This window comes from Microplitis mediator, chromosome 1, assembly GCF_029852145.1.
Source record: "Microplitis mediator isolate UGA2020A chromosome 1, iyMicMedi2.1, whole genome shotgun sequence".
Lineage (NCBI taxonomy): Eukaryota > Metazoa > Arthropoda > Insecta > Hymenoptera > Braconidae > Microplitis > Microplitis mediator.
Genome location: NC_079969.1, coordinates 16,311,078 through 16,415,177, shown reverse-complemented (window position 1 = coordinate 16,415,177; position 104,100 = coordinate 16,311,078). Strand labels below are relative to the sequence as shown.

At 29.4% G+C, this 104,100-nt stretch overlaps 4 protein-coding genes and 3 long non-coding RNA genes across 16 annotated transcripts in view; 3 read left to right on the top strand and 4 right to left on the bottom strand.

Moving 5' to 3' along the window:
* The first annotated feature begins 20,703 nt into the window (after positions 1–20,703).
* LOC130672007 (solute carrier family 35 member F5) lies at positions 20,704–43,198 on the top strand. Of its 4 annotated transcripts, none has more exons than XM_057476486.1 (7): positions 20,704–21,023; positions 27,989–28,226; positions 28,308–28,482; positions 29,827–30,471; positions 31,218–31,534; positions 31,609–31,854; positions 40,594–43,008. In XM_057476486.1, exons 3-7 carry the CDS (start codon positions 28,363–28,365, stop codon positions 40,664–40,666), a joined length of 1,401 nt encoding a protein of 466 aa, XP_057332469.1. In that variant the 5' UTR covers positions 20,704–21,023; positions 27,989–28,226; positions 28,308–28,362; the 3' UTR covers positions 40,667–43,008. The 4 variants fall into 4 exon arrangements, with proteins under 4 accessions (XP_057332469.1, XP_057332303.1, XP_057332389.1 ...); XM_057476320.1 differs by having other exon boundaries at positions 28,296–28,482; XM_057476406.1 differs by having other exon boundaries at positions 27,984–28,226; positions 28,296–28,482.
* A 91-nt stretch (positions 43,199–43,289) lies between these two features.
* LOC130671904 (protein EFR3 homolog cmp44E) lies at positions 43,290–58,276 on the bottom strand. 2 transcript variants are annotated; one of them, XM_057476067.1, is made up of 11 exons: positions 57,994–58,276; positions 52,325–52,401; positions 51,475–51,753; positions 51,045–51,304; positions 49,014–49,236; positions 48,534–48,941; positions 47,925–48,458; positions 47,148–47,447; positions 46,923–47,078; positions 44,840–46,848; positions 43,290–43,550 (listed from the first exon to the last, which is right to left on the bottom strand). In XM_057476067.1, exons 1-10 carry the CDS (start codon positions 57,998–58,000, stop codon positions 46,696–46,698), a joined length of 2,397 nt encoding a protein of 798 aa, XP_057332050.1. In that variant the 5' UTR covers positions 58,001–58,276; the 3' UTR covers positions 43,290–43,550; positions 44,840–46,695. The 2 variants fall into 2 exon arrangements, with proteins under 2 accessions (XP_057332050.1, XP_057332087.1); XM_057476104.1 differs by lacking the exons at positions 52,325–52,401; positions 57,994–58,276 and having other exon boundaries at positions 51,045–51,330; positions 51,475–51,613.
* A 3,074-nt stretch (positions 58,277–61,350) lies between these two features.
* On the top strand, positions 61,351–62,901 carry LOC130674472 (uncharacterized). Its single transcript, XR_008991054.1, has 2 exons — positions 61,351–62,267; positions 62,420–62,901. It is a non-coding gene; the product is annotated as an uncharacterized LOC130674472 (long non-coding RNA).
* A 16,419-nt stretch (positions 62,902–79,320) lies between these two features.
* On the top strand, positions 79,321–85,457 carry LOC130673839 (uncharacterized). 5 transcript variants are annotated; one of them, XM_057479074.1, is made up of 11 exons: positions 79,558–79,650; positions 81,161–81,309; positions 81,389–81,451; positions 81,516–81,719; positions 81,838–82,159; positions 82,239–82,439; positions 83,287–83,358; positions 83,458–83,791; positions 83,856–84,073; positions 84,189–84,246; positions 84,344–85,457. In XM_057479074.1, the coding sequence occupies exons 2-8, from the start codon at positions 81,256–81,258 to the stop codon at positions 83,628–83,630; spliced, it is 1,089 nt and encodes a 362-aa protein (XP_057335057.1). In that variant the 5' UTR covers positions 79,558–79,650; positions 81,161–81,255; the 3' UTR covers positions 83,631–83,791; positions 83,856–84,073; positions 84,189–84,246; positions 84,344–85,457. The 5 variants fall into 5 exon arrangements, with proteins under 5 accessions (XP_057335053.1, XP_057335057.1, XP_057335037.1 ...); XM_057479070.1 differs by lacking the exon at positions 79,558–79,650 and adding an exon at positions 79,321–79,472 and having other exon boundaries at positions 83,856–84,246; XM_057479054.1 differs by having other exon boundaries at positions 83,856–84,246.
* Positions 81,161–83,263, bottom strand: LOC130673867 (uncharacterized). 2 transcript variants are annotated; one of them, XR_008990949.1, is made up of 3 exons: positions 83,020–83,263; positions 81,396–81,574; positions 81,161–81,325 (listed from the first exon to the last, which is right to left on the bottom strand). It is a non-coding gene; the product is annotated as an uncharacterized LOC130673867 (long non-coding RNA). The 2 variants fall into 2 exon arrangements; XR_008990948.1 differs by lacking the exon at positions 83,020–83,263 and having other exon boundaries at positions 81,396–82,445.
* A 22-nt stretch (positions 85,458–85,479) lies between the features above and the next one.
* Positions 85,480–87,030, bottom strand: LOC130673862 (uncharacterized). The gene is made up of 2 exons (XR_008990947.1): positions 86,114–87,030; positions 85,480–85,961 (listed from the first exon to the last, which is right to left on the bottom strand). It is a non-coding gene; the product is annotated as an uncharacterized LOC130673862 (long non-coding RNA).
* A 14,775-nt stretch (positions 87,031–101,805) lies between these two features.
* LOC130674996 (39S ribosomal protein L48, mitochondrial) overlaps positions 101,806–104,100 on the bottom strand; it is a 2,336-nt gene continuing 41 nt past the window's right edge. Inside the window, exons 1-4 of the mRNA XM_057480456.1 lie at positions 103,995–104,100; positions 103,713–103,796; positions 102,303–102,436; positions 101,806–102,223 (exon numbers count right to left, since the gene is read on the bottom strand). The exon at positions 103,995–104,100 is cut by the window's right edge and continues 41 nt beyond it. Of these exons, the coding sequence (XP_057336439.1) occupies positions 101,941–102,223; positions 102,303–102,436; positions 103,713–103,796; positions 103,995–104,018 (525 nt within the window). The 5' untranslated portion in view covers positions 104,019–104,100 and the 3' untranslated portion in view covers positions 101,806–101,940. The remainder of the gene's footprint in view (positions 102,224–102,302; positions 102,437–103,712; positions 103,797–103,994) is intronic.

Genomic DNA, 104,100 nt, shown 5'->3' with positions numbered 1-104,100 from the left:
ACGTCTGATGACTTTTTGAATTTGTTTTTTTTTAATAAATAAATTATATAAATATAATTTAAAAATTTGCAGGTGAAAAAATTAAAAAAACTTGATGAACATTTTGGGATAATTTTTTTTTATAAAAATTTATCTCTTAGAAACTTAAAAAATTTATAAAATGTCTGCTGACTTTAATATCATTAAATCAAAGATCTTATAATTAATATTGTAAAGCTTGTTGAAGAATCAATGTACTATACATTGTGTTTAGAATAAAATATGTTTAATTATGATTAAAAATACATTAAAGTCTTATTGTTTTATTAGTTTAAAATTTTTTTCCGAAAAAAATAAACCATTTTTTAGTACAGGTGATAAGAAAGTATGAAAAACATATTTTCATACGAAACTTAGTATAAATAATAAGTTGTATTATATTTTATAAATTATTTAATAGTTAAAATCTTTTAAAATTTTTCAATTATTGTTTAAAACTCTAATAAATTATTTAATAGGTAAAATCTTTTAAAATTTTTAAAACATTGTTTAAAACTCTAATAAATTATTTAATTCAGACGAGGACGCTGTTTAACATGTGGACAACGATTATTTGCCATTTTCCTTTTTTTTTAAAGAAAATATGTTTTTTCATCTATAATGAAGCATGTTTGTAATTCTCATTGATAATTTATTAAAAAAATTTTAAAAATTTCTGTTCTGAACTGAAATCGTTCTTCGTTCATTTTTTCAACTTAAATTTAAGGAAGTTTGTAATCCCCTGATCAAATCCCCTAAAAAAATGTTTCCCCTAGATTTCCCACCAAGCCGTCTAAAATCCACTAAATTTAGGGGAAAATCCCCCAACCTGGCAACACTGATGAATGCTTCAAGCTGGCGAATATAAAAACTCTGAAATAAGTATCTTACCAGGGACACCACAAATGGTGGGCGCGATCTAGTGGCGAGCACTGGACTACTCCCGCTGCTGCTGCCTAACATTATAACTTTTTAAATCAATAATCATTAGGTTCAAATAGATATTTATTAACCTCGAACAAATATATATATTTATTCTAAATGAATATATTTTTTTGTATCTAAGTAATGTTTATTAGAGTTAATATAACAATACTTTGCTTCAATATTTGGATTTATTGGGACTATAAAATATTTTACTTGTCCCTTAAATAAATATTTTCTTAACTTTACCAAATGATTTTATTATCTTCGAGAAAGAAATATGAATGTCAACCAAATAGGGTCTTTTAAATCATTTGTTAAAAATGATAAAATAGATTATATTGACGTAATAAAATTTAGTTGTCCCAAATAAATTTTAGTTTTTGATTTTAGATTTTGAATGAATTTATGGGAATGAAAGGGATTTTCGTCTTATAATTAGATGAGACGTATGAATTATCGACTGCAATTTTCCTATGAGGTTTTATGAAGAAATACTTAATCCTTAAGTCATTTCGAGTGATTTTGAATGAATTTATGAGAATGAAAGGGATTTTCGTTTGATAATTATATGAGAATGTATAAATGATTAACTGCAATGCCCCTATGAGGATTTATGAGGGAATAGTTGATTTTCATATCATTTCAAGCGATATTGAATGAACTAATGAAGTTGAAAACGATTTTCGTCTTATAATTAAATGTGAACGTACGAATAATCGACTAAAATTTTGCTATGAGGTTTTATATGCAAATCCTTAATCTTTCTATCATTTTACGCGATTTTGAATGAATTAATAAGATGGAAAGGCATTTTTGACTTATTATTATACGAGAACGTATGAGTAATCAACTGCAATGTCACTATGAGGATTAATACGGGAATAGTTTGTCTTATTGTTTTAAGCGGTTATAAAATATCATTCAACATTAATAGGCTTCTACACGGAGAGAATTTTATGGTAAAAGTTACCATCAAGTTATAGTACAATTCTTAAACTGAATTATATGATTGATAATATCATTTAAATTATTAAATAAACAATCTGAATGGTAGTATCTACCATCTATATGGTCAAGTTTACCAATTATTTATGATAACCAGAAATTATAACTGTTATTATATTAAATAATTACTACTATTATAAAAAATCGTAATTCTTAGTAACCTGATGGTAATGGTTACTATCAGCCTAAATATTGATGACCATCTAAGCTAATAAAAAATTAAAATATAAACGTTATAGTCTGACGCTTGTCTATGTGTAATTTGTTTAACTGGGGAAGTGATTAATTTCACACACACACACACACACACACACACACACACACACACACACACACACACACACACACACACACACACACACACATATATATATATATATATATATATATATATATATATATATATATATATATATATATATATATATATATATATATATATATATATATATGCACACAAACACACATACACACACACCTACGCACGGGTTCGCACACATGTACATACACACGGGTGCGCTAACTTACCCGCACACTTACCTGCACACATACGTACACTTATCCGCACACATGCGCACACTTACCCGCACACATGCACACGCACGCGCGCGCTTGCACTCATACACCCACTCGGACATACACACACGCGCACACTCATGCACACACACATTCTTAGTTAAGAATTTTTACAACTTTGAATGGTAATAGTTACCATCATCGATTGTAACAATTATAATTTTTAATAATTACAATTAGCATCTTCGATAGTAACCGTTACCATCATCAATTGTAACTGTTATCATTTTCAATAGTAATACTAATCAGTATAACCACTGAAAAATGTTATTACTATTTTAGATAGTTAAAATTACAATTTTTGTATTGTAGATACAATAATTAATTTCTCTCCGTGTAGATATAATAATTTTTCTTTATGTAAAATCTTCAAACATTACGTAGGTAAAAACATTTTTTTAAAAATTATTTAAAAATTTTTTTTCTAATCGATTTAAATGGTTCCTTTTAATAAGGGATGTCATTAAGCTTCATATTTTTCAATAGTCGACCACAACAAATCCACTAACAGTAAAAGATTTTCTGAGAGTTACTGATTTTTAAAAAAGTCTCATCGAATCTCATAAATCTAGCGTTTTCGAAAAATAGATTTTATGAGAAATTTATGTCATTATGATATATACCAAGTTCTCATCGGATCTCATAGGATGACAATTTCAACATGAAGAAATAAAATTTATTATAATTCTTTCAAATTTGTTAAGTAGAAATAATATAGTTAATAATCATGTAGGAACTTTTTATTTACTTGAACATTTGAATAGTAATTTAAGAGAAATTTCTTGTTAGATAAGTCTCTTAGAAACTCATAAATCAAGTAACCACATAAATATATTTTTATGAGAAATTGATGTGTATTTGGCACTGAAATTACTCATTAAATCTTTTAAAATTGTTGCATTCATTACTCTGCGGAAATGTCTTATAAAATCTTTTAAATACTCTAAAATTTTTTAAGAGAATTCAACTTTAGATAAAGTCCCATTCAAACTCATAAAACTCGTAGGTGTTTTTATATGAATAGAATTGATGAGATTTTGAGAGACTTTTATGTATCAGGATATTCTGTATAAACTCTCATTAAGAGTAAAGTAGTAAATACTTATAAAAACTCTTAAGAAATTTTCTATATTCAATCTTATAAAAATTTCTGACGATTTAACTTACACTGATCGAAAGGTTATCTTGGTTCAAAGAGAATTATCTTGAGTCAAGAGAATATTTAGGAAAATGGAATAAATCTTGGTTGAAGAAAATTTTCTCTTAATTTTGATTATTTTGATTCAAAAAGTTATGTTTTTGACCCAAATGGGTTAAAGTTTTAAGTTAAAAATATATGATTTTAGTTCAAAAAGAAAAAATATTTAAAGAAAGTAAATTGTTTTTTGAATTAATATTTTGAATTTCTTCATTCATGTATATTGAATATTTTATTCTATGAAATTTAACTTCTCTACGTAAGGAGTCAGATTTCTTAAACCAACTAGTGGCTTGCAGGCACACTGTCAAAAGTAAAAATTTCAGAAGTATACCAACTTCAGAAACTCACAGTTAGGAATGTAAAAAATAAAGATGGTTCATAATTCAGAATGACAAATTATCACCTTGTCAAAAACATCGAATCTCTAATCTTTATATCAACACATACTCAGAATTTACAATATTCATTCTTTCGTAATAAAGAATTAACAATATTTAGAATGACAATATTTCAGAAATCCAATACTTCCGAAATTTCAAACTACGAACGCCAATTCTTCAGAATTACATTTTATACGAATGACCATTTTAGTAAAATTTTCTAAGCTTTGCTGACAGTCGGTTTTACAGACTTTCCCTATGAATTTACCATTATCATGTGAGTGCTTTGGCGGATTGATTGGGTTTAAAAAATTTGTATGACTCGTTATGTAATAATTATATATGAATTTTACGAGTTTAATTTGTATGAAACGATTATATTGAATGTACTGAATTAAGATAGAAGTGCTATCTTTGGCCAGTAATAATTAAGTTCTAATAACTCTCTAAACATGAATAAGTGAAAATAAGTGAAGATTTACTAATGCCAAGTGCAAACCGAACCACTAATTTCAAAAAGTGGTTCGGTTGGCACTCAGAATTAGTGAACATTGACTTATTCATGTTTAGAAAGAATAGTTGAGTTATAATTATTTAAGCTTCAACATAAAATCGTAAAATTAGTGACATAATTTTTTTAACACATACTAATAAACAATATAATCTCATCTGTTTAAAAATAGTTTATAGATTTTAAAAATTATCAATTTAACTAAACTAAATTTTAATCGAAACTAATCTTGATGTATATCAGTATATACCCTGTCCAAAAATTCTTGTAGAATCCACGTAACTGCGACAAAAACCGCATAGAATCCTATAGACTGTATTGGTTTCAATGCCGTTTTTGTCGCATGTGATTGGATTCTATGGGAATTTTCGGATTATTATTATTGTAACTTAATTATTATTAATGCTTGTGTGATGAATAAAAATACAGCCTAAATCAAATCCAGATGCATTTTTTATTTATAAATTTATAATTAACATATATGTTTATGTTTTATTAGGTCCAATATTTTAAATAATAATTATAATTCAAGAATAATTGATTCATTCTATTGGACATTGATCCGTGTATTATTTTCAATATCTTATTTGAATTTTATTTTATAATTCATATAGGATAGAAGTACCATTTTTGGCCACTTTAGTACCAGTTTTGGTTACTTCAAAAATTTTAATAAAATAATACGCAAAGTACGTAATGATATGATGAATTTTTTTTAATTCATTTAAAGGGAATTTTTAACTTCCCGCTAAGAAAATTGTAAATTTTCAAAAATTCGGGAAGTTATTGGTTTCGGTCCGATTTACGAAAATTGAATTTCCATCAGATGTCGACGTTTCGAGGTCCTAAGAAGCTATTCTGACTAATTTCACGATGATGTCCGAGTGTATGTATGTGTGTACGTACGTACGTACGTACGTATGTATGTATGTAAATATTCATAACTCTTGAACGGATGAACCGATTTTGATCGTTGAGATGTCATTCGACGCGGCTTGTTAATGTCTTGAAGCCGTGAAAATTTGAACTTAATCGGTAGGGTGCGTTCAGAGATATTTCAAAAATAAAATTTTTTCGAAAATGTTTTATTTGGATAACTTTTAATTTGATCGATGGATTGATTCCAAAATTTTATCAGCTCTGAAACTCTATAAGCCGCGTCGAATGCCACCTCAACCATCAAAATCGGTTCATTCGTTCAAGAGAAACCGTTAACGAAAGAATTCAAAAAAAATTTTTTCCTTGGTTTTTTTGAAATTTCTCAAAAACGGCTGAATAAATCAATTTCAAAATTTGATCAGCTTCAGAACTTGATAAAACGCGTCGATTGCCACCTCAACCATCAAAATCGGTTAATTCGTTCGCGAGATATCGTGGGAGAAGGAAATGCTAAAAAATGGTTTTTTACAAAACAATGGCATACAAAAGTATTTGCGAGCTCGAAGAGCTCGAAAATGTAATCACAATAATGTTTTCGAGCTCAACGAGCTCGAAAACAGCGGAAAGTTTTGGGGCTGGCCCGCAGGGTCAACTGACAGACTGATTTTCTATTGATTTTCTATCGATTTTCTATGACAGCAACAAGTTTTTGTTTTCTGTCAATTTCCTATGGATTTTCTATCGATTTTCTCTGACAGCAACAAGTTTTTGTTTTCTATCAATTTTCTATCGATTTTATATGACAGTAATTATTGTGATAGTAATTGTATACAAATTATATATAAAATTAATACTAATAATAATTGTGATAGTAATTGTATACAAATTATATATAAAATTAATACAAATAATTATTGTGATAGTAATTGTATACAAATTATATATGAAATTTATACTAATAATAATTGTGATAGTAATTGTATACAAATTATATATAAAATTAATACAAATAATTATTGTGATAGTAATTGTATACAAATTATATATGAAATTTATACTAATAATTATTGTGATAGTAATTGTATACAAATTATATATAAAATTTATACTAATAATTATTGTGATAGTAAATGTATACAAATTATATATAAAATTTATACTAATAATTATTGTGATAGTAATTGTATACAAAATTGGCTCAACGAGCTCGAAAACAGCGGGAAGTTTGGGGGCTGGCCCGCAGGGTCAACTGACAGACCGATTTTTTTTACTGTATTAGAATGAATTTTTTTTTTTTTATACTTCTCCATTAATTAAAATGAAATATTAAAGGTCTAAAAATAAAACACTGGCCATAAATAGCACTTCTATCTTAATTCAGTACATTCAATATAATCGTTTCATACAAATTAAACTCGTAAAATTCATATATAATTATTACATAACGAGTCATACAAATTTTTTAAACCCAATCAATCCGCCAAAGCACTCACATGATAATGGTAAATTCATAGGGAAAGTCTGTAAAACCGACTGTCAGCAAAGCTTAGAAAATTTTACTAAAATGGTCATTCGTATAAAATGTAATTCTGAAGAATTGGCGTTCGTAGTTTGAAATTTCGGAAGTATTGGATTTCTGAAATATTGTCATTCTAAATATTGTTAATTCTTTATTACGAAAGAATGAATATTGTAAATTCTGAGTATGTGTTGATATAAAGATTAGAGATTCGATGTTTTTGACAAGGTGATAATTTGTCATTCTGAATTATGAACCATCTTTATTTTTTACATTCCTAACTGTGAGTTTCTGAAGTTGGTATACTTCTGAAATTTTTACTTTTGACGGTGTGCCTGCAGGCGGTTTTACAGACTTTCCCTATGAATTTACCATTATCATGTGAGTGCTTTGGCGGATTGATTGGGTTTAAAAAATTTGTATGACTCGTTATGTAATAATTATATATGAATTTTACGAGTTTAATTTGTATGAAACGATTATATTGAATGTACTGAATTAAGATAGAAGTGCTATTTATGACCAGTGTTTTATTTTTAGACCTTTAATATTTCATTTTAATTAATGGAGAAGTATAAAAAAAAAAAAAATTCATTCTAATACAGTAAAAAAAAAATGTTGGAAAATCCAAAAGTGCACACCTCAATCGCTCAATTTATTTTTAATCATTACTTTTATTATTATATAATATTAATATATTTTTTAACTTCCCGCTAAGAAAATCGACGATTTTCGAAAAATTGGGAAGTTATTGTTTTCACCCCGATTTTTGAAAGTCGAGTTTTCATCAGATGTCGACGTTTTGAGGTCCTAGGAAGCTATTCTGACTATTTTCAGAATGATGTCCGAGTGTATGTATGTATGTATGTGTGTGTGTGTGTCCGTGTGTGTGTGTGTGTGTGTGTGTGTGTGTGTGTGTGTGTGTGTGTGTGTGTGTGTGTGTGTGTGTGTGTGTGTGTGTGTGTGTGTGTGTGTGTGTGTGTGTGTGTGTGTGTGTGTGTGTGTAAACTCTTTGTAACTTTTTAACTAATGAATCGATTTGGATGGTTGAGGTGGCAATCAAAAGAGCTTGTTGGCCCGCAACTTTCCTGAAAATTTCAGATCATTTGATCAAGTAGACTCGAAGATATTGGCGAATTAATGAAAAAAAAATTTTTTTTTTAGTTTTTTAGTGATTTCTCAGAAACGACTCGAACGATTGATTTCAAAATCTAATCAGCTCTAGACCTTTATAAGCCGCGTCGAATGCCACCTTAACCATCTCAATCGGTTAATTTGTTCGAGAGATATCGATGGCGAAAGAAATGGTAGAAAACGTTTTTTTTTCGATTATCTTTGAAGTGACTCGTCTGATCAATTTTAAAATTTAATCGGCTGTAGAGTTCAAGAAAACGCGCCGATTGCCACCTCAAACGTCAAAATCGGTTGATTAGTTCAGAAGATATCGGCGCTGAAAAGTTAAAAAAATAACATTTTATGTTATTTTTTCCGGATAAATCAAAATATAATGTGCTAAAATTGTGCTAATATGCTAAACTTGTTCCTCAGTTTTAAAGATATCGTCATCAAAAAATTGAAAAAACCCAGTCGTTAATGTTTTTCTCGGATTTTCAATATATTATTGCTCTGACCTAAGTCAAAAATCATTCAAATCTTGATTTTGATCACTGACATTGATTTCTGCCTCAATACATTTATTTCAGAGAACATAATCGATAATAAAAATTTAAAAGCCGCTTCTTTATTGATGGTTTTCGATTCTTAACATTTCAAACTCTAGCATGAAACGTAACTTGATAGAGCTTAAAAGGCTCATAATAAAATGATTTCATGTAATAGCATTTTCGAGCTCGAAAATATATTCACAGTAATGTTTTCAAGCTGCTTGAGCTCGAGAACAGCGGGAAGTTTTGGGGCTGGCCCGCAGGGCCAACAGACGCCCAGATTTTTTCTATAGAATTTCAATGGTATGTCTCTGGGATTTCTCGAAAAAATTTAACTGGTGATAATTCTATTTGTTCTATAGAATTTCAATGGTATGTCTTTGGGATTTCTCGTAAAAATTTAACTGGTTATAATTTTTATATTTTCTATAGAATTTCAATGGTATGTCTCTGGGATTTCTCGTAAAAATTTAACTGGTTATAATTTTTATATTTTCTATAGAATTTCAATGGTATGTCTCTGGGATTTCTCGTAAAAATTTAACTGGTTATATTTTTTATATTTTCTATAGAATTTCAATGGTATGCCTCTGGGATTTCTCGTAAAAATTTAACTGGTTATATTTTTTATATTTTCTATAGAATTTCAATGGTATGCCTCTGGGATTTCTCGTAAAAATTTAACTGGTTATAATTTTTATATTTTCTATAGAATTTCAATGGTATGTCTCTGGGATTTCTCGTAAAAATTTAACTGGTTATAATTTTTATATTTTCTATAGAATTTCAATGGTATGTCTCTGGGATTTCTCGTAAAAATTTAACTGGTTATAATTTTTATATTTTCTATAGAATTTCAATGGTATGTCTCTGGGATTTCTCGTAAAAATTTAACTGGTTATAATTTTTATATTTTCTATAGAATTTCAATGGTATGTCTCTGGGATTTCTCGTAAAAATTTAACTGGTTATAATTTTTATATTTTCTATAGAATTTCAATGGTATGTCTCTGGGATTTCTCGTAAAAATTTAACTGGTGATAATTCTATTTTTTCTATTCAGATGAGATTATATTGTTTATTAGTATGTGTTAAAAAAATTATGTCACTAATTTTACGATTTTATGTTGAAGCTTAAATAATTATAACTCAACTATTCTTTCTAAACATGAATAAGTGAATATTCACTAATTCTGAGTGCCAACCGAACCACTTTTTGAAATTAGTGGTTCGGTTTGCACTTGGCATTAGTAAATCTTCACTTATTTTCACTTATTCATGATTAGAGAGTTATTAGAACTTAATTATTACTGGCCACAAATAGCACTTCTATCTTAATTCAGTACATTCAATATAATCGTTTCATACAAATTAAACTCGTAAAATTCATATATAATTATTACATAACGAGTCATACAAATTTTTTAAACCCAATCAATCCGCCAAAGCATTCACATGATAATGGTAAATTCATAGGGAAAGTCTGTAATACCGACTGTCAGCAAAGCTTAGAAAATTTTACTAAAATGGTCATTCGTATAAAATGTAATTCTGAAGAATTGGCGTTCGTAGTTTGAATATTTCGGAAGTATTGGATTTCTGAAATATTGTCATTCTAAATATTGTTAATTCTTTATTACGAAAGAATGAATATTGTAAATTCTGAGTATGTGTTGATATAAAGATTAGAGATTCGATGTTTTTGACAAGGTGATAATTTGTCATTCTGAATTATGAACCATCTTTATTTTTTACATTCCTAACTGTGAGTTTCTGAAGTTGGTATACTTCTGAAATTTTTACTTTTGACGGTGTGCCTGCAAGCCGCCAACGGGTGCTTTCTTTGGAAATTTTTGTTTCTCGCGCATGCGCAGATCAAGATGCGCACTGGTTCGGCGCATATTTGTTTTAAGCGCCAGAATTAAAAAAAAGAATTTATGAAAATTAATTAAAATTTTTTCTAAGATAGTACCTCAGCGCTATCAGTAATCTTTGATCAAGTTACAATCGAAAACATCCTAAAAATAATATCTCGTTTGTAAAATATAGTCATTACTAATTTCGCTTCGATAATTATTGATAATAAATCAAAGACATATTCGTCGACCCCGTTTATGAAAATAATTTTCAACTTCCCGCTAAGAGAATCGAAAAATTTCAAAAAAAGGGAAGTTATTGGTTTCGATCCGATTTTCGAAAGTTGAATCTCTAACAGATCTTGACATTTTGAGGTTCTAGGAAGCTATTCTGATTAATTTCAAGGTGATGTCCGAGCTTATGTGTGTATGTACGTACGTACGTATGTATGTAAATATTTTGTAACTTTTGAACGGATGAACAGATTGAGCTTTTCAAGATCGCGTCTGGAGCAGCTCATCAATTCCAACAATTTCTGAAAAAAATGAGCATAACCGGTACAGTATATTCGGAGATATTCCAAAAATAAAATTTTTTCTTCGAATAACTTGTAACGTGATCGGTAGATCGATTCCAAAATCTCATCAGGTGTAAAATATAAGCCGCGTCGAATGCTACCGCAACCATCAATATCGGTTCATTAGTTAAAAAGAAACCGTTGTCAAAAGAATTTTGAAAAAGTATCATTTTCTAATAAAATCAAAATTGTTGAGCTAAATTATAAAATATTTTTTTAACATCAGCGGTCAAAATACTGCGTCAAATTTCACTTTAAACGTCAAAAATCGGTTCACTATTTCAAAAAATATTGGTGATTAAAAGTGAAAAAAATACTGATTCCTTCTTTTTTCCCGAATAACTCATAATATCATTCATCAAATTTTTCAAAATTTTATTTTGAATGTAGAGGTCAAAAAATTGTGCCAAATGCCTTATTGAACGTCAAAATCAGTTCATTATTTCCAAAAATATTATTGATATAAGATAAAAGAAAACAACGATTTAGTTCTTTATATTTTGTTTGTTACCCAGACAGCATTAAAGTCAGAATGACTGCTTTACGACGTATTTTTGAAGGAGTCTTCAAGAAGTCTTATAATGACTTCTTAAAGGTGTCATTTTTAAGAACTCTAAATTAAGAGTTCTTGAAGACTTCATAAATAAGACGTCAGTTTTGTGACGTCTAAATGTATTCTTTTTTTAACTTTTTTGAAGTCAAAATGAAGTCAAAATTAGGAACTCCTTAAGACGTCATGGTAAGTTCATTCTGAAGTCTTATTTGCGGAGTCAGAAAAAAGAACTCTTTGAGAACTCTTTGAGAACTTTTAAAGATGTCTTACTGAGTTCGCTAGGTGGCGCATTCGACATCTTGAGAACTTCTTAAAGACTTCTTTAACGTGTTTTTAAGACGTCCAAATCATAAATAGGAACTCATTCAGAACTCATCAAGACGTCATTTTGCTATCTGGGATATTGTTTATTACTTGAATTTTCGGGATATGATGATTTATTCGACATGAGATGATTTATTTTCCGTCTATGTCAGAAGAATCAGTCGAAACGTTGCGAAAAATCGAAAAAAAATTTGTTTTTTGTTCTGGGGCACGAAGGCCCCCCTCTCAAAAAATTATAAAAAAAAAATTTTTATTTCCCGTGAAGTTATGAACTCTATAATGTCGCGTGCCAAATGCTAAAAGGGCGTATAAAAGTTATACGCCCTTTTGGCTTTGAAGAACCAAAAGGGCGTATGATTTTTTTTTTTTGTGCCAATCGTTTTGTAGACATGTTCTAAGTCTAAAAATGAAAAAAAAAATCTCCAAAGCCAAAAAGACGTATATCTTCAGATACGCTTTTTTGGCGTTAGTACGTCAAAAATTTTTTTTTCTGCAGATCTTTACGTTTCGAACCATTCTAAAAAGAATGGTGTTACGTTCTGGCTTCAATTAAATTTAAATAAAAATTTTTAGAAATTTTTTTTTTGAAGTCTCGAATTATTTATTCGCCGCAGTGGGCGAATAAACGGTTCGACACTTCTTATAATCATAATTAATTAATAAATTAATAAATCGTTACTTTGTTGGCGATATTATTTTTATTCACCGCCAACAATGTAACGGAAATCTCTTGCGATAAGAGAGTCGCCGTGGCTCGCGGATAGTCTAAACAGATGACGATGCATGAGACTCGGGCCACGACGATTCTCTCATAGAAAACCTGAGATGCAACGTTAACATTTTGAAAATGTATAATACCAAGGAGTGACAGAATCAAGTCAGTCGATTAAAGTCAGTCGTTTACAGGCAGTCGATCACAAGATCTAGTAGAGCCAAGAACTCTACACAAACCTGCTGGCTTGATCCTGTCACTCGGACTTGAAGCAAAATATATATCCGTATTTTATTTAAATACGCACTCCTTATTTAAACTTTGGGCGCCGCTACGGGCAGCCCAATACTCTCACCTGTTCCGGGCGCCGATCCCGGCAGCCTGAACGTTTCCTTTCCAAACCCGAAATTCATGCTTCGAGGCCGATGACGCAGGAGGTCAGGATATGCGGTACAGCTCGGTCGCGGGATTCGAGGTGTTATCGCGGACCTCACCGAAGGTCATCCGAGAGTTGGGTCGGAGGAAGTTCTTGTTGAGCTTTCCAGCTCTTGTGTTGTTGAGCTTTTGAGCTCGTGTGTTGTTGAGCTTTCAAGCTCTTGTGTTGTTGAGCCTTCGAGCTCTGGTGGTTTGATCGACGAATTAAAATTGCTTTCCTCTACGAAGGAACCGAGTCTTCGGGGCTCGTCTTGTTTGCGTTCAAAGGAGACATCAAAGGAATTACTAGGGGCGAGCTATAGGGCCCACAATCGTCTTCATGGTAAGTCACTAACTTTTTGCATAAAATAAAAGAAGGTCAACGGCTGACGCACCTGGGGTCTATTGACACCCTAACGACGTCAACCTGGTTAAATTAAAAATATTCTGTCGGATTAATAGATAAGCCAGAATGTAACAATGGCAAAAAAAAAATTTGTTTATACAACCTTTTGACATGGAACCCTATCTAACTGCTGTAATACGCCCCTTTGGAATTTGGCACGCGATGTTTTTATCATATGTTAGGCCAATATGTGATATGTGGATTAATATGGACCAATTAAAAAAAAAGTTTTAACTAAAAAATTAACTTGACTAAAAATAAAAAAAAAATGATAATTTTTTCGTTACAATTTTTTTTCGAATGGTCCATTTTGCCCCACATATCACATATTGACCTAAAATATAATAAAAACATTATAAAGGTCATAACTTGACGGAAAATGAAAAAAAAATTTTTTACCTAATTTTTGAGGGGGGCCTTCGTGTCCCATGCTCCCCTACTATCTTAGAAAAAATATTAAATAATTTTCATAAAATTTTTTTTTAAATTCTGGCGCTTAAAACAAATGTGCGCAGAACTAGTGCGCATCTTGATCTGCGCATGCGCGAGAAACAAAAATTTCCAAAGAAAGCACCCAACAGCTACCTAAACGCCTAAGAGCAAGCGAGACAGTAAATAATCGCTTTGCGCATGCGCCGTCGAGTCGGCCAAGTTACTCAATAAATGCAATAACTTTGATCACTTTTTTTTTTTATTTAACACAAATTATAATGGAATATTATTGTTTTAATAAAAACTTTGAATATTCTTCTTTACGATTATGTAAATAAAACCTAGTATTACGTCATTTATTTAAATGTAATTAATCATCAAAGTTTGTGAAAATCGAGAATTTTCGATTTTCAAAAATTCATAACTTTGAAACTATCAACTTTAGGAAAATTTTATAAGAGTAACTTTCGTCTTAAAATTTCCCAAAATACTAAAAAAAAAAATAACCGGTCCCCAAAAAATTATTTTTTAAACAATTGTTTAAACAAATGGTTATAAACAATTGATGGCCCGGGATTTCGAAAAAATAACTGCGATATTCGGTTTCAATGGGTCAAAGAACATAAAAATAATCTTACTTTGTACACTGACCTCAAAAGTTTACGAAAAGGTAATACAGCGTCTAGACTACTTGGATTTGAACGAAGGATTTTTTTTCTTCAATAACTACTTATTTTTTAATTAAACAAAAAGAGCAATTTTTGGTAAAAATCATAATTTTTTGATCGAACCATTACCAAAAATTCAAATATAAATATTTTGTTTATTCCTTCGTAATAAATAATCAATTTATTTTTTATTGAATTCAAAAAATAAAAAATTTACTTCTTGTTCAATTCCAAAAACTACTATTTATTATTATGATATACAACTATCTTATTTTAAAATTGACCGCTGATTTTTTTTTATCTACCCTGATATCCCTGTGGAAAAGCTCTCATAAATTCTGATAAAATATTGAATATTTTTTATGAGAATCTATGAGCTTCGAAAATATCTATGAGATTTAAAAAAATTCTCATATGAATTTTTATGAGAATCTATGAGTCAAAGCTTTTGATGTTTTCCTATCATGATTTCCGTACTAGATTTTTAAAAGAATGAGTAAGATTTTTTAATTTATGAGATTTTGTGACTCGAATTCCGCCAACGATTATGAGATTCAATAAGTACTTTCATTTCTATAAGATTGTTATAGTTTATTCTAATGTATTTTCAATAAGAATTGATCAGGCGAATTCCGATGTTATAATACTTACAAAATCTCAATAAGATTATTTTTTTATACGAAATTTTCAAAATTTATAAGTTTTAGTAAGAGTTATCCTAGGAGATAATATCTTATTGAATATCATAAAATATTTGTCATATTTTATGAGAAAATATTTAACATGTATTTCTTCGAAATTTTATGAGATTGAATCAGGAATCACATGGACAAATGCAGACTTTTTTCTCATAAAAATTTTATGAGAATTAGTAAGAAAATCTATAATCGAATTAACTTGTAAAAACTTAAAAGATTTAATTTTAATTTAAAAGCTATGTGATTTATGAGTTTTTGTAAGTTTTAGTTAGAAGGCTATTACTTATAAAATATTATGGAGTACTTATGAGATTTTATAAATAATTTCCATTCACATAAAATATTAATTTTATCAGATTCATTCAAAAATAATTGCTTAACTTCATTTTTGTTTTATAAGAATTTACACCCAAAATACTAATATTATCACTATTTCTTGTACTTTAAGTATTTTAACTGTTCTGAGATGAGTGAAAATATAAGTTTTTATGTGATTTTTTACAAACCCAGTAATGTATCTTGCCCCATTTTTTTTTTTTTTGGTGCAAGATACATTATTTTTTTGTAGTGATATTGCATTTTTTTGGTTCAACAGAATAAAATTTCTCGGAACAAGTACTATTCTTTTCACGCAAGTTTTTTTGTATTCTCCGACCAAAATAACAAAAGTTGTTTAAGCCAAGAGAAAAAATTTCTCGGGAGAAAAGATCGATATGGAGAAGGGGAAAGTCACCGGTGCTAGGCAGCAGCAGCGGGAGTAGTTCGGTGCTCGCCACGAGATCGCGCCTACGATTTGTAGTGTCCCTGGTAAGACATTTATTTCAGAAGTGTTATATTCCAAATTTCAATACGATTTTATTCGAGTACTCCTGTCATTTGACAGACCAACAAGTACCTGTTTGGGTTGTACTATGGTATATCCCATAATACATCATGACTTTAATATTTAATATTAATGTTTACTTGAGTAAATTTGATGAATAAATAAACGGACTCAATTTCATAGATTTTTCGTGAATAGATTGCTAAAGATTTTCCGCGTAAATACTCATACAAATATTCTTGAGTATACATAATAGAAACTTTTTGAATTCATGCTAAAAAATTCAATAATTTAGCATATAAACTATATGGAAAATAACTGTACTCACATTGATTAATCAGTATCAAATCTTGTATGATTACTTTAGAAATCGTCTCATACAATCTTATTCATTTCCAAAATCTACTCAATTGTAAACTTTACATTTTTCGAAAACTTATAAATACTTTTAATTACAATATTACAGCTTCTGTTTCTTATAGATTCTGATAATTTATATAAGAATTTTAAGAAAAAAATTTTTTTGATGCACCATCTATGAGAAAATAATTGTATCAGAATTTTTGAGATTTTTCGTGGACAAATACTGATCGTTTTCTCATAGCCAATTTTTTTTTATGAGATTTTATAAGACCTTTTCCACAGGGTAGCCACACCTTGCTCAGCAAGTTCTGCAGTGAATCATTTTCAGCTAACTTAACGACAAGTTTCTGGCAAGCCTTGGCTGGATAATACTTGATGCAAATTTACTGCTGTCATCTGAATGTAATTCGACAGAAAAACTTGTCGTCAATTTGAAATGAAACTTTCAACCAACTTAACGTTATTGTCTGACAGTAGCATTTGTAGTCAAATTGAATTCGAAGTTACAGACAATTAACTGTCAACTTAAAGGTAGCTGCTTGCTCTCCAACACTTTCCTTTAAAGCTGGGCCGCACCTAACGAAGTCCTGAATTTAAGAATTCTAATTTATTAAATAATTATCATAACAGCAATTTTATTAGCTTCCGACTAAAAGCAGAAGACAAACTTCCTCGGAAGATTTTCATCATCCGAGTCCCATAAATATTCAAAAAGTAATTAGAATTCTTAAATTCAGGATTTCGTTAGGTGCGGCCCACCCTTAAGTTACTTTTAGAATACGGCAGTAGCTTGTTGTTAACTTGTTATGTCCTCAGTGGCCTCAGGTGCCTCCACCTGTTAATTAATTAGTGAACTTGATATCCACAAATAGGCGCGCATTTGAAATCATATATTAATATCTTACAATATTTATTGCGTCTTATCAACATTTAGTCAATTATTTAAATAATAAATCGTCGTGGCATATAATCATTAAATTCTACGTTTTTATTATAAGAAAGTTAAATAAATAAATAGATAAATCTTTATTTTGTATTCAGAGAAAAATAAATACAGTTTGAGTGGTCCTGGAACGTTCCTGTCATCCGATCCTTAAACCCTAAACAAAACACACGCATAAAAATCATGAATAGGCCCTTGTTTCATAGTTAAAAGTAAAAATATGGTTACAGACAAATGCACACTCTATAAACAATAAGAAAAGAAAATATACAATAAATAAATGTTATTTATAAATGTTATTTATAAAACCATATCTCAAGAACTTAACTATTATTATTAATTTATAGTTATATATTAAATAAAGAGCGACTCGTATAATAAATAGGTTAATAGAAATATAGAAATATAGCATTAGAATAATTATAATGATGTTTCACGATAAATGATAATGTCAATCGTATCAATTAATTAAATATAGAATAATTATAAAAGAATACACCTCTGATAGTCAAGAATATTTAACTGAAAGATTGTATCCAAATACAGGAAAATAGAATATAAATAATATAAGTAATAAGTAAAGTCATAGAATGGGTAAAGTAAAGAACGTAAATATGTAAGTTCATGTCTCGAATTAGTATTAGTAAAAAATATAAGTATATTTGGTAAAGAACATGGATATATAAGAATATATATACACAAAAAAAATGAAAAATTTCCAAAAAATGTCAAAAAAAAAATTTAGAACACAAAAAACAAGTTTCAATTTTTTTTTTTTCTTCGATTTTTTTTGACATTTTTTGGAAATTTTTCATTTTTTTTGTCATTTCTTTGCATTTGCTGAGTTACCAACGCAAAAATTTGAGAAAAGTCGAAAAAAAAAAAATTTTTCATTTTGATTATGATTACACAATTAAAGGAACAAAACTTGCTCCTTTAATTGTTTAGCTAAACTTTGATCGATGATTCCCAAAAAACGGTTCGATAGATCAATTTAAAAATTTACAGGGGTCTTGGGGGTACATTAAGCTAAAAAAGTCCCTGGCAACATAATTTTTTTCATCGATATTTGCAGAGTAGCGGTTGATTTACCAAAAAACCAAAAAAAGTCATTTTTTTGTACTTTCTTCTAATGGATGTTAAAAATAAAAAAAATTTTTTTTTTCAAAAAATGATGACAGGGTCTTGTAGAGAATTTATTCAAGTTTTCAACGTTGCCCTTCAACTTTCTGTGCGATCATTGGTACCTGAAATATCGAAGATCAAAGCCAAAAGGATCATTTTCTGTTTGAAGGCTGATATCTCTGCGACAAATCGTCCTACGAGGTTAAAAAAAAAACCAAATTGAAGCTGAATAAATTTGCTAAACGATGTATGCATTCGTTTAGTTAAAAGAATTTTTCCGCGGTCCGTGGGCTCTTCGGAAAAAAAAAAAAAATTTAGAAATTTTTTGGCTCGCGGTATTTCTCATGTTTGCGCAATAATCGGAGCTTTTAAAAAATTTTGAAAAAAATACACCTAAACTAGAGATTTCAAGCTATAAAATGCTTTTTTTAAATTTTCGATACGATTTTTTTTCACCAAGTTACAGCCTTCCAAAAATCACTAAAAAATTTATAAAATTTTTCTGCTCCTTTAATTTTTTGCATTAGTGTATATGTATGTTGTATGAGCATGAGAGTAGTGGGGAGAAGTTGGAGAGTGGAGGTCAGAGATCTCTCTGCCGTCTGATGTAACTTCACTTCTCTCCAGGCGGTGATCACTCAATGCTTTTGTATGGGACTCAATTTTGTCAGCCGACTCAGTTTTTCCATACCAACTTAAAAGCGCTGTCTTACAATTTTTAGAGTTTTTATAGTTATTTATACTAATTGTTGATATCCACAAGGTTACCGAATTAGCGGAATCAATTTTGGGAAAAATCGTTTTGTCAAATTCACTATCTAAACTCGACCAACTCTGACAAAATTGGGCATGGTGGGGGGCAGAAGTGATAACCGCCTGCTTCTCTCCGAGAACTATTGACGAGCACAACTGTTAATACTGATCAAATCTTATCTATACTTTATAATAAAACTCAGTCTTCAGATAAAAGTTATTTCTTCAATTACATCTATCCTTATCCATAACTTCATAATTTCATTAAATAATAATAATAATAATCATCATCATAGTCAACAATAAATTTATCACTGTTTTCGAATTCAAAATTGGTCCCGCGTGACAAGGAACTGCCCACTGTCCAGGAGGTGGCGTCAGCTCCGATCCTAGTAACCTCCCAGGACATAACAAACTTACGGTTAGGGTGGCTATCAGGGTCGTGTCTATCTGTGACGAGGAGCAAAGTTACTAGAATAGTAACCTTGACGAGGAGGATGCAATTAGGGGTGTGCGATTAATTCGAACTTACGAATTATTCGTTTCGAATCGAATATTTCGAATTTTCGAATAATTCGAAAGTTCCCGAATAATTCGTAAAATTTCGAATAATTCGGAAATTTTCGAATAATTCGCGAATAGTTCGAACAATTTGCGAATTATCGAAATATCACTGAATTTTCTATTGTTTCCAATTTGAATTCCATTACATCGTGTATTAAAATATTCTACTTACGAATAATATACTTTTTGATTAAAAATCAATAACCCGGAGAAAACAATTACTCAATTTCAATGTATGTTCATCTCTGTCAGTAACATAAAAAATCTAGATACCAAGATTGGCAAGAGATCTTTTCAATTCATTTTGGTTTTTATAATTATTAATTTCTGTTCGAAAAAAAAATTTACACATGCAATATTTTGAAATTCTCAAAATTAATTTCTCCAAGTTTTTTTATAGAGAATTTTAAAATATTACAGTATATACCTTTGTTAATTAAAAAATTTAAAAATAAAAATAACTAAATAATAGTTAAAAATGGTTTTTCATAATAGGACAAACGCAATTAATAATCGGACAAACGTTTATACATAATTATAGACCAAATATGATAGAATAAAATTATAATTTGCATAGAGAGGGCTAAGTCAACAGTAAATTTTTATTTAATTTTTTATAAATAAACAAAATTAGGACAAACAATTATTAATAACGAACATTCAAGGTCAAACGATTTTTAATAATCAAATTCCAAAAAAGTGTCAAAAAAATTTGGTAGGGGCTGACTTTGCTCAGCTAGTTGAGTATTCGCCAAAATTTCTGGGACACCTTTACCAACCTTATAACTGCAATTACTTGTCTAGTTTTTCGGCAAAGTTCCGTCCCCACCTGTTTCAGACTGTTTTGACCGGTGATAATGTTATCAGATGACTTGCTTATGTATTCTATAGAATTTCATACTGTGTAAACTAAAATGGATTTTTTTAATGGATGTATTGAAATGGTTACTGTCATGGGTCATTCTATCGAATGAAAATTATCTGAAAGCGTGACTTCCGCAGTCTGTGAAATTTTGTGGAATTATCGACAACCTTTTTTCTAACTGTCTTTAATACTTCTGGAGTAGATACGATATTTCTCTGGTTCAAAAAGATTATTTTAAATGATTTAGAATGTTAAATGTCCATAAGGTATGATTTAATGTTATTTCATTTTGAAATTATTCCGAATGATTTGAGTTCATTTCAAATCAGGGTTAGAAAAGTTAAGTAACTACTTCGTTTTTTAAATAATCTCAACTGTTCGATGAAAATATTATTTTCACAATACCCTGGTGAAAATTTTTCGGACTTTTCTCTGAAAAATTCTTAAGAACTTTGGAAGTGAGTTCTTCAGAAAAAATTCCGAAAAATTTCCACCAGGGTAAACAGGCTCCCAAAATTCAATCGAAGTGATAAAGTGATTTTTCTGGCCTTGCTTAAATTTTTGTTGTAATGCATTTTTTTCTGTGAATTTTTTATCAATTTTTCAGGAAGCGGAAAATTTTTTCACACAGAATATGTTCTTTACTCGATAATTGAAGTTTCTTTTCGAGTATCAACGACTATGTACTCTTTTTTTTAACTTCCCGCTGAGAAAATCGACGATTTTCAAAAAATTCGGGAAGTTATTGGTTTCACCCCGATTTTCAAAAACCGGGTTTTCATCATATGTCGACATTTGAAAGTGCTGGGATGCTATTCTGACATTTTCAGAGCGATGTCTGTATGTATGTATGTATGTGTGTGTGTGTGTGTGTGTGTGTGTGTGTGTGTGTGGATGTAAACCTCTTATATCTTTTTGATGAATGAACCGATTTAGATGGTTCTTGCGGCATTCGGAAGATATTTTCTGAATTTAGATTTTCAAAAAAATTTTGGACCATTTAGTCAAATAAACTCTGAGATTTTTAAGAAATACGAAAAAAAAAAAAAATTTTTTTTGTTTTTTGTTGAATATTGTGAAAACTGTTTTATCGATCAATTCCAAAATCTAATCAGCTCTAGAACTCGATAAAAGCTTTTGATTGCCACCAAGAACGTCTCAATCAGATAATCCGTTCAAAAGATATCGTCGACGAAAGAAACAGTAGAAAACGGTTTTTTGCAAATATCGTCGGGACGACTAAACCAATCATTTCCAAAATTTCATCAGCTTTATACCTCAATAAAACGCGCCGATTGCCACCTCAACCGTCTCAGTCGGATAATTCGTTCGAGAGATATCGTCGACGAAAGAATGAAAAAAAATCGTTTTTTTCGTTTTTCGTTAATATTTCGGAAACTATCGAATCGATCAATTAAAAAATCTAATCAGCTTTAGAACTCGATAAAATCATTCGATTGCTGCCAAGAACGTCCCAATCAGATAATCCGTTCGAGAGATATCGTCAACGGGATAATAAATGTTAAATCAATATCTGCTTTTTTCATTGAATAACATAATAATTACTGAACAAAATTACTCAAAACTAATATGTTCTTATTTATATAAGTCATTGGAAGTGATTGCCTAAAAATCGTCATGTTCGCTCGTATCAGGATATACTTACACGATATAGATACAACATATCACGTAAATACTTATTTTTGAGCTAATTATTGAACATAATTGTGAACAAATATAAAAAATGCTCATTCATTTATTATTTTAGATTCTAAATTTTTAAACTTTAATATAAAACGTAACCCTGTTGAGCTTGAAAAGCTCATAAAAAAGGGAAACAAAGGTAACTTCGAGCTCGAAAATGTATTCACAACAATGTCTTAGAGATCAAGGAGCTCGAAAAAAGCGGGAAGGTTTAGGGCTGGCCCGCAGGGTCAACCGATAGACAGATTTTTTGTATACTTTTTGTAGGATTCACATATTGCATTATTTTTTTTTAAAACGGGTTTTAATTCATTCAAAATTGCTCCTGTGAAAAAAGGATTGAATCCACGTAGATTGTATTACATCAGACCTCGTTATAAAACTGTTTGCTGTCATTTTTATAAACCAAGTATCTCGATAGTTTAAGAGAGAAACTAATAGTCTTATGACGAGGGCTTACTAACAGTATTATAACGAGATCTGTCTAAATCTGCTTGAATCTACACAAATCCACGTTGGGCTACTGACGTCTACGCAAGCAAACTTTTTTATACACGGTTTAATCTACGTCGATTTAATGTAGTCATACGCCCTAGTAGAAATTTTCCGGACTTTTCTCTGAAAAACTCAGTTCTAAAGTTCTTAAGACTTTTTCAAAGTTTTTCAGAGAAAAGTCCGAAATATTTCCACCAGAGCGTAGATCTATGTAAGCCCTTATTGAAGAAAACGATTTACTCAATGATGAAGGTATACCTATATAGTATTAAAATTGAATTGTTTTTCTCGCCTCTGGGCGGAAAGCGTCAACTTTATCGTCCCGCTGTGCAAAACGAAGTTGCCGCTTTCCGCCTCCGTCGAGGAGAAGAATAGTATACACTCCTTGGGCTGTAATTAAAATACTCGGTTTTGCCCCGACCAACAATTACATGTAATCTGAGACATTTCTTACTTTACTTCCCTAGGTGTGTAATATACTATTGAATCATTCCGAATTGTTTTGAATTCCCGGGTAAAAAAAATTGTATTCAACTATATATGATTATATACAATTATATGCAATTCATATCTAATTATATAATCCATATATAATTAGGTACAATAATATGTAATTATATATAAATTTATATAATGGTTTTATATATAAATTATATACAGTTGTATGTAATTACGAAAAATTATATGCTATTGTTTATAGTTACATAGAATTTCATATAGGTTCTCTTGGTCAAAAAACGTGAAAATTTTTATTTCTTACGCCCCCGCACATTGCTATAACAATAGATCTTACAAAAAAAAATTGAGCCATCTATTTTCTCGTATCGTAGGTGATTTTTATTTCAAATTATAATTCTGTAGGTGTCTTGGTCAAAAAACGTAAATATTTTCACTTTTTACGCCCCCGCACAGCCCCACCAGTGTCGATTTAAAAAAGAAAATTACACCATCGATTTTTTCAGTTCGTCAGTAATTTTTATTTTGCTATGAAAACTGTTGCTATGGTAACAATTGCTATGGCAACGGTTGCTACGCCATCTGGTAGTAGCCAATCAGAGTATTTGATCGTTAGCCAATGAGGAGCGAGGATTCGGTGAATAGCCAAAAAGTCAATTTTAAATAGGAGTTTCATAAAATCTGTTCTTATTGAGCGTCTACGTTGTGAAACAATTATGTATGCCAAATTTCAAGTTTATAGGACATGTAGTTTCGGAGATCTCGTGAGAAGTGAGTCAGTGGTATTTCGCTTATATATGTATAGATTCTAAATCAACGAACCAATTGCAATAAATTATGGAGTGATTGATCCTTTTTGGCTATCGTCCCTATTGGGTCACGTGCCACGATTATGGAGTGATTAAAAGAGACCGTGAGGTCTGATATATTTTTTAAACATTTAATACATCATATTATCACGTATCTATGGGAAATTTTTATTTTTGAAATTGATCCCCGCATGAAAAAAACTTATACTCTGAAATTATATCAGATAATATAATATTTATTATATTATAGTATAATTTAGAATATAAATAATTATATATTTAAAAATAACTACTTTTGGGCCGTTTTCAATATAAAATTTTATATTTTAAAAGTATATCAATATAATATATAATTTTATATTTCGGCATATATTATCATTATAAAAACTCCATATAATATTAGATTATATAAAAAAAATATATGTCATTATATAGTATCAATTTATAGGTTTATATATATTATGATTTTATAATTCAAATTATATTATTAACAGTATAATATAATATATAATGCTCGTGTATAAGCTTGTATATATTAAAAGATATACATGACACTTTTGTGCTTCGAAAAATTTTCAGTTCCATGAATGCTCTTTCGGTATCCTCTAAAACTTATTTTATTTTGAGTAATTATTTTTTTATATTAAAAATTAATCATATAAATGAAAATTTATAGTCATAACGACTCTCTCTACAAACTTCCTTTCAAGTTCGATCTACATACTTAATTTACTCGAATAAAATATATTCTCATTGATACTCACAATCATCGTCAAACTGAAAGTTTTTATTTTTCATATTTTATTTTATATTTTTAGATATATAATACAATATACAATTCAATATCTTGAGATTCTCCAACGTCAATTATATAAAAAAATATATTTAACAATATAATATTTAATATATAAAAAAATATATTCTATTATATATCATTCCAATATATGTAAATTTATAATGAATTTTATAAGTTACAAATTATATTTTATAATTATATTACATATTATGAAAATATGTATATATTTTTTTATAATTTAAATTATAAATCAAAGTATAACTTTGAATTTATATAAATATTATATTTTATTATACATACATTTTTGCCGTTTTATAAAATTATATATTTACGGTATATTTTTTTATATATAATCAAAATATATGTTATTTTCATGCGGGTCTTAAGATCGTTTTAGAGATATTCGAAAAAGACTTTTTTTTACCGTTATTTCTTCCAACAATATCTCTCGAACAACTTAACCGATTGAGATTATTCTTGCGGCAAACGATGTGTTTTATTGCGTTCTAGAGCTGATTAGATTTTGAAACCGATTGATCCCGTCATTTAAAAAAAAAAATTAAAAAAAAAATTTTTTCGTATTTTGTAATTATTCCGAAGTCTATCCGATTGAATGATCAGTAATTTACAGAAAATTTGATGGCTTACAAGCTTTTTCAATTGTCGCAAGAACCATCCAAATCTGTTAATTAGTTAAAAAGTTATTGGAGTTCACATTCATACCTACACAAAAACACACACCGTGTGTTTACACGCACCGACATCACTCTGAAAATAGTCAGAATAGCTTCCTAGGACTTCAAAACGTCGAAATCTGATGAAAACTCGATTTTCGAAAATCGAGGTGAAAACAATAACCCCGAATTTTTTTGAAAATCGTCGATTTTCATGGGACGAAGTAAGAAACTTTAAGATGATTTGTAAAAAAACAACTTAATTGCCAGATTTAAAACTCATTGTAAATCATTTTCACGTTGATTTCAAGTTTCGAAAATTTCACTAAGATTGGATAGGATCACACTTTAAGAAAATTTTTAGTTGAGAAAGTCAACTTATACATCGCGTTACCAGAACCGAAAAGGCGTATAAAAAAATTTTTTTGCTCCAATCAATGTAAAATTGTTGAAAACATTAAAATCTATGGAAAAAACGAAAAAAAAAAATCTGTCTATCGGTTGACCCTGCGGGCCAGCCCTAAAACTTCCCGCTGTTTTCGAGCTCCTTGAGCTCGTAAACATTGTTGTGAATACATTTTCGAGCTCTTCGAGCTCGATAATACGTTTGTATTCCACACAGTAAAAAATATTGTGTAAAATCAACACAGTTTGTGTGTTAAAAACGGTTGACACGAAATTTGTGTTAAAATCTCGACACAAACTTTGTGTAACCCCTTTTTAACACCAAGATTATGTTGAAATATCGCCACAAGAGGGCGCAAAGAATTCCACAGTAACACACAAAATGTGTTAATAAAGAGTGTATAACACATTTTTTATGTTACAAAATAAAGTGACACAAACTTTGTATTAATTTAACACACTACAATTTTTAACACAAACCGTTTTCGACCCAAAAACACAATATTTTTTACTGTGCATTGTTTTTTACCAATTCTTTCCCCACGATATCCCGCGAACGAATTAACTGATTGAGACGGTTGAGGTGGCAATCGAAAGCTTTTATGGAGTTCTAGAGCTGATTAGATTTTTGAATTGATCGATTCGATAGTTTCCGAAATATTCAACTATTTTTTTTCATTCTTTCGTCGACGATATCTCTCAAACTGATTATCCGATTAAGACGGTTGAGGTGGCAATCGGCGCGTTTTATTGAGGTCTAGAGCTGATAAAATTTTGGGAATGATTGGTTTAGTCGTTTCGACGATATTTGCAAAAAACCGTTTTCTACTGTTTCTTTCGTCGACGATATCTTTTGAATGGATTATCTGATTGAGACGTTCTTAGTGGCAATCAGCCACTTAGCGTATAACAAAAAAATTTTTTTTTTTCGTTTTTTCCATAGATTTTAATGTTTTCAACATTTTTACATTGATTGGAGCAAAAAAAAAATTTTTTATACGCCCTTTTGAGATATACCCTTATGGTTCTAGTAACGCGATATCGAATCTTCATCTCGATACATGAAAACACTCTTCATAGTTTCTTTGCAAATCATACATTATAGGATCACCTTTAGTATATAGAAACACTATCTATGTCAGATTGGATCGTTACTTCTTTAGATTTTTGATATTCCCAAATGTTATCAGAATTTACCTTGAAAGGTTGAGGTTAGTAAAATGTGACAAAAAACATTTATTTGCTGCTTTATTTATCATTTTATATAATTCTAAAAGTCGATTACATATTATCAAGACAATGATTACACCGATTGTGTGCTCGAGATTTGTGTGTGAGATTATTAAACCTTTAGTGGAACTAAATATAAAAATCTGGAAAACGGTTGAACCTTGTCGCTGTACCCGAGCTCCATAAACTAGAAAAAATTTTTTTGAATACATTTTATAGTTCTTTGCGCTCAATTTTTTCTAACGTTTGTTGACGATATTTTCTAAACTAACGAATCAATTAAGCAGAGAATAAAAGAGACCGTGAAGATGAGAATCTGGTATAAATTTGAAACATTTAGTATATTATATTATGAGGTATTTGGGAAAAGACAAAAACTATTGTATTATACGTTTTAATTTTCAATGGTTTTGGAGGGTCGGTTGAATCTGATGTAAATCCATTTGAGTTTCAATCAAATTCAACCAGAGCTTTTAATCAGGGATGCCCTTTTCCACAACGAAATGTACCTCAATGCTAAATTTCATTAAAATACTTTGAGCTGTATGATTGTGATTGAACGATAAACCCACAAATGTACTAACTTTCACATTTATAATATTTGAAGGATATATATAGAATTGTTCACTATATTATTAAAAGATTTCTTATCGTTAGTACAGGAATCAATCTGAGAAGTATTCGAATTACCATGTCACCTAAACACGAAAATCATATGTAAAAATGTACTCTATTCACCATGAAGGTTTTTGTCATGAGAAATGTTTTCCAAATCTTAGACTTATACATCGTGAAAATCATACTTATAACATATGATGAATAAACTTTTTGCGTACATTGGAAAATATGAAAGGAAAAATAAAAATTCGATGATATTTGAAAATACAATTTAAAAAATTGGTAAGTTATTTTTATCTTGATAATGCTTTTTGTTACATGCATTTTTGTAATAGATTATCTTTCTTGAAGGTTTGCTAATAGAATGATTAAACTAATGAGTTAGTCGAAAGAAATATGGGAAAGTAGACAATCTAAAATGGGAGAAGATTTACACAGATTAACAACCATGATGAATAAATCTCAAAGACTAATAATTGGATTTTTAATATTGTTATTAGTTGATATTATTTGGATATCTAGCTTTAGACTCACTCAGGTAAGACTTCATTTATTTAATCGTAATTAAATTTATTACCGAAAGAAAGACGTATACATTTCAAAAAATTAAAAGATCAAACAAAATTTGAAAACAAGTTGAAGAACAATGAAAAAAAATCTGAAAACCACCTGACCCTGCGGGCCAGCGCCGAAACTTCCCATTGTTTTCGAGCTCAAAAATATTTTTGTCAATACATTTTTGAGCTCTTTAAGCTCAAAAATAGTGATGTCGCACATTCCATTGCGAAAATTCAAGTAGTAATCAGTAATGAAGTAAATAGTTTTTTTTTTTTTCATTTATATCAGCAATATCTTCGGAAATAACGAACCGATTTTGACGTTTGAAATAGCATTTTACGCAGTTTTCTGACCTCTAACATTGGAAAAAATTTGTGAAACATTTGATAAATAAGATTATGAGTTTTTCGGAATAACTGAAGTAAATCGTTATTTTTCTTATTTTTAATCACCAATATCTTTTGAAATAATCAATCGATTTTGACGTTCAAGGTGACATTCGACGCAGTTTTTCAATCACTAACGTCCAAAAAACCCCGTCATTAATTAGTTAAACAATTTAGAATTTATGTGAAAAAAAAACACGTCAAAAACGAAATCGGTTCATCCGTTCAAAAGTTACAGAATATTTATATACTGTACGTACGTACATACACACACCTATACACTCGGACATCATCTTGAAATTAGTCAGAATAGCTTCCTAGAACCTCAAAACGTCAAGATTTGATAGAAATTCGATTTTCGAAAATCGGACCGAAACCAATAACTTCTTTTTTTTGAAAGTTTTCAATTTTCTTAGCAGGAAGTTAAAACAATTTCCAATACTTGAAGTCTCTAATTTTAGGCCCCCAAGTTTCAAAAAATCTTTTGCGATTGTCACTGAGAAATCATAAAAAAAATATTAGTAAGACAAAAATTTTAGAAATTTTTGCTTTACTTTCAGAAGTCCACAGACGTATTTAGGTAACGTTTCTTTTTGTTATTTATGAGAAATCTCTAAATTGATTTCTCTTTTTTGAACTTTTGATGAGCTCTGCACGATGATTTATCGCTGTTATTGGTTATCAACTACAGAGTGACCCTTTGCAGCTTTAGCGACACCGTAGATACTCGAAATACATATAGTATGTTAAGAGCGATTCAGCAACGATTTTACTGTATCATGCCTTCGCGTCGGAAACTTGCAGTCGTTTTTTTTTCACTTACCTTAATCTGTCGCTCTCAAATTCTACAAATGGGTCAACAAATTTATGTTGTTCATTTCGTTTTTTGTTTCTGTACACTAAGTTATTTAATTTGTCTTTTATTTATTTTATTGCAGTATATTTATTTAGAAACTGCTTTCGAAAAGCCGTTTTTTAGTACATACATAAATCAATCAATGTTGACGTTATATCTACTGGGTTTGTGTTTTTGGCCACCGTGGAGAGGCCAGTGTAGCAAGTCGACTACTTACACGTTTGTAGATCCGAACATAGAAGATGAAAATTTTTATTCGGAAGTCAATAATTCAAATTTGAGTGATCCGATATTCGTTCCAATACAAAAACCAGAGAACCATGATCGATCGTCCGGAACAGAGAGTGATGATTCTTCCATTCGAGCTGTACGCTTCAGTAAATTAGCCGAAGTGCGACATATGTCTGAAAACGATGCTATCGAGGCTTTATTGGCAAGGCTTAGCTATCAAGCCAGCGTTCGAGCTGGAGAACAAGCACGCCGACAAGCTCATAAGTTTTCTATACAAAAAGTCGCCAAAGTCGCTCTGATGTTTGGCTTCATCTTGTTTACGGCAAATTATATATACCGAATTTTGTTGGCCCAAATGGATATTGGAAATATGACTATAATATCATCAACGTCTAGCTTATTCACTTTATTACTTGCTTCATTTGTTTCAAGTAACAGCAGTGATAAACTTTCCCTATCAAAACTGGTTGCCGTATTAGTTAACATCTTCGGAATGGTAAGTGAACAAAAAATATTTGACTTGTAAATAATAACAAATTTTTTATTGTACGGAAAAATAATTATTGTTTGTATGTGATGCACATTAACAAATACTGCATTGACTCTGATGATTTATGACACAAATGAATTGTGTCAACTGGACTTCAGTCCAATTGAGGACGATTTCTTGTAACTTAAATGAAGTACAGAACGGATAAATTTAATTAGCGACCGTAAAATAAGAAATAATAAAAAATAAAAGATCGCGATGAAAAGTTTCCGGCATCGAACTTTTTTTTTTTTTTTAATAAATGTTTCTTTATTTATTTAGAAAAAACCGTCATAAAATTGGATAAAATAAACAAAGAACATAAAACCATAATATTTGTATACATTCGTTTTTTTTGGAAAGTATCAGGCTGGAATTATCAGCATCTCGTACTATATCATTCTTTATAATTTTTATTTATTCTATTCATTAGTTCAATATTTGCAATAGATATATTTATTTAGGCCGGTTTTCTGCTAACATGACCAACCATCCCCGTAGCAACCGTTGTCATGATAGCAGTCTCCTTAGCAACCGTTGCCATGACAGCAGTCTTCATAGCAACCGTTGCTGTGGAAACATTCTCTATAGCAACCATTACTATGATAGTCTCCATAGTAACCGTTGCCATGACGACTATGAGCAGTGACACAACAACAACTTTTTAGGATAGATTTTTTTATGATTTTGATTGTAAGTTTTATTTGTTCAAGGTTTTAATGAGTAGATCGAATATAAATATGGATGCAAAAGAAGAACCTAAAGTTATGATTTTAAGTATGCTCAATGCATTTTTTCAAACTGTTTACGTGATATTCTTAAAAAAAAAAGTTGATCACGAAGATCGAATGGATATACCAATGTTTTTTGGATTTGTAGGCCTTTTCAATCTTACTTTGTTATGGCCAATATTTTTTATTCTTCATTATGGACATTGGGAAGAATTCGAATGGCCAAACAGTCGACAATGGACATTCATAGTTATAAATGGAATTATTAGTACAGTGTTGAGTGAAGTTTTATGGCTGTGGTACGTATAAATATTTTTGTTACAAATATTAACTTTACGTACTTTGAAACATCTTACTTTTTCATGTAATTCAGGAGCTGTTTCTTAACATCTTCACTTATAGGAATTTTATCAGGAAGTTTATTAATACCAATGTCGATGATAGCCGATGTACTCTTAAAAAAAATTCAATACCCTTACAATTTTTACGTGGGTTTGATACCGATGATATTTGCATTTTCATCTATATTCTTACTGTCGTATTATGAGAATTGGGACCCAGTATTGAATTTATTGAAATACTTTCATTCTTTGATTTTCAGAAAAAGTAAAAATATAAGGTAAGAAAAATATTGAATTACTGTTTTATTTATTATTAGTTCCATAATATAAAGGGATCAGCCATAAAGTACCTCGCACGATTTTTGAGATTAGATCCCTTCCCTAGCAGCAATATTGATCGATGCTTGCACAAGAATTGTTCAAGATATTGTGAAAATATGATAATAGTATATTACATACCTAGGCCAGTAAAATAAGAAAAGTCTCAGAGCACATGTAATTGTTGGCCGAGGCTGACAAACATGTGGTCTGAGGCTTTCTTTTTTACTGGCCAAGATGCGTATACTATTTTTCTGCTCGACGAAGCCGGAAAGTTGCAACTTCGTTTAGGTCAGCGGCCCGAAAGTTGCCACTTTCCGGCCGGAGGGCAGAAAACAATATTGACTGAAATTTTGTACAAGACTCTTGAAATAGATTTCTTGCGCAAGAATTGAAAAATTATTGCTCCAGATTATTGTTTCAGAAACTTGCGCCAGAGTATGGCCAAGATCCGTTTTGAGCTCCGGTATTATATCTTTTGATGCTACAACGTTAAGAGTATAATACCGGCAGACCGGGACAAAAATATAATTTTTTTTAAATTTTATTATCTTTAAGATTCTTCTTGGTATATTTTATCAAATCTTCAGTAGTCTATAACATATAAACTATTGTAGACTAAATAATAAGAGAGATAGAGTATTTCATTGTAAACTAATGCATTCAATAAGCAAACAAATACACGAATGGAAAAAATTAAAGGATCAAAAAAAAATTCTAAATTTTTAGGCGATTTTCAACAGGCTCTAACTTTGAGAGAAATGGTCGTACAAGAATAAAAAAAAAAGGAAATTGTAGCTCCAAGTATCTGCTTTTTGGATTAGAACTTCAAAATTTTTTTGCGTAGCAGTTTTTGAGTAATCTTAGAAAAACCAACGACAAAAAAATTTTCAATTTTTTTTTTTTTTTTTTTTTTGGTCTCCGGGCGTGGAAAAAATTATTTTTGCTTAACCACTATAAGGATAGGATACCTTCATTATTCAGCTTTAATTTCTTTTTTTATGGACCTTGATACGTCCACTTCTCGCCGAGATATCGGTCTTCAAATGGAAAAGGATCCTTTTGTCTTTGATTATCGATATCTCAGAAACCAATGATCGCACAGAAAGTTAATGGTGGGTTTTAAAAACTTGAATAAATTTCCTTCAATGATTAGCCATTGCTTTTTCGAAAAAAAAATTTTTTCCTATCGTCACATGAATTTAAAAATGCAACAAAAAAAGGGCTTTTTGTGGATTTTTGGAAAATCAAGCGCTGAAACGAAAATATTGTGGAAATCGATAATGTTGACTGTGCATTTTACAGTTCAATATGTCCACAAAAACCCTGCAGAAAGCCAGATTAATCCAACCAGCCGTTTTTTTGTTTCACGCGATCAAATTTTTAAAAAAATTAAAGGATCACGTTTTTTGCTCTGAAAAGCTCATAATCTTTAACAAGATGAAAACAAAAATTTTTTCGGAGCTTTGTCCACAATTTTATTGCAGACAGTGCTTAAATTTCCAAAAAAGAAAAAACTTTTTTTTCGAAACAAAATTTTCAAAAAAAAAAAATTTTCAAAAAAATTTTTTTTCGGAATAACTTTAGGAAATTTACAAAACTAACGCCCAATAATTTTTAGCACGTTTACGTTGCTGCATTTCGTGATTTTACTGATCTTTCAGTCATTAAATTTTTTTGAAAATTTTTTTTTTTTGAAAATTTTGTTTCGAAAAAAAAGTTTTTTCTTTTTTGGAAATTTAAGCACTGTCTGCAATGAAATTGTGGACAAAGCTCCGAAAAAATGTTTGTTTTCATCTTGTTAAAGATTATGAGCTTTTCAGAGCAAAAAACGTGATCCTTTAATTTTTTTAAAAATTTGATCGCGTGAAACAAAAAAACGGCTGGTTGGATTAATCTGGCTTTCTGCAGGGTTTTTGTGGACATATTGAACTGTAAAATGCACAGTCAACATTATCGATTTCCACAATATTTTCGTTTCAGCGCTTGATTTTCCAAAAATCCACAAAAAGCCCTTTTTTTGTTGCATTTTTAAATTCATGTGACGATAGGAAAAAATTTTTTTTTCGAAAAAGCAATGGCTAATCATTGAAGGAAATTTATTCAAGTTTTTAAAACCCACCATTAACTTTCTGTGCGATCATTGGTTTCTGAGATATCGATAATCAAAGACAAAAGGATCCTTTTCCATTTGAAGACCGATATCTCGGCGAGAAGTGGACGTATCAAGGTCCATAAAAAAAGAAATTAAAGCTGAATAATGAAGGTATCCTATCCTTATAGTGGTTAAGCAAAAATAATTTTTTCCACGCCCGGAGACCAAAAAAAAAAAAAAAAAAAAAATTGAAAATTTTTTTGTCGTTGGTTTTTCTAAGATTACTCAAAAACTGCTACGCAAAAAAATTTTGAAGTTCTAATCCAAAAAGCAGATACTTGGAGCTACAATTTCCTTTTTTTTTATTCTTGTACGACCATTTCTCTCAAAGTTAGAGCCTGTTGAAAATCGCCTAAAAATTTAGAATTTTTTTTTGATCCTTTAATTTTTTCCATTAGTGTACTTTAAACAACATGTCTCTTTTCAAGTTCCAAGAAAAAAAATCTGGGCAGCGGTTGGCTCTGCGGACCAGCCCCAAAACTTCCCGCTGTTTTCAAGCTCAAAAGAGTTACGTTTTATGTTAAAGTTTGATATTTTAGAATCGAAAATAATTAATGAATGAGCATTTTTTAAATATTTATTGATAATTATGTTCGATAAAAAAAAAAGTATATTCCCTCGCGGTTTTGCGAATGCCGTAAAAATGCCGTAAATTTTCGGCATTTATACATATGCCGTAAATTTACCGTAATAATTTGGTAATAATATGGTTATATTGGGCAGTTTTTTTGCTGTACTTATACTGTAGAGTTACCAGATTATTATAGTAAAATTACTATAAAAATGCCGAACTTTTACCAAAAAAATGCCGTAAAAAAACTATAAAAATGCCGAACTTTTACCGAAAAAATGCTATATAAATACCGCAATAATGCGATAATTTTATAATAATAAAATCGTATTTTTTTGGTAATTATACCGTAGATATCCTGCGACTTTGCCAGATTTATCCTGATATAATGAAAAATTGTAAAAAATTTGGTTTTATTTTATATTTGCTTCTGCGGTTAAAATCATCGAAAATGTGCAAAGTGTAAAATTTTATATTTTATTCTATTAGTTCACACATTTCTTATTGAAACAAAAGAATTTAAGTGAAAATAAGAATCCGGGAAAATTGAGGTTTTCAATTTTCTTAAGTTTGTTTGTATAGATATGAATACAATTAGTATCAACTTTCGAATAAACGATTTGGCATAATGGTTAACAGATCAGGCTTTAAATCATTAGGACTCGGGATCGAGCCCACGAGTTGGCGGGTTTTTTTTTTTTTTTTTTTTTTTTCATGACAGTTATTGTACATATAACTTTATAATGTTATATATAATTATATATAATTAAATAAAATTTTATATAATTATATATAATTTTTGTTCCGGGTAGAACGGTTTAATGCTGCAAAAATGCCGAAAATATGCTGTATAATTACGGTTTTAATGCTGTTAAAATACCGTATTTTTTCTGTTTTATTACCGTAAATATTCTGAATTTTTTTCGTAAATTTTTGGTAGTAATGCGGCAAAAAAACTGGCCAAAATAACTTGAATAATACCATATTTATGCAGTATTTATACCGTATAATTCCGGTATTATTTCGGTATTTCCAAAACCGCGAGGGTTGAGGCAAAAATCAATGTGATCGAAGTGATCGAAGCCAGGATTTAAATGAGTTCTGACTCATATCAGAGCGCTAATATTAAAATATCCGAAATAGTTATTGAAAACCGTGTTTCTCAAATTTTTTTGTCAATAATATTATTCGAACTGAAGAATGAGTTACATTACATCACATGGCGGTCGAAAGAAACCATAGAGATGAAAACTTGGTATGATTTTAAATCCATTTTAGTACATTATATTATGATTTACATGAGAAAAATTATATAAGCTGTTGTTTTTTTTTAATTTTCGACGCCGATATCTTTCAAGCTAATAAATCAATTTTAACTTAATTATTTAATCACTGAATTCGTTTAAATTATTACACGCACTTGGAATCTATATTATAAAATATATTCACAAATTTTAAGTAATTCATCACCGTATTTATTAATATTACTACGCGAACTTTAACACTATAACACATATCCACAGAACTTTTTTTTTTTTTTTTAATTCATCACCGAATTTACTTATTTTACTACACGCACTTTAATATAATAACACATATTCACAAAACTTATTTGATTCATCACTAAATTTATTTTAATTCACACGCGCACTTTATCAGAAATTTAACAAAAAATATGTTTTTACTAAACTCGTTTAATTAATCACTGAATTCACGTCTTTTTTTTAATATCAAAAACACGGTCGTTTCAAACCTTTGCTTTTCCCATCGTGTCACGATATATTGACAGATATATATATTCTTTTTTTTATATTTATAAGTTTACACGACACAAAGGTTACACGCACTTCTGACACCAAATTGTAGTGATTGGTATCTTAAATTAATATCACTTATACACTACAATGATAACACACTTATATTAGAAATAATAACACCACAATTAACAGCAGTTAAAGAAAGCAAGAACAATATATAGTTTATTGAGATACAATGTTTGCTGTTAAACTGTCAAAATAAGACTGACTGACTTTTGTCGCGCATCTATAAAACAAGAGAAGAAGGCATTTGTTTTCTAGCTATTCAAATATTTTAAAGATCAGTTTCACATTCGTTACAGTATCGAAAAATGAACTTTGATCATTTTGAGGCACGTATTTTTTCTTTACTTAAAAGGAAAATACCAAATTCCTTTACGTATTTTTTCACTAGAGAGAAGCTTTTTTATGGGGCGCCTGAGAAATTTTAATTTTTAACGACCACCCTATAATATATATTTTTTTAAATTGTTTTCTAGTGTATAGCCGCAATTATGGCTTTTTACACTTTTGCCTTCATATCGCAACTGCGTTTTCCTGCTTTTCGAAAAAAACGCTAGCGGCTAGCGAAATAATCGCTTGCAGCTAACGATTTTTAATCGCTAACTGCTAAAGAAAAAATCGCTAACTGCTAGCGAAATAATCGCTTGCAGTAATTGATTTTTAATCGCTAGCTGCTAAAGAAAATAATCGCTAGCAGCTAGCGACTATTTTTTTCAGTGCGCGCCTAACGATCAGAGACCTTCGTTCGAACCCGACGTGTGGCTAAACGGTCACCCAGCCAAGTAGTGATCATGCTCGATGCTACTTAACTTCGGTGATCGCTCGAGCCACGCGCGTGCTGAACGGCTGCCTCAGCTGCTTTCCCCTAATATATATATAATTAAAAGATAATAACAAAATTGAGTATATGCCATGTATCTCCGGACAATAAAACTTGAACAAATTTAATATGATATCAGTGAAAAAAAATATATTCTCCAGTATTTAAAACTTTTGACTTACAGTACTTGAAATTCTCGGAGGATAGTTTTATAGTAAAATTGTTAAAATAATTAAGCGTTACAGCGTAAAAATAACAATTGCTATCAAGTATTAGATCTTTACTCTTGACTAATTTAATCACATTTGTGTTATCATTAATAGCAAAAGGTTTTTCGACAATTACTATAACATTAACTCCTCTAGAATAAGTATTTGAAATGCTTCTATTTTGGCATTGACTCCATGGCACTGATTGACTTATTATCGATGGGCATCCAGCAAAACAATAATTTTTACTTTCTCTAAAATGAAATTTATATTTAAAATTTATAATAAACAAATAAACTATAATTTAATATTTTCAAATTTACGCATTTAATTGAAACTCGTTTGATGTTAGAACAGCTTGTGGATGAATAAGAGATCCATAATGAGCCTCTTCAACTTAAGATTATGGATTGAAAAAATAGTGATAAAATCATTATTTATAAACGACTATTAGATAATTACTTACGTGTAAATGGGCATCTGTATCCCTCACAGATCAGTACAACCCACGATGATAAATTTTTATTATTTATTTTTTGAATATTATTTTTGTTATTAATAGCACAAGATTTACTCAAAGAAACAACAATCAATATAACAAACGTTTTAATTAAAAAATTCATTTTGGAATTATTTTTCGAATCGCTAATTTTAATTTAAAAAACAAACAATTGATATACACGATGAAAAAAGATTTTATACAATTGTATAGAATTATATATCAATTATATATGGACTATATATAATTATATATAGACTATATATAATTGGATAGAAAAAATGGCCCGATCCAATTGTATACAATTTGTATAGAAAATTGTATACAATTCTATACAAATTGTATACAATTCTATATAATTCTATACAATTCTATATATTGCAATTATATAGAAATGTATATAATTATATAGAATTGTATATAATTTGTATAAAATTGTATATAATTCTATAGACTTGTATACAATTTGTGTAGAATCGTATACAATTTCTATACAGTTATATACAATTGGATCGGGCCATTTTTTGTATATAATTTTATACAATTGTATAAAATCTTTTTTCATCGGGTACTTATCGTGTAGCAGGAAATCAATAGAATGCTATCAACCAAAATCTTTATGATTAATTACGACCTATCAACACTTATATATACATGTATGATTCATCGTTAAAAATTCCACGTATTTTTTTTTCAAACAATTATCAACATACACGTGGATTTATTTCATTAGTGCAATAATAGTGATAAATTTAAAATGCGATGTAAATTTTAAAAAATTCAAATCAAAAAAAGGAAGATTGTCTGTATACAAGTAAGAGTGAGAGAGGGCACGAAAAAATTTTAACGGTAATTAGTAATTACTTTTAAATTCACGATTTTATCTATCAATTTGTGAGAAACATTCTTTATATAAAGTTTTATTGTATTTTAAGTTTAAAAAAAAAACAGATTTCTTGGCTCAAAAAACTTTTACTCGCCCCAAGAAATTTTTTGCCCTACAAATTGAAAACAAAACTTTTCTTAGGGCGAGAAAAAGTCTTCTTGGAACAAGAAAACAATGAACATATTGATGACAATGGTGTGTCAGATAATTATTAATAATAAATCCTGAGCATGATATTTTTTTAGACATTTTTCTTAAAAAAAAAACTGGAATATGAAATTTAAAAAATCGAAAAAAAATAGACCCCATCGTTGTCCCATTATGAGCATAGCTGGAAAAGATGTAGAATAGGTGACAGTTTGCTGTGAAAAATTATGAGAAAAATCGATCCGTACGTGTTTTTTGTAAATCGACAGTTAATATTTAAAAGTTAAAATTTCAATAGAAGTGTGGTTCAAAAAAATTTTTAAATATTTTTTACTGAAAAGATGTCGAAAAACAAACTTTTTTTGTCTCTTTGAAAATTTCATTTAAACTACTTTTTGCGAAGTTATAGGCGTTTGAAAAAAAAAATCTCTACATTTTTCGCAATTTGATATCTCGAAAATGGTTAAAGGAAAAAATTTGAAAAAAATCATGAAGGCCTCTTTCAACCTATACTAAAAGATAAAAAGGTTTCGAAAGAATCCGAGGTGCAAAAGCTAAATGGTGTCCGATTTGGCGTGGAACGCCCCATATATATACAAAAACTCGGGGAAGCAGCGGCAGGAGTAGTTCGGTGTTCGCCGCTAGAGCGAGACCAGCCTTTTGAGGTGTCCCTGGTAACGAATATATTTCAAACTGATATATTCCGAACTTGAGAACGACTCTGGCACGGCTACTCCTCTGTCATCCGACAGAGTGAGAAGTGCCTCTTTTGGAAGTAATATAGTAGATGCTATATTACATTGTGACAACAATTTCTAATATGTTTGTTACCTTGAATACTTTTTGTTACAATCTAGAAACATAAAATACGTTTCAGTAATAAAAAAAAAGTGATTTTAGTATTCAATAAATGCTCTTGAATCCTCTGAAAATAATAAATTTCGGCAACATTTATTTTTTTTTTTCAGTATTCATTTACTCTGGATACCCTCTGGTTTGAGTATGTATTCACTCTGGATACACTCTGATTCCACTCTGGAAACATTCTGAAAAAGCTTTGGTATCAGTATGTATTCACTGTGCGCGTATTACGGTGTCAGTATGTGTCCACTCTGGATACTTTCTGGAAACACTTTGGATTTACTCTGTTTTCACTTTGAAAATACTCTGAGTTCACTCTCAAAAAGAGCACAAAACCATTCTGGACATACTCTGGAGCCGGTATGGTTACGTAATGTTACCAGAGTATTTCCAGAGTGTTTCCAGAGTGTTTTTAAAACCGCAAGGGATACCGTAAAATTACGTTACTACCACTTATTGTTATCAATAGTATAGTTAGATCATTATTGGGGGCTTATTTATATTCAAGCGATAATAAAGAATAATTGTGTACTTAAAAAAAAGTACTTCTTTTCTTTCATTTATTTATCAAAAAATTTTTTTGAAATTAAAATCCAAAACTACAACTTTAAGATAAGAACGTTTCTTTATTCTTCGAGTGAAAACTTGAAGATTCTCAACAATTCATATAAAATAAAATAATATCGTAAGCTATCATTTTCTTAAATAAATGTGTTTTTTTTTTTCTTTAGAGTACTAGACTTGGAAGTTGAGCAGTCAGAATGTCTCATTGGTGATGTAAACAGTGTAAACCATGAAGCTTAATATTACGAAAGTACCCTGATGTGGAATAATAAACAATTATTGATACCTGTATTTGTAAATTTTTAATAATACACAGAAAAAACAGTTAACTTGAATCAAGGAAAATATTCTCAAATATATCAAGTAAACAATTATCTTCAAATTTTTATCTTGAATCAAAATTTTTTTTCTCACGTCAACATATATTTACGCTTAAATCAAAAAATTTTCACTTGTTTCAAGAGTTTATATTTCTTAAAGTAAGAGATATTTTTTTTGGAGCAAGATAAATTCTTTTTTTGTAGCAATATTGCATTTTTTCGGTTAAAAAAAATAAAATTTCTCGGAACAAGTACTATTCTTTTTACGCAAGTATTTTTGTATTCTCCGACCAAGAAAACAAAAGTTGCTTAAGCCAAGAGAAAAAATTTCTTGGGAGAAAAGATCGATATGGAGAAGGGGAAAGTCACCGCTGCTAGACAGCAGCAGCGGGAGTAGTTCGGTGCTCGCCACGAAATCGCGCCTACGACATGTAGTGTCCCTGGTGATACATTTATTTTAGAAGTATTATATTCCAAATTTCATTACGATATTGTTTGGGTAGTCTTCTGTCATTTGATAGAACTACAAGTACCCTTTTGAATTGTACTATAGTATATCCTATAATACATCATGATTCATGACTTTAATATTTAATATTAAAGTTACTTGAAATTCAAGTCTTGAATAATTTTGTTCGGAAAAAAAACAGAAAAAATTACGTTTCAAATTAAAACAAACCCGTGTAAAAAAGTTCGGGAATTCCGGCGGTGATTCTGCAGAATTCCTAAGGAATTCATATTTGTGTCAAAATCGGACTTCCGGATGAATTCCGAATGAAAACTAGTCCGCTTGAATACCGATGAATTATTTTCAGATTACTAAATAAAAAATTTTTGTTTCCTACTTTAAAAATAATTTATAAAATACTCATGTTATTTTCCGCTAGAACTTGGCTGGAATTCTGCAAGAGCTTTTTGGAAGTCCTCCAGAATTCATCCGGTGTTCGAGCGGAAATTTTAGGACATTGGTATAAAATAATCACTTGGTAAATTCATTGAAAGTCCACTTGAATTCCGATGAATTTTGGCAGTAATCTAAACCCAAAATTTTAAATCTCCACTTTATTAATAATTTATTGAATAGTCAAGTCCTAATCCAATAGAACTCAGCTGGAATTCTGCCAGAGCTTTTTTGGAAATCCTCCAGAATTCATCCGGTGTTCGAGAAGAAATTTTAGGACATTGGTATAAATTAAAAACTTGTCAAACTCATTTAAAGACCGCTTGTATTCCGATGAATTGTTACCAGCAAGACTCTGAATCGAACATTTCCCATCGGCTATTCTTAAAAATAATTTTACTGCTCTTCATGTACCTCCGCAAGATGTCACTAAGATCTTACTAGGAATTCGTTATGTGATAAAACCTTTTTTTCTATCTAGGAAATCTTACATTATTTTTCTTGATTTCATCTTTCTGCAATTACGTCCGTTCAGCTAATATTACTGTTTTTTTACTGAAATTCTTACCATCCGTTACGGTAAAGTCGCATGACTAGTTTTCATTCGGAATTCATCCGGAAGTCCGATTTTGACACAAATATGAGTTCCTTAGGAATTCTGCAGAATCACCGCCGGAATTCCCGAACTTTTTTACACGGGAAAAAATAAAAAAAATCCACACGTCAACCTTTCGGAGAGAGAATACATTTTTGACTGAGAAAAATTTAAGTCTTCATTAAAGAAGCAAACTTTTGGAGCAAGAAATTTTTTTTCTTGGCCCAAGCAACTTTTATTTTCACTTAAGCAATTTATTTTTCGGAGCAAGAGAATTTTTTTCTTGGACCAAGAGATTTTTTCTTGGCCCAAGGGATTTTTTTTTTTCAATCAAGACGTTTATTTTTTGGAGCAAGAAAATTTTTTCCTTGCGCCAAGAAATTTTTTCTTAGCCCGAGTTAACTTTTTTTCGTTCAAAACTTTGAGTTTTTGGAGTAAGAAATTTTTTTTCTTGGGGCAAGAAAAAGTTTTTTGGCTGAAGTTAAACTTTTTTTCGTTCAAAACGTTGATTTTTTGGCAAGAGATGACTTCTTTTCTGTAGCCAAGAATTTTTTTTCTTAAACCAAGAAATTTTCAATTTCGCTTCAAAAATAAATTTTTTTGGAGCAAGAGAATTTACTGTCTTGAACCAAAAAAAAGTTTTTGAATCAAGTGTTTTACTTTTATTAAATCAAAAATGAAAATTCGGAAGACAATATTTTTCTTGAACCAAGTTAACTGTTTTTTCTGAGTACTTTAAACATTCTTTTCAAATCCTACAATTTCTTAATTGCAGAGATTGAAAATATTTATTATTGATTCATCAAAATCATTGTTATAAATACTACAAAACTAATTGTTTTTGTGAGGACAACAACTTACACGCAATATTCATTTTAATTAAGCAAGCAAAATAATTAAAATTTTAGATACTTTTGTATAGTTTTATATTTGTGTGAACAATTTTACCGACAATTCTAAAATGTGATAAATTATCGTTTAATTATCTTACACTTATACTATGATACATCTATAATTTGTAAATAATTTGTGCTACTGTTTAATCCTATATTGCAATTACATAATGTAAATAACAAATATGATATAATTTAAAAATAGTGTAAAATAAAGAAAAAGAAAAATTTTGGTCTACGATTTTTTTCAGTCACGAAACGACACATACGTTTAATGTCAATTGACAGTATATTGGATTTTATTTTGTTAATGTTATATTCTACATTGTCGTTCTCAGTTTAGAAAACCGATAAACTCCAAGTTGTTTAGAAAACTTTTTTCATGATGGTCACATTTCTGGAAAACCTGAAAAACCTGAAAATGTCAGAGTTTTCATCACAAAGTTGGAAAAATTTTTACTATGTAAAACGATTTGCAATGTTAATGCCCATAAGAAGGGCGATTCAAAAGTATTCAAAGTATTTAAAAGTATTGAAAATTTTATTTTTCTAATTGTTTTAAATCGCTTCTTTAAATTCGGGAAAACAGTTAGAATTAAAAAGGCTACTAGAAAATAAAACAGTCAGTAGAAATCAAACAAGAATTGGTCCAGAATCGTGACCAAGATTATAGATCAAGACTTGAGCCAGACTGTGGTCAGATTTTTTCAAGAATTTGATCAGAAATCTGGGGCCATCTATTGCTAAACTTTGGGGCTATCCTATACAGTAGAGGTTCTCATTCTACATTAGTTTCATTTACAATACGGTAGTCAAGAAGTGAGTTCTCTGTAGAAAATGAATCATTTTTTTAAAAGTACGAGTGACAGCTTATTGAATTCGTCATTAAATTTGACAAGACGTTTTTTTTTACAAATAAAAATAGCAATTTTTATCAGTCAAAATCAAATAGAAAAAACGAGAGACTCTGATTATTAGCAATAACTTAAAAATTAATAGAGGAAGCGTAAAATTAAAAAACGATTATTAAAGAAGTAATTTTCTATAAAATTGTCACAACTTCCAGAATTCTATTCCCATTATTTATAATTTTAATTATTCATCTTAATCTATTAAAAAAACTTCCGAAATTTTTTAAGTGCTAGAAAATTCTGGAAATCAATTTTTCTAGGCATTACTACAAACTCAATGCATAATTGTAAAAAAATAACATTTTTAAACTTGTTGACTAGATTATAAATGAGCGAACCACTGCAATACTATACTTTTCACATTCAAGTGGAAAGGAGGGAAATAGGTGCGCGCTCATCGTCTTTTGCGTTTCTTGCGCAAGTCTATATCAAGACTCTGGGCCAAGAATCTGATCAAATCCTGGTCACAGACTGGCCCAAGTCTGCCGCCAGTCTGGATAAAGAATCTTGATCAAGTGTCTTGGTCAAAAATTGTCCAATTCTTTACAAAGTACTTCTCCAAGCATCGTGCCAAAGAATCTTTCCCAATCTTCAAGCTATTGACAAGTGAAAAAACCAAAATCGTTAAACGTATACATAAGTATTCAACTAATAAGTTTCACTACATTTATTATTCGCGTACTTCAGTTATATTTTATTAATATACTATAAAATGTTCTCATTTATGAAATTAATTCTAGTGAAAATGAAAAATTCCCGATGCTATAAATTTTTGCTATAAAAAATTACTCACCCGATGCTATGAATGTGTATGAGCCTTCGTATGTTTATATCTGTACCATACATGTAGATGTAAGAGCACATGCGTGTAGTTTACTTTTCAAAAGCGAAGTAGCATTCGACTAGTCGGAATGTCCGCGAAATTTTCGCTCCTCCGTAGACTAGCTGTCCGAGTTAATGGAATCCGACTGTATATATAATTGGATATAATCATATATAAATGTATATAATTATATCTAATAAGGCATAGTTTTATATAAGTAGACATGGCTTTCGAAACAATGAAAAAAAATGAAAAAAGAAATAGGTAGATGTTCTTTTATGGTCTTTTAATGTCAATTTACATTTGAATAATTAGCTTAGTTATTGTTACGATTGATTAGATTTTTGGGATAAATTCATAGACATTCCCAGTGAAAACGGGAATTAAATTTTTATCGACAAAAGGAGCAATTCGTTAATAATAATTATGATTATTGACCATTACGACATGTAACTGTAATACTAGAAATTAATTTTAAAATTTAATTATTTTTATTATTTCAAAGTTTATCTGAGAAAAAATGACTAGATCTGGTAATATATAACTATACAAATCTTGTATAATTATTTATAAACATATAATATATATAGTTGGATCCTGCCAATATTTTGATCTAGTTACATGCAAACGTTCAGATATAATTATATAGAACTTCAGATCATACCATTTTTTCTCGGGTTATAATTTTTTTCGACTCATCCCTAGTGGATCCAAATCACGGTAAAATACCGTAAATTGCGAATTACCGTAATTTACGGTATTCGGAAAAATTGCGGTAAAATAGGTATTTTACTGTAAGTTATGGTATTTGGCAGTAACTTACGGTTGTTTACCGTTAAGTTTAATAGATAATTTACCATTGCAAGAGCTATAATCAATTGAGGACCTAGGAGTAATATTTGATAATCAACTTTCCTCTAAGACTCATATAAATATGGTGATATCTAAAGCGAATCGGGTTATGGGATGCATTTTAAGAGCAGGAAAAATTTTCTCATAAATGGTCACCTTGAAATTGCTGTTCATCTCACTAGTGAGACCAACATTAGAGTATGGTATACTAATATGGTATCTCTACCAAAAATATCAAATAAATAGACTTGAGGCTTTTCAGCGTAAATTGATAAAATTTACTGTATATCTACTCAAGATGAATGGGATTGCAACAAACGTGGTAGATCAATACACTTCACTGAATATATGGAGATTACAAACGCGACATTCGTATTACCAGCTTTGTTGTTTCTTTAAAATTATTAATAGTTATTTTGTAACTCCGGACTTATTAAGACAAACAGAACTGAATGTCCCGAAATTTGGCTTGAGGAATAGCCGCCTAGTCCATATACCCACTACGAAAAAGCTATTCATTAAAAATAGCCCATGGATAAGGTTTCTTGATGCAGTCAACAATTACTCTGGTAAAATAGAATTCTTTGGAGGTAAAATGGACGAATTCAAAAAGTCAACATATGATTTATTTAAATATTAATTAAAATTAAATTTTTATCTTTGTGAGCATCTATCTTGCGTATCAAATAATCTAATTAAAATTTTATATTATATTGTAAATTGCAGAAATGCGTTATAAATAAATAAATAAGTGAAGTATTTCTGTCTTAAAGTGAAAATACGGTATTTTGGCGCAAATTATCATGAAATGCGGCAAAGTTGCAGTAAAAGTCGGTAATTTACCGTAATTCGGATCCATTGGCGATTTATTTAACTTTCAAGGCTTTGAATGTACACCTACAGCTACAAACATTAATCTATCGCACCAAATACAAAATAAATAACATCCTATAGCAAACTACTAACTATAAAATTTAGTAAACAAATAATTCGGGAAAATGAATTTCATATGCAGGTGTTTGATTCAGTTTGGTATCAACTGTTTGAATATTCTGTTGAGATGAATTTCTTGGCTCCATTGTTAATGAATTAAATATATCAGATAGTTTACTCTGCAATACGTCGTGCTAAAAGTATAATAAAATATATTTAAAATTTATTCGTGTTTGAAATACTATGAACTCGATTATAAAGTATTTACTTGAGGTTGAGTTTTTATAATCAGATCTTGGAAGGTGGCGTTTCTGAAATATTCTGATAGTTGTACTCTTTTTTCTTCATCTTCATTCTGATTGTTGTTAGATTCAGTTAATATTTTCTTCATACTTTCAAAAGTTAACTCTTCGACAACTAACTTCTAAATTAAAAAAAAAAAAAATCATTACATGACTGAAATCAATGAAAATTAAAAATAACCATAACTCACTTTCTGCATTCCTGGTGATGATCCTCCGCTATCTAACTCTACACTACCAGTATTAATGTCTGTAATTGAAGTGCGTCCAGCAGTGTCGACCCAAGAATGACGATGTTGCAGCGAACTGCTATTGTATTTTGAACCTTGCTGTAACTTTCCGATGTCGAAACCGGCTATTTTCAAGTACTCGGTAACTATACTTTGGTCAATTAGCATAGAACTCGAAAATTTGCTCGGCAAATCATTATCGTAATGTGATTTTAACGGTGGCAACAAATACGCCCCTTCTTTTTCACGAGCCTTAATAATCTATTCAAAAGTAATTGAAATTAATAGTTTTTTAATCAAATTAAATACAATGTAGTAAGTACCCTGGCAGAACCGAATTACCGTAATTTGTCATAATTCACGATATTCGGAAGAATTATAGTATTTTACGGCAAGAGTACAGTTTTTTACCGTAAATTTACAACGAGGGCCCGGTAATTTACCGTAACATTGCAGTAAGTCTGCCGTATTTTATCGTCAAGTAGATTATCGTACCGTAAAAACAAAGATAATACGGTGCTTACGGTAAAAATTCTACGAATTACAGTAAAATACCGCAAATTACCTCAAAATGTTTACGGTATTCGGAAGAATTGTGGTATTTTACGGCAAGAGTACGGTATTTTTACCGTAAATTTACAATGAGGGCCCGGTAATTTACCGTAAATTGCGGCAAAAAGCGGTAAATTACGGTAATTTAAATCCGCCAAGGCAAAGTATATTTATTCTAGCACTTACTTTTTCACTATAATCAATGAGAAGACTTAAGTTACAAACATGAGAAATAAGAATCAATAGACTCACAACAATCGCATGTAAGTTCAATTTCAATGTTATACTGAGCTGACTATTGGTTAAAGCGAGATCTTGAAGACTCAAAATAAGTCTTAACTGTTCCAGAACAGTTTCTTCAGAAGCCAATTCAACGATAAGAAGAGCCAATGTTGTGTATATTGCTTCAATGTTTTCGACGGTATTGCTAGAAAGCTCTATTGATTCATAGAGTGTTAAATATATTTCGGGGCCATGTTTTCGAATGAATATTACATCTGGACGAGATGATTTGTTAACAAGAAGATCAAGGTCCGATATATTGACTGTCGGCTTTGTGAGCTTATTAATATTATGATGCCTGTCAATTAATGTATGGAAAATTTTTTGCACTAAAAGCCTCATCTCAGAGTCGGCTACGAGAGACATTCGTAATAAAGGCTCCAAAAAACTTGGTGGGAATGTTGTATTCAAGTGAATAGTTTGATACTTCGTACCAACCTGAAAATATATGTCAATACAATATAGATTATATCAAAAGTATCACAGTTTCGATACTTATTGTTACGTAATTACCTTCAACAAAGATTTTAAAAGTATACTTTGTAATAACACGTCTCCTTTTCCAACAGTAATGAAACGATCAGGTTGACTGCAAGGTACTTTACTCATAATAAACATCATTATCTCAATTTTTTGATAATCTGGAAGATGATTAGCAAATTCTCCCAAAGCGTTAATTAGAGCTTCTTGATAGAGCTGCTCATCATTACTAGAATACTGGTTTCTTGTTACACTGATACGCAAATGAGAAAGCAAAGAATTTATAATCTCCAACACGGATGGCCCCACACTCTCTCCCGCGGCGATAGCAATTATTTTTGACAGTGTGTCTGCAATACTTGTTCGAATTTTCGGTGAAGATTTTGAATTATCATCAAGATGAGTCATCAAAGCTTCGACAACGGTGTAAGAATATTGTGACTAGAAAATAAATATACTAGTATTGAAGTGCTAAAATTTAATTATAATTAATGATGTATAAGTAATTCATACTTGAATAGAAAACATAATTATTCTGAATGTATGTATTGCGAAATAATTGGGAACCCATAATTGATGATTGTCTAAGTGTCGTAACACAGGTCGAATAACACAACGTATGTGACCAAAAGATGCCCGACCGACAAGTTCACGCATACATGTTTCAGCGAATTGAGGAGGATCAGACCTTTCTTCTGTCGGACTATCTACTGTTGCATTTTCTTTGTCTGCATACCTTACAAACATGAATAGATTTAGAACTTGAAAAAAATTAAACATTTTATGATAAATGAATTAACCTTTATATATATATATATATATATATAAATATAAATTGAGTGGTTCCAAAAAATATTTTTTCTTTCCGATAAGAAAATTGAAACTTTTCAACAAAAAGAGAAATTATTTTCTTATATGATCTCAAAAGTAAGTTTACTCTCTTAAAATGAATCAGTAAAAAATTCTGCATATCAGTGAATATTCACTGCACGAATAGTCCCACGTATATCACTAATTCAATCAGTGATGTACTTGGGACTGATTTGCAGTGAATATTCACTGATTTGCAGAACTTTTTATTGATTCATTTTAAGAGAGTAAAGTATAAAAAAAAAATTCGCCCGAAACATCGGGTTGAAATCCCAATTTTACTAAGAGCCCAGCGTATATTTATTTTCCTATAAAAGTTACATGCTAAAAAAAAATATTTTTGTTCTTAAAATACAAAGGTGTTGAAAAAAATTTGTTTGAAAATCAAAATAAATAGACTTGTAAAAAATGAAATTCTTTACAAAAAATCTCTGGTGTTGTTTTCGTATATTCTACAGAAAATAAGTTATTAAGCTTTAAAATATAGTAAATTGTATTGTTACATATGATTATCATATTAAACAGTTTCTTAAACAAAAATTTAGGTTTTTCCATTAAAATATAAAATCTTTTCTATCTTCCATTTTAATGTCAAGCTCTTTAAAAAAGTAGTGTTCTGATCGATTTCAAGAGCTTGACATTTAAATGAAAATTATTAGAAAATATTGTAGAATTTGGAAAAACTTTATAAAAAATATTCTACAAAAAATATCCTCTGACATTTTGTGATAAGTCTGATAGTTTCGCTGGAAAAGTAAAAAAATCTCGAACTTTACTATAACTTGACTTCAAACTCCAATAACTTTTGAACAGATGAATTTATCAAAAATTCCCTTTGAAAACATATCCTGAGATCTGTACAATGAGCCATTGCCAACGTATAAAAGTCCAAACTTAAATTTTTTTTTTCATGTTATTTCACACGGAAAGATTGGAACCCGACTGTTCTGCACCCGACTCAGTACAATATTGGAAGAAAATGCTCGATTGTGGTGGAGCGCCACACTGATTACTGTGCGGAACCTGACTGAGTGATATGCGCACACGACTCAGTCAGGTTCCGCACAGTAATCAGTGTGGTGCTGCACCACAATCGAGCATTTTCTTCTAGCAACTGTTTTTGGCTCAAAAACAGTTGAGTTTTCGGGTTTGCCCGCCAGGTAAACTGTTTTTCGAAAATTTTCAGAATAGTTAGCATCCTAGCACTAAAGGCAGATGGGCGGGCGGAATTGATTTTCCTATTTTACAGAAAAGATGCACTTAATCGATATATAGGTTCCTCTTCTATTTAAAAAGATTACATACAGGAAATCCCTTTGTTCGATCGACGCACACAGAAACTATTTTTGTTTGAAGTACTATCGGTGTCATACTAATGTCGGTCCATGTTAGCCACATTACGGAAATTGGAATAATAAAAATGCAAAAATTCTAATGGCCATAGGAGAATTGACAACGATTGTCGCAAATTACGGTAAACATTGTAAATTTTACTATGGCCATAGTAATTTTTGCAATACGTTTATTTTAATCTCCGTCAGGTGGCCAATATGGTTCGGTTTTACTATGACACCATAGCATTTAAAACGAGAATAATTTCTCCATGTACTGTTTGCCAGCTATTGGATCTTATTTGTACTTCCAAAATAATTAAAATAACGGAAATTACTTTACCTTGAACTTTGCATATTATACAAAAGTGATGGAACAATCTTGTCCATGTGTACAGATTCCCAAATATTTTCTACTAGGTCATCAGAAAGAGTTTTTCTCACGACACCCTGTAGGCCTTGTATTCCGGCAAGCCGAATTTGCTTACGAACGTCATGGTTGTCATTGTTGGCGTGGCACATTGCTGAGTATTTTGATACAAAGAAATCATAACGTGTGTGATAAGATGGCGTGTCTTCTTCGATGTTGGCAAAGCGGACAAACTGGCGGAGGAAAGGATTTTGTTCAACTAAATTAAATAATTCAATAATTTAGATTTTTAGTTGACAAATAATTCATGAATAAAACTATGGAAGCAATATATAGAAACGTAGGACTTATATTTTAGAATTGAAAAATAAAATTCGGTAAGGAAAAAATTAATAAAATTTACCGATTGTGTGGCTAAAATTTGTAATTGAGGATCTGTAGACTCTAAAAGCTTCTGAATCATTTTCAAAAAACTTTCAACAAAAAGATTCAAAGTTTGAGCATGACAAGCAAGTAGTAGCTGATCCATTGCTTCCATGGCAATAACAACGAATCCATTTCGTCGTCTATAAATATCTCTTGAAGCACGTTGAAATAAGTACTCTCCAATTCTATCTAGTTTTTCTGGGCTACTTAACGAGTAAAAAGTTAATTTTTCCATATTATTTTTGACTAGCCCATCCTAAAAAAATGCAAAATCGGAAAAGGTCAGAAATATACCCATATAACAATCTTGTTCAAAGCTTGGGCAAGCCTGGTTTCAAGTTCAATAGACGTTAGTCTTTTCCTATCTATGCGTCTTGCTGAAGATACTTGTGGCTAGATTTCAATGGCAAGTCTAGTGCAAGCCTTTCACAAGAAATTCGTGACAGACTATAATTCTGGAGGAAGACTACAGTTGAAAATAGTTGCGCATAGCTTGCTCAAGATCGGCTCAAGGCTCAAAATTGACTTTAAGTCTTGAGCAGATCTTGAGCAAGCCTTGCGTAACTTCCTGCCGCAAGTTACTAGTGCAAGAAATGCCTCAGGAGCTTTTCAACTGCACGGTATTTAAGATATCTTCAATATTCTTGTGTACAATGCCTTGAGCAAGTCATGCACGAGTCTTGATGATGATTTCTTGCTACATGATCTTGCGCAAGACCCATACGTAGAAAAAGACATTAGTGAACAGGGGTTTTGCTCAAGGCACTGGCACCAGAATCTTGCCCAAGCAACTGTTACTTGGGATTGAATAAAGTTAAAATGATTACCTGAGGATTAACTGGAAAAATATTATCAACAAGTCTTTTATATCTCGGCCTCAAAGCTGAACAACACCAACAACAACCTAATAAATAGAAAAAAGTCTTAAAAATTTTTAACATCATTGTTACATCCTGTTGGAGTTTTGGCGCTGGCGTAATTTGGCGATTGATTTAACAAGTGGACATATAGTCAATTTATATGAATCGTTTATTTGAGAAACTCCATAAGTCATGTTTTTTACGAAATTGGGTTATTTGCATTTTTGGGTTCTTTGGATGTCCCTCCATAGAAATCAATCAAAATATACATCAAATCAGCGTTTTAAAAAAAAATTAACGGGGTGACAGCAATTTCATTTAATTGAGAAACCCCATACCCATACAAAGTCGCCGTTAATGGAAAAAATGCCGTAGATCGGCTGATGTCTGACTGCCGTCACTCCGCCAAGCATTGGCATTTAGTAATGGCCCAAACCTGGTTAATTACCAGCAGCCGTTTAATTTTTTAAACGACGCTGCCGATGGCTGGCCAATGAATGGCTACTTATGACTGGCCGATTATCGTTTCCCAACGTTGGGTCACTGTTCGTGAATCAGTGGGCCATGATTGATTCTTGTTGAATGAAAAAATCCAATAATCAATTATTAATTATACAAATAACTTATTATTATAGTTATCTTTAATTAATAATTCTTTATTTTTGATTTAAACTAATTTTTCATTAAGACGCGTTTTCATTTATTTCTCTATTCGCACTCAAGTGGATGAACGGTACTATCTTTGTTGCACTTGTACAGTAAATGGAAACTTTGTCCAAGCTTTTCTCGTAAACAAATGGAAGTTGTCAAAAAATTGAAGTGCACTTCGCTAGTTCATAGAGTAAAGCATCGGGTCTGTGTGTTTATTTAGCGTTTAGGGTTTTTATCTCAGAGAAAAGCTTGGACAAAATTATCTGAAAACGGTTCTTAATAATATATTTTAATTTTCCGATTAAAGTTTTTTACAACTAATAATTAAAATATTTTTTTGTTCGTTATTATTTGCAATCAACAACGGCAATTTTATAACTTATTTATAAAAATTAATTTACTTAAAAAAATAAGTCATAAATTTTCATAATAAATGTCATTTTGGATAATAGTAGTAGAGCGAAATAATTCAACTAGGTCCTTGATAACTAATCAATTAAATTAAAGAAGTATTCTTTTTTAAAATTATGTGATTATAATAAAAATAGTACGAAATAATTTTTTTTCCTCTTTCTAAATAATCGAAAATATTTAATAAATTTCTCTTTATATTTCATAAAACCGAATGGTTGAAGTAGACTGAATAAGTAGATCATATAAAAGAATCAGCTCAACATTAGTAGGTTCGTCCAGTAGCCAATGTTCAGACCCAGCAATCAGAAGGACGGCAGATTGCGCCCAGAGCCCAGCAGAATTTTCACCGAGTTTTTTTCACATCATTTACCTCACTTGAATAGTTTAAACGTTAATAATCGTGAATTCTACTAGGATAATAAAAATAAAAATTTTTTTAAATTAAATTTATTTGCTTGCTTGGCCGATTGCTGGCTGCCATTAATCGGCCGATAGTTGATCGCCATTGATGGGCCGACGTTATCATTTGTATATTCAGCCGTTCATGGGCCATTAAAAGTTCCTATTGACTGGCCGTTAATCATTATACTTCGCCCAGCGATGGGCCATCCAAGGGCCGGTTTCCAAACTTTGTATGGGTAAGCCAATGACTCAAATAAACATATGCAGTTTTAGTTTTACAAAAATAATTTTTTTTTTTTTTCTATTCAAAATTCGCGCTTTTTTGGGAAATTAATTTCAAATGTTGTTTTATTGTTGACTGTTATATGACTAATTAAAATGTTTAAATTAATTATAATTTTTTGTAATTTCTGAGTTTCAGAGTTCGAATACACATTTAATACTTCATTTTATCAGTGTAATAAATGATCTGAGTGGAAACATTAAAAAAAAACAATGATTTTATAACTTTTTTTTCCGTTTGGTTAAGAAACCCCATAAGTCAATCAACTTTAAGTAATTTTTTTAAGTAGTTTCATTTAAAAAATTAAATTTTTCTTGTTGGAATCTTTTTCAGAAACGCTAACATTATTGTATTCAATTATTTATTTATTATTTTACTGTCAAGTTTCTCCAAAAAAATGTTTTTTGTGTTTCCTGCAAAATTTTGTTTTCTTGACTTATGGGGTTTCTCAAATAAACGATTTATATATAATTATGATAACAATTATAAATGGGTGAAACAGATCAACTTTCGTCCCGCTGTGCAAAACGAAGTTGCCGCTTTCCGCCTCCGCCGAGGAGAAAAATAGTATACACTCCTCGGGAAGTAAAGAAGAAAGCATCAGATCAGATGTTTGTTACAATTACATGTGATCTGAGACATTTCTTTCTTTACTTCCCTAGGTGTGTAATAAACTATTTTCTCAAATAATGTTACATTATTATATTGTATCTAAATTATTCTGTAAAATTTAATGAGATTCACGCACTCCCACAGTATGACGTTCACTAAAAAGTAGCCATTATGTAGAATTATACATAATTATATGAAAATAAATTTAGTTATGTATGATTAGTATATCTATGTATTTAAATATCAATGCATCTAAAAAGTGTGATATGATTAAACATACTCATATATATTTTATAAGATTCAAGATAATTTTATGTGATTGTATCTGATTATATGTTGTAACAAAAATGAAACTTAATCTGAAGCATCAGAACAGTAGAAATCACATGCATTCTTTTCTTATTCAGCAAGATTTTAATTTCGGTGTTATAATCTTTATTTCAAGTGTGTTATTATTTTAATGTTAGTTATTTATTAATTACTAGTTATGCATTTATTACATTTGATGTCAAAAGTAGGATGTACAATTTTTTTTTTCTATTTCCGTGAATAACTAAATTTTTATCATTATTGTACAATTAAATATTGTTTGCAACTCAAAATTTTAAATCGTTTTATGTATCTTTTAATCCTAATTATATATGATATGATCCACGAAATATTATTTCATTTTTTTGAAACCTTTTCTACTTTTGGAAATCTAAAGGACTCACTTTGCTAGCATTTAAAAAAATCCAAGCTCAAACACGTTGACCACAGACTTTTGAAACTGAGATTCTGACTTTTCCAGGCATTCCAGTAAATAATTTCAAAAATCCCTGATCATATGTAGTTATATTAAATCCTTGGAAATAGTTATTTAATTCAAAATAAAATAGTATAAGTCGGTTCAATAAATAATCAATCATTGTCGTTAAATGAAACTTTATTTTATTGTGTCAATGTTCATAAGTTTTTTTTTAATCATTAAATAGGTAATTTTTTATTTTTTATCTAGGTTTTTATATAACTTACTCTATAATAAAATATAAATAAATTTTTCAATTTCAATGAGTGTGAATGTAGCAGACATCAGACAATTTATAAATTTGAAATAAATATTTAATGAATTAAAATAATGAAATTAAAAAAAATGCGCTTACGGATTTCGCATTTATTTAAATATGCATTTTTTAATTATAGCCTTACTTACATTTTATTCGTTTATTCTAAAATTTAAAAAATTGATAATTGTCAGCTACATTCACACTCATTATTTTCACTAGAATAAATTTCATAAACACGAACGTTTTATAGAATATTAATCAAGTAAGGTAAGGGACCCAGTTTCTGACCTTTCTAGTGCCGGTTGGGGTTATACTATAATAATTAAAGTAAGATTTAATTTAATGAGAAAAATAACAAGTCTATCGACTAGTTTATTATTTGCCAAATAAAGTCATGCGCGTAAGATAATTATTTCAATTGAATTAATAATTTAAATTGACGTTTTAGAAATTGACATTCAGAGACTTAGTTTCTGACCCTTAGAATTTTTCAGGTCACAGCTTCTGACCCTCACAGTGGCCTAGTTTCTGACCCTTAAATTACACAAACCATGATTAGGTTCTGAAGTGCTTACCAAGTTTCAATGAACTAAAACTATTTTTTAGATAAATGAATTAAATATTTATTATAACAAAAACATAATTTTTCAATATTTAAAATATAAATAACTAAAGTCACTTTAGCTAGCGCTCGTTCTCATTATTTTTCATCGTAGTTCGTTGTCTTTTTTTTTAAACTCGAATAAAAAAACAATAAAAAAATTAATTTTGTACTACCGAAATTGACATTATTTTTACAATAATTTTATCACTCCGAGAATATGTACTTTCAAGATCTAATTATGATCTTCTATTTTTAAAAATGAATATTAAATGTTAATTTATCACTGTATTATGAATAATAGTAGAAAATAATTTAAGAAAATTAAAAATATTGCTATTTTTAAATTTTATAGACATGTAATTAAACAGATAACCTCGCTCACAGTAAGTTATAATTTTAGGGTCAACAACTCCACCTTACCTTTAAAATTGAGCCTAGTTATTGGTCCTCAATTTTCAACAACAAAACTCATTTTAATATGTTTTAAAAATTCATTAAAATAAATTTTAATTAAATATCGATCTACCCATCTATTGTTAGTTAAATTTTTTTATTTACATGATAATTAAGGCAGATTCAATCGTCGTACCTCCTAACGTAAACTGTTTAGACTCTACTTAAAAAATGGCTTCCTCAGCCGCTTATGGCTAAAATATTTGTTTTTATCCAGTTAATATTTTCTATGTTTTTTAAATTGCCATTAATTAGGCTCAGAATAAATTACAATGAATTTAAAAAAATTTGATTTTTTTTTTTAAGTTATAGTTTTTTACGTAAGTAAGAAAAAAGTTGAAAAGGTCAGAAACTGGGCCAGGGTCAATAACTGGGTCTTCTATCTTACGCGAGTAATAAATATAGTGAAATTTATTAGTTCAATACTTATGTATACTTTTAATGTTTTTTGGTTTTTTAACTTGTCAATACGCATGTCAATAGCTTGAAGATCCTGACGATTGGTTTCTACCACGACTTTCTTTTCTAACAGCCTTTTTAATTTTAACTATTTCATTTTTTCGCTATTGGAATCAATTTCTACTCATTTTTTTTTTCAAAATGGTATTACAATTGCATTCGCGCCGCGCCACTTTTTGAAAATTTTTGACAGAAAAAAAAATTTATCGGATTTTTTCAGTAAAAAAAAAAAGTAAAAATTTGTCCAGCTTTGTGACGAAATTCTGTGACTCTTCCCTGTATATTCATGATTCCCTGACATTTCCAGGTTTTTCAAAAATTTGCCACCATATCCAATCTATAGAACAGCGATTTTTCGCAAACCCTCAAGTCATTTATTTGACAAGTGTTTTATCACTATTGGTACACTCATTGAGCTTAATCGTAATAAATTTAAAAAAATTTTCTTTTGCATAATTAGATAAATTTTTTTTATGAAATAATTGTCATGTGTATAGATTTATGAAATCGAAAGCAGTCGCGTAGAATTGCAAGGAACAATAAAACACTTTCAGTCGAATAAAAAATTAAAAAGTAGCCAATTCGTCACAAAACATCAATATTCGAACGTAGTATAATTTATTATATCTATATAAACGATCGTCAAACATTCACTTATAATTATGTAACTGTATTGTATGATTAAGATAACATAATAGATACAAAAAATTACCTAGCATAATTAGAAGATGGCAACCAAATTTAATAATAAATTTATTATTTACTATAAATTAACTAGCAAACAATCAGAGTTGAAATAATTGCACTTGTCCTCGAGTTAGGACTTGATAGTTATAATAGTTTATTTATAGTATTATATAGACTTCCCACAGCTGACAAAGTGTTCACAAGTTACTTTTACGAAAAGCTGAAATACCGATACGACTAACGAATCGTAAAGAAATATTTATTAACAACATGACAACACACAACACACAGTGACAGTGGCCATGTGAATTAGATATGTATATATGTATATAGGCTTGCAGGCAAAATCCCCACATCACATTCTGACCAGTGTTTATTTCGCCTAAATACGTTTCCATGAAGCAACAAAATGCCCAAATCACAAATAGCCAAAGTGACAAAATGTTGAAGTCACAAAATGCAAATGTTTCAATACGTTGGAATAAAAACACGCCCAAGTAACAATTCGACCAATTGAAAAAATGTCAAAGTTAAAAAATCCTAAAATCATACATCGCAGAATTCACGATTCGTCCAAGTGACAATTCGTCAAAATTATAAAATGCCCAGAAAAAAAAAGGAGGATAACTTTAGTCAATAATCTAGAATTCTACAGTAAAATTAGTATTATCTTAACAGTAACCAGATAATAGATAAAAAAAATCAGCGGTAAATTTAAAAACAAGATAATTGTATATCATTATAATAAATAGTACTTTTTGGAATTGAACAAGAAGTAAATTTATTATCTTTCATATTTAATAAAAAATAAATAAATTAAAACTTTATGGCAATTTAAGTAAAAATAATTATTAAAAAAACAAAAAAAAATTTTCTTTGACATTTGAAACGAATTACTTAAAGTAATTACCTAGTCCAAATAAGACATTAATATAGAATATACATATAATTACAACTTGACTAATTTCTATACATTATTTTTACGTACATGTAAATTTTCAAGTCATAAATATATCGTTAAAATTATTTTTTTATTGTTCGTAAATCAATCAATTTTAAAAAATATTAATTTTAAAGATAACTATCATTTAAAAAACTATATTATGAACTAAAAATTATTTTATTTTATATATGATTAATTTTCAAATAGTTGAAATTTCGCAAGTATCAAAAACTAATTAAGATTGTTACAAAAAAATTTGAACCGTATTCTACACATTTTTTAGATTAGAGTCAAACTTCAAATCTTTATTAAAAAATACACTGTTAACCATTTTTTCGATGTTCTAAAATAATTATTATAAATTTACCTATGTGATTAATAAAGATTTGAAGTTTGACTCTGTAAATTGTAATATATAGAAATTAGTCAAGTTGTAGCCCGCGAAAACTAGGGAACAAATTACAATAATAAAGTACGAATGATTGTAAGAATGCTAAATTAGTTATGAATGACATCAATCAATGTAAATAAGTAAATAAACTAAGAATAAGAAAAAAAAATTTGGAAAATCCAAAAGTGCACGCCTCGAAAGCTCATGTTATGTTTTTTTTTTAAAGTTAAATTTCGAATAAAATTGAACATCCCGCTCTTTTCCCATAGAAATTTCCATGGTAAATATACGGTAATAAAAGTAAAAAAAAAATAAATAAGGAGAACATTCCTAATGCAAAATGGTGGCAGTGTGTGTTTGTTTACATGTAAGATTGCCGGTTTTAACCGTAATGATTGATTTTTAAAAAAACAAGAAGGCCTACAGTAGTGATTTTCGAAAGGAACCTTCTTTGCTTATTTCTGAAAATTTTGAAAAAAAATTAAGTAGTTTCGTCAAGTCGTTCTCGAGATATCCGTACCACGCCGTTTTTTTGAACCACAGACTAATGGACGTCCACGATAAATTTTTTTTAATGAACTTTTTTTTATATTAATACATATTAGACAAATTAAAAAAAGTATCAGGATTATTTATTAGTGTTTCAGCTTTATATTGATGTGCTTTTCATAATGTGTAAGAGTAATAGAAAAAAAAAAAAAATATATGCACTTTAATGAGTGGAAATCGTGTGACCTTGACAGGTCGGTTATAAAGTACAACCTCTCCGCTTCGCTTTCGAGGCATGCAATTGTAAAAAAATGGAAGTTATACAGTGAAATGCAAATAAAGATTATTATTATTATTATTATTATTATTATTATTATTATTATTATTATTATTATTATTATTATTATTATTATTATTATATTATTATTATTATTATTATTATTATTATTATTATTATTATTATTATTATTATATTATTATTATTATTATTATTATTATTATTATTATTATTATTATTATTATTATTATTATTATTATTATTATTATTATTATTATAGTCAAGTTGTAATTATATTTATATTTTATATTAATGTCTTATTTGGACTTGGTAATTACTTTAAGTAATTCGTTTCAAATGTCAAAGAAAATTTTTTTTTGTTTTTTTAATAATTATTTTTACTTAAATTACCATAAAGTTTTAATTTATTTATTTTTTATTAAATATGAAAGATAATAAATTTACTTCTTGTTCAATTCCAAAAAGTACTATTTATTATTATGATATACAATTATCTTGTTTTTAAATTTACCGCTGATTTTTTTTATCTATTATCTGGTTACTGTTAAGATAATACTAATTTTACTGTAGAATTCTAGATTATTGACTAAAGTTATCCTCCTTTTTTTTTCTGGGCATTTTATGATTTTGACGAATTGTCACTTGGACGAATCGTGAACTTCGCGATGTATGATTTCAGGATTTTTTAGGTGCCACGACTTGTGCCGAACGGAGGTTACGTAGAAACGCACACTTGCATCAAAAGTAATAGTGTGTAGCGACTCGTACGAATAAACGAACGACCGATAAAAGTTAGGTTCGAATAAACGTACTATCGCCGACATTAATGTCAGTCATTTTTTGAAAACACTGTGAAATAAACATCCATATTTTTAAACATCTACTGAGACACAAGTCCTTAATAAATAATCGAAAAAAAAAAAAAATCTGTAATTGAAAAAGTAAATAATAAATTAATTATATAAAAAAGAAATGTATAAATAAAAATATTTATTATAAAATATGTCTATAAAAAAATAATCTTAAAAAAAAAATTCCCTATATTAAAATATAACTACAGATAAATTATAGGTATTTTTAAGATTTAAAGAAAAAAAATTTCTTATATTAAATTTTTGTATTTAATAAATTATCCAAAAAAAAATATTAAAATTAAAAGAAAATAAAAAATATGGCTCATATAAAAAGCGGTATAAAAATTAATGTCCTAAAATAAAATACTATATATATATATAAATATATGAAAATAAATAAACGCATTACTATATAAGTATACCAAATAAATTTTAGTATAGTTAAATAACCGAATAATAACATATACAAAAAATTCAAAATATAAACTAAAAAATAGAACGTTTAAAAAATATTTGAACAAATTAATATATCTATAAATATAAAACTCATTAATAAATTAACAAAAAACAAAGAAATAGTAACAATAAAAATCCATATAAAAAATAGAGCAAAATGAACTTACACATAATAAACATAACCAGAAAAAAAAATCAATGAAAATAAATATCCATATGAAAAACATAACCATATAAAAAAAAGCATGAAAATAAATTTATAATAAATATATCGATTTTTAAATAAAAAATTTTTATTTAAATAATAATCAACTATAATTCATCGTTTGTGAGTGTTTATGAATGGACGTGTTTCAACCAGTGTATACAACACAAATCAAACGGAGTAAAACTACTAACAGTGAGTCTTTAACTCAGTATAATAGAAAATAATTAAGAAAAAGTTTAATTAAAGTTAAATAATAAAAAAAAATTAAAATTAAGACGACTCTGTTATTGAATGGAAGAAAGGTAACGTCAGTTTGTTCTTCGGAGATTCCGATATGATTAAAAGACACTCGGATAGTTACCACAGCCAATCACAACTTAATAATTTAAAATTTTTCCAAAAGCGACTTGTCGGAATCGTACTCGTGTATTATTTTGACTGACCCACATTTGGAAGTAATTCATGAGGTTCACGTTGTCGAAAAATCCATGGACCGCAAAGACGATGACAAGAGGATCTGGGTTATTCCTGGAAAAAGAGTCGAGGTCGACGAAATTCAGAGTACTTCTTTTTGTTGCTAAACTAGAGATCCAACAGTAAAAATTATTTGGTCTCACAAGGTAGCAGAAACGGAAAATTTACTTGGATTTAAATTTTTATGTAAATATATTTTTTTTTTTATTAAATATTTAAAGTATTTTTTTTTTTTTTTTATTATTGTTAACAGTGTATAGCAAATTTCTGCTTTTTACACTTGTTGCCTTTAATCACAATTGCTACCTTTTTCTATTCTCTCCTCTTTTTTCATGCAGCTGTGGACTGACTTGTATTTCTGTACTGCATAATTACGTGATGACCTATACACCACCTTTTTGCCGTGGGTGTATAGCGGCAAAGAGAAACCACAGAGAAAACCTTTTGCCAGTACAGCTTTCATTTTTCGGAGCGGGTGAAGTTTCAGTGATCGATAAAATTCCGTGGCTCTTCAGTCCACGCCTAGCGCACAGAGACGTCCGATCAAGTTCAATGCATGGCTAAGCGGTCATCCAGCCAAACAGCAACCGCACTCGGTGCTGTTTAACTTTGGTGATCGCCCGAGCTACACATGAACCGATTGGCTGCCTCTGCCCCCTGTTAAATATTTAAAGTATTTACAAGGATCGAAATTACAACATGGCGAAGAAATTAAAAAAAAAAAAAATATAATAAATAAATATAAAATGTAATTTATGTAAGTATATTTAAAAAAATAAAATAACATATGTAAGTATATTTAAAATACAATAAAATAACATTCACGTAATGAATATTTTTAATTAGATTTTTTTATTCAGTTAACAAGTAGTTTTATTGAATCAAACAATTGAACATTATATAATAAGTTGTTGTGTACATATAGTATTGCCATAATTATAAATTCATTATAATAATAATTTCAGTATTAATGAACATAAAATAAAGAAAAATAAAAAATACCTCGCAGGTCATTTCAATTTTTAAAATTGCGTGTCATGACCTGGACAATTTCATACTTCTTTGACTCTCATATATTTGCATTAATAAATTTTTTTTTTTTTTTTGTCACGAATTTATTTGGATAATTCAAATTTTTACACGGCAAATTTTTGCTGTATGAAAATTATTGTTTTTTTAAATTTTTTCGGTACGAATTTTAATTTTCTTTATTTTTTAAAATTATTGTAGAGGAAGAAGGAATTAAATTTCAAATGAGAATCGTCTGCAATCTTTTGAAAAAAATTTTCCGACAATTTTTAGCCCGGGGTTAAATTTCGAATTGAAAAAAAAATTTTTCGTGCTCTTAATTTTAAACTGCATCAAACTGTGTCGTAATAAAATTTTAATTTTAATTTCTACTGATTATAATTTTTTTAATGACAAGAATTTTAAAAATAATTAATAATTTTCTGAATTTAATTGATAAATAATTTTTAAATTTATTTTAAAAAATTATTATTGATAAAAATTTATAGAAAATGAAGCAATAAATTAATAAAATAAAATGATTAGTAATTGAAAATGCCAAATACTACTGATAGTCAGATGAACTTCACAATAAAAACCAATGTTATGTACAGATAGTTCAAGTAGTCATCATGTTTGTAAATAATATATTTTAGCTCTTAAATTTCAAGTCGAAGGTTAAATGTTATTGAAAAAAAAAAATTAATAGATAATTAATTCTTTTCCTTTGTCTCTTATGTATTTATATATTTTTCATGTTAAATCAATTGATTTTCATACATAAATAAATAGTGACATTTCCACAAGCGAGACATGAAGTAGACATGAATTTAATTAACTGTGTACCTTTTGCACAAATTAACTTTTAGATTAAAATAAATAAATATTAAACATCTACATATTCACTTTGAGCAGGGAATTGCCATACATTTCCAAGGAATTCAATGTCTAATGAAATAAATAAATGTAAGTAAAAAAAGTTGAGAAATTGTGTTAAGTTAATTAAAAATGATATTTATCTTTTTTAATGTTTGAAGGTACTTACATTGAGGTATGTTTAACAGGAATATTTCTAGTCTCTGCATGTCTGGTTGCATTGCTGACTGTAAATATTCCTGCATTAAACATTTTCCATTTTCAAGTAGAATTAATTTGTCATTAATAAAAACTTATTTATTTTTATTAATGATTGATTTACGAGTAAATTATACTCAGCACCTCTTTCTATACGTTGTAATTTGGATAAATATTCTCCACAAATGCCTTTCACTCGTTCTTATTAAAATAGTAATAAATTATAATTATTTTTCGTATTGTTCTACATTTAAGAAATTGTATAAAACTACACAAAATTTTATAAAATTATTTAAAAATATTTTCATAAAATAATTTTTCACTGGTACAGTTATTGCTTATCCTGCTAAAATTATTAGAATTATAAAAGTAAAACTGTTAAAATGGAAGATTTTACAATAAGTTTTATTTATAATAATGAATAGTTAAACAAATATCACAAAATTGGAGAATGTTTGGCGATAACGATCCCAGTTGATTTCCAAGATGACGTTCTAAGTATTCCGATGTATTAATACTTTTATTAACATTGTTTGCTACTGACATTTTCTCGGAAACTGGTTGCCATTTTTGTTGCAAAAATTTAATAAATAATAATCAATCATCTGTGGAGTCTGAATAGATGTTTTTATTATCAATAATCATAGCAATTATTACATCAATTGCATTTTTAAATTGGTTAGCGGGCAATGTTGGAATTAAAAACCCATAAGTAAGAATGTCGTGGTATAAGTCTTCCTTCAAATTCAAACTCCTCCATTTCCTGGCTGCCATCTAAATTAAAACAAAAAAAAAATCTGAATACCGCCTGACCCTGCGGGCCAGCCCCAAAACTTCACGCTGTTTTCGAGCTCAGGGAGCTATACTTCATTTAATTTTTATTATAGAAAAAGATATACATACTCTCATGTAATAAAACCAACACCCTTTCAATGAGACTGATGGCAGAATTTTTTTTGTTGCTGACAATAATTTAAAATCAGCATCACAAACCACTACTTTTAAATTTTTCCTAGTAATGGCAGACGAATGACTAACTGTTTCCATATAGCTGTATATAGAGAAACAGTAGTTGATTCGCATAACGCGTAAAAACATGGAATACCCTATTAATATTTACAAATCATTAAATTTGACCTGCCAATATTTGAATAATTTTTTTATATATTACTTACAATATTTTTCTTTCTTAAATGAATGATCAATAATTGCGATATGTTAATTCCGCTTAATTGACACTATCAAATAAATGAAATGGATTAATTTATATATTATTCAAAATAAATTTGTACTATATTACAATAATAATTGTGATATTATAAATTTTCGATAAAAAGTGTTTAAATAATTCTTGTCTGCTGATAAATTAAAATTAATTAATTAATTATATTAAATGAAAATTATAATACAGAAAGTTGTGATGTTAGATCACGTTTATAAATATATAAACTGAATAGATAAAAACCTACTTTATATGTGGCATGTATGTTTATTTCTTTAGCACTACCGAGGCATTCGAACAGGTCGTCTGAAGAAAAAATACAAGCCACCGAACCATCGTCAGCAATTACTTCATACCTGAATATATTTTTTATTTGTGAAAAATAGGGTGCTGCATCTTTAATTTTTTTTAATGAATCCGGTAAATCATCCCTGATTAAAAAAGTGAATTGAAAATTATTTCAATTCTTTTCAATCCCTCGGCGGTTTTGGAAAGTATTGAATGGAATTGAAATTCCGATCGTTTAAATACTTTCCAATTCTAAAGTGGAATTCGAAAGTATTGAAAAGAATTCAATTCTTCATCATTTCAATACCTTCCAATTCCAAAGGTATTGAGAAGGATTCAGAAAGATTCAAAAATTTCAATTCATTTCAATCTTTTTCAATTCCACACTTGATCCGAAATGTCGGATTATTTAGGTATTGTAACAGGGTAAAATAGATTCCAATGGCTATTTATTAAGATCTAAAATTGGATTTGTCCACGGTCGATAATGGGTCCTAATTATAACTCGGTTTATTAAATTGAGTGATTCGACATGTCACCGGGTGTCGCTAATCAGTGAGACCCGAACATCCGCCCCTCTCTTTCGCTAATTAATTTAGTAGGGATGAGTTTTCCGGGGGTGAATCGAAGAGTTATAAGGAAGTGCCGTGCCAAAAATCGAGAGAGTTCGTTGGACACCCAAAGAAAGTCAATCGGACAATCGAAGGCGATGGACGCCTAAGTGAAAGTTAGTGAACAACTAGAGTGATTGGACGTATCATCTACACTATTATATACGAGGCAAGACGAGGACCTTAACAATCTGGAGCAAGAACAAACCGGACAATTGAGAACCAGAAGAGCAGATTCACCTGTAAGGAAAACTGGACGACAGTTGGAGGAATAGCCGGACATCAGCTACAAGTCTCATCTGGTTGCTGCTGTAAAAGTCATCGAGGTAAAATTATAATTAATTAAGGCCGGAATTTATATTCCAATGGCAAAATTAATTATAATTAATTTAATTAATATCTTTCCGTTGGTCCTCGCGTATATAAATTGGTAGTTGTAGGCCGTTGGCCATTACAACCACGCGCCTCGTCTTTTCAAAAGTGTCGCGCCGCTCTCATTCGCTATATTGTGTCTATAACTCTGAATTTATTTTATCCGAGGCCTTTGGCTGGAATAAAATAATTTTCCCGCGTAAATATCTAATTAAATAAATTATTCGATAACGTCAGTAAATTAATTGAGGCCGGAATTTATTCCAGTGGCTGAATTAATTCATAAATGAACTTTAATTTACTCGAATTCGTCAGTAAGATTCAAGACCCGAGTGACGCCAACTCAATGGCCGAATTTCTAGTCAATTCATAACGTAATTCTAGTCGTGATTTAATTACAAATTAATTTTAAGTTAATTAATTAAAATATCTAAATAAAATGAAGTCGTAAAAAGGACGCTAGAGTTGTGATATATTGTTATTGAGTAAAATGGAAAGAAACGGATTATTTTATCGTGAAGTAAATTAATGTATAAAATTACTGGTAAAATTACTAGTGGAAAATTATAAGGAAAGATTAATTAATTAATACTTAATTTAAACAATAAATTAATTAATTAATAGGTGTAAAATCAGTGAGTTAATTATAGATTAAGGAAGTGATAAATTGTAATCAAAATGAGTTAATGTGGGAAATTTATATTGGAATTTTAGTTGAATTAGAGTCATGAAATTTTGGGTAAAAAGATTGTGATGATATAAAAGTACAAAAAGGAAAATAGAGTTTTAAGTAGAGCAAAGTAATGTTAATTAAAAGAAATTGTGTTTGTGATTTAGGTCCTGTGGACCAAAATATAAGTTAGGTTTAAGATATGTCCGGTGGACACTAGAATTAAGAATATGCGGGTTAACGTCCTGTGGACGGTTTTTTAAAGTAGAAATTAAGGAAAATAAGGTTTAACGTCCGGTGGACGGTTTTTTTAATCAAAGTGTATTAAGGTTCAAGGTTTAACGTCCGGTGGACGGTTTTTTAAAGAGAGTGTGTGTGTGTGTGTGTGTTACGTCCAGGGGACGATATTTAGTTTTGTCATAAGGAAAACGTCCGGGGGACGAGATTTAGTTTGTCATAAGCATTTAGTTTGTCATAAGGTTATTAATTGTTATTAAGGGAAAATAAATAATAAGCAAGGTGCTTAATTAATAAGAAATTGGAATTAAAGCATTTAATAAATTTATTTCAGCCTGTTCACCATTCCTCTCCTCTCTCACAAAATTATAAAATTTACGAACGACCCTGAGCATATAAAATAATTACATCAACATCCGGTTCTGGAAGGCCGAGTCCATCTTCCAGTGGCGCCCTAATATTCGACTATAATACTTAGGTGCGACCAGACTTGGCAAGCTAATCACTCTGTCATAGTATTGAGAAGGATTCAGAAAGATTAAAAATATCAATTCATTTGAATCTTTTTCAATTCCTCGGAAGTTCAGAAATTCTTTTATTATTTTGGGATTGAAAAGTATTCATTTTATGTCAAAATGAAAACCTTGGGGTATATAAAGTATTCGAAAGGATTCATTTCTCATCTTTTTTAATACTTTTCAATTCACTTTTTTAATCAATGATAGTTTGAAGTTTTTCTTCTTTTAGCAGAGGGAACTTTGATTGGACCTGACTTGATGATGGATCGTTCATCTCTAATAGTAATAATGAATAAAATAAATATAAAAAAAATTAATTAATATTATAAGCTGTTGGCAGAGGTAGGGCTTGTGGGTATTCGTTCCATGAGATTTTTTATACCCCATCATGAATTAATAATACTAATAAATGACAATAAAATTACTTATATTTTAATTGATTCATGATGTTGGTGAACGGAGATCTACTGGTAGAAGGTCCATCTTCAGAACAATTTTTTTGACAATTGATCAAAATTTTCTTTTAATGGATGGGGATGATTGTGATATTTCACATTGTGTTTATAAGTTGATCCAGATTTTTCCAATGTAGTTGGGCAGTTAAATTTTGAAGTATTTGATAAACAAAGGAATTTAGATTCATTGGATTTCTTGACTTCTTTAAAAATCCAGGGACCGTATAAATATTGAGGTGAATTATTTGTACCCCGCACTTTTATTAATTCAAATGATTCATCATTATTTTCCATTTGTAAACATAAAAATTGTTTACATTTAATGAAAAAAAAAAAAAAATATATGTAATCAATAATAAAAACAATATAATAATAATATTTTTTAAACTTATAAGTACTTTTAAAATTAATAAATTAAAAATATCACGGCACGTATTCAAAATATTGTTCAAATATTTGTTATTTTTTATTAATATAAATAAATAAATGAACTTAGATATATTTATTTTTATTTATTTATTTTTTTATTTTTAATTGACAATCGACAAAATTTTAAACTCGATAGTTTCACATGAAGTTATTATTATTATTATTATTATTATTATTATTATTATTATTTACTTTATTTATTTATTATTTTACAAATTATTTATTCATTTATTTATCATTATATATTGTATATTGTATAAATTTATTTCAAGTCAAGTATTCAATATAAGTACAATTATTGTATATATTTATTTATTATTTTATAAATTATAATTATGATAATTTTTTTTTTTTAATTTAGATTGATAATTTCTAAAATGATATTTTTTAATAATTAATATTTTATTATTGAAATGAATCCTTGATTCACGACATGATAATATTCGTTGAATATTTCATAATATGCAAAGTTATCTCCCATATAACAATCTTGTGAAAGTCTTGCATAAGCCTGGTCTCAAATCCACTATAGTTGTATATGTCTTTATATGACTGTATCTTGCTGCAGACACTGGTCTACAGATTTATATTGCAAGTCTTGCGCAGGACTTGTTTAAAAACTTTGTTTAATGTTATACTTCAAGAATTGTACAAGAATCTTGAATATATCTTGCTCAAGATGTGTTGATACAGTTAACTTGAGCATATCTTGTACCAGAATCTATCTGCAGATGCTTGGGCATATCTTGCGCCAGATCTGCTCAAGACGTGTCATATTACACTGTCTATCTCACTCTTGTCTCTCTCACTCTATCCCCTCCATCGGCACACGTTACCAGAGCTCAGTGGTACTCAATTGAAGTTATAATCGGACAGAAAAACATTTTTAATACGGAATTCATTTGCAAAATTAGAAGCGCCGTAGTAATTACAAGTAAAATTTAATTTATAACCTATAATAAGATATGTTTTTTGATAGATGGTTTGATTTTAATAAAATTATTTTTTTTATTTATTTAAGGCTAACACGAAAAATTCTACACAGGGAGAATTATCTAATAAATTTTACTCGTTAATTGTGAATAAAACTGGGCCTGCATGAACAATTACTCGTCCGTTTCTAGATAGTGTTCAATTATGGGGTAAAAACACCCAATTTCAAGTAATTTTTAAATAAAAAAGAATGAAAAATAAAACAATACAAATCTGTTGTTATTCTTTCCGTATTTATTATCTTTTCGGCACAGGCTTATTTTAAATTGCAGGATAAATTTTATCGAAAAATTCTCTCCGTGTATGAAATACGATAATTAAATGTTTTTAAAATTTTTTTTAAAATTATAATCAGTTACTTTGATACTTAAATACAGATATTGATAATTATTTTTTTTTAATTATATTGAAAATAAATTTTTTTAATTTTCAATTACCTTTCACAATTTTAATGTAACGTTAAAAATCGGCTTTTGCGTGGCCAGGTTTCTGCATGGCCAAACTACCAAGTTTCGGCATGCGCGCACCGCCACTCTAGTGAGCGTAGTTTTTAAATCATTTTTTTATGCAATTAAATATTAATGAAAAAATTCGAAAAAATTCTGGCGTCATCTAGAAACTTCAAAGAAAATGATTCCGCGGTAATAAAAGTTGTATCACTATTTTTCAAAAAGTTATTCAATTCTTAATTGACATTTTTTTTACGGGTTTGTGTTGTCATAAAAGGCGGTATAAAAGTTTAAATAATTAATCTATAAATTTTTTTATTTTTGGAGCCTTTTTTATAAACATACTCAACAAGATGACGTTATGAAAGTTTATGAAATATTTTTATTTCATTAATTATAAAATTTTGAAGTAACAGAACAATTAAAAATTTAAATAATGTATGCTAAATAATTTTTTTTTAATTTTAAGCTATTGCACGACTCATAATGCAAAGCATCAGAGAGTGCTTTACGATCGAAAATTTTTTTTGCCTTCTTTCTACAACTATTTCTGATATGATCGTCTTATTAGTACACAGAAACATCTCAAATGATGCACCATTTTACAGATAATGTAATAAAGACAATTTCTGCAATTTTCAAAAACTAATTCAGTGCAATAGAAACGAGAAAATCATTGAAATAAACTAAAAAATTTTCCCGTCAAGCAGTAAAAAAGTTTTGTAGCTCGAAAACACAATATCTCGCAAACGAATTTGTAATTTAACTCCGTTTTTTTTTTTAATGACCCGTTTTGTCCTAGAAGAATTTGATTTCGAAAATGGCTATCTAACTTTGTGTTATGCAATTATAATTAATGAAAAATTAAATCGCATTTTCTTTAATTTTTAGCCTAAATATGTATGGACATTCGTCTTAACAAGTGCGCATGCGTGGTACTTTTTTTTTCTCATCCTATCACCCAGTGTGCCTGCGCCATACTTCTAACCAATTCATTTGGCACTGGTATATCAAAAATATTAAATATAAATATAAATATAAAAAATTGAGATTAGGTGAATAAATTAATAAAAATAATAAATATACAAATAACAATGAAATTAAAATAATAAAAATAGAAAAAAAAAACGTGAAATTTTTCACAGATCGTACTAAGACAAATTTCGGAATTTTTTACGTTTGAAATCAGGAGACACGGTAGTGTCTCGCGCCAAGTACACGTTTAAACACACATGTATATGTGTGAAGTGTCATGGCGCGAGCCTGCCGTGTCTCTATACCGTAGACCGAACGGTATTTATCAGGAGACACGGTAGTGTCTCGCGCCAAGTACACGTTTAAACACACATGTATATGTGTGAAGTGTCATGGCGCGAGCCTGCCGTGTCTCTATACCGTAGACCGAACGGTATTTAGCTCCAATTTTTAAAAACTTTTTTAAAAAACAATATTTTTAGAAAATTCCTTTTTCAGTCGAAAGATGATTGATTGTTCGTCATAAAATTATGAAACTTTACCCATTTTAGTAATGAGAACTAATTTAAATAATGAAATTAGGCCAGCATATACTATAGCACCCCCATTTTTAATAATTTTACAATTTTTTTCATGCGAAAAGGGCACTGCCAGAGAATAAAAACTTATAAGAAATGCCATGATTCAGTAAATGATATATGTTTTTCTATAGCAATAATTAATTTTTTCGCCACCAGTGGAGCTCCAGTCTATATTTTTTACTATAGTTTGATATGAAATTTACCCGGATAGTCACCTCCACTGCAAATTAACTCCTCTAATAGCCACTTTAGCTTGAAATTGACTGTAACTTGACATCATTGAAATTACCTGCCCGAATTTGCCAATAATTTAACAGTAAAAGTTGAAAAGAAAAATTTGCGGTTAATTTTTGCTCGATTTAGAGGTAATTTTTTATAGAAAATAATTGTTGGTAACGTTCGTTCTTTGCATTTCAGATGATAAGCAAATTATACATAAAATGTCTATACAACTTGCTGTACAATATGACGTAAATTTACTACCCGAATTAGAATGCAAATTCACTTCCAAAGCTGACTAGAAAAAATTTTTCGTCAATTTTGAGGCAAAGTTTTACATCAATTTATTGTTAATTTGACTCAAAAATTGTTAAGATTTTTTTTTCCCTCAAATTGTAGACATATTCATGTATAAATTTGCTTTCCTTCTGAAATGATAAGAACGAACATTAGCGACTTTTTTTTTCTAGTAAAAAATTACCTCTAAATTTAGCAAAAATTAACCGCAAATTTTTCTTTCCAACTTTTTACTGTTAAATTGTCGATGAATTCAGGCAGCAAATTTCAGGCAATTTCAAGCTAAAGTGGCTCGGTGAAAATGTGCCACGGCTTGTCTAGGGAAACGTACATATTTCCCCTAGACAAGCCGTGGCACATTTTTGCCGAACTGCTAAAGTGGCTATTAGGGTTAAGCTTATTGAAAGTTTAACTTGAAATTAACGGTAAGTTTACATCAAGTTTGCATCAACCCTACCCTGATAGCCACACATTACTCAGTAAGGTCTACAGAGCAACACTTTCGGCTAACTCAACGAGAAAGTTTCTGGCAAACCTTAGCTGGATATAATACTTTCCATTGAGTTGGCTTCAAAATACGGCAGTGGCTTCGATGTAATTTGACAGAAAAACTTGTCGTCAACTTGAAATGAAACTTTCAATTAACTTAGCGTCAATGTCTGACAGTAATACTTGTAGTCAAAGTGAATTCAACTTAACAGACTATTTACTGTCAATTTGAAGATAACCTACTTGCTCTCCAACACTTTCCTTTAAGTTACCTATAGAATACGGCAATAGCTTGTAGTTAACTTACGGTTAGGGTGGCTATCAGGGTAATAGCACAATTTGCCTTAGCAAAAGTTTACTTACAAAAGTTTCCTTAAATTTTTTTCCAAATCCTAATCGCTACTTTAGCTTGAAATTGACTGTAACTTGACATCATTAAAATTACCTGCCCGAATTTGCCAATAATTTAACAGTAAAAGTTGAAAAGAAAAATTTGCGGTTAATTTTTGCTCGATTTAGAGGTAATTTTTTATAGAAAATAATTGTTGGTAACGTTCGTTCTTTGCATTTCAGATGATAAGCAAATTATACATAAAATGTCTATACAACTTGCAGTACAATTTGACGTAAATTTACTACCCGAATTAGAATGCAAATTCACTTCAAAAGCTGACTAAACAAAATTTTGCAGGCAGTTTTACATCAATTTATTGTTAATTTGACTTATAAAGTATTTTTTCACCCCCAAATTGTAGACATTTTTATGTATAAATTTGCTTACCTTCTGAAATAGTAAGAATGAACATTACCGACTTTTTTTTTCTAATAAAAATTTACCTCTAAATTGAGCAAAAATTAACTGCAAATTTGTTTTTCCAACTTTTGCTGTCAAATTGTCTGCAAATTTGGGCAGCAAATTTCAGGCAATTTCAATGTCGAGGTACTTCAATTTCAAGCTAAAGTGGCTATTAGGGTGTGCTATTAGGGTCAGTAAGATTTAGTATAGAAATATACCCTATAAAAAGTGTGCTATTGCACAGTTTGCTTTAGCAACAGTTTACTTTACAAAAGTTTCCTTGAATTTTTCGTCAAATTTTCGTCAACTTTAGACTTTTCCATTTTTTACGTCAATTTGTGAGCAACTTGCTATTGAATTTGATGTAAATTTACTACCCGAACTAAAATGCAAATTCACTTCAAAAGTTAACTAGAAAAAAGTTGTCAATTTTCAGGCAAATTTTGTCAATTTATTGTTAATTTGACTGGAAAAATTGATAAGTATTTTTTTACCATGAAATTGTAGACAATTTCATGAATAAATTTGCTCACCTTCTCAAATGGTAAGAATGAACATTAACGACTTTTTTTTTCGTAAAAAGTTATCCCTGATAGCCAGAGTTTCTAATCAGAAAGTTGGTGTACCTGAGTTGCAACCAACTTGACGACAAGTTGTTGACAACTTTCAGCTCGTGTAACTGTTGACTACATGTTGGCTACAAGTTACTCAAAAACTTGGCGACAATCTACTGCCGCAACCTGTCACCAAGTTTCTGAGCAACTTGTAGACAAGTTGTCGGCAACAGTTACACAAGCTGAGAGTTGTCGACAAGTTCCTCGGAAAGTTGCCGACAACTTATGGAAATGCTAACTTTTGCGGCCAATCTGGCGACAGGTTGCGGCAGTAGGTCGTCGACAAGTTGCGGCCAACTTGGCTATCAGGGTACCTTTAAATTGAAGAAAAATTAACCGCAAATTTATATTTTCAACTTTTGCTGTCAAATTGTCGACAAATTTGGGCAGCGAATTTCAGGAAATTTGACAATTAAAATTACTAAAGTTTGCTGTCCGAATTTGCCGACAATTTGACAGCAAAACTAGAATAAAAGTTTTCTTGAATTTTTCGTCAAATATCTGTCAATTTCAGGCATTTTCGTTACTGACGACAGCTTGTATACAAGCTATTTATGTTTTTCAAGTTAACTAATTGATTGACAGATGGAGGCACTTGAGGCCACTGAGGACGTAACCACTTCCTTGAATTTTTTGTGAAATATCCGTCAACTTGAGGCTTTTCCATTTTTGACAACAATTACCCTGATAGCCACACCTTACTCAGTAAGTTCTGCAGTGAAACATTTTCGGCTACCTTAACGAAAAAGTTTCTGGCAAGCTTGGCTGGATAATGCTTTCTTTTTTAAGTTGGCTTCAGAATACGGCAGTAGCTTGAAATTAACTTGCGGTTCAGGTGGCTTTCAGGGTTAAAATGAAACTTTTAATCAACTTAACGTCATTGCCTGACAGTAACCCTAATAGCCACTTTAGCTTGAAATTGACTGTAATTTGACATTGAAATTGCCTGAAATTTTTTGTCCGAATTTGCCGACGATTTGACAGCAAAAGTTGGAAAGAAAAATTTGCGGTTAATTTTTCCTCAATTTAGAGGTAAATTTTGACTACACAAAAAAGTCGGTAATGTTCATTCATACCACTTCAGACGGTAAGCAAATTTATACATAAAATTGTCTACAATTTTACGGTAAAAAATTACTTTACAATTTTTTAAGTCAAATTAACAATAAATTGATGCAAAAATTTGCCTGAAAATTGACGAAAAATTTTTTTCTAGTCACCTTTTGAAGTGAATTTGCATTCTAATTCGGGTAGTAAATTTACCTCAAATTGTATAGCAAGTTGTGTATAAATTGTCGTCAAAAACGGAAAAGTCCGAAAGTGACGGAAATTTGACGAAAAATTCAACGAAACTTTTGTACAGTAAGCTTTTGCTCAAGCAAACTGTGCTATTAGGGAAAAAGTCCGACGTTGACGTATATATTTGACGTTAACTTTAAAGGGAACTGTCGTTAAACAACTGCAGCTCCTTGTTTTATAAAAATTGATTAATCAGATTATGATATTTAGCAGTACAAAATCACTATAGTTGTTAACAAACAATTTTATTGTTTCTACAAAATAATACTATAAACAATATAGGCTCACGTGTCTTAAATTATAACTCGATTTCTAATAGTGTAGATTAAAATCATTCTCAATCAATACGACAAAAAAAAGACAAATCCTACCAAAAACAGATTCTCTGTATAAAATCGCGCCAAGTACACGTTTAAAATTTTTTACAATTAAGACAAGATTCTTTTTACAAAAAAATGAATCAAATCGAAAAAATACCAAGTACCTAATATAATTCGAAATCATGGAAAACATTTTCATAGAATTGAACAAAAAATTGAAAAAAAAAAATTTCAATGTACTTGGTGTGCCTATAAACTGGAAAAAAAGAATATCATTCAATTTTATTGGAAAATAATTTATATGCGAAATGAATTCTAAAAATTTTGCTTGAATAAATTTAGTAACGCACACCAAGTACATTGAAATTTTTTTTTTCAATTTTTTGTTCAATTCTATGAAAATGTTTTCCATGATTTCGAATTATATTAGGTACTTGGTATTTTTTCGATTTGATTCATTTTTTTGTAAAAAGAATCTTGTCTTAATTGTAAAAAATTTTAAACGTGTACTTGGCGCGATTTTATACAGAGAATCTGTTTTTGGTAGGATTTTATTTATCGCACGACTCTTAATGCGAAGCATTAGAGCATGCTTTACGATCGAAAAATTCAGATTGCCTCTTTGTCGCTACTGTTTTTGCTGTTCCACTCTTGTTATATTCCACGTAGCTTAACCGGGTTACACCTCATCGGATAAAGAATTCAATAAAGATTAATTTTATTACTTATAAAGACCAATTTGATGGATTTAATAACTAAAAAAACATCAAAATGTAAAAAAAAATTTTCCCAAGCAGTAGAAAATGTGCCCGTGACCCGTAAACACAAAAACTCAAGAACAAAGCTATTATTTGAATCACTTTTCTTTTTAAAAGATTATTTTAGGGCCGAAGAAGAAATCAAATTCGGCCCGATATAATTACAATTAATAAAAAGAACTTAACTAATTTTGTATATCTACCCGATGAAAAAAGATTTTGTCTATTCATATATGATTATATATGTTCATATATATGATCATATATGATTATATATAATCATATATGAAGTTATATATAATCATGCATGATTATATATGGGGTCATATATAATTATATATAATTATATGAAATTATATATGACCCCATACATAATTAGATCTGATCATACCTGGCTGTTATGACCCCATATATAATCATATACAAGTCTATCTACATCCTACGTAAATAATGCACCTAATGATAAATTTGATTTTGTACATAAAATACAATAGAATTCATCAGATACATATAATCAAATCTAATTATCTATCAACTTATAAATATTCGTATATCAATCGATTTCGATTAATACTTTTAAATTGCTGCCGGAACCTTTGAATATTTTTTAAGTATTGGGGATTTAAGTTTGATTGATAGTTGACAGAATAAAAATTTAATAACATTGATATTAAAAAATTGCAATATTATTTAATATATATATATACATTTAAATATTTATGGTTTCATATCAATGAATTCTGATCAGATTTAATCACACATAGACATATATAACTACATATAAGTTTATATCAGTCATGTCTGATCAGATCTAATTATATATAGGCTTATATCTAATTATATATGGATTTGTATCAATCATGTCTGATCAGATCTAATTATGTATAGACATATATATGATCATATATAGGTTATAACAGCCAGGTATGATTATATCTAATTATATATAGACTCATATATGATCAGATCTGATCATATATAGACTTGTATATGATTATATATGGGGTCATACCAGCCAGATATGATCAGATCTAACTATATATAGACTTATATGTAAATAGATCTGATCATATATATACTTATGTATGATTACATATGGGGTTATAACAGCCAGATATGATCATATCTAATTATACATAGACTCATATATAATCAGATCTGATCAGATCTAATTATATATAGACTTATTTATGGGCTTATAACAGCCAGGTATGATCAGATCTAATTATGTATGGGGTCATATATAATTACATATAATTATATATGACCCCATATATGATCATGCATGATTATATATAACTTCATATATGATTATATATAATCATATATGATCATATATAATCATATATGATTAGACAAAATCTTTTTTCATCGGGTAGTTATATATGTCTATGTGTGATTAAATCTGATCAGACTTCATTGATATGAAACCATAAATATTTAATATATATATATATATATATATATATATATATATATATATATATATATATATATATATATATATATATATATATATATATATATTAAATAATATGGCAATTTTTTAATATCAATGTTATTAAATTTTTATTCTGTCAACTATCAATCAAACTTAAATCCCCAATACTTAAAAAATATTCAAAGGTTCCGGCAGCAATTTAAAAGTATTAATCGAAATCGATTGATATACGAATATTTATAAGTTGATAGATAAATAGATTTGATTATATGTATCTGATGAATTCTATTGTATTTTATGTACAAAACCAAATTTATCATTAGGTGCATTATTTACGTAGGATGTATCAATTTGATTATTTGAGTTAAGTAATGCCATAAACGTTTCTCAATTGTAAGTGTATCACAGACTAGAGGATCAGACTACCCTGATTAAAAAAAATGATTAAAAAGTATTTAAAATGATTTGTTTTTTAATCATTTTAAATACTTTTTAATCCTTCAAATCATTTCTAATCCTGTCTCTTATGGACATTCAACGTGTGAAATCATTTTTAATCATTTTGTTTAATCAGGGTACAAACCATCGATTACCAAAGTTAAGCAGCATCGACGTGGGACATTAAATGGACGGGTGACCTCGTAGTAAAATAATAGTCAATGGTTAATAATTTTTTTTTATTTTTTTTATTTCATTTTAACCGACATTTATATTGATGAAGACAATAAATCCTAATTGAACTACTTAATTAATAATTTACAGATATTCTAAATGAGATTCTAAAAATGACTATATTCGTTCATGCATGATCATATATGAACATATCTGTTCATATATAAACAGATCAAGTTATGTATGATCAGACCTGGCCAATTTTTGGATCTGATCATATATAGACAATTATGCATGATCATATATGATTAGACAAAATCTTTCTCATCGGGTATATATGTTTTTTACATATACTTTCGTCACACCAGTCGCGCCTGCGCAAAAAAATACATCTGACTATTTTCGGATCGCAATTTGAATTTTCAGTGTTATAGAAAGGAAAAAAAAAAAGTCCTTGAAACTTTTATCCTACATTTTTCTTTTTGAAAATAAGCATTAAGAGTCGTGCATTTTTAGATTTACCCAACTTTTACAGATTTCATATTCATGCTAGGCATTATATGATTACTTTCAAATTTTTTCATGCCATTTGTTTATAAATTTTTCATAAACAATTGGATTAATTTAATATTTTTGAAAAATTGTTTTTCACTATATTGTTAGCGTAAGAAAATAATGATTTAAAAAAAAAATTTTTTTCTTAAAAACAATATCTTATTGCAACTATTGCAGATGCAGTTTTCGACCTTCAAGTCGTTTTTATACATTATAAGTTAAGCTTTCTTAAGAATTATTAACCTAACGTTTATCTGTTATAGTTCGTTAACTACACGCATTTATTTGTAAAAATGAGCATTTTCTATTTCTTACAATGCTTATATCTCACAAACAAATAATGTTATAACAAATATGCTTCAGGAATCTTTTGTTACTTGATTATTAAACTATTTAAATATATATTTTTTTATACACTAATGCAAAAAATTAAAGGAGCAGAAAAATTTTATAAATTTTTTAGTGATTTTTGGAAGGCTGTAACTTGGTGAAAAATACCCGGGAAAAAATGTTTTTATAAAATTTTATAAAATATTATAAAATTTTACAGCAAAATTTTATAAAAATTCATACAATTTTATAAACCCTGATTAAACAAAAGTATTTGACAGGATTAAAAAAATTTATATCCTTATGAATGCTATCGAATCCTGAAAACATGATTTAACAGGATTTGAAATGATTTAAACTGTTAAATACTTTTAAATACTTTTTAATCCTAAAAAGATAACGAAATATAAAAATTGTTTCAGGATTAAAAAGTATTCGGTAGCATAAGAAATTTTAAATACTGGTTCAATCCTTCTATATCCTAAAAAGGTTATGAAATAAAAATATTATTTCAGGATTAAAAAGTATTTGGTAGCATTAGAAATTTAAAACACTGGTTAAATCCTTCTATATCCTAAAAAGATAACGAAATAAAAAAATTATTTCAGGATTAAAAAGTATTCGGTAGCATAAGAAATTTTAAATACTGGTTCAATCCTTCTATATCCTAAAAAGGTTATGAAATAAAAACATTATTTCAGGATTAAAAAGTATTTGGTAGCATTAGAAATTTCAAACACTGGTTAAATCCTTCTATATCCTAAAAAGATAATTAAATAAAAAAATTATTTCAGAATTAAAAAGTATTCGGTAGCATTAGAAATTTCAAATACTGGTTGAATCCGTTCATATCCTAAAAAGGTTATGAAATAAAAAAATTATTTCAGGATTAAAAAGTATTCAATAGCATTAAAAATTTCAAATACTGGTTAAATCCGTTTATATCCTAAAAACATAACGGAATGAAAACATTATTTCAGGATTAAAAAGTATTTGGTAGCATTAGAAATTTCAAACACTGGTTAAATCCTTCTATATCCTAAAAAGATAATTAAATAAAAAAATTATTTCAGGATTAAAAAGTATTCGGTAGCATTAGAAATTTCAAATGCTAGTTGAATCCTTTTATATCCTAAAAAGATATTGAAATAAAAACATTATTTCAGGATTAAAAAGTATTCGGTAGCATTAGAAATTTTAAATGCTAGTTAAATCCTTTTATATCCTAAAAAGATAACGAAATAAAAATATTATTTCAGGATTAAAAAGTATTTGGTAGCATTAGAAATTTTAAATGCTAGTTAAATCCTTTCAAATCCTTCTACTCCTTTCGATTATTTTAGTATTAAAAAGTATTTAATATGATTAATCGTGAATTTTAAAAAAGGATTTACAGTATTTAGAAGGATTTGAAAGTATTAAAATTTTAATCCTTTTTAATCCTGTCAAATACATTTTTTTAATCAGGGAACATCTTAAAAGACAACGAACTCTATAAGAATATTTATCTTGGAGAAGCAAAAAATGATCAGAAAACCGCTGTAATTCTTGGGTCACCGATCATGCTGCACCGATTGGAATCGGCGGAAGAAGTAACGATTGATGGAACGTCAAGGGTAAAATTTTTATAAACTAAAAACAGATAAAAAGTATAATTAATAAAAGTATAAATGTTTTTATTCATCTATGACGTAGTGCTTACCTGTAGCTCCAGAAGCAGCTCAACTATTGACGTTCCACATAAAACATGATCAACAAGTAAAATAAAAATTGTAAATTGTGTCCGATTTTATATATTAAATTTTTTTTTTTTTTTAAATAGGAAGTTACAGCATTGTATGTTCTCTGCGAGGAAAGGAGCTGTGAATTATATCGGTCCATCTGGAAAGTTATAATCAATAAATGCTTAATTTTAAAAGAAAATATAACGACAATAACGTGTCATTATGATGAAGAGTGGTTGATAGCAACTAGAGAAATGCTGCCACATGTTAGCATAAGGGAATCGTGGTTTCATTTTATTAAAGTAAGCGAAAATTTTAATTAATTTGTTTATTAAATAATTTTTTTTTTATTTATTTGGATTACTTTAACTCTCACAATGACCTGCCAACACTGTTTATGATTTATTTTCAATTTTTTAGCTTCTTTCACGTAAGTGGAACAGCTTGGAGCTTCCAGCTAATTATGACAACGATATTTGTAAAATCAGCTGGATTTTTAAAATAATACCAAAAGATAAAATAGATTTAGCGATTGAAGTAATAAAAGAAAGTGCAGAAGAAGATGCTGATAACTTTGAAAATTTAATTTTATACTCAAGATTCATAACAAAAATATCAAAATTAATTAGTAGTGAAACTTTTATTGGAATTACCGTAAATGATGCAATCAACATCGCTGAAAATCATAATCAACATCTCATTACAAATTTCGGATCAGGACAACCTATTTATAAATTTTTGAGTAAGTTAAAAGGAATGTTTACAAATTATTAACTTCGGGATAGCCTTAAAAAATAAATTTTTTTTTTTCTTTTAATCAGGAAACCTTAGAACAGATATTCGCCGTCAAGAGGAGAATTGGGTGAACACACCAATGAAAAAACCAGAAATCAGAATCACAACAGAAATTTCAAATTTACAAAAAAAATTAAAAAGTACTCAAACGATACAAAGTTTCACAAGAGAGGTAATGAAAAGCAAGGTCATAGATTTCATCAAAATCCAATTAAATTGGCCACAATGTAAGTATTGCATATAAATTTCAGTATTGATAACTATTAGTCGAGGTAAGAGACCAAGTACCAGATTACTCATGTATTTGTATATCTATATTTACTAAATTTTACTAAATATAGATATACAAATACGTAGAGTGATCGAGTACTCGTTACCTGATCGAGTACTAGGTCTTTTATCTTATCCATACACCTGCTGGACGACAATTAAAGTTTAATAATCTTCTTGTCTTGAATTTGTGCCTTTTAATAGTTTAAACTATTTTTAGTTGCCAATTATTGAGATAAATAAATTTATCAATATCATTCGAATTACACTTAAATTACGCGAGAAAAAGACGATTGCATTTATTTACTTTAAATAAATTAATACTTTGATTATTTCTGTCACTAAATATGACTGAATGTCACTGAATATATAGCTATATTATTTATGTCACGTTACTTATTCCAAAATAACTGATTTTTCTACTCCCTTAGGAAGGTTTTAGGAAGTTTCTCAAAGCCAAAAAAGTGTGCATAGAAAAAAAAAAAAGGATTCATTGACACAAAAAATCATTACTCACCTAAAAACATTTTTACTTACCCCACGAAGTACTTTGCATCGTGAATTGAAAATATTACAACAAATTTACTTGATGCAAAATCCAAAAAAATCTTTTCTCGCTCCAAGACAATTTTTGTATTTAATTGATAATGCATAAAATTTCTTGGTGCAAATTAAAATTTTTTGCGTCAAGAAGTCCTTTTTTCTGCGTATTTTATAAATATAGTAGTGATATTTAAGCAGTCACGTAGTGACTGCAGGTTGCTCGTACTCATAAATCTACAAAATCTATTTATATATTTTTAGACAAGGATGACTCTGGAAAATTAAATGGGTTTCCGAAAGAAAAATATTTTTTTCCAATACTTGTGAATAAGGGTAAAAATAAATAATAAAAACATAAAATTTAAATTTAATTCCATATTTAAGGCTTATACATTATTGAAAATAACTTTTTTTGTTTTAATTTATGAATAGATGACTTGATTAATGTGTGCCTATTTTGCCTCAGCGAAGAAGCATCAGTTCAATTAATAGGCTGTAATCATTTTGTTGGGTGCTATGGATGCTGGATAAAAGCTCATTATGATTATAACAAACGTAATTGCCCAGCTTGTCGAGCACCATATAATGAATTTCAAATTTATTAGTAAAAAAAAAATAATAACAATTTTTTTTTAATATTTTTTTTATATTCGTTATTACTGCAAATGTTATTATAATAAATTCATAATTATGGTGATACTCTATTTACACTACTCTTTATCGTTTAATATAAGACTAGTAATATTCCTGTTAAACATACCTCAATGTAAGTACCTTCAAACATTAAAAAAGATAAATATCATTTTTAATTAACTTAATTTATTATATAGATCAAAACGATGAAGGTAAATCATCTTTATGATTTTACGGCGGATGTTATTTACTGGCGCATATTTTTAAATAATTTTATAAAATTTTGTGTAGTTTTATACAATTTCTTAAATGTAGAACAATACGAAAAATAATTATAATTTATTACTATTTTAATAAGAACGAGTGAAAGGCATTTGTGGAGAATATTTATCCAAATTACAACGTATAGAAAGAGGTGCTGAGTATAATTTACTCGTAAATCAATCATTAATAAAAATAAATAAGTTTTTATTAATGACAAATTAATTCTACTTGAAAATGGAAAATGTTTAATGCAGGAATATTTACAGTCAGCAATGCAACCAGACATGCAGAGACTAGAAATATTCCTGTTAAACATACCTCAATGTAAGTACCTTCAAACATTAAAAAAGATAAATATCATTTTTAATTAACTTAACACAATTTCTCAACTTTTTTTACTTACATTTATTTATTTCATTAGACATTGAATTCCTTGGAAATGTATGGCAATTCCCTGCTCAAAGTGAATATGTAGATGTTTAATATTTATTTATTTTAATCTAAAAGTTAATTTGTGCAAAAGGTACACAGTTAATTAAATTCATGTCTACTTCATGTCTCGCTTGTGGAAATGTCACTATTTATTTATGTATGAAAATCAATTGATTTAACATGAAAAATATATAAATACATAAGAGACAAAGGAAAAGAATTAATTATCTATTAATTTTTTTTTTTCAATAACATTTAACCTTCGACTTGAAATTTAAGAGCTAAAATATATTATTTACAAACATGATGACTACTTGAACTATCTGTACATAACATTGGTTTTTATTGTGAAGTTCATCTGACTATCAGTAGTATTTGGCATTTTCAATTACTAATCATTTTATTTTATTAATTTATTGCTTCATTTTCTATAAATTTTTATCAATAATAATTTTTTAAAATAAATTTAAAAATTATTTATCAATTAAATTCAGAAAATTATTAATTATTTTTAAAATTCTTGTCATTAAAAAAATTATAATCAGTAGAAATTAAAATTAAAATTTTATTACGACACAGTTTGATGCAGTTTAAAATTAAGAGCACGAAAAATTTTTTTTTCAATTCGAAATTTAACCCCGGGCTAAAAATTGTCGGAAAATTTTTTTCAAAAGATTGCAGACGATTCTCATTTGAAATTTAATTCCTTCTTCCTCTACAATAATTTTAAAAAATAAAGAAAATTAAAATTCGTACCGAAAAAATTTAAAAAAACAATAATTTTCATACAGCAAAAATTTGCCGTGTAAAAATTTGAATTATCCAAATAAATTCGTGACAAAAAAAAAAAAAAAATTTATTAATGCAAATATATGAGAGTCAAAGAAGTATGAAATTGTCCAGGTCATGACACGCAATTTTAAAAATTGAAATGACCTGCGAGGTATTTTTTATTTTTCTTTATTTTATGTTCATTAATACTGAAATTATTATTATAATGAATTTATAATTATGGCAATACTATATGTACACAACAACTTATTATTTAATGTTCAATTGTTTGATTCAATAAAACTACTTGTTAACTGAATAAAAAAATCTAATTAAAAATATTCATTACGTGAATGTTATTTTATTGTATTTTAAATATACTTACATATGTTATTTTATTTTTTTAAATATACTTACATAAATTACATTTTATATTTATTTATTATATTTTTTTTTTTTTTAATTTCTTCGCCATGTTGTAATTTCGATCCTTGTAAATACTTTAAATATTTAACAGGGGGCAGAGGCAGCCAATCGGTTCATGTGTAGCTCGGGCGATCACCAAAGTTAAACAGCACCGAGTGCGGTTGCTGTTTGGCTGGATGACCGCTTAGCCATGCATTGAACTTGATCGGACGTCTCTGTGCGCTAGGCGTGGACTGAAGAGCCACGGAATTTTATCGATCACTGAAACTTCACCCGCTCCGAAAAATGAAAGCTGTACTGGCAAAAGGTTTTCTCTGTGGTTTCTCTTTGCCGCTATACACCCACGGCAAAAAGGTGGTGTATAGGTCATCACGTAATTATGCAGTACAGAAATACAAGTCAGTCCACAGCTGCATGAAAAAAGAGGAGAGAATAGAAAAAGGTAGCAATTGTGATTAAAGGCAACAAGTGTAAAAAGCAGAAATTTGCTATACACTGTTAACAATAATAAAAAAAAAAAAAAAATACTTTAAATATTTAATAAAAAAAAAAATATATTTACATAAAAATTTAAATCCAAGTAAATTTTCCGTTTCTGCTACCTTGTGAGACCAAATAATTTTTACTGTTGGATCTCTAGTTTAGCAACAAAAAGAAGTACTCTGAATTTCGTCGACCTCGACTCTTTTTCCAGGAATAACCCAGATCCTCTTGTCATCGTCTTTGCGGTCCATGGATTTTTCGACAACGTGAACCTCATGAATTACTTCCAAATGTGGGTCAGTCAAAATAATACACGAGTACGATTCCGACAAGTCGCTTTTGGAAAAATTTTAAATTATTAAGTTGTGATTGGCTGTGGTAACTATCCGAGTGTCTTTTAATCATATCGGAATCTCCGAAGAACAAACTGACGTTACCTTTCTTCCATTCAATAACAGAGTCGTCTTAATTTTAATTTTTTTTTATTATTTAACTTTAATTAAACTTTTTCTTAATTATTTTCTATTATACTGAGTTAAAGACTCACTGTTAGTAGTTTTACTCCGTTTGATTTGTGTTGTATACACTGGTTGAAACACGTCCATTCATAAACACTCACAAACGATGAATTATAGTTGATTATTATTTAAATAAAAATTTTTTATTTAAAAATCGATATATTTATTATAAATTTATTTTCATGCTTTTTTTTATATGGTTATGTTTTTCATATGGATATTTATTTTCATTGATTTTTTTTTCTGGTTATGTTTATTATGTGTAAGTTCATTTTGCTCTATTTTTTATATGGATTTTTATTGTTACTATTTCTTTGTTTTTTGTTAATTTATTAATGAGTTTTATATTTATAGATATATTAATTTGTTCAAATATTTTTTAAACGTTCTATTTTTTAGTTTATATTTTGAATTTTTTGTATATGTTATTATTCGGTTATTTAACTATACTAAAATTTATTTGGTATACTTATATAGTAATGCGTTTATTTATTTTCATATATTTATATATATATATAGTATTTTATTTTAGGACATTAATTTTTATACCGCTTTTTATATGAGCCATATTTTTTATTTTCTTTTAATTTTAATATTTTTTTTTGGATAATTTATTAAATACAAAAATTTAATATAAGAAATTTTTTTTCTTTAAATCTTAAAAATACCTATAATTTATCTGTAGTTATATTTTAATATAGGGAATTTTTTTTTTAAGATTATTTTTTTATAGACATATTTTATAATAAATATTTTTATTTATACATTTCTTTTTTATATAATTAATTTATTATTTACTTTTTCAATTACAGATTTTTTTTTTTTTTCGATTATTTATTGAGGACTTGTGTCTCAGTAGATGTTTAAAAATATGGATGTTTATTTCACAGTGTTTTCAAAAAATGACTGACATTAATGTCGGCGATAGTACGTTTATTCGAACCTAACTTTTATCGGTCGTTCGTTTATTCGTACGAGTCGCTACACACTATTACTTTTGATGCAAGTGTGCGTTTCTACGTAACCTCCGTTCGGCACAAGTCGTGGCACCTAAAAAATCCTGAAATCATACATCGCGAAGTTCACGATTCGTCCAAGTGACAATTCGTCAAAATCATAAAATGCCCAGAAAAAAAAAGGAGGATAACTTTAGTCAATAATCTAGAATTCTACAGTAAAATTAGTATTATCTTAACAGTAACCAGATAATAGATAAAAAAAATCAGCGGTAAATTTAAAAACAAGATAATTGTATATCATAATAATAAATAGTACTTTTTGGAATTGAACAAGAAGTAAATTTATTATCTTTTATATTTAATAAAAAATAAATAAATTAAAACTTTATGGTAATTTAAGTAAAAATAATTATTAAAAAAACAAAAAAAAATTTTCTTTGACATTTGAAACGAATTACTTAAAGTAATTACCAAGTCCAAATAAGACATTAATATAAAATATAAATATAATTACAACTTGACTATAATAATAATAATAATAATAATAATAATAATAATAATAATAATAATAATAATAATAATAATAATAATAAATGCCCACGGTGCATGTTGTGCGGCCAGCGGAGATTTTGATTACTCCGTGGCGCACCGTGGGCTAGATAGGTCAGCCCGTCATCTACTGACCTACTAAGCGCACAACAACCTTCGCATTGGGTTAACTCCCCAATGTGAAGTAAACTGAGTTCAAGATAATCCTGAACACAGAAGTGCTCCCCACAACCGGCCCTTCTCGGATGAGGGCTACCCACTAGCTGGGCGGAGCACCGAGATTCCGAACGATGACGACCTTGGCGAACAACGGACCGCATTTAGGTGGACGGAGGAATTACGAGCCGATCTCCTGATGTGCTATAATAACAGTGAACCGGAGCGGAGAGGATATATGGCTAGGATGCATGCTCTCTGGAGCGATATGCACCCTAATCATAGCCATTTTTCACAACAACATCTGCGTGATTATGCCTCTCATCTCCGGCGAACACGAAGATCACTGTTAAATAACAGACGGCTATCTCACCGTCTGTCTTTTCCAGCACAGCTACATCAGGAGAGACGCCGTTCTTCCGAAGACGCCGACAATGATTTTGAAAGACGACAAGTATGTGTCTCTAAAAAGACACACTACCCCAAAGACCAACTTGACACGGAAAACCACGAGCTATCTCTTCGGATTCAGGAAGATTCTACTCTACTCACCATCAATCAAGCTGTCTATGATGCTGCTTCCTCACTCTTACCTCCGGCAAGAAATAATACTTCTTCTCCGGAGGCTAAGATGAGAGGTCGCATTGGGCAGCTTTCACTGAAGATTGATGATCTCCGGAAACATGTCTCCCGCATTCAGTGTGTTATTGAGTACGTAAATGCTCGTAAAGCGTTTACGCCTAAAGTCCGCCGTATTGCGGCTGGACTACGATATCAACATCACACACTGAATAAGGAGAATCTTCTTAACATCAAAGAAGGTTCTCTCAACAGGTTGCGGGCTCTGGTGACTGCTAAAAAGTCACTAGAGAAAAAGCTGAAGCGGCTTACCGATAACTCTTTGTTTCGGTTAAGTCCTTCACGCTTTCTGACACCTAAGACATCTGTTTCTGGCGATCCCCCATCTATCGAGCGAGTAGAAGCTTTCTGGTCCGAGTTGTATGGTGATCAACCAAACGTGAATCGTGACACTCCAGCTCTCAACGACTTCGAGGCATTTTGTCGCCACTATCAAAACGACAATGCTGATGAAGAGAGCCCTGAAGTCAGCGTGGAAGAAGTTCGTTTGGCTCTGAACAATGGTAAGAACTGGGCTGCTCCGGGTCCGGATGGCATTAACTTATTTTGGTGGAAGAAACTTACTTCTACCCATAGCCATCTGGGCCGGATATTTACAGCTTTTATCAGAGGCAACGAACCTATTCCGTGCTGGCTTGTAGAAGGGCGAACCGTGCTCATCCCCAAGAAAGGTGACTTGTCCGACCCAAAGAACTACAGGCCTATCACCTGTTTGAATGCAGTTTATAAGGTTTTCACAAAAATCTTGAACAATCGCATTCTGCAGGAGATAGATCCTGTATGGCAGCAGATATACGAACAGCGTGGCAGTAAAAGAGGCCTGTCAGGTTGCAAAGAGAATCTGTTAGTAGATCGATGTGTCATTCAAGACGCAGTCTACTATCAGCGCAACCTGTCCATGGCCTGGATTGACTACCGTAAGGCATTCGATTCAACATCTCATGAGCTCATTCTCTTTTTGCTCAAATGCCTTGGGGTCAATCGCGATACAGTGGGATGCATACAGCGTACGATGCAACTTTGGCGAACACGGTTCCACATTTCATGTGGCAACGACAAACGTGTGACGGAAGTTGTACAGTACAAGCGAGGTGTCTTCCAGGGAGATTCCCTGAGCCCGCTGCTGTTTTGCATCTCACTGCTGCCGATATCTGTTGCGCTACGCCGTACCCGTGGATACTCTGTGGGCCCACCAACTGATCGGAAATATTCGATCACCCACTTACTCTACATGGATGATCTGAAGGTATATGCTCCTGATGAGGAACACCTTCAGACAGCCTTGAATATCGTAGGGGAGTATACACGGGATGTCGGCATGGCTTTTGGGTTGGACAAGTGCGCGGTCGTTAATCTGGTGAGGGGTAAGTGCTCTGATTTGCGCGAAGATATCGAGTTAGTAGATGGGAGCGTCATTGACCATCTTGACGCCGGAGAGTCGTACAAATATCTAGGGATTGACGGGAGTCCTATGCAGGATGTCTCGAAAATCAAAACGACTCTCTGCAGCGAGTATGGACGGAGACTCCGGAAAATCTGGTCATCAGAACTTTCCGGGAAAAACAAAGTCTCTGCAACAAACATGCTTGCTGTCCCAATACTACTCTACTCTTTCGGTGTCCTTAAATGGACCCGAAAAGAGCTTAGAGATCTCGATATCAAGACACGCAAAGTCATGAATATCAATCGGAGCATGCACCCTAAATCCTCAGTCACCAGATTATACCTTTCCCGGAACATCGGAGGGAGAGGTCTACAGAGCTTGGAGTGTCTACACGATCGTTTGGTTTTGGGTTTAACATACGAAGTTGTCAATTTCACTGCAGATGAGGACGACTTCCTTATGCAGATTGTTCATAGTCATGAGAATCTGCAGAAGGGAGCGTTCTTATATAAGGCAGCAAAGTACGCGGCAAAATCCCTAGGTCTCGGAAGAGTAAACCCTCTTATTGAACTCCCTAAGGAGGAATTTAAGAGTGTCGTCAGGAATGCTGAGCAGCAAAAACTGCTCAGTACACACATGGACAAGTCCATGCACAGCGTGTTCTTTAAACACGTGCGTGACCATGGCTTGTCCACCCAGCTGACGTTTTCCTTCCTTAAGTCAGCTGGCCTGATGTCCGAGACCGAAGGATATATCTTTGCCTGCCAAGATGGTGTAATCAATACCCTCGAATACCGTGCGAAAGTACTCCAGATGCAGCTACCCGACACATCGTGTAGGGTGTGTAAGCAACATCCTGAGACGCTTATGCATCTCTTGTCAGCATGTCCTGTGCTAGCAAGAAGTGCATACATCCAGCGTCACAATGCTGCTCTGCGAGTACTTTATTACCACCTTCGACATACGCACGGTATCGATAAAACACCAGTGCTGCCTTACCTGCCAGGAGATATTCCGCAAGTTGTTGAGAATGACCGTTGCCGCATTTATTGGAACGTGCCATTCGCAACAACGCGGAAAATCGACCATAATAAACCTGATATTGTGCTCTTCGATAAAACCGCTCGTGACATTTATGTCATCGAGTTCTCAGCACCTGCTGAGTATAACATAACGGTTAAAGAAGAGCACAAACACGAGATATATCAGGATCTCTTGTTTGAAATTGGCAAACTTTACCCCGGCTACCGTGTCAAACTTGTCGTCCTCATTGTTGGCGTCCTTGGAGGAATGAAACAGTCTTTTGTATCTGCATTGGCTAGAATACCAACTTGTTCAGCGCAAGTTGAGCTTCTGGCATCGAGGATGCAAAAGGCTGTAATTCTTGGATCCCTCCGTCTACTTAGGCAACGAAACTTGGCCTGCTGCGCATGCTGATCATCTTGTTGATGAAGCATCGCAGCAGTAACGATTTGGCGCTCAGGTGAGGCCCTCGGTAGAGTCGGACTACCGGGGATAACCCCCTGAGCATTTACTTAAAAAAGAAATAATAATAATAATAATAATAATAATAATAATAATAATAATAATAATAATAATAATAATAATAATAATAATAATCTTTATTTGCATTTCACTGTATAACTTCCATTTTTTTACAATTGCATGCCTCGAAAGCGAAGCGGAGAGGTTGTACTTTATAACCGACCTGTCAAGGTCACACGATTTCCACTCATTAAAGTGCATATATTTTTTTTTTTTTTCTATTACTCTTACACATTATGAAAAGCACATCAATATAAAGCTGAAACACTAATAAATAATCCTGATACTTTTTTTAATTTGTCTAATATGTATTAATATAAAAAAAAGTTCATTAAAAAAAATTTATCGTGGACGTCCATTAGTCTGTGGTTCAAAAAAACGGCGTGGTACGGATATCTCGAGAACGACTTGACGAAACTACTTAATTTTTTTTCAAAATTTTCAGAAATAAGCAAAGAAGGTTCCTTTCGAAAATCACTACTGTAGGCCTTCTTGTTTTTTTAAAAATCAATCATTACGGTTAAAACCGGCAATCTTACATGTAAACAAACACACACTGCCACCATTTTGCATTAGGAATGTTCTCCTTATTTATTTTTTTTTTACTTTTATTACCGTATATTTACCATGGAAATTTCTATGGGAAAAGAGCGGGATGTTCAATTTTATTCGAAATTTAACTTTAAAAAAAAAACATAACATGAGCTTTCGAGGCGTGCACTTTTGGATTTTCCAAATTTTTTTTTCTTATTCTTAGTTTATTTACTTATTTACATTGATTGATGTCATTCATAACTAATTTAGCATTCTTACAATCATTCGTACTTTATTATTGTAATTTGTTCCCTAGTTTTCGCGGGCTACAACTTGACTAATTTCTATATACAGTAGAACCTCGATAAGTTAAAATTCACGGGAAACGTAAAAAAATTTGAGTTATCGAGTTTTTTACTTATCGAGAGTTTAAGTTAGAGAGGTTATTAAAGTAAAATTTTTAACTTAACGAGGTTTATTGATTGGAAACTTGAGTGTGAAAAAGATACATATAATTCAATAGAAATGATAGATTTTTATTTATTTATACATATATATTTACTCTTATATGAAAATTCCTACTGAGTAAAGGTCCTCCCCCTCCCCTTTATCCTTTATTTCCCTAGTTCCCGATTAATTGAAAAACTAAAGTGAAAATCAATTAAGCTTTTGGCGAAACCTTTTGTTTGCATACATACTTAATACGATGACTCAATGATATTACTTTAAGTTATGGAGGTCACCAAAATATTATTTTAAGTTATCGAGGGCAATGCTCAAAATAAATGTTTGAGTTATCGAGGTTTTGTACTTTAAGTAATAGAGGTTTTAAGCTGTGAAGGGAAGGGAATCAAAAAAATTTTTAAGTTACAGAGGTTTTGAACTTATCGAGGTTTGAGTTATCGAGGTTCTACTGTATTACAATTTACAGAGTCAAACTTCAAATCTTTATTAATCACATAGGTAAATTTATAATAATTATTTTAGAACATCGAAAAAATGGTTAACAGTGTATTTTTTAATAAAGATTTGAAGTTTGACTCTAATCTAAAAAATGTGTAGAATACGGTTCAAATTTTTTTGTAACAATCTTAATTAGTTTTTGATACTTGCGAAATTTCAACTATTTGAAAATTAATCATATATAAAATAAAATAATTTTTAGTTCATAATATAGTTTTTTAAATGATAGTTATCTTTAAAATTAATATTTTTTAAAATTGATTGATTTACGAACAATAAAAAAATAATTTTAACGATATATTTATGACTTGAAAATTTACATGTACGTAAAAATAATGTATAGAAATTAGTCAAGTTGTAATTATATGTATATTCTATATTAATGTCTTATTTGGACTAGGTAATTACTTTAAGTAATTCGTTTCAAATGTCAAAGAAAATTTTTTTTTGTTTTTTTAATAATTATTTTTACTTAAATTGCCATAAAGTTTTAATTTATTTATTTTTTATTAAATATGAAAGATAATAAATTTACTTCTTGTTCAATTCCAAAAAGTACTATTTATTATTATGATATACAATTATCTTGTTTTTAAATTTACCGCTGATTTTTTTTTATCTATTATCTGGTTACTGTTAAGATAATACTAATTTTACTGTAGAATTCTAGATTATTGACTAAAGTTATGGCAGGTATACGACTCAGCCATAAGCGACCCTACCAAAAATAAATCTCCACCCAATTGAAGTCAGCCGCATCATACCTACCTAGAGAATTCCCGATCCAATAAAATATCTACCATCTCAAAATCTCTACCAATGAAAAAATCTACCATGATATAATCACTACCAGAAAAAAACACTACCAAGTTGCATTTATGATTAAACTCTATCGTTTGAAATCCCTACCATCAACTTTAGAATGGTCAATAAAATGGAAAAGTTTGATTTTTGACGTTGGTAAGGCAGAAAATTTTTGAAAGAGTTAGAGTTAATGGTTCTTAGGACGAAGTCTAATTCTTATGTCTTGAGTTTAAAATTTTCACTTTTTTAAATATAAATTAAATAATTACATTAAAAATGATAATAAAAACAATATTTATCCGTTAAAAACGATCACTAACAAGAAAAAATAAGATTTATCTAATATTAAACAAATAAAAATGCGAAAATAAATCAAAATGAAATTTAAGTACAAAAAAAATTTGTTTTTTTGTTTTTTTCATACAATTTTGATTACAAATAAGAATATCGTCATAATAATTTTTTGAGATAAATGAAGTAGAAAAGAAATTAAATTTTTAATAAAAAAAAAATTTTTTTTTTGATTAATTGATTGGTCTTGTTATCATCGTATTAAAACATAAGCTATAATTGAAATCAAATCAAATTTGAAAAAATATTAATTAATCAAAAATAAAATTAATTTTCTTAAATTAAAATAAAATGCAGATAATAAATGTATGCTTATATTTTATTATTTTTGTGATATTATCTCAGAACAATAGTGTTTATAATTTCTTAACTATTGAAAAATACTGAAAGTAGCAGGCTTTGCTTTTCTTGTTAATTAAAGTGAATTAGTTAATTACTTTTCAAAAAATTCCGAAATTTACCTATCAAAATAGCAAAAAAAAATTCTGCGCATACTTAACACATTTTATTACGCCAAAAATTAATTTTTCTTTAAAAAATGACATTATTATCTAATGCCTGTCACTTTCAGTATTATTTCAGTATATTTGAACATACACATAAATAGCTGATTTTACAGCTTAAAAAACAATCTTTATATTTTTAACAATAATAATTAATTATAATTATTATTCAGAACAAAAAAAAAATAATGAAAAATAATTGGTAACATCATTGCGGTCAATTATTCAAAACTGGACGCTTATGCGTATTGTATTAAACTATTTTTTTGCTATTTTGACCAATCAATTAATCAAAAAAAATATTTTTTTTTATTAAAAATTTATCATGACGATATTCTTATTTGTAATCAAAATTGTATGAAAAAAAAAAAATATCAAATTTTTTTTGTACTTAAATTTCATTTTGATCTATTTTCGCATTTTTATTTGTTTAATATTAGAGAAATTTTATTTTTTCTTGTTAGTGATCGTTTTTAACGGATAAATATTGTTTTTATTATCATTTTTAATGTAATTATTTAATTTATATTTAAAAAAGTGAAAATTTTAAACTCAAGACATAAGAATTAGACTTCGTCCTAAGAACCATTAACTCTAACTCTTTCAAAAATTTTCTGCCTTCCCAACATCGAAATTCAAAATTTACCATTTTATCGACCATTCTAAAGTTGATGGTAGGGATTTCAAAACGGTAGAGTTTATTCATAAACGCAATTTGGTAGTGTTTTCTTTCTGATAGTGATTATATGATGGTAGATTTTTTCATTGATAGAGATTTTGAGATGGTAGATATTTTATTGGATCGGGAATTCTCAAGGTAGGTATGATGCGGCTGACTTCAATTGGGTAGAGATATATTTTTGGTAGAGTCGCTTATGGCTGAGTCGTATACCTGCCAAAGTTATCCTCCTTTTTTTTTCTGGGCATTTTATAATTTTGACGAATTGTCACTTGGACGAATCGTGAATTCTGCGATGTATGATTTTAGGATTTTTTAACTTTGACATTTTTTCAATTGGTCGAATTGTTACTTGGGCGTGTTTTTATTCCAACGTATTGAAACATTTGCATTTTGTGACTTCAACATTTTGTCACTTTGGCTATTTGTGATTTGGGCATTTTGTTGCTTCATGGAAACGTATTTAGGCGAAATAAACACTGGTCAGAATGTGATGTGGGGATTTTGCCTGCAAGCCCTTAATGCTCACGGTGCCTCCTTCTGTTGATTAGACAGTAAAATTTAATTTTTAAAATTCGCGCTCATTTAAATTATTGTTTAAACTATCTACTAACATTTTAGATACTTAAAAATACTGTTTTTTTTATTTATGAGGCAAATCCCTGTTGCTCATACATTTTATATGTACGAGTGTGAATGTCGCAGATATCAGACAAATTTTAAATTATAAATAAATAGAGTAAATAATTCAAAAAATGCAGTTATTAATTAAAAAATTTTTTAAAAGTGCATTTTTTAAAATTCAATTTTAACTATTATTTACTTTATTTATTAATAATTTTAAATTTCTCTGATGTCTGCTAGATTCACACTCATTTTTTACATTTATGCTTAAAGGAAGAAGTTAAATAATAAGTAAAAAAAATTATTGTAATTAACTTATAAGAAACTAAATATAAACAGCACAATGTGGTCTTGAGATAAGCGATCTCTCGTCACTTGATATTTGATACCCGAGGAAAAGTTATAAAATCCACATGTTTGAAAGTATAAATAAGCCTCTGTTCATTGGATTGGGTCATAATTATGTAATAAATAATTATATGCATTATAATACTAACAGTTATCATAAATAATAAGTTAACAAATAGAATGTACAAGCAACCAATAATAGTTATAAATTACCGTATCAAACAAAATCCACGTGTAATTGCATGGGAACCCATAGGAATCAATCCATATAGGAAAGTATGACTTTATGTAAGAATCGATAGTGATTAATATAGGAGTGTATGGATTTATATAGGAATACCCTGGCGGTCCTGAATCACGGTGTATTACGGTGAATCATCGGGAATCACCGTGATGTTGCGGTGAATCACAGTGAATCGACGCGAGATCTCGCCGTGATGTCGTAGATCACGGTGATTCTGCGAAAATCACTGTTATTGTATAAATAAAAAGGCAATACATTATGAAACTTCGATGGGGCAGCAGAATTTCCCTAACGGACCCAAATTACGGTAAACCCACCGTAAATTACGGTAATCCACCGCATCATACCGATTTACCGTAAAATACCGATTTACCGTAAATTACGGTGGTTTTACCGTAATTTACGGTGGGTTTACTGTACCTTTACGGTGGGTTTACCGTAGAATACGGAAATACGGTAATCCACCGTAAATTACGGTAATTCGGTAATCTACCCGAATTTTTTTACGGTAGATTTATCGTATTCGACGGTAAATTTACGGTATACCGGCCGTAATTTACGGTAATCCACCGTAAAGTGCCGATTTACCGTAAAGTACCGATTTACCGTAAATTACGGTGGATTTACCGTAATTTACGGTGTATTTACCGCAATTTACGGTAAATCTACCGTAGATTTACGGTAAAAATACCGTGAATTTACGGTAACTCACGTCTGCTAGGGTTTACAAAAATTCACCGCGAATCACGGTAAATCTCCATAGTTCGATTATAGAACATTACCGTGATTTTACCCCGAATCACCGTGAAAGCTCACCGTGATATCACGTACACATTTACGGTACTTTACAGTGATTCACTGTAATTTCACCCTATTAGCGTGATTTACCGTGATTTACCGTAATTCACCCTATATCAAGGTGAATTAGGACCGCCAGGGTATATCCATGAAGGAAACCACGTATATCTGGATTCCCATGTAAAAAAACCCACATAGGAAATTGTGGGTACTTGGATTCCCCTATAGGAACTTGTATGTATGGATTTCTTTCTGAGGAATTCATTTGGGAATCTGGGTTTCTATCTACGTAATTTCTATAGAATCCGAAGTATCTAGATTTTTATGTCTATCGTCTATTGATACGCGTATATTAAGAACCCGATAAAAAAAGATTTTATACAATTGTATAGAATTATATATCAATTATGTATGGAATATATATAATTATATATAGACTATATATAATTGGATAGAAAAAATGGCCCGATCCAATTGTATACAATTTGTATAGAAATTGTATACGATTCTATACAAATTGTATACAATTCTATATAATTATATACAATTCTATATAATTATATACAATTCTATATATTGCAACTATATAGAATTGTATATAATGTGTATAAAATTGTATAGACTTGTATAGAATTGTATACAATTTCTATACAGTTTTATACAATTGGATCGGGTTATTTTTTGTATGTAATTTTTTACAATTGTATAAAATCTTTTTTCATCGGGAAAAGAACATATAACGTTAGGATTACGTAACAAAATTAACTGGTAAGTGACATAATCTTGGTGACTGTATTTGATCGTCACCACTATGTTACAAGTAATGTCTCTGCTATGTTCAAATTGTTACAGTATTCTTATACCCTCGCGGACTCGGGATTACTCCGAAATCATGGTGAAATTTCGGTGAAATCATAGTGAAATGACAGTGAAATCACTGTAACTTTGTGCCATTTGCTTACTGTGTGATAATTATCATCCGATGGTAATTGTATGATGATTTCACCATCGATTCATAGTAGAATCACAATAGCATAACAGTCAATTTACAGTAGTATAGCTGTAAGTTGACAGTAGTATTACTGTGTATTTACAGTGATTTCACTATCAGTTTATGCTGGATCTGCAGTGCTTCAGTCATGCTTTCTCAGTAATAATACCGTGATCATACAGTGATTTCACAGCAGTCTTACTATAGATTCTTCGTGAAATCACAATAATATCGCTGTGAATTGACAGTAATATTACTGTGATTTCTTAATCATTCAATCCTGGATCTGCTTAGTTTTCATCGAGATTTAGGGGCAATATTGAGATCCTATATTTATTGATTCAAAGATAATAATAATAAAATTAATAATAATATTATAATAGCAACAATAATCCTAATCTTGGTTTTTCAATAAATAATTTTTCTTGTTTAAAAAAATTATTTAGTATCCATCCCTTTGTACGACTTCATGTAATTATTCCTCTGGAGGATTAAATGCTATTTTTTTACCCTCGGTAAAGAAGGAATTTTATTTTTTTTTAACGCATGATGGGATTCGAACTGCCGACCCTTCGATTGAGAGTAGCTTAAGTCATGTACTTTAGCCCACTCGGCCACCACACGCATTCGGAACTAAATATTTAATCTGTTACTTCATGCTATTCAATACTATATATACTCAAGATTAAGCTATAAGAAAAATTATTTTATTAAATACTATAAAATTAAAAGAATTCGATATTTATCAAAAAAAAATTTTTACCTTCATTTGTAAATCATCAAGTTTTCTTAATTTAAGAATATTTTATTTTAAATTATGATAAATAATAAATATTTACTATTGAAATATTAATCTAAATGATATTCTCTTTATTTTTTGCAGTAGTTTAAATTCAATTTATACAGTTTTAAAAAAAAAGTTATTCAATTTTTTTATTTATTTATTTTTTTTCATAATTCTGAAGAATTTTACCGTCTTAAGCTTTTATAAAATTAACTAAATTAGACAATTACAGATAAAGTTTCGCTCGGAAATTCCTAAAATAGCTAAATTTATAATAAATAAAATACATTTGTGCCCAAGTATTTGCTAAACTTACAAATAATTATAGGAGCATTTATGAAATAATTGATATTATTTTTTTTTTAATTCCATTTCTATCGATTAATGACATTAAAAATTCAAATTTTTGATTTTGAAATTGGATTAATGATAGATGTACCGTATCAGATCACTATCAAAGTAGAGTGAAATCATGGAGAAAACGCTAATAATTTGCTGTGAAAATATCATAGAGTCACAGTGCTAATACTACTAGGTTGTCATGGGATCACGGTAAATTCATGGTTAAACCACTATGAACTGACTGTGAAACTATTGTAAAGTTACAGAGTTAACACTATCAAATTACTATGGAATCACAGTGAATTCGTAGTGAAATCACGATAAACTGACTGTGAACCCATGATAAAGCCTCAGTGTTACCATTGTTGAGTTACCATAAATCGATAGCTGATCGACAGTAAAATTATCATGAAAGTATGGTAATTTAATTGTAAAATTACTGTAAAATTACTATATAACCAGAGTGACGAAATGGCACAAAACGACTGTGAATTCACTATGAAATTACCATCAATACACAGTAAACTTACGGTAAAATTGATTTCACTGTGATTTCACTGTGATTTCACAGTAACCCCGAATCCGCGAGGGTACAAAAAAAAATAGTCACAGTTCAGTTCGTAAAGGAATCATCTTGTCTCCCACCATTTTTCTACAATGTAGACATTGCTGCACATGTGTGTTAGCGCAAAATCATGCCCTTTATCATCGCCAAGTAGCGGGAGAAAAGATCATTCTTCTGCGAGCTTAGCTCTACTTAGATTTATTTTATAAAAAGTTTTATTTTAAAATGATATATGTATTTTAACGGAATTGTGATATATGCAATGAAGTTATGTATTTGTTATAATGATGAAAATCTTCCGAGGAATATCGTCTTCTGCTTTTAGTCGGATGCTAAGAAAATCGCTTTTTTGATAATTATTTAATAAATAATTAGAATTCTTAAATTCGAAATTTCGTTAGATGCGGCCCAGCCTTAAGTTATCTAAAACATACGTTTTGATATACAAGCGATGAGGTTTATATTGAATCGGTGAAATAAACTTAATTTTTCTTATTTATATAAATTTATATATTTATTTCCGTTTGCTTATAAATAATCAAAATAATCATTTATATTGTAATCATTTTTTAATTTTTTTATTAGACATTTCATTAAACCTTTCTCATTTTTTTTATTGTTGTTCTTATATGCATATATATATATATATATATATATATCACAAAGTCTCAAAAACTTATTCAATAAAAATAATAATAAAAGTAAGAACAATTATATAAAATATCTAGTGATGAAAAAAAAAAATCTGTCTATCGGTTGACCCTGCGGGCCAGCCCCAAAACTTCCCGCTGTTTTCGAGCTCCTCGAGCTCGAAAACATTGTTGTGGATACATTTTCGAGCTCTTCGAGCTCGAAAATACTTTAGTGTGCCATTGTTTTAAAAAAAAAAACGATTTTAGCATTTCTTTCTCCCACGATATCTCAGGAATGAATTATCTGATTTTGATGATTGAGGCGGCAATCGACGTGTTTTATTGAGTTCTAGAGCTGATTAGATATTGAAGTTGATCGTATAAGTCGTTTCTGAGAAATCAATAAAAAACTAAAATAAAAAAAAATTTTTAATTCTTATTCTTTGTATAACTTGTAAACTACATGACCGATTTACCCCAAAATCTAATCAAGACTAAGTTTTGGTGAGCTCTTTCGATCGCCACCAAGTACGTTCAAATCGGTTCATCCGTTCCAAAGATAACGTCAGACAAACAAAAGTTCACACACACACACACACACACACGGACGTCCACCCGGGAATAGTCAGAATAGTTTCCTAGGACCTCAAAACGTCGACATCTGATGAAAACTCGATTTTCGAAAATCGGACCGAAACCAATAACTTCCCTTTTTTGAAAATTTGCAATTTTCTTAGCGGGAAGTTAAAAAATTTACAACACTAGGGTATTAGATAGGGAACAGGTAAAATTTATATTTTTTGTTTTCTGCTCTACTTAATAAAATATCGATAGAAATTATTTTATACGCATTCCAAAATGGTCTATAAAAATTTTCTATATTTAAGAATTTATTACAGACTAGTAGACTCGAGTCTTCAATACTCAAAGTGTTTTCAATGGACATTGAATTATTGAGTTAAAATTTTTGTCCGAAACTGAAATTTAAATTAGCTCACTTTTTACGCATACTTTCCAACTCTGTTTTTAAATCTATTAATTGTTTATCAGGAACAAATCGTAATTCTTCAATCTCTGGATTCCATTGTTCAACTTTCAACTCTACTCCTTCTGGAAGTGTTGATTCTAATAATCTTAACAATATAGGAAATTTAATTGAAGACAAATTACTAATTAAAATATTTCTTTGATATATTTCCAACTTGTATTCGATTTTAGAACTCGGATTGAGATGCTTAAAGCGTTGGATTTTTAGTGATTTAGAAGGCAACGCATAACTGTAAATAAAATTCTATTAGATAATTTCTGGAAAATCATTTGAGAAAAGCGATGAAAAAAATAAACATCTTTACATACCTATTTTCTACATCAACATCGACATTTTCTGCGTACTTATGAATTAATCGTTGATAATTTTCTAATGCAGGATAATTATAACCTTTTATTTGGATGCTTACCGTTGGATATAATGGGATTTTAGGCTTCATTGCCTACAAAAAAACTATTTTTTATCAAGTATGATAAGCTACAAATACACTGAGAGAAAAAAAAATTAAATTCAAGTAATTATCATTTTTGTTTCCATAAATACGCAAAATAAGTAATTTCTTTATAAAATGAAATTCATAGTTCTTATTTTAAAAAAACTATTGCTTTACTTGGGTAATAAATTTATAGAAGCATCAATTACATAGGGCAACTAAATATTTCTTTAATTCAGTTGATACCTTTTGAAGTTTATTACAATGAAAAATTTCAATAAAGCTATTGTTTGGTTAAATAAAAAAAAAGGAATCGAAGAAAGATATAATCAAAATTTAGAAAAAAATTCTTGCACTAAGAAAATAATTTGTTTTTATAACAAAATGAAATTCCGTATTGGTATTGATAAAAATGTAAAATATATTAATGTTTTTGAGAGCTACTTCTATAAAATATTGAATATTTTAAGTGTATTAATTAGTTATGTGAATTAATATTTAAGATGACAAACATCGATGAATAACTCAAGAGTTGCTGAGTTTGCTAAAGCGTAGCTCCTAAGTCTCGCATCAATCTATGTTCAAATTTTAGGTAGGGTAAAAACATTTACTTATAGAAAAAAATGTATGTCAAGGGACAAAACTAATCTAAAGAACATTAGACAGAAAGACGGCGTGTCTAATAATATTTTTTTAACAAAATCAAATTTTTTTGTTTGTATTAAGCAAGTAAGGTAAAAGACCTAGTACCCGATCAGGAACTAGTATTCGATCACTCCATAAATTTGTATATCTATATTTAGTAAATATAGATATACAAATTTATGGAGTGATCGAGTACTAGTTCCCTGATCGGGTATTAGGTCTCTTACCTTAAATAAATGAGCAAGTAAATGAAATTTTTTAAACTAGAGCTTTAATTTCTTTTTAAATCTTGAGCTGAAGGAAAATTGTGTTCTGGATTAATGAAAATCAAAAATAACTATAATATAAAATGAAAAGAAAAAAAACAATACTATGAAACCAAACCTGATTTGCTAAAAACTATTGGTTTTGTTTTGTTTACACTACATATTACTTTATGCAACCTATCTTTTTGTCTTTTATTTTTAAACTAGTTTCCTATGTTATTTCTATTTTTAAACTTATAATCGTTATAATATATATATTTATGTCATTAAAAATTAAATAAATAAATCATTAATAAAATACTGATATCAGGGATTTTTTCTTGAAAATAAAAATTTCTTTCTCTCAGTGTACTAAAGAAGGAAGAAATGTTTACCTCTAAATAATTTGGCGTATACAGGCTACAAAATTTAGGAAAACATCTCATTGATGCGATATATAGCGGCTTCAATAGATCGTTCTGAAAGTAAAAAAATCGTGTTGATTAGATGGAAATTCGACAAGAACAAAAAAAAATAAGAGTTTATTTATTAATAAACAAATAAAATCTTTCGGAGAACTGAAATTTATTCATGGGTTCCAACAATCGTCGAATATAATAGATGAACAAAAATTGTTTATTTGAAAAATATAAACTTCACTGTTTATACAATATCACCTTTCTCATTATTCTCGTCGTCATGATGACAATAAGTATAGGTTAATATTAATCATGGAGTGTACTATCCCTCATAGCTACTTTAACTTGAAATTGACAGTAATTT

Bases quoted from the DNA above. Each gene is read 5' to 3' on its own strand.
- LOC130672007 (XM_057476230.1), top strand. From the start codon at position 28,363: ATGGGAGAAGATTTACACAGATTAACAACCATGATGAATAAATCTCAA. The intron at 31,535-31,608 runs GTACGTATAAAT...CATGTAATTCAG, and splicing joins AGTGAAGTTTTATGGCTGTG to GAGCTGTTTCTTAACATCTT. The intron at 31,855-40,593 runs GTAAGAAAAATA...TTTTTTCTTTAG, and splicing joins AGAAAAAGTAAAAATATAAG to AGTACTAGACTTGGAAGTTG.
- LOC130673839 (XM_057479070.1), top strand. From the start codon at position 81,256: ATGCTGCACCGATTGGAATCGGCGGAAGAAGTAACGATTGATGGAACG. The intron at 81,720-81,837 runs GTAAGCGAAAAT...TCAATTTTTTAG, and splicing joins CGTGGTTTCATTTTATTAAA to CTTCTTTCACGTAAGTGGAA. The intron at 82,440-83,286 runs GTAAGTATTGCA...ATATATTTTTAG, and splicing joins CCAATTAAATTGGCCACAAT to ACAAGGATGACTCTGGAAAA.
- LOC130671904 (XM_057476067.1), bottom strand. The intron at 48,459-48,533 runs GTAATTACGTAA...ATATATTTTCAG, and splicing joins TTTTAAAATCTTTGTTGAAG to GTTGGTACGAAGTATCAAAC. The intron at 47,079-47,147 runs GTGAGTTATGGT...TTTTTAATTTAG, and splicing joins CATCACCAGGAATGCAGAAA to AAGTTAGTTGTCGAAGAGTT.